Source organism: Amblyraja radiata, chromosome 5, assembly GCF_010909765.2.
Source record: "Amblyraja radiata isolate CabotCenter1 chromosome 5, sAmbRad1.1.pri, whole genome shotgun sequence".
NCBI classification, from domain to species: Eukaryota; Metazoa; Chordata; class Chondrichthyes; order Rajiformes; family Rajidae; genus Amblyraja; species Amblyraja radiata.
Window position 1 is genome coordinate 90395911 of NC_045960.1, and position 144179 is coordinate 90540089.

At 44.7% G+C, this 144179-nt stretch overlaps 3 protein-coding genes across 11 annotated transcripts; 1 reads left to right on the forward strand and 2 right to left on the reverse strand.

Annotated features, from left to right (window-relative positions):
* The first annotated feature begins 8104 nt into the window (after positions 1 to 8104).
* On the forward strand, positions 8105 to 92335 carry LOC116973777 (probable ATP-dependent RNA helicase DDX53). Its single transcript, XM_033022084.1, has 17 exons — positions 8105 to 8390; positions 10259 to 10314; positions 11607 to 11745; positions 12900 to 13046; positions 13156 to 13237; positions 49316 to 49472; positions 49581 to 49699; positions 53573 to 53683; positions 63310 to 63451; positions 77637 to 77737; positions 78632 to 78719; positions 79874 to 80001; positions 87150 to 87259; positions 88125 to 88263; positions 89843 to 89930; positions 91215 to 91352; positions 92219 to 92335. Exons 1-17 carry the CDS (start codon positions 8105 to 8107, stop codon positions 92225 to 92227), a joined length of 2040 nt encoding a protein of 679 aa, XP_032877975.1. The 3' UTR covers positions 92228 to 92335.
* Positions 92336 to 95087: 2752 nt separating this feature from the next.
* cgas (cyclic GMP-AMP synthase) lies at positions 95088 to 114323 on the reverse strand. 2 transcript variants are annotated; one of them, XM_033021708.1, is made up of 5 exons: positions 113516 to 114323; positions 106833 to 107052; positions 101897 to 102163; positions 99507 to 99606; positions 95088 to 97052 (listed from the first exon to the last, which is right to left on the reverse strand). In XM_033021708.1, the coding sequence occupies exons 1-5, from the start codon at positions 114236 to 114238 to the stop codon at positions 96695 to 96697; spliced, it is 1668 nt and encodes a 555-aa protein (XP_032877599.1). In that variant the 5' UTR covers positions 114239 to 114323; the 3' UTR covers positions 95088 to 96694. The 2 variants fall into 2 exon arrangements, with proteins under 2 accessions (XP_032877599.1, XP_032877601.1); XM_033021710.1 differs by lacking the exon at positions 99507 to 99606 and having other exon boundaries at positions 96904 to 97052.
* Positions 114324 to 125504: 11181 nt separating this feature from the next.
* eef1a1 (eukaryotic translation elongation factor 1 alpha 1) lies at positions 125505 to 133998 on the reverse strand. 8 transcript variants are annotated; one of them, XM_033021716.1, is made up of 8 exons: positions 133853 to 133998; positions 132474 to 132655; positions 129293 to 129472; positions 128904 to 129200; positions 128091 to 128241; positions 127472 to 127728; positions 127055 to 127289; positions 125505 to 126960 (listed from the first exon to the last, which is right to left on the reverse strand). In XM_033021716.1, the coding sequence occupies exons 2-8, from the start codon at positions 132615 to 132617 to the stop codon at positions 126836 to 126838; spliced, it is 1389 nt and encodes a 462-aa protein (XP_032877607.1). In that variant the 5' UTR covers positions 132618 to 132655; positions 133853 to 133998; the 3' UTR covers positions 125505 to 126835. The 8 variants fall into 8 exon arrangements, with proteins under 8 accessions (XP_032877607.1, XP_032877605.1, XP_032877606.1 ...); XM_033021714.1 differs by having other exon boundaries at positions 133836 to 133965; XM_033021715.1 differs by lacking the exon at positions 133853 to 133998 and adding an exon at positions 133755 to 133774.
* Between the last annotated feature and the right edge of the window lie 10181 nt (positions 133999 to 144179).

Sequence of the window (144179 nt, forward strand, 5' to 3'; positions counted from 1 at the left end):
GTATCCATGGTATCCTTTGAGCTTGCTATTCGTTCTGTTGTCTACAGAGCAGTGTCCTCATCAGCACCTCATAACAACTGAAATTCCATTAATCATTGAGATGTCTGACACATTGGCATCAGGTGAGATGCAGTGGTGTCTGATTGTCATCTATAGTGGCGTTTAATCATACAGACCGATACTTGTCTGCTGGTTCAGTGTTTTCCACAAGAATTCTAATCTTTAACATCTGACTCAGCTCAAAGACTCCAGCATTGTGATAGCTATATATTAAAGTCTTCCTTTATTCCCTTCAGTCTCACTACACCCATGTCGGTATTGTTTTGTAAATTCTGTCAAATTTGTTAAAGGCATTAATAGTTTGCATGATCCAATTCATGTTGGTATCTGTTGACTTTGGAAGGTTTGCCCATCGTATTATTTAGGATCTGGATCAAATAATCTCTAAATGGTCCAAACATTTCAATTGACAATTTGTGGTTTTGATTGCTTTCTTTGAAGTACATAGATCTGGGTTATATTTTGTTTGTCCTTGGTATCAAAAAGAAGGAATTTCATTTTTAGGGAAGTCCTCTGCACAATTGCTTCTCCATGATAGCTGACATTTTCTCATCACAAACTTGAGTGACAGTCATTGCAATCTCCAAAATGGTAGGAATGGTGTTGCCTAAAAGAGAGTGGAGGGTCTTTGTTGTATTGGAAGTTTGTAGAAATCAGTGAGCATCTCTCCCAAGCATACTGTGGTAATGGAATGTTACAAAACTGCTGAGCATGTGTTTGATGCAGTTTTCTATACCTTGTATAAGATGGTGCCCCGAGTCATATTTCATATAGTTACTAAAACCAATTCAGTCAAGAAATAATAACGCATCCCTGTTTATCAAACTGGTGAACCTATTCTGAGTCTGATCTTTCAGAACCTGGAGGTCAACATTGTGTTTCTTCGGTAAATGTTCAGAATATTCACATTTAGAACATAAAACCCCTTTTAAGGTTGCGGTATATTATGATGGGAGGACCACTTCCTGATTTGACCTGGTGCCCAATCTCACCATGAGAACAATGTGATGATGTCCTTTGCAATGACAAATACCCCAGGATCTAAGATCGAAGGTCACTTAGAGGCTCCTCCTTTAAATTATTCTAATGCTTGATCATTCCTTTTCCTTTTCCATGTCTGAACTGCATGATACTGAGATCGCTATTTCTCAAATATGTCCCCTGTAGAAATATCCCCCGCTCGCCCATCTTAAGAACATTCTGTATTGTTTGCTTCTCTCTTGGATTGTAAACACAGCGGCCATGAAAGATCTCCTAAAAACATTCCATGAACCTCTTCCCTTGCTTACCCTATTGATTTTTCCTATTCATTGGAAGAGAAATCCTCCATTATCACTATTTTGTTACTTTAAAGTATTTATGCACAATATAAATGATCTAATACCTTAGCTCACTGCTCAGTCTGCTTCAGTCTCTCGGTGCCAAGATGGCTAAGCGAAAAATAAATTTATTGAATATCTCAAAACTATTACTTTATCTGACGTATGCAGAAAATTGAACGTAATTGCTCAAAGTTTAAAAACTGCAACAATAGAGTTTCTATTTTCACTCATTAAAAACAGTCTGTAAATTTTATGAGATGTACAATACATAAAGGAATAACATATTTCACAGCGGCTGATTCCTTTTATTTCACACATCTGTGGTGCCTTTCTTGTTTGATCTAATATTGAATCCCAAGTGTAAGGAGGACCTCTGGCAGACACTGAGGTTATTTCACCATCAACTTTAATTGTGCTAAATGTCAATTCAAATCCTGTTTGAATTATGTTTAATAAATTGTTTTTATCATGTAGAGCTGGGTCATTTTGCTTTAAATGATCTGCTTGAGATGTGATTTCAGTTTTGTTTAATTTATTTTGTTCCACGGCAAGTCAATTCTATCTCCAGGAATAAGGAAATGTGTTCTTCCAGAAATAAAATAAACCAAGAAAAATCAAGCACTGGTCCTATTTATTCTTTGACACTTTTCCATAAGTTTCCAAAGAGCATCTTTAATTTGTACCAGTATTTTAGAATTGATGGCACATAAGGAACCTTTTTTATTTTCTGAAGAATCTATTTCCATGAGCAAGGATACATAACCACACCGAAATAATGTGGAGAATTTAAAAGCCTGATAAATCTAGGAATATGGGGAAAAGTATCAGAGTTTGGAATTCTTCAGAGGTTGGTCTTCTGGATCAGCAGCAGTAGTAGAGTGGATATTGTGGACGAATTGCAGCCCAGACCATCACACAAACCAACCTGCCATTTATACCTCACGTTGCCTCGGCAAGGCCAGAAGCATAATCAAGGACGTTGCAACCAGGCCACTCCCTCTTCTCCCCTCTCCCATCAGGCAAAAGGTATGGAAATGTGAAAACGCACTTGTAGAGCAGAGGGAACTAGGATTGTAGGTACAAAGTTCCTTGAATGTGGTGTCACAGGTAAATATGGTGGTCAAGAAAGGGATTGGTACATTGGCTGTCATCAATCAGGATACTGAGTATAGAAGTTGGGATGTTACGTTACAGCTGTGCAAGGCTCTATTGAGGCCACAGTTCGAGTATTGTGTTCAGTTTTGGTCACCCAGCTGAAGGAAAGATGTTAGACACAAAATGCTGGAGTAACTCAGCGGGACAGGTAGCATCTCAGGTGAGAAGGAATGAGTGACGTTTCGGGTTGAGACCCTTCTTCAGACCCGACCCGAAACGCCACCCATTCCTTCTCTCCTGAGATGCTGCCTGTCCCACTGAGTTACTCCAGCATTTTGTGTCTACCTCCGATTTAAACCAGCATCTGCAGTTCTTTCCTACATACATAGGAAAGATGTTGTTAAGCTGGAAAGCACACAGAGAAGATTTACAATTTGCTTCTAGGACTTGATGGCCTGAGCAGAAGGGAGAGGTTGGGCAGGCTAAGACTGTATTCTATGGAGCGTACGAGGATGAGAGGTGATCTTAAAGAGGTGTAGAAGATCATGAGGGGAATAGGTATGATGGATGTACAATTTTTTTTATCCAGAGAAGGGCAATCTGGAACCAGAGGACATAGGTTTCAGGTGAGAGGGGAAAGATTTAATAGGAATCTGAAGGGCAATTTTTCACACAAAGTGTGGTGGGTATATGGAATGAGCTGTCAGAGGAGGTAGTTGAAGCAGAAACTATAACAGCATTTAAAATACATTTGGTCAGGTGCTTGGAAAGAAAGGTTTTGAGGGATATGGGCCAAACACAGGCAGGTGGGACTAGTGTAGATGGAGCACCTTGGTTGGCATGGGCAGCTAGGCGGAAGGGCCTATTTCCGTGCTATATGTCTCAATGACTATGGTGCAGCTGGTAGAGCTACTGTCTCAGTGCCAGAGACCTGGGTTTCATCCTGATTTTCAGTGCTGCTCTCGCTGTGACGGTGCGAGTTTCCTCCAGATTCTCCAGGAGTTGGACTGAATCCGCATGGAGGATTCAAAAATGGTCCAGAAGGGTAGGATTGTTGACATTTTGACAAGGATCAATTGGGTTTTTTTTATCCCCTCCTCCCTTCCCCTCATCCTGCCGGGGGGGTCTAGTAAGCAGTATTTGCATCAGATCAAAGATAGGCACAAAGTGCTGGAGTAACTCAGCGGGTCAGGCAGTATCTCTGGAGAATATGGATGGGTGACGTTTCGGGTTGGGACCCTTCTTCAGGTGCGTCGGTCTGAAGTAGGGTTCCGACTCAGAATGTCAACTGTTCCTTTTTCTCCAGAGATGCTGCCTGATACGCCGAGTTGCTCCTACACTTTATGTCTAACTCCGGTGTCATCCAGCATCTGCCATTCCCTTATACAAATCAGATTATTCCGAGTGGCAAGGAATCCGCCTCTCAGAAACTCTTTAATTGCTCTCAAACTAAGGTCAGTGACATTTGTACATACTGTATATAGAGATCACGGTGACATTGGTTCCTCGACACTCGGCCCATCTTCCCAGTCGTGGAATGACTCGTTGCAAATGGATTTATTTGTTTCGAGACACAAGGAACCACAGATGACGGAATCTTGAGTAAAATACAAGGTGCTGGAGGAACTCAGCGGGTCAGGCAGGATTTGTAAAGGGAATGGACAGGTGACATTTCGCATCGGGACTCTGGTCTGCAGAATCTATTTTTCTCGGTTTAGTTTTAAGCCCGGTACACAGTTTATTTTGCATTCTGCCCAATATTCACAGATTTCCCTCATTGAACGGTTTGCTAGCATTTCTGCCCCACTAATTTGTCCCGAGGCTTCTGAACTTTGCTCTAACTCAGTGCAGCGTCATCACCTCTCACTCAATATTGTTCTTACATTGTGCTGAAGTAATTGTTTCCCGATGGTTTGCGAACACTTATTTTGCCTACTGCTTCCCAGGCCTAAATCAAGCTACCATCGTCTCTTCCTTGCCCTGAGCGTAAACTATTCGAGAAAATAGCCCCAGGTGGACTTGTGACCCAATTTAATTATATCCATTGCCTTTACTCCACTGCATTCTCTTTTACTGCACTTCTGTGTCACCTACGGACGCCCGTGGATCTCCCAGTCCATCACTAAGTGATTGTGAAACCAGAGAAAGCCCACTGGGCCTCCTGTTGCAAATTAAATCTGTACAACACCGAATTACAGGGAAATAACGTTAACAACTGCAGGTGTCCAACCGGAAACCTGGGACAGCGAGGCACTTGTACGTTGAGCAAAACACAAAGTGCCGGGGGAACTCAGCTGGGTCAGGCAGTATCTAGGGCATTTCAGGTTGGGACCCTACTTCAGACTGACTGGGGTGGGGTGGAGGGAGGAGAACGCTGGAAAAGAGAGGTGGAGGCAGGACAAAGTCTGGCAAGTGATAGGTGGTGACAGGGTTGGTTGGCAAATAGGTGGAGTCAGCGGCAAAGGCTGGAGGTAAAAAGGTGTCAGATAAGGAAAGGAGGAGTGAAATATAAAACCAGAGGAGGGGTGGATAGATGAAAAGAGGGGGTGAGGGAGGAGAAAGAGGTGGGAAATGGGTGATGGGAGATTGGTGTACGTAGGAGTGGATAGGGGCAAGGTGACTGGAATGGGAGGGAGGGAGAAATGAAAGCAACGAGTTTGGGTAGAGCACGGTTATAAAGCGGAGGTAGGGGATAGGGAATAGACAATAGGCAGGAGTAGGCCATTCGGCCCTTCGAGCCAGCACCGCCATTCAATGTGATCATGGCTGTTCATCCCCAATCATTACCCCGTTCCTGCCTTCTCCCCATATCCCCTGACTCTGCTATTTTTAAGAGCCCTATCTAGCTCTCTATTTTTCTATCTCTATATTCAATGTTCATGCCATTGGGTTGTAAGCTACCCAAATGGAATGTTGTCCCCTTCGGTAGGACTGCAGAGGAACAAAACAAAATCCTCAAAATGTATAGAGGTGTTCCACTGAGAATATATGCCACCCAGGAATCTACAGCACTCTGTGTGCCTGACTGTGATTGAACATAAAACCAATGTGTGGTTGAACACTGTGATTGAACATAAAACCAATGTGTATTTAAATGAAAATCAACAATATTAATGGAAGCTTCAATGAAGGTTAGAATTTCACCTGTTGATCACGTTGATAAACTATATTCCTCATATAACCATATAACAATTACAGCACGGAAACAGGCCATCTCGGCCCTACGTAGTCCCTGCAAAGTCCATATAATTGAAAAGCAAAGAAAAACCTGCAGATGCTGCAAATCTGAAATCAAGGCAGAGAATACTGGCAATACTTATCAGGTATGGCAGCATCTGAGGTGAGCGAAAGAGTTAACATTTCTTGTCACTGACAGTCATGGAGTCACACTGCATAGAAACAGGCCCTTTGGCCCACCAAATCTGCACTAATCATCAATCTGCATTTACACAAATCCTATACTAAACCCATTTTATTTTTCCCGTTTTTAATGGTCAGCTACACACTATGGGCAACTTACAGCAGCCAGAGCCCAGAGAAAATCTACCTGGTCACAGGGAGTTCATGCAAATTCCACACATTCACTACCAGTGGTCAGGAATGAACGCAAGACATGCGAGCTGTGAGGCAACAACTCCACTGGCCACTTTCATCAGACTGGGCAAATTTAGTTATCAGTTGCACAGAAGAGAAGAAGAGGGGAAAGAAAATAAACAGAATGGCTACGAATGGGTGGAGACCAAGAGATTAGCTCAGGTGCTGTCTGTGTGGAGTCAGCATATTCTCCCTGTGATAGCATGGGTTTCCTCCAGGTGCCCCGGTTTCCTCCCACATGCCAAAAACAGGCAGGTTTGTAGGTTAATTGGCTGCGGTAAAATACCCCTGGAGTATAAGGAATATCTTAGAACTAGTGAGAATGGTCAGCGCGGACTCAGTGGGCCGATGGGCCTGTTTACATGCTGTATCTTAAAATTAACTAAACTTAATTGTGCAAATTGTGTTGGTACCTGCTGAGAAAGGGTGGTAAATACTTTTTTTTTAGTTTTAGAGATACAGCGTGGAAAAAGACCCTTCGGCCCATCGATTCTGCGATAGCAAAACAATCACCTTTACACTGATCTATGTTATCCCAGTTTCTCATCGTACACAACAAGGGACAATTTACAGAAGCCAATTAAGATTTGGGTGGGCTTGGGATTTCGGTGTTATGTAATTAGGATGCACTAAAGATTTGGTTTGGAGGATACTGGTAGTTTATAGTTGTGCTGATGTTCGTGGATTTTGTTGGAATTGGGTTGCTAGGGTGAGAGTGGTTGATGGTTGGGGACCGTCTGTTGGAATTGGGACATGTAGATAAGGTGAAGAGTCTGGTTGAGATTGGATCATGTAGACTGGATGTAGGAAACCGTCGGGAACAGGACGTGTAATTGGGTGAAGGATCCTGTGTGATTGGGATGTTTACATTCAGTGAAGGGTCCTGTTGGTATTGGGATGTGAACGGGACATGTAGATTGGACGAAAAGTCCCGTTGGTATAGGGTGTGTAGAATGGTATATTGGGTGAAGAATGCTGTTGGTATTGGGTGTGTAGATTGGGTGAAGGATCCTGTTGGTATTGGGTGTGTAGATTGGGTGAAGGGTGCATTTGGTTTTGGTGTGTAGGTTAGGTGACGCATACTGTTGGTATCCGTTGTGTTGATTGGGTGCAGTTGGTATTTGGTGTGTAGATTGGGTGAAGGGTGCAGTTGGTATTGGGTGTTCAGATTGGGTGAAGGGTGCAGTTGATTTTGGGTGTGTAGATTGGGTGCATTTGGTATTGGATGTGTAGATTGGGTGAAGGGTGTGGTTGGATGTATAGATTGGGTGAAGGGTGCAGTTGATGTTGGGTGTGTAGATTGAGTGACTGTTCCTGTTGGTATTGGGTGTGTAGATTGGGTGCAGTTGGTATTGGGTGTTCAGATTGGGTGCAGTTGGTATCGGTTGTGTAGAGTGGGTGAAGGGTGCAGTTGAGTTTGGGTGTGTAGATTGGGTGCAGTTGCTCTGACATTGTGTAGATTGGGTGAAGGGTGCAGTTGAGTTTGGTGTGTAGATTGGGTGAAGTTGAGTTTGGGTGTGTACATTGGGTGAAGGGTACAGTTGAGTTTGGGTGTGTGGATTGGGTGCAGTTGCTCTGACATTGTGTAGATTGGGTGAAGGGTACAGTTGAGTTTGGGTGTGTACATTGGGTGAAGGGTACAGTTGAGTTTGGGTGTGTACATTGGGTACAGTTGAGTTTGGGTGTGTACATTGGGTGCTGTTGCTCTGACATTGTGTAGATTGGTGAAGGGTACAGTTGAGTTTGGGTGTGTACATTGGGTACAGTTGAGTTGGGGTGTGTACATTGGGTGAAGGGTACAGTTGAGTTGGGGTGTGGAGATTGGGTGAAGGGTACAGTTGAGTTTGGGTGTGGAGATTGGGTGAAGGGTACAGTTGAGTTTGGGTGTGGAGATTGGGTGAAGGGTACAGTTGAGTTGGGGTGTGTACATCGGGTGCTGTCGCGTTGACGCCTGTCCCTGGTATTGGGCGCGGCTGGCTGTCGCGCAGGCGCGGGCGGCTGGAGGTGGCGCCTCTGGTCGGGTGGGGCTGGTGATGTCGGACTGGGAGGCGGAGAGCGACGATGAGCCGAGCCCGGTCCCGGTCCCGCGGGCGGAGTGGAGGCCGTCGCCGGCAGCAGCAGCAGAGCGCAGCCCGAGCCCTGAGCGGCCCAGGAGGCGGAGCCATGAGCTGGGGGCCGGGGACCGCTGCGAGATCCGCGGGCAAGAGGGCCGAGGATGGCGGCCGCCGGGGGCCCGAGGCGGAGGCGGGGGCCGGGGCCGCGACCAGGGCTCCTCCCTCAACTTCCACATAGACAGCGCCTTGGTGGGCACCGTTATAGGTGAGGGCCGGGTAAATACCCGTGTCAGGGGGCAAGGACTGGGTAAATATTTATGGGTGTGAGGGAGGGTCTGGGTAAATACCCATGGACAGGTTGTAAGATCTGGATAAATACTCATGGGAGGGAGAGAGGGACTGGGTAATTAGTCATGGGTCTGAGTAAATACCCTTTGGTTGGGTAGCGGGTCTGTGTAAATAGCCAGGCACCAGAGGGGAGTCTGGGTGTGTCAGGGGTCGAGTCTGGATAATTGCCCGTGGGTACAGTGACCAGGGGGAGGGACTGGGTAAATACACAGTGACCAGGGGGAGGGTCTGGGTAAATACACAGTGACCAGGGGGAGGGACTGGGTAAATACACAGTGACCAGGGGGAGGGACTGGGTAAATACACAGTGACCAGGGGGAGGGACTGGGTAAATACACAGTGACCAGGTGGAGGGTCGATAAATACCTAGTTTCGTGGGATAGTCCAGGTGAACATATGGGGGTGTCATGGTCATGGTCATGGGCAGGGTCTGGGTATACACAGTGTTGGAAGAGGGTCAGCAGTAATCACGTGGATATCAGGAGGCGTGTCCAACTAATCCTCCAGGTATTTGGAAAGGGTTTGGGTAAACGCCTTGGGCTTTGGAAGAGGGTTAGTAGTAAATACCCGGGTGTCAGCGGGGAGGGGTCACAGCAGTGAATGCCCTGGCATTGGTGATGGTCCAGGTAAACACCCTGGCATCAGGCACAGGGTAAGTATAAAGACACAGCTGAGTGTGTCTGCTGCAAAAAAGGTGTGCACGTATAAGGTAAATAAAAACTGGTGCGAACTTGTGCGTTTTATGAAGTTGCCTGGTATGAGTATCTGAGATTTAGAAAATAGGCAGGTGGGAATATCTGTCTGTGACTAGCAAGCAAAATTTGGGTGAGAGGATCATGGATAGATGCCCAGATGAATTTAAGTGGTGAATTGCTGGGCGGAATATCAGCAGTACCGTGAGTACCTACGTAACTGGATTAATACTGGGTATGACTATGGATTTAGTAAATATCCAAGACCAAAAATCTGTTTTATATTCTGATATCAAGTATCCAAGGGCAAGGGCAAAGGTAGAGAATCCCAAAGGTGTAAATTTCTAGGAGTTACGGTAAATTACAAAGCTGTTTACCAATTGAATGCCTGGGATGAATCAATGCAGTAATTCCCTGGAAGTTCATAGATGAATTGTATACTGAGCCAGTACTTAGTAAATAGCTTTGGTAACTATCCTGATGTCAATACCATGAATATGAATTGTTTGTAAATACAAAGTGAAATTAACTGAAGGTGGAATTTTTGGGTATGCTTTCTAGGGTGGGGCATTGAGTATTAGAAAGGCGCTATATAAATCCCATCCATTATTGCATCATGGCAGAAAATCCTGGAAAGGTAAATAACGATAATTGAATATTGCAAATAAGTACTGTAATACTGGCTCGCTATCATTATGTGACTGTTGGGTTAAATACCATGACATGAATCCTGGTGTGTATAGTAAGTTGATATATCCTGGTTTAAAAACCTAGGGATAAATAGTATGGCAGACCTCTTTGTGATGCCATGTCTTGACTTTCTTGGTCTCCAATTATCAGTTTCTCTCAGACTTGAATATGCTTCCTTCCTTACTGCTTCAATACTTCCCTCTGCCCGATTCCTCTCTTCCCCCCAACCCCACTACTTGGGCTCTGTTCCCCCTCTCTGGCGCTATCTGCACCCCACTTTGTTTTCATCTTTTCACCCCCCCCCCCCCCCCACCCACCCACCATGATGTCAAGTACTTCAGCCTGTTTCTGTAAGAGTCCATGTCCATCTGAGAGTTTGATATGGTCTTTTGCATGTCTTTAGGTCGAGGAGGGTCTAAAATACGTGAACTTGAAGAAACATCAGGATCTAAAATACAGGCAAGGACTTGCTCAGAATGATCTCAAAGCTAGAATTGGTTCTGATCAAAATCGGTGAAAGCAATATGATTTGAAGTATGATTTAACTCTCCGTGCCCCTACCAAAGCACTATCACAAATTAGTTCTCCTGGTAGTGTGAGTGCACCTTGGAGATTGCTAATTTTGTGTGGATCACCTGCTGCTTAAAGTACAATTTGTCATGGTGGCATCAACGATTTGACTTGTAAAAGTGTTGGTGGCCACCTATCTGAACCATACTTGCTGCTCCCTCTGGCTATTCAGATTATTTGTCTCCAATCCCAGTGTCCATGGAGAGAAAAAAAGTGTCATGCATAGGAGCTCTTTCAGGATCCTTGGACTGATGAAAGGTATTAAAGGATGGCATTGCTCACATTCGCATTTTATGATGTGGGAGACCATGTAGCCCATCGAATCAACATGGGCTATCCAGAGCTATCTCACCATTTTCAATTCTGCCACTAGCTTCCCTGTAACCTTTTCTCTCTTGTGCCAATCAATTGCTTCCTGATTTTCATAAGACCCATCTACGTTGCTGCTATTTAACCTACCAACCAGCACGTCTTTGGTGCTGTAGCTAAGGCTGATGTCCGATGAATTTGCTTTGACGAGAACACTGTTTAAAACGATATACTGTTAAGTACACTAAAGACTGAGAAATTTGACCCTTGGATAATGCAGGCTATGAATGATACAAGCATCATTTAATCAACCCAAAATAGAAACTTAATCTACATTACTCTTAAAAGTGTCACTCTTCAGGTATTCGGTTTGAACAGCATGATATTAGAGTTGGAGAGTCCTGCAGCATGGAAACAGCCCCTTCGGCTCAACTTGCCCACACTGAACAACATGTTCCATCTACACTAGTCCCATCTGCCTCCATTTCGTCCATAAGCCTCCTAACCTGTCCGATCCATGTACTTCTTTAATTGTGTCTTGCACAATTCTGATAATCGGAATTCTTTTACTTCTCTGGGTACAGTGTCATCTCGGACATGGAAGGAATTGCTGCATCTCTCAGTATGTGTGTGCTCATGATACTATAAACCTGGCTGTACGTCCATGGCATGTTTTCAGATTGAAGCCTATTCACTCTTTCATAAGTTCAATATGGGAGTGATGCAAAATGAGCTCCTTGTACCCAGTCTGGGTTACCAAAAATGGCAATGTGCATATTCTGAGATATAGGGTCTGTTCAATATGTACTGTTTGTACTTGCACATTTGGTCAGTTCAATATGTACTGTCTATACTTGCGCATTTTATGATAGATACTAAAAGGTGACATTGAAGTTGAGGTGAGGCTTTTCGGCAGCCACGAGGCCCAGCTGAAAGCGAAGGAACTGATTCTTAACCTTATTGCAAGGAGAAATACAGATCAGTTGAATGGACCTGAGAGAAGTGACCAAGGTATGCCTGAATGATCCTTGTTTTTTTTAAATTTGCATTGTTCTTGGAATTGAACTGTGAGTATCCTATTTCATCAGGTCATTAAAAATAATACATATAAGATTTGACACAAGTGCTGGAGGGACTCACCGGATCAGGTAGTATCTATGGAGGACCATATAACCATATAACGATTACAGCATGGAAACAGGCCAGCTCGGCCCTTCTAGTCCGTGCCGAACACTTACTCTCACCTAGTCCCATCTACCTGCACTCAGACCATAACCCTCCATTCCTTTCCCGTCCATATACCTATCCAATTTATTTTTAAATGATAAAATCGAACCTGTCTCCACCACTTCCACTTGAAGCTCATTCCACACAGCTACCACTCTCTCAGTAAAGAAGTTTCCCCTCATGTTACCCCTAAACCTTTGTCCCTTAATTCTCAAATCATGTCCTCTTGTTTGAATCTTCCCTACTCTCAATGGAAAAAGCTTATCCATGTCAACTCTGTCTATCCCTCTCATAATTTTAAAGACCTCTATCAAGTCCCCCCCCTTAACCTTCTGCGCTCCAAAGAATAAAGACCTAACTTGTTCAACCTTTCTCTGTAACTTAGAACATAGGTGACATTTCAAGTTGGGGCCCGAAACATTGCCCATCCATGTCCTCCAGTGATGCCACCTGACCTGCGGACTTACTCAAGCACTTTGCATTTTTTTTTGTAAACCAGGATCTGTAGTTCCTCGTGTCTACATACAAGCTTTGTATACATTATATTTGTTAATTGAATGACGTGGGGAGGGGGGTCTTCATTAAAAGGTGTTGGGATAACCCTGATTTCACGATTTGGTTCATGATGCCACTAGTGTAACCCTGGATTTTGGAGTTTACATTTTTGTCCTAGTGTCTCAAATTATCTCAATTTGTTTCTATGTGTCCTTTATTTGATATTCTAAGCATATTCATTTAGTGGGCACTTTGTCATGATGATGGTAGTGTGTTATGTGCTGGGCCGTTTGTATTGTTTTGTCTCTGCAGACCCATGGTGGCGGAAGCCTTCCTGGGTCCCAGGGTCCATTTTACTCATTCTATAACTCCAATTTCGCCACCCACCGAAATCAGCATTAAACGACTGCCTTTTTCTTTCCTTTTGTGTCCATCCACCAAAGGCATTGCATCGAAGCTCAGTGGTAGGTCAGCCACCACCTCCAACACCCCTTTGGCCAAGTGCAGCAGCATAAACCCGTCCCGTCCTGCGATCAACTGGACCTCGCTGCGTGAGAACAAGGAGAAATATGAAGCTATGAAGTGGGCTGGTTGGTATCTCCTCCGCTTCAATTAAATACTGAAGCTTTGGTCACTGGTGAGGACCAAGGCTGATTTTCCTTTTGATCTGAAGTAACAACTTTCTCCTTTTGCATTAAGGTCTTACAATAATTAAAAAAGACTTTTACATTGAAGCTGAGTCAGTTATCAATATGACACCTGCAGAAGTTTCCAACTGGAGGTAATTACTAGTATCTGATACAAATTCTTAATTTTAGTTAATCCAAAACATCGTTCAAGACAAGATTAGTTAGTTTTCAGATTTCATTAAAATAGCTGTATTGTAGACAGTGAAGGGGGTTATTAACATTACAGTGGTGGGCTGGGCTGAGGGATGGCAAACAGTTTAATTCAGAGAAGTGTGAGGTGCTGCATTTTGAGAAGTTGCACCAGGCCATGACCGACACGTTGAATGGTAGGAGGGGAGTGTTGCAGAACAGAGCGATTGAGGACTACAGATACATAGTTCCCTGAAAGAGGTCACAGGTAGATAGGGTAGTGAAGAAGACTTTTGGTGCCTTCACTTTTGGGTATCAAAGTTGGGACATTATGTTGCAGTTGTACAAAGTGTTGGTGAGGCTGCTCATGGAGTATTGTGATCAGTTTTGGCTGTTGGATGAAAGAAGCCGTTAAGTTGGAAAGAGTGCAGAGAAGATTTACGAGGATGTTGCCAGGACTCTAGGACCGGAGAGATTTGGTGGGCTAGGACTCCTTGTGCACAAGAGTCCCAAGGGGTGATCTTATAGAGGTGTATAAAATCATGAGGGAAATGAATAGCGTAAAAGCAGGTTTGTTTTCCAATGGTAGCGGAACTAGAGGGCATAGGTTTAGGGTGAAAAAGGAAAGATTTAATAGGTGCCAGAGGGACAACTTTTGACAGAGATTGGTTGGTATATGGAACGAGCTGCCGGAGGAAGTTGAGGCAGGTACTGTAACCACATTTAAAAGACACTAGACTAAGTGGGACCCGTTGGGTCCCAGCTTCACACGAGAGGGCTGGTCCCCCAATGCAATATTCCACCTCTCCACCAATTCCAACACACACTCGCACACACACCCTCCACCTTACACACTCACACACATACACTCACACACATACACTCACACACATATACACACTCGCTCACTCTCACTCATTTACACCCCGGCTCACACTCATTTACACACCGGCTCACACACAGACACTCACATACACACACTCACATATACTCTCACATATGCTGTCACGCGCGCTCTCTCACGCGCACTCTCACACACACTCTCACACACACACACACACTCTCTCACACACATACAATCACACTAGCACACACTAACACACACACACTCATATACTCGCACATATTCATGCACACTCACATTCACGCACACTCACAGACACACATTCACGCATAAACTTTTTTGAATCTACTCACACGGCTGAGCACGGCCTCTCCACTGTGGGGCTTCCCCAGTCAGCGGCACTTCCGCAATCAGCGTGACCTCTGCACTTCCTGGAAATTACGCAATCAGTGTGACCTCTGCACTCACCGGAAATTACGCAATCAGCGCGACCTGTCCACTAAGCGGAAGTCACGAAATGACCGAGACTTTTGAACAGTCGGACCTAATAAAGCATTTATTCCTTCCAAACACAGTCGGACCTAATACAGCATTGCAGTTTCAGGCACAGGCAGGGCAGCAGGCCAAACAACTCATGGCATTGTCACTTCATTTAATTTCATTTCCAATTAAGCATTGCACTTTCAAGCACAGGTAGGGCAGCTGGCCAAACAACTCATGGCATTGTCATTTCATTACATTTCCAATTAAGCATGACACTTTCAAGCACAGGCAGGGCAGCAGGCCCAACAACTCATGGCATTGTCATTAAGGGCTAACAAATCATTTATTGCAAGTACATTGCAGACTCACAGTTCAGTTGATTCACAGCTTAGAATGACAGTCAAGGCCTCTCCCTCACGATCTTGCAGAGTGACTGATTCGTGTCCAGGCATCCGGGGTTTTATAGTCCTGCCCCCCCGCCCCCCCCCCCCCCCTCCCTGAAGGGGCGTTACCTTCATTACGGTGATTGACAGACGAGAGGACCAATCAGCTGATCTCAAGGTTTTTTAAACACTCATAACTTTTTTATTTTTCATCAAAGGGAAAATTCCTCGGGGCTGGCTCAGCGGAGGAGGACTGTGAGTAAGATGGCCAAAAATCACAGTGATACAGGGTTGCGTTTTTTCTAAAATCAATATACAGCGCAGACAAGAAGTGGTCAAGATGAGACTTTTAATTATATAGATTTACACAGGGACATGGATAGGAAATGTTTAGAGGAATATGGGCTAGCACAGGCAAATGGGACTAGCTTGGATGGGGCATCTTGATCGGCATGGACAAATTGATCCAAAAGGCCTGTTCCTGTGGTGTATGACTCCATAACTGGATTTAATAACCACTAGTTTGTTGCAGTGGCCAAGATACTGTGTTTTCACATTCATTGTCATCTGCTATTGACCTATGGTCAGTTTTATAGAATGACTATGGTTCCTCTCTGACAACAAAGATTATTGCTTTTGCTAGCATGTTTTTGTGGGTATTTTATCCTGTTTGCTGCAATAATATCAATAATCATTCTGGCAGATGTAGATATCTTCTTGGTCAGTCAGTCACTTTTATTTCTGTGTTTCATGGAAAAATGCAGCAAGTCTATAAGAATCTGAGAAGCAAAGGCAGGGCACATTGTCAAAATCTTTCTCCCAAGAGGGCATAATTTTAAGATTTAAAAGGTAGGAGGTTTGATGGAGATCTGAGAGAAGTATTTTTTATGCGCAGTGATTGATATCTGAGCCGGTTTCTGTGCTGCACAACTCTTATTACTCTAAGGATGTGGATGTGGAATGATATTTGAGAGGAAGGAAGTAGGTGTGAGTAGCGTATTTTGGCTCTAGGTGTGGGTGGAATCTTTACAGAAGAGTGCTGACTAGACCAAGGTCAAGAGTTACGTATTCTAAAGTTTTTCCAGAGTTGCATCAACATTCCAGTCTCGGAAGAGCAATTTAAAACAAGGAGTTGTTAAATTATCAGACAGGAAAAGCTGATAGCTGTATCGTCTTTGTCACTCTCTTGGGAGGAGCATGATATTGGATGTTAGCGATTCTTGCGGTCTCCTTCTGCGATTCACGTACTCCTTTTAAACCTTCCTCTTATTAGTGCTTACTTTGTTTTAATCATTTGAGTCTAATTCATGTCAATTGGAGCTGAAAGTTTTTTTTAAATCCTCTGCTGTACCTCATTTCAAATCATGGCCAGTCCAATTCTCTTTTCTGAGAGTAAAGCATAATTACTTGGAGAATACACCATATTGTTCACATAGATTGTTGCCCAGGCTAGCGATATCACTAACATGCACTAGAACTTGAAGGTTGGAATTCGGGTGTATTACAATACGGGGATTTTTTTGTGTGCAATTTTACTGAAGAGAGCCAAAAACAATGCAAAAGTTTTGTTAAAAATTATTGCCTTTTTAAAGCTGGTCCATTCAGCAAGCAGGCACCTCCTCCACAGTGAAATAATCACCATTGCAAGTCCTCACTAATTGGATCAGTTGTGTGTGCCTTCAAACTGGTGCTTTGTTGTCAGAAGGACATTCCAGGAACAACTTTTAAAAGTTCATAGATTTAAAAAGTGAATAAGTTGATGACTGCATCCTTGGAATTTTTTTTTATAGTTTTTATTTTTTTGCAGTTTAAAACTAGAATGGATTGACTGGTTTTAAAATGCATTTGGTGAAAACCTACTTTCAGTTGTATGGGTGAAAAAAGTGACTAGTTACATTTTAAGGCTTGGCCTTAAAGACACAGAGTAGGGTTTTGCAAGAGGCTGGGTGGGAAGCAGTGTAGTCCATATAGTTGTGGGAGTCGGTGGGTATGTGGGTAGTAGACATCAGTCAATAGTCTGTCCCTGTGCTGGAGATGGAGAGATCAAGAAAATGGAGAGAGGTGTCGGAGACAGTCCAAGTGAATTTGAGGGCATGGTGGAAGTTAGTGGTAATGTTAATAAAATCAATTAGTTGTGCAGGAGGCAGCCCTGATGCAGTCACCAATGTAGCGGAGAAATATTAGGGGGATGATGCCGGACGCGCCTAGAACAAGAACTGTTCAATGTAACTAACTCGGCGGTCAGTCAGCATCACTGGAGAACATGGATAGGTGATATTTCAGATCGGGACTACTTCAGGCTGTGGGGGGGAATAATGGAGTTGGGAGGAGGAGGGGAGAAATTGGTGCAAGTCCAGGTGGGGCACAGGGAAAAGGTGTTTGGGGGGAGTAGGTGGTTTTGGTTTGTTACCTAAATTTGAAGAATACAATGTTCATACCATTGGGTTGTAAGCTACCCAACCTTTGTTCCTCCAGTTCGTGTGTGGCCTCACTCTGGCAAGTGCAGGTTGAGAAAATAACAATTTTCCTTCACTGCTTATACCAGATACTGTTATTTAATTCTGTTTAATTTTATGCCAACTAAAATTGATTTTATTGAATTCAGTGAAAACTGTTTTTAATAGTTTGCTAGCCCGTTTTTTGGCCCCCTGGTGTTCTTCAATCAATCATTTATTTTTTCTGTTTTGATCTCTCCTCCTTTTCACTTTGCCTTGTTATTTCCTTTCTCAAGTGCATTTTAACTTCTACATTCCCAGTTGCATCTCGATGGTGCATATTGACTAGCAGTTGCCAAAAATCATCATAACTCTCCAGTGCATTTGAATAAGATATATAAAACAGCAATGTAGACATTTCTACATGGAGCTTTTTCTGTGTTTTTCTGCTGTAAGTTGGATCCAGAGAAAGACACAAGGAGCTGGAGTAACTCAGCGGTGAAGCACCATCTCTAGAGATCATAGATAAGAGGCGTTTTGGGTCGGGACCCTTCAGACTGATTGGAGGGTGGGGGTGAGGACAACTGGAAGAGGGGAGGGGCAAGAAAAGCCCGGCAGTTAATGGGTTGTTACAGGTGAGGTTTTATTAAGGCAGATGGTTGGACAAAGGCCTGTGATGCAAAGGCAGATGTGAGACAAAAGAATTGAAGAGATGCAAATTGTGACGGTAGAGGAAGGAACATGAGGGGGAGGGGAGAAATAGGTGAGGGTGTGGGGGTGGGGGGGGGGGGATGTGCGTAGGGAAAGAAGTGAGTGGGGGAAGGATTGTAGTTGCCTAAGATTTGGATGATTCATTATTTGTACTGTTGTAAACTACCCAAGCAGATGGTGTTCCTCCAGTTTGCTTGTGGCCTCACTCTGACAGTGGAGGTCCAGGACAGAAAGTTGAGAATGGGAAGAGGAGTTCAAGTGGTTAGCAACCAGGAGATCCAGTAGGCTTTGGTGGACCGAGCACAAGTGTTTGGTGAAACGGTGACTGAGACTACGCTCAGTCTTGCCGATGTACAGGAGGGCACATCAGGAACACCGGATACAGTAGATGAGGTTAGAGGAGGTGCACATGAATCTCTGTCCCGCCTGGAAGGACCGTCAAGGTCCCTAGCAGAGGTAAGGGAGGAGGTATAGGGCCAGATGTTGCATCTCCTGCGGTTGCAGGGGAAAGTACCTGGGTACGAGGTGGTTTGGGTGAGAAGAGATGAATGGGAATGATCTCTGCAGAAGGTGGAAAAGGGTTGGGATGGGAAGATGTGACTGGTGGTGGGATCATGTTGGACATGATGGAATGTCCGAGGTTGAAGTGTTGGATGAGGAGGCTGGTGTGGTGAAAGATAAGGACCAGGGAAACACTATCCTCCATTTGGGGGTAGGTAAATGACACCAGAACTACAGGGCAAGGAGAAGATGCGGGTGAGTGAACCATGTATGACAGCAGGGGGGGGGGGGGGGGGACCAAATTTATTTAAGAGTCCTGGAATAAAAATCCTCATCTTGTGAGCAAATAGACAATAGGTGTAGGCCATTCGACCCTTCGAGCCAGCTCTGCCATTCAATGTGATCATGGCTGATCATCCCCAATCAGTACCCTGTTCCTGCCTTTTCCCCATATCCTCTGACTCCGCTATCTTTAAGAGCCCTATCCAGCTCTCTCTTGAAAGCATCCAGAGAACCGACCTCCACCGCCCTCTGAGGCAAAGAATTCCACAGACTCTCACAACTCTGTGTGAGAAAAAGTGTTTCCCCAGAAGATATGGAGAAATTGAGAGTAGGGTTTTGCAAGAGGCTGGGTGGGAAGCAGTGTAGTCCATATAGTTGTGGGAGTCGGTGGGTATGTGGGTAGTAGACATCAGTCAATAGTCTGTCCCTGTGCTGGAGATGGAGAGATCAAGAAAATGGAGAGAGGTGTCGGAGACAGTCCAAGTGAATTTGAGGGCATGGTGGAAGTTAGTGGTAATGTTAATAAAATCAATTAGTTCTGCACGGGTGCAGGAGGCAGCCCTGATGCAGTCACCAATGTAGCGGAGAAATAGTAGGGGGATGATGCTGGGCGCGCCTAGAACAAGAACTGTTCAATGTAACAAACATAAAGGCAGGCATAGTTGAGGCCCATGCGAGTGCCCATGGTTTCACCTTTAACTTGGAGAAAGTGAGAGGAGTCGAAGGAGTTGCTGTTGAGGGTGAAGACAAGTTCTGCCTGGTGGAGGAGAATGCTAGTAGAGAGACATTTATTAGGTTTCTGTTTACGGAAGGACCGGAGGGCCTTGAGACCGTCTTGGTGAGGGATGGAGGTGTAAAGATACTGCATGTCCATGGTAAAGATGAGGTCATGGGGGCCTGGACTCTAAAGGTTATTGAAGAGCGTGTGAGGGAAGGTGATAGAAGAGAGTAGGGCAGGGCTGGGGAATGATAGGTTGGAGGCTGTGGAGAGGATATGGCCAGAGGTGATGAGCTCGGAAATGGCCTGGGAGATGATGGCCTGGTGGTGTTTGTCCTGGTCATGGGGTAGGTGTGGCTGCAGAATTGTATCCTACCTAAGGATTTAGTTAGAAGGCAGCCTTCTAATTAAAAGTCAAAGGACAAAGGACATTTATTTGTCACGTACACCAATTGGTGTAGTGAAATTTGTCTTGCCATGCAGTACACAGATAAAGATAAGACACAACATTAAAGAATTTAACAATAAACATAAAAAACATCCCCCCACAATGGTTCCCATTTATGAGGGAAGGCACTGTGGGAAGTGATAAACAGAAGACAATAGCAGCGACCAAAGATCTAATTGAAAGTTATATTGATGTGAGGAAAGGACAGCATTGAATAACATTGAGCAAAGACCTGCAACCAGCACCTTTGGTTATATATCTGTAAAGATATTTATAAATCTGTGAAACTTGCTGATGAGAAGCTTTGTGGTAGGATATCTATAGAATCGTACCTGGTCTGTGGGAAGAGACTTAATAGCAGATGAATTTAAATTAGTGGTGTATCAAATGTTTAGATGGGGACAGAAAATGTGAAATCTATCCTCAACCAAAGTAAAGATGGTATTGATGTGCTCATGATCTGGATGCATTGTAGTGGGCTGCATTCCAAATGCACTTAGACAATAGACAATAGGTGCAGGAGTAGGCCATTTGGCCCTTCGAGCCAGCACCGCCATTCAATGTGATCATGGCTGATCATCCCCAATCAGTACCCCGTTCCTGCCTTCTCCCCATATCCCCTGCCTCCGATATCTTTAAGAGACCTATCTAGCTCTCTCTTAAAGCATCCAGAGAACCTTCCTCTGAGGCAAGAATTCCACAGACTCACCATTCTCTGTGAGAAAAAGTGTTTCCTCGTCTCTGTTCTAAATGGCTTACTCCTTATTCTTAAACTGGCCCCTGGTTCTGGACTCCCCCAACTTTGGGAACATCTTTCCTGCCTCTAGCGTGTCCAAGCCCGTAACAATCTTATATGTTTCAATGAGATACCCTCTCATCCTTCTAAACTCTTCTAAACATCCTTCTAAACTAAACACTTGAATAAACATTTTTGGAAAATCAGTGTAATTTTAGACATTCCATGTAGTTTTGTTTTTCTTACCTTTTATTAGTTGGCTGTAGGATATGGTCATTCCTTTCCCACCCTGTTGACTATGAATTGAATAGTTTGTGAGGCCATATCAGAGAGTAGTGAAGAGTCAAACACAGTGATGTGTCTGAAGTCACGTTGATATGATCGAGAAAGGAAAGCAGACTTCCTTCACCGAGTAACTTTGTAATGTTTCAAGTTTTTTATGATAATCCAATAATTTTATGGTAACTTTCTATGTTTCTAACTATTTCTGGGCCAAGTTTTTTGAAATCGCATTTAGAGTCAGAAATTGCAGAGGCGCTGTGAGATAAGGGAATCATCATAAGACACCGGTGAAGTGTGGGGAGACTGGAGGGCGGCTAATAGAATCATAGATTAATACAGTGTGGAAACAATACCAACTCGCCCACACTGACCTACAATGTCCCAGCTACCCTTGTCCCACTTTCCTGTGCCTGGTCCATAACCCTCCAAACCTGTCCTTTCCGTGCACCTGTCCAACTGTTTTGTAAACAATGGGATAGTCCCAGCCTCTTCTGGCAGCTTGTTCCATAAACCCACCGCCCTCTGTGTGCAAAAATGACCTCTCGGATTCCTATTAAATATTTTCCCCTTCACCTTGAACTCTGCGAGTTGGATGATCAGCCATGATCATATTGAATGGCGGTGCAGGCTCGAAGGGCCGAATGGCCTACTCCTGCACCTATTTTCTATGTTTCTATGTCCTCTGGTCCTCGATTCCCCTACTCTGGTTAAAAGATTCTGTGCATCTACCCGATCTATTCTTCTCATGATTTTGTATACCTCTATGAGGTCTCCCCTCATCATCCATGGAATAGAGACCCAGCCTACTCAACATCTCCCTATAGCTCACACACTCTAGTCCTGGCAACATACTCGTAAATCTTTTTTGAACCCTTTCAAGCTTGACAATATCTTTCCTATATCATGGTGCCCAGAACTGAACACAATATTCTAAATGCGGTCTCACCAACATCTTATACAACTGCAACATGACCTCCCAACTTCTATACTCAATACTCTGACTGATGAAGGCCAAAGTGCCAAAAGCCTTTTTGACCACCTTATCTACCTGCAAATCATCCTTCATGAAACCATGCACTTGTACTCCTAGATCCCTCTGCTCTACAACACTACTCAGAGGCCTACAGTAGGTACTGCCCTTGTTTGACGTACCAAAATGCAACACCTCACACTTCTCTCGATCCAAATCCTGCTGCAATCGTTCAGAACCATCTTCACTATCTGCAAAGCCACTAACTTTTGTATCATCAGCAATAATCTTGCCCTGTATGTTCTCATTCAAACCATTGATGTAGATGACAAACAGTAACGGGCCCCGCACTGAACCCTGAGGCACACCACTAGTCACAGGCCTCCATTCTGAGAAGCAACCTTCCACCATCACCCCCTGCTTCCTTCCATGGAGCCAATTTGCTTTCCATTCAGCTATCTCTCCTTGGATCCCATGAGATCTAACCTTCCAGGGCAGCCTACCATGCAACACCTTGTCAATTGCCTTACTGAAGTCCACGTACACAACATCTACAGCTCTGCCCTCCACAACCTTTTTGCTCGCGTCTTCAAAAAAAATCAATCAGATTTGTGAGACACGACCTCCCACATACAAAACCATGCTGACTGTCCCTAATCAGCCCTTGCCCATCCAAATACCTGTATATTCTATCCCTCAGAATCCTCTCCAGTAACTTTCCAGCAGACATTAGGTTTACTGGTCTATAGTTCCCAAGTTTTTCCTTTGCATTCCTCTTTAAAAAGCACAACATTTTTGCTTTTTAAAGAGTTCCCAGCATTTTCCCTGCAGCCCTTCTTGAAAAGAGGCATAACATTTGCCATCCTCTGGCACCTCTCCTGTATTTAAGGACGACTCATAAATTTCAACCAGGGCTTAAATAAACATTTAAACAAACATTTGGGAATATCGGGATTGTTACCCTGGTTTAAAGTGTGGGAGATAATGTTAAACGAATTTGAGGTTTTTTTTTTAACAATCCGAGTCGTACAGCACTGAAATTGGCCCTTCAGTCCACCTCATCCATGCTGATCCAAACAAATAGATGTAGTGTTTTGTTGTCACTTTTGACCATGCTTTTGACTAGTGACTCATAACCCAAACAGCCCTTCTCCTTCTTCTTCTTCTTAAGCCCTTTGCTCCTCTAGGGAGCATAGGCCATTGACAAATGTCCTCCACCTCACTCGGTTGTTGGCAGTTCTTTCGAGATCTCCCCAGTTGAGCCCATTCTCAGACATTTCTGTCTGGAAAACTCTTCTCCAGCTGTTCCTGGGGCAACCTCTTTTCCTTTTTCCTTGGGGATTCCATTTCAGGGCTTGCCGGGTGATGTTTGTGGCAGGTTTCCTGAGGGTGTGTTCAATCCAACTCCATTTTCTCCTTCGAATTTGTAAGTCAATGGGCTCCTGGCTTGTTTGTTTCCACAGGTCCACATTGCTTACTTTGTCTCTCCGCCAGATGTTAAGTATTCTCCTAAGGCAGGTGTTAATGAATGTTTGCAGCCTGTTTGTAGTGTGTTTTGTTGTTTTCCATGTCTCTGATCCATACTGCATCGCCTGTTTCACATTTGAGTTAAATATGCGTATTTTGGTGTTGATTGAGATGTGTTATGCGCTCCAGATCTTCCTGAGCATGTTAAGCACCACCCTAGCCTTATTGATTCTACTTTTTATGTCTGCCTCTGCCCCTCTGGTGATGTCCACAACACTGCCTAGGTATGTGAATGTTTCTACCTCCTCTAGAGCAGTGCTGTGCTTAAGGATATCCCAGGACCAAAACTCCTGCAGCATCAGGAAATCTCTACTCATCTACCAGCTAAATGTGTAAGGAATGTCCAGGGCAAAGAATGAATACATCTCAAGATCCACTAAGGACCTTAATGCTGATGTCCTCCTCCTACAAGAGACGCACATCGCCGATACCTCTTGTGCTTCCAAGCTCGGTATCTATGGCTTCAAGCTTGTTGCTGCTGTATGCCACAAAAAATACGGCATTGCTACTTACTTGAGTTATGACCTACATGATTTCCGTGTTCTTGAGGAACCTTGCTCCAATGACATCTTCATTGTTACTGTGAGGATTGGGGATATCACTGTCACAAATGTATATAAACCCCCTAGAGTCCAGTGGCCTGCCTCCATGCTACCAATTTTCCACCACCCAGAAGTACATGCAGGGGACTATAATAGTCATTACTCATCCTGGGGCTACTCAACCAAAGATGAGAATGGGGAATTACTGGATATGTGGACATCCAACAATGATCGCTGCCTCGTCCATGATGCCAAACAACCAGGCACATTCCACTCAAGCAGATGGAGGAGAGACTACAACCCTGACCTCTGCTTCACATGGAAAACCAATGTTGGCCTCCCCCTCCTTTCGCACTTCCCTCACAGTCAACATAGACCTGCTCTGATCCACATCGGTGCACAGATCCATGTGATCTCATCCAAGCCTCTCCCATGCTGGAACTTCAGGAAAGCAGATTGGACAGGTTTCACACAAGAAGTTGAGGAAAAGATCATGTCTTGAACCTGTCCCCAAGGACTATAAGTCCTTCTGCGCGATCCTGAAGACTGCAGCAACGAAGTACGTCCCTAGAGGCTTCCGCAAAAACCTCACTCCTTGCTGGCTCCCTGAATCAGAAGACCTCTTGAAGCAGGATGAGGCCACAGGCAAACAAGATACTGCCACAGATCTGTTAGATTCCCTGGATGCAGCAAGACGTCAGCGCTGCCAAGAGACTGTAGATGACTTGAACTTTACGCATTCAAGCTGGAAGGCTTGGACTCTCCTTCGTCATCTTGGTTCAGCTGTTCCTGCCCGGTGCATCCCCCCCAAGGTGTCAGCAAATGCCTGCTGGCAAACTCGAATGTCGCCACTTCCAAAGAAGCCCGACAAGAAGAGAGACAGAGCCTGACAAGGTCCATCTCCTCTTCACCACCCTCAAGCCCCCATTTTAATCCATACACTCCAGTTGATGTAGACAAAGGCCTGTCCTCTACTAAAGCTGGGAGGGGTTAATGGGATCTACCCCTATATTTCTGAAGAACCTTGGCCCCCATGGACGCAACTGGCTGGCTGCTTTTTTCACCCTTGTTCATTGTAGTGGAATTATCCCTAAGGTCTGGAGAGAGTCTAAAGTCATCACCATCCTCAAGCCTGGGAAACCTGCTGGTTACCGACCCATCTCCCTCTTGTGCACAACCTACTTGCTGTTTGAGCGCCTCCTGCTTGCCAGGATTTCTCCATTGGTAGAACCTGTTCTGTCCAGAGCGCAAGCTGGCTTTAGACCTGGTAGAAGCTGCGCAGATCAAGTCCTTGCCCTCACTGCCAATATAGAGGCTGGCTTCTAACATGCCTTGAAAACTGGTGTTGCTCTCATCGATCTGTCCTCACATCAGCTTATGACACCGTGTGGAGACATGGTCTGTTGCTGAAAGCTTCCAGAATCTTGAAGTGCCAAACCACCATGCGTGCCCTCTCATCCATCCTCAGCAACTGTAGATTTAGGGTCTCGCTTGGGAACCAGACCAGCTCTGTTAGTACCCTAAATGATGGTCTCCCCTACTCTTCAACATTTATGTGAGTGACATGCCAACTACTTTGTCCAGGAAGCTTGCATATGCAGATGACCTTGCCCTTGCCCACCAGGGAGCTGCCCTTGAGGATATCAGCAGAGTGCTAACCCAAGACTTGAAGGCGATGGAGGAGTACTTCACCTTCTGGCGACTTCGCCCTAACCCATCTAAGACAATCTGTCACTGCCTTTCACCTCAGCAATCTGCTCTCCAATGCAAAGCTCCGAGTGTCCTTTTGTGGTAAGCCGGTGAAGAATGAAGAATTCCCCAAGCACCTCGGAGTCACCCTGGATCACACCCTCACCTATCGTGATCACCTGAAGAGAGTGGCTGATAAACTGAAAGCAAGGGTCAACATCTTCGAGAAACTTGCAGGCAACAGCTGGGGATCCAATGCACACACCCTCCGTAACACAAGCTTAGCCCTAGTCTACTCACAGCCGAGTTTTGCTCAACAGCTCGGGCTAATAGCTGCCCCACCAAACGAGCTGACACTGTCCTTAACTCTGCAATGCGGGCCATCACAGGGACGCTTCAGTCAACACCTTTGCAGTGGCTCCCTGTCCTCTCTCTCATATCACCCCTCCCAGCATACGCAGAAGGGTTGAAAGATTGGTGCACCATCGTGGCTAACCCTGACCGTCCCATCCATGCTGACTTGAACAATCTGCCCAACATCTGCCTGAAGTCCCACAAACCCTTCTGCTCTTTCGTTAAATCCCTGGAAGACTTTGACTCCAAGACTAAATGGCGCGGAGCCTGGAAAGATGCCGACACCAACACCATCACAGACCGCACCGTGAAACCACCGGGTTTTGACCTCCATCGCAAGCAATGGCTAACCCTGAACAGAATCCCCCACCTGCATAAGTGGGGGATGTCAGACAGCTCTGCTTGCGACTGTGGACATCCAGACCAGATCATCCCACGCATCGTGAATGACTGCTCACTGAGGCTTTTCTCTGATGGCATCAAAGCCATCCACCCAGTAACTGATGCTGTCCTGGCCTGGATGTCGACCCTTGATCTATGACTTTAGGCTGTGCATGCCATACACAAGAAGAAGATGATCAAGATACCTTATCAAAGCAAGTTCCATTTGCCCACATAGGCCTGTATTCCTCTAAACCTTTCCTGTCCATGTGCCTTTATTTCACCTACTCTGGGGAAAAATGATTTTTTGCACTCACCTTATTTATTCCCAGCTTATTTTGCAGCACCTCTGTAAGATCATCCCTTGGCCTCCTGCACTACAAGGAATAAAGTACTGGGCCACCCAACCTCTCCCTATATCTCAGGCCTTCAAGTCCTGACAACATTCTAATAAATCATCTCTGCACTCTTTCCAGCCTAATGGCATCTTTCCAATAGCAGGCTGACAAAAACTGGACACAATTTTCCAAGTGCAGCTTTGCCAACATCTTGTACATAACATCCCAACTTTTATATTCATTTCCCTGACTGGTGAAGGCCAGCATGTCAAAAGTATTCTTCACCACCCTATTTACCTGCAATCCCATTTTCAGGAAACTACCTCTGCTCCTAGCTCTCTCTGCTCTATGCTCTGCTGGTTTGACTTGCCAAAATGTAACGCCTCGCACTTCTCCAAATTAAACTCTGAAGAAATTAGCCATTTCTCAGCCCACGTGCCCAGTTGATCAAGATCCTGCTGTAATTCTTGATAATCATCTTCACTTCCTACTATTCCACTTATTTTAGTGTGATCTGCAAATTTCCTCGTTATTCCTTGTACATTCAAATTCAGATTATTGATATAAATGACAAACAGCAATAGGAGGATTACCAAAATAGCACTGATCCCTGAGGTTCATCACTTGTCACAGGCCTCCAGTCTGAAAAACAACCTTCCATCTCTACTTCCTGCCATGAAGCCAATTCTGTATCCACTTAGTAGAAACAAGGAACTGCAGATGCTGGTTTACAAAAAAAGATACCATGTGCTGGAATAACTCAGCGGGTCAGGCAGCATCCCTGGAGAACATGGATAGGTGACGTTTCAGATTGGGACCCTTCTTCAGACTGGATCTCAGGGATGCTGCCTCACCCGCTGAGTTACTCCACCACTTCACGTATGTTACTCTTGCTCTTTCCCTGACTAATCTAATGGCATGCTTTCTCAGATCTCCAGATTATTAGTTCAGTAAATTATCTATTGTGCTACTATGCAAGTGGTTGCTTTGCCAGCAATAAGGACAAAAAAACGTGGTGAGATTCAGTATCCCTCAGATCTTACCGAATTAAACACTTATCCCTTGTGGCTGAAGTCTTGGACAATAGAATCCCAGTTACTGGAGGCTTGTCATTCACTGGCTTTAGATACTTGATAACTTGAAATATCTCAATTTTCCACTACCCTTTAGTAACCTGATTCCATATTGGAGCAAGCAACACTTTTCCCCATAGCAAATATACAGATGGTGGTTTTATATGCTACTGATTGTAGCAATGTTACAACATTTTGAGATTTAAAAAATCAAGTCTGTAATTTATCCCATCAGATAAAGCATAAAAAGAAGTTTAATTTGACACCTAATTCACTTTCATATCTCAAGTATTTAAAAAGTTATGGCCATTTTCATACTCGGAAATTAGCATCTTGTTCCCTATTGATTTTCTATGGACATAACAAAAAAGCTGTGATCGTGTGCAATCAAAAGCCCATAACCTTCTTAAAAATTAAGAGAACTGAATGAAATTTTCAGTTATCGTAGATTGAACCATTCTGAAACAAATATAAAATAATCTTACTTGGATGACCTGAAATTAAAGCATATAATTAGTTAGTTACCTAATTGTAGCTAATTTCAAACTTCAATTACTAGATCTAAACATCTATCCATTTCTTAATAAATGATTAACATTTTTAAATAGCCTAAGTGTCCAAATAATATTCATAAATAATTCACAATAAAACATGATTTTTAAATCTCATTTACATTAATTTATAGGCCAAATGGAAGGAATTTAGTGTTCAATTGCTGTAAATTAAAGTCCATTTTAAATCAGCTTTCTAGTGGGATCCTGTGAACGCGCTGGTTTAGAACGTTCACATTGCGCTAGATTTGTGCCCTCAAATGCCCAGAAAAATACTGCGGGATATAATGGGCCCAAAATGAGCTACTTGCAATATTAAACTTTGTATAAAGGGATCTTAAGAAGCCCTTTTTAATGTAAAAATAAGCAGCCTACCTTCTGTTATTTGCTCTATGCGACCCTGACAGCTGCCGGTGGTCGCGGGTTTAGAGATTGATTTTTAAACTACTATAACTATTATACGAGGCCTTTAAAACTAATAATAGCTTTTGCGACGGGGTCTTCAAGCGATTTTTCGTTAATAATTAACTAGGCTGAACAACTTCGATTTGAACAGCCTAGAGAAAATCGCGTTTTAAACCCGCCCCCCTCTAAACGGCGCCAAAATCGCGCACACCCGCAGCGACAGATTTTCAGCGACGCTTCAGGTAGGCTTTGCAACATACCTACTGATTGTGCTTCCAGTCTTTCCTGTTGGCGTCCTCATTTAGTGTTGTCTTTTCTGTGATTGCACAGTGCATACAACAAAATGTCAGTGCATCCTTCCCTTAAATAAACTGTCTTCAAGATAGACACAAAATGCTGGAGTAACTCAGCGGCTCAGGGAGCATCTCTGGAGAAAATGAATAGGTGAGGTTTCGTGTCGAGACCCTTCTTCAGACTGAGAATCAGGGGAGAGGGAAACTGGACGTATGAAAAGGTACAAAGAACAAATAAATGAAAGGTATGAAAAAGAATCAAAGCCAGTAACGATGATCAAGGAATCGTAGAGCCCACTAAGGTCTATTGTTGGCTGTGGAAAAGGTGATAACGAGTAAATCCAAACATGTTTTCATGATAAAATGGTTATCGTAAAACTACTTTTTTGTCCTGAACCCTCCAAGTTCACTCATGCCAGTCAGGGAAAAAAATCTGTCAGATTCACCCAATCTGGCCAGTGTGATTTTAAAATCCATTAACAGTGTATTTTGACTCAACTGCTCATTAGAATAGATTAGTTGTTGCTTTCTGTTGTTGCGTCCTGCTTTTGCATTGTAATTACTGTGATTGGGTTCTGTGTTTATCAAGAAACTAGGGAGAAACTAAGGATCCACTTATGTCACTTAGGGTTGGTCAACAACGCCCATATCCTTTGGAAAAAATGAATGATCAAGGGTGATGTTGAGAATGAATATATTTAATACCTGCACGAGACCTGAGAAAACCCGAGATGATCGAAAAATTTGAAGAACTAATCCAAGTACTTCTACCTTCTGTGACATCAAAGCACTGCAAAAAATAAGTTAATTCATGGTTATCCACATTCAGAATAAAGTTGTAGATGTGATTTACCCTATACAAACAGAACTAGGTATGGCAGATGTTTAAGAAATAACTGCAGATGCCGGGAAAATCGAAGGTAGGCAAAAATGCTGGAGAAACTCAGCGGGTGAGGCAGCATCTTTGGAGTGAAGGTATAGGTAACGTTTTGGATCGAGACCCTTCTTCTGCCTCACCCGCTGAGTTTCTCCAGCATTTTGGTCTACCTTGGGTATGGCGGATAGTATTTTATACGAATGATGTTCCAGTCTCCAGGCCAATGTTTATCGATAAAGCCAAGGTTTTTATGTCATGGTCTGAACTGAACCATGTGCATTTTCTGATGTCTTGGTTCCTCCACTTCAAATCCTGTATCAGGCATGCAGAAATTGGCAGATCATGAAGCAGCAGAGATAGAGATTGTGACTTTGATAAATTTATTCCATGAAATAAAATACCAGAGCACAAAGGAGGTGACAGACATTTGGCTGTTGAGTAGAGCTACTGCTTGTAGAAAAAAGCTGTTTTTATGTCTGGTTGTGGCGGCTTTGACAGTCCGGAGTTGCCTTCCAGAGGGAAGTGCATCAAAGAGTTTGTGGCCAGGAAGAGAGGGGTCAGAGATGATCTTACCCACTCGCTTCCTGGCCCTTGCAGTGTACAGTTCGTCGATGGGGGGAAGGTTGCAGCCAACAACCTTCTCGGCTGATCGAATGATGTGCTGCAGCCTCCGGATGTCATGTTTGGTAGCTGAGCCAAATCAGACCATGATGGAGAAGGTGAGGACAGACTCTATGAAGGCAGTATAAAACTGGACCATCATTGCCTGTGGCAGATTGTGATTTCTCAGCTGCTGCAGGAAGTACATCCTCTGTTGGACCTTTTTGATTGTGGAGTTGATGGTGGCCTCCCATTTAAGGTCCCTGGAGACTTAAATGAGAGGGAGAAGAATAAATCGGAGGTATCAGTATTACAGTTGAACAAAGGGGACTATGGAGCCATGAGGGAGGAGCTGGACAAAGTTGACTGGAAAGATATTCTAGCAGGGATGACAGTGGAACAACAATGGCAGGTATTTCTGGGAATAATACAGAAGGTGCAGGATCAGCTCATTCCAAAGAGGAAGAAAGATTCCAAGGGGAGTAAGGGGTGACCGTGGCTGACAAGTGAAGTCAAGGACAGGAATTCTCTGCCCCAGAGGTCGGTGGAGGCCAGTTCTCTGGATGCTTTCAAGAGAGAGTTAGATACTCTTAAAGATAGCGGAGTCGGGGGATATGGGGAGAAGGCAGGAACGGGGTACAGATTGTGGATGATCAGCCATGATTGCATTGAATGGCGGTGCTGGCTCGAATGGACAAATGGCCTACTCCTGCACCTATTGTCTACTGACTCCATAGATGTGACTGGTATTGTTCATGGTGAGTGGGGAGAGGGGAAGCTCTCCTAAAGTCTACAATCAATTCCATTGAGCTCCAGCTTGTTGTGATGTGACCAGGACACCATCTATCTCACTTCCTGTCTGTAGGCAGATTCCTCCCCATCCTGGATCAGTCCAATCAGGGTTGTGTCTGCTGCAAACTTGAGTAGCTTGACAGAGGAGTCTGTCGAGGTGCTGTTGTTGGTGTTGAGAGAGTAATGGAGAGGAGAGAGTCTATGCGTCTATTCTGAGGGTCAGTGGGTCTGAGATGTGCTTCCTGTCCGTCAGGAAGTTGGTGATCCACTGACAGAGGGGTTCAAGCACAGTCAACTAGGAAAGTTTGGAGTGTAGTAACTTTGGCACAATGTTGTTGAATGCAGAGCTAAATTCCACAAACAAAATCCTTGCATCGGTCCCCTGACGGTCTATGTGCTGGAGGATGAAGTGCAGGCCGAGGTTGACTGCCATCCATTGATCTCTTTCACCTGTATGCAAACTGCAGGGGGTCCAGCAGGGGGTTTGTGATATTTTTCAGGTGGGCCAGCACAAGTCTTTCAAGGGTCTTCATGATTACAGAGGTCAGTGCGACAGGCCTGTAGTCATTAAGACCAGTAATCCTTGGCTTTTTGGGTACGGGAACAATAGTGGAGTCTTTGAAGCAGGCAGGGACAGTGCAGGTTTGCAGGGACCGATTGAAAATGTCTGTGTAGACTGGTGCCAGTTGTTCGACAGAGAGCTTGAGGGTAGAGGGGGAAAACATTGTCCGGTCCTGGAGATTTCGGGCTTTTCTGCTTCCTGAATAGCTTTTCCACCTCCTCTATTGCTATTGTTAGTGATGGAGAAGTGGCCAGACTGATGTTGGGCAGCAAGGAGGGGGTGGATCTTCAGTCTGATTGTTGCAAATCTGATCGATTCAAGAACGTTCTAAGGCACAGTAATATTGCAGGAGCTCAGAATGAATCTTTTCCTGGCCAGTAAACATAAAGTGCGCCCCCATCCTCACCAAACTAAATATTCCAGGATTTCGTTGCTTCAGGTGTGATAGAATTGGAGGGGCAAGAGGTGGAGGTGTTGCATTGCTTATCAGGGAAGATATTACAGCAGTGCTTTGGCAGGATAGATTAGAGGGCTCGTCTAGGGAGGCTATTTGGGTGGAACTGAGAAATGGGAAAGGGGTAGCAACACTTATAGGGGTGTATTATAGACCGCCAAATGGGGAGCGAGAATTGGAAGAGCAAATATGTAAGGAGATTGCAGATATTAGTAGTAAGCACAAGGTAGTGATTGTGGGAGATTTCAATTTTCCACACATAGACTGGGAAACACATTCTGTAAATGGGCTGGATGGGTTGGAGTTTGTAAAATGTGTGCAGGATAGTTTTTTGCAACAATACATAGAAGTACCTACTAGAGAAGGGGCGGTACTGGACCTCCTGTTAGGAAATGAGATGGGTCAGGTGGCAGAGGTATGCGTTGGGGAACAGTTCGGGTCCAGTGATCACAATACCATTAGTTTCAATATAATTATGGAGAGGGACAAAACTGGACCTAGGGTTGAGATTTTTGATTGGAGAAAGGCTAACTTTGAGGAGATGCGAAAGGATTTAAAAGGAGTATATTGGGACAGTTTGTTTTATGGGAAAGATGTGGAAGAGAAATGGAGTACATTTAAAGGTGAAATTTTAAGAGTACAGAATCTTTATGTCCCTGTTCGGTTGAAAGGAAATCGTAAAAATTGTAAAGAGCCATGGTTTTCAAGGGAAATTGGACACTTGGTTCAGAAAAAGAGGGAGATCTACAATAGTTATAGGCAGCATGGAGTAAATGAGGTGCTTGAGGAGTATAAAGAATGTAAAAAGAATCTTAAGAAAGAAATTAGGAAAGCTAAAAGAAGATATGAGGTTGCTTTGGCAAGTAAGGTAAAAGTAAATCCGAAGGGTTTCTACCGCTATATTAATAGCAAAAGGATAACGAGGGATAAAATTGGTCCATTAGAGAGTCAGAGTGGCCAACTATCTGCAGAGCCAAAAGAGATGGGGGAGATATTGAACAGTTTCTTTTCTTCGGTATTCACCAAGGAGAAGGATATTGAATTATGTGAGGTAAGGGAAACAAGTAGAGTAGCTATGGAAACTATGAGGATCAAAGAAGAGGAAGTACTGACACTTTTGAGAAATATAAAAGTGGATAAGTCTCCAGGTCCGGACAGGATATTCCCTAGGACATTGAGGGAAGTTAGTGTAGAAATAGCAGGGGCTATGGCAGAAATATTTCAAATGTCATTAGAAACGGGAATAGTGCCGGAGGATTGGCGTACTGCGCATGTTGTTCCATTGTTTAAAAAGGGGTCTAAGAGTAAACCTAGCAATTATAGACCTGTTAGTTTGACGTCAGTGGTGGGCAAATTAATGGAAAGGATACTTAGAGATAATATATATAAGCATCTGGATAAACAGGGTCTGATTAGGAACAGTCAACATGGATTTGTGCCTGGAAGGTCATGTTTAACTAATCTTCTTGAATTTTTTGAAGATGTTACTCGGGAAATTGAAGAGGGTAAAGCAGTGGATGTTGTGTATATGGACTTCAGTAAGGCCTTTGACAAGGTTCCTCATGGAAGGTTGGTTAAGAAGGTTCAATGGTTGGGTATTAATGGTGGAGTAGCAAGATGGATTCAACAGTGGCTGAATGGGAGATGCCAGAGAGTAATGGTGGATGGTTGTTTGTCAGGTTGGAGGCCAGTGACGAGTGGGGTGCCACAGGGATCTGTGTTGGGTCCACTGTTGTTTGTCATGTACATCAATGATCTGGACGATGGTGTGGTAAATTGGATTAGTAAGTATGCAGATGATACTAAGATAGGTGGGGTTGCGGGTAATGAAGTAGAGTTTCAAAGTCTACAGAGAGATTTATGCCAGTTGGAAGAGTGGGCTGAAAGATGGCAGATGGAGTTTAATGCTGATAAGTGTGAGGTGCTACATCTTGGCAGGACAAATCAAAATAGGACGTACATGGTAAATGGTAGGGAATTGAAGAATGTAGGTGAACAGAGGGATCTGGGAATAACTGTGCACAGTTCCCTGAAAGTGGAATCTCATGTAGATAGGGTGGTAAAGAAAGCTTTTGGTGTGCTGGCCTTTATAAATCAGAGCATTGAGTATAGAAGTTGGGATGTAATGTTAAAATTGTACAAGGCATTGGTGAGGCCAATTCTGGAGTATGGTGTACAATTTTGGTCGCCTAATTATAGGAAGGATGTCAACAAAATAGAGAGAGTACAGAGGAGATTTACTAGAATGTTGCCTGGGTTTCAGCAACTAAGTTACAGAGAAAGGTTGAACAAATTAGGGCTTTATTCTTTGGAGCGCAGAAGGTTAAGGGGGGACTTGATAGAGGTTTTTAAAATGATGAGAGGGATAGACAGAGTTGACGTGGAAAAGCTTTTCCCACTGAGAGTAGGGAAGATTCAAACAAGGGGACATGACTTGAGAATTAAGGGACTGAAGTTTAGGGGTAACATGAGGGGGAACTTCTTTACTCAGAGAGTGGTAGCTGTGTGGAATGAGCTTCCAGTGAAGGTGGTGGAGGCAGGTTCGTTTTTATCATTTAAAAATAAATTGGATAGTTATATGGATGGGAAAGGAATGGAGGGTTATGGTCTGAGCGCAGGTATATGGGACTAGGGGAGATTATGTGTTCGGCACTGGACTAGAAGGGTCGAGATGGCCTGTTTCCGTGCTGTAATTGTTATATGGTTATATGGTTATTATATAGCTTTTAAAGGAGTGAAGCATTTTCCAGTGATAGATGAAAGTTCAAAGCATGTCTAGATGGATAAAAACTTTTTTCATTGTTGATTCCACCACCTATTTATGCCTGAACTTTTGAAGATCATTTTCAGAAAAGCAGAATACTGCAAATATGTGCTCTAGCCAGAGAATTCTTGCACACATCGTTGCTGATTGCAGTTAATTCCTGCAAATATGCTTGCTATTTTTCTTCCCTCATTATGTAATGTCATTAATACAACTTATGGACCAAGATATTAAAGATTAATTTTTACAGGATAAAAATTTAAGGAAGCTGTTGGGTCATAATGCCAATCTTCAAGGTTTGTCTTCAGTTCAAGACATCAAAGGCACAATTTATGACATTGCTAGAGCAAGGGATTTGGTTGGAAGGGAAAGCTTGAAGAAAATTGTGTCCCACTGTGAAGTTCAGTGAGACATCTTGAGATGAAGAATAATATGAAGCCTTTAATGTTTGAAACTGAAAATCAACCTAGGCAGCAATTGACAACTTGGTAAAGATCCCTTCCCAAACCCAGTGTACCATTTAAGTGGCAACAATAGAAAAGATTGGTTTGAAATGAACAAAGTTGTTATACATGTTTCAAGTGCTGTAGATGTTATAGACAATATAATAAATCCCAGGAAGCAGAAAGAAAGTGATCTAGATTCTAGAGAAAAAGATCATGGTCCAATACTGCTTCAGCATTTGACATAATCGTCAGATTTGCAGAAACACCACAAAGCTGTGTAGCTGTGCATTTTGCAGTCTAGTCTTACACCAAATTCCAAGAGCCAATTAAGATGCCAGATTTGTGATTTATTTGAGGACCCACCCCACCACCCCTTTGGCTCACCATGGGCTTTGAGGTGATGACAATAGGTGCAGGAGTAGGCCATTTGGCCCTTCGAGCCAGCACCGCCATTCAATGTGAACATGGCTGATCATCCCCAATCAGTACCCCTTAGAAACATAGAAAATAGGTGCAGAAGTAGGCCATTTGGCCCAGCACCCCCATTCAATATGATCATGGCTGATCATCCAACTCAGTATCCTGTACCTGCCTTCTCTCCATACCTCCTGATCCCTTTAGCCACAAGGGCCACATCTAACTCCCTTTTAAATATAGCCAATGAACTGGCCTCAACTACATACTGTGGCAGCGAATTCCAGAGATTCACCACTCTCTGCGTGAAAAATGTTTTTCTCATCTCGGTCCTAAAAGATTTCCCCCTTATCTTTAAACTGTGACCCCTTGTTCTGGACTTCCCCAACATCGGGAACAATAATCCTGCATCTAGCCTGTCCAACCCCTTAAGAATTTTGTAAGTTTCTATAAGATCCCCCCCCCCCCCCTCAATCTTCTAAATTCTAGCGAGTACAAGCCCAGTCTATCCAGTCTTTCTTCATACGAAAGTCCTGACATCCCAGGAATCAGTCTGGTGAACCTTCTCAGTACTCCCTCTACGGCAAGAATGTATTTCCTCAGATTAGGAAACCAAAACTGTACGCAATACTCCAGATGTGGTCTCACCAAGACCCTGTACAACTGCAGTAAAACCTCCCTGCTCCTATACTCAAATCCTTTTGCTATGAATGCTAACATACCATTCGCTTTCTTCACTGCCTGCTGCACCTGCATGCCTACTTTCAATGACTGGTGTACCATGACACCCAGGTCTTTCCTGCCTTCTCCCCATATCCCCTGACTCTGCTATTTTTAAGAGCCCTATTTAGCTCTCTCTTGAAAGCATCCAGAGAACCTGCCTCCACCGCCCTCTGTGACAGAGAATTCCACACTCACCACTCTCTTTGAGAAAAAATGTTTCCTCGTCTCCGTTCTAAATGGCTTACTCCTTATTCTTAAACTGTGGCCCCTGGTTCTGGACTCCCCCAACATCGGGAACATGTTTCCTGCCTCTAGCGTGACCAAACCCTTAATAATCTTATATGTTTCAATGAGATATCCTCTCATCCTTCTAAACTCCAGAGTGTACAAGCCCAGCTGATCCATTCTCTCAGCATATGACAGTCCAACAATCCCGGAAATTAGCTTTGTAAACCTACGCTGCACTCCCTCAATAGCAAGAATGTCCTTCCTCAAATTAGGGGACCAAAACTGCACACAATACTCCAGGTGTGGTCTCACTAGGACTCCTTGCAACTGCAGAGGGACCTCTTTGCTCCTATATTCGATTCCTTTTGTTATAAAGGCCAACATGCCATTCGCTTTCTTCACTGCCTGCTGTACCTGCATCGGCGAAACAATCGCCAAGCCTACGCTTGGTCTCACCGATGTAGATCAGCTGACATCTAGAGCAGTGGATGCAATAGAAATTAGAAATGCGTGCAACAAAGGTAAAACAGTTATAATGGGTGACTTCAATCTACGAATAGATTGGGTGAATCAAATTGGCAAGGGTGCTGAGGAAGAGGATTTCTTGGAATGTATGCGGGATAGTTTTCTAAACCAACATGTAGAGGAACCAACGAGAGAGCAGGCTATTCTTGACTGGGTATTGAGTAATGAGGAAGGGTTAGTTAGCAGTCTTGTTGTGCGTGGCCCCTTGGGCAAGAGTGACCATAATATGGTTGAGTTCTTCATTAGGATGGAGAATGACATTATTAATTCAGAAACCATGGTCCTGAACTTGAAGAAAGGAAACTTTGAGGGTATGAGACGTGAATTGGCCAAGATAGACTGGCAATTGATTCTTAAAGGGTTGACGGTGGATATGCAATGGAAGGCATTTAAAGACTGCATGGATGAACTACAACAATTGTTCATCCCAGTTTGGCAAAAGAATAAATCAGGGAAGGTAGTGCATCCGTGGATAACAAGGGAAATCGGGGATAGTATCAAAACAAAAGATGATGCGTACAAATTAGCCAGAAACAGCAGCCTACCAGAGGACTGGGAGAAATTCAGAGTCCAGCAGAGGAGGACAAAGGGCTTAATTAGGAAAGGGAAAATAGATTATGAAAGTAAACTGGCAGGGAACTTAAAAACTGACTGCAGAAGTTTTTATAGATATGTGAAGAGAAAAAGATTAGTTAAAACAAATGTAGGTCCCTTGCAGTCAGAAACAGGTGAATTGATCATGGGGAGCAAGGACATGGCAGACCAATTGAATAACTACTTTGGTTCTGTCTTCACTAAGGAAGACATAAATAATCTGCCGGAAATAGCAGGGGATCGGGGGTCAAATGAGATGGAGGAACTGAGTGAAATCCAGGTTAGCCGGGAAGTGGTGTTAGGTAAATTGAATGGATTAAAGGCCGATAAATCCCCAGGGCCAGATAGGCTGCATCCCAGGATACTTAAGGAAGTAGCCCCAGAAATAGTGGATGCATTAGTGATAATTTTTCAAAACTCTTTAGATTCTGGAGTTGTTCCTGAGGATTGGAGGGTAGCTAATGTAACCCCACTTTTTAAAAAGCGAGGGAGAGAGAAAACGGAATTACAGACCAGTTAGTCTAACATCGGTAGTGGGGAAACTGCTAGAATCAGTTATTAAAGATGGGATAGCAACACATATGGAAAGTGGTGAAATCATTGGACAAAGTCAGCATGGATTTATGAAAGGTAAATTATGTCTGACGAATCTTATAGAATTTTTCGAGGATGTAACTAGTAGAGTGGATAAGGGAGAACCAGTGGATGTGTTATATCTGGACTTTCAGAAGGCTTTCGACAATGTCCCACATAAGAGATTAGTATACAAACTTAAAGCACACGGTATTGGGGGTTCAGTATTGATGTGGATAGAGAACTGGCTGGCAGACAGGAAGCAAAGAGTAGGAGTAAACGGGTCCTTTTCAGAATGGCAGGCAGTGACTAGTGGGGTACCGCAAGGCTCAGTGCTGGGACCCCAGCTATTTACAATATATATTAATGATTTGGACGAGGGAATTGAATGCAACATCTCCAAGTTTGCGGATGACACGAAGCTGGGGGGCAGTGTAAGCTCTGTGGAGGATGCTAGGAGGCTGCAAGGTGACTTGGATAGGCTGGGTGAGTGGGCAAATGCATGGCAGATGCAGTATAATGTGGATAAATGTGTGGTTATCCACTTTGGTGGCAAAATCAGGAAAGTAGACTATTATCTGAATGGTGGCCGATTAGGAAAAGTGGAGATGCAACGAGACCTGGGTGTCATGGTACACCAGTCATTAAAAGTAGGCATGCAGGTGCAGCAGGCAGTGAAGAAAGCGAATGGTATGTTAGCATTCATAGCAAAAGGATTTGAGTATAGGAGCAGGGAGGTTCTACTGCAGTTGTACACGGTCTTGGTGAGACCACACCTGGAGTATTGCGTACAGTTTTGGTCTCCTAATCTGAGGAAATACATTCTTGCCATAGAGGGAGTACAGAGAAGGTTCACCAGACTGATTCCTGGGATGTCAGGACTTTCATATGAAGAAATACTGGATAGATTGGGCTTGTACTCGCTAGAATTTAGAAGATTGAGGGGGGTTCTTATAGAAACTTACAAAATTCTTAAGGGGTTGGACAGGCTAGATGCAGGAAGATTGTTCCTGATGTTGGGGAAGTCCAGAACAAGTGTCACAGTTTAAGGATAAGGGGGAAATCTTTTAGGACCGAGATGAGGAAAACATTTTTCACACAGAGAGTGGTGAATCTCTGGAATTCTCTGCCACAGAAGGTAGTTGAGGCCAGTTCATTGGCTATATTTAAGAGGGAGTTAGATGTGGCCCTTGTGGCTAAAGGGATCAGGTGGTATGGAGAGAAGGCAGGTACAGGATACTGAGTTGGATGATCAGCCATGATCATATTAAATGGCGGTGCAGGCTCGAAGAGCCGAATAGCCTACTCCTGCACCGATTTATGTTTCTATAGATGAGGTTGGAGGAGATGCAGGTAAACCTCTGTCGCACCTGGAACGACTGCTTGGGTCCTTGAATGGAGTCAAGGGGGGGAGGTAAAGTGACACGTGTAGCATCTCTTGCGGTTGCAAGGGAAAGTGCCCGGGGATGGGGTGTGAAGGGAAGAATTAACCAGGGAGTTACGGAGGGAGCGGTCATTGCGGAAAGCAGACAGGGAGGGAGATGGGAAGATGTGGCGAGTGGTGGGGTCACGTTGGAGGTGGCAAAAATGACGGAGGTCTATCTGTTTAGATAGTAATCTAAGCCCAGACCATCATCGGCTCTGCCCAGTCCATCATCGGCTCTGACCTCCCTACCATCGAGGGGATCTATCGCAGTCGCCTCAAAAAGGCTGGCAGCATCACCAAGGACCCACGTCATCCTGGCCACACACTCATCTCCCCGTTACCTTCAGGTAGAAGGTACAGGAGCCTGAAGACGGCAACGTCCAGGTTCAGAAACAGCCGCTTCCCCACAGCCATCAGGCTATTGAACTCAACTCAAACAAAACTCTGATAGCCCATTATCAGTTTATTTGCAATTTACCTGTTTTATTTATCCATGTGTGTATATATTTATACAATGGTATATGGACACACTGATCGGTTCTGTATTCATGCCTTCTATATTCTGTTGTGCTGAAGCAAAGCAAGAATTTCATTGTCCTATCTGGGACACATGACAATAAACACTCTTGAGCTTTCCTTCCTGTTTTTGCTACCAAAGTGGATAACCTCACATTTATCTGAATTAAACTTAATCTGCCATGCATCTGCCCACTCCCCCAACCTGTCCAAGTCACCCTGCATTCTCATAGCATCCTCCTCACAGTTCACACTGCCACCCAGCTTTGTGTACCATCTGCAAATTTGCTAATGTTACTTTGAATCCCTTCATCCAAATCATTGATGTATATTGCAAATAGCTGCGGTCCCAGCACCAAGCCTTGCGGTACCACACTAGTCACTGCCTGCCATTCTGAAAGGGACCCGTTAATCCCTACTCTTTGTTTCCTGTTTGCCAACCACTTCTCTATCCATGTCAGCACTCTACCCCCAATACCATGTCCCTAATTTTGCCTACTAATCTCCTATGTGGAACCTTATCAAATGTTTTCTGAAAGTTCAGGTACATTCCATCCACTGACTCTCCCTTGTCCATTTTCCTAGTTACATCTTCAAAAAATTCCAGAAGATTAGTCAAGCATTATTTCCCCTTCGTAAACCCATGCTGACTCGGACTGATCCTGTTACTGCTATCCAAATGTGCGGCTATTTCATCTTTTATAATTGACTCCAGCATCTTCCCCATCACTGATGTCAGGCTAACTGGTCTATAATTCCCTGTTTTCTCTCTCCCGCCTTTCTTAAAAAGTGGGATAGCATTAGCTCCCCTCCAATCCACAGGAACTGATCCTGAGTCTATAGAACATTGAACATGACCCTGAAGAAGTGCAGGGTATTTTAAGGAAACTAGACAAGATGTGAGGAACTTTCCACCATCCACTTCCATTGTGCATTTGATTAACCAGCACTTATCAAGTCTGGCACCTACTGGATAATTGGTTATTTACTCTCAAATTGCCTGTGTTCTGAAGCAATGGCATCGGTGCCCTCTAGAGGAGTAAAATATTTACTGCAGTGAGTTGTTTGTCTCACCAGCACTCGCAATCTTCAGTGGAAGTCCTCTGTACATTAATTGTAGCTTTTCATTCAGTATAATCCTAGATTCTCCAAATCCTGAAAAAATAATGTATGATTTTATGAGGTTTGAACAATTTTTTTTCCCCTCCCAATCCAGTCATTTGATGCCACATCTCTACTGACACGACTCTTATTATGTGGTTTAGAGACATAGTATCATAACAGGCCTATTGGCCCACCGAGCATTCATACTATTTCTGTTATCCCACTTTCTCATCCACTCCCTACTTGGTGAGACAATTATAGGGGCAAATTTATGGATGACAATTACCATACAAACCCACAAGTCTGAGATGTGGGAGGAAACCGGAGCACCCAGAGGAAACCCATGCGGTCATGGGGAAATCGTGGAAATTCCACACAGCCAGCACCCAAGGTCTGGAACGAACCTGGGTCTCTGTGCTGTGAGAGTAGCAGAGTGGCTCTGTGGGTCTCTGTGCTGTGAGACAGTAGCTGTGAGAGAGCTAGATAGGGCTCATAAAGATAGCGGAGTCAGGGGAGAAGGCAGGAACGGGGTACTGATTGGGGATGATCAGCCATGATCACATTGAATGGCAGTGCTGGTTCGAAGGGCCAAATGGCCAACTCCTGCTCCTATTGTCTATTGTCCCTGTGTCTGAATCTTCTGCCTTTAACAGGAGATTTTACTTTGGAGTCACGTGAGTGACTACGTGAAGAAGCCCGCCACGACGCATGCGTGTCATATCACTTTCACGCTTGCGAAACGACAGGCGGGGTGGAGCGTTCCCCCGCAGCGGTAAGTTTGAAACCGCGACCTGCAGGTAAGTGATTTACTCTGCGGTAGTTTTTGTCCCCGCGCTGTTTTTACACGGGGGGGGGGAAGCTGGACAAAATAGTGTCCACAAGTGCTGCGAGTGAAGCTGGCTGGGGAGGACCGCGAAGTTGCGGGAGCCAGCAGCAGCTGAAGGCACAAGCCCCGTAAGGGATCAGCTGTGCCGACTTTTGGTCCCGCGCCGGCCAGAACACCACGACCGGGCGGGAGACTATTCAAATGGGGCCGTCGACTTTTGACAAGTCGAAAACGGCAGGAGGCGGGGTGGAACGAATTTCCCCCGTAGCGACAATTTAAACCTGGACCTGCAGGTAAGAGCTGCGGTCTTTTTGTGTTTTCCCATGCTGATTACAGGTGGAGAAACCAACGGGCTGCGACAAAGCTGGTGGGCTAGCAGCGGCCAGCGGCACTTGAATCACCTATAATGGGATCAGCTGTGCCCGATGTCGCCTCCGCACCGGCCAGATCCACTTCGCGGCAGGGCAGTAAGGACAAAGCTGGTGAGGGAGGACCGCGGAGCAGCAGGCAGCCAGCAGCAGCCAGCGGCACTCGGATCACCGATAGTGGGATCAGCTGTGCCCGATGTCGCCTCTGCACCGGCCAGATCCACGCGGCCGGGCGGAAAGGCTAGACACAAAAACAAACAAGGTCGTGGACTCGGAGGAGTCCGACTTTGAACAACCGCGGGTGGCCAGCGACCGAGAGCGCTGGAGCCGGATGGAGCGGTGTGTGGAACATTTGCTCCAACGTGACAGACTCCGGGAGATGGAGTCGGGTCACTGTGGGCCCTATGATAAACCCACAGCAGTACCTCTTGAAGGGCTGCACAGTGCTTCTACCTCATCAGAGGGGAGCACTGCGGGTCAGTTCTGGGCTGACCTGGAAGAGGGGTCCGCAGAAGGAAAGACAAGTGTGCAAGGGGTGCAGGAACGAGAGAACCTACTGGACTAATAAAAGGGACTCCAACAAAAACCCACTACAGCTAAAGACAGCACCCCTACGCACCCACCAGCAGAACTGGTGAAAGCTCGAAGGCCCGGTACTCAAAATATGAGTCTTTTTTAGGCCATGGCCCAGGCCGGCCTTCTTGGAAGATGCGGGGACCTCCAGCGCCAACCATATTTAGATGACATACTCATTGTGGGCAAAACTTTGGAATTGGTCAAACAAACTGTAACAGCCACAAAACAGTTATTTGAAAAACTGGGATTTATTATCCATCCAGTTAAATATAAACTAATGCCTTCCACTACTATTGGACTATTTGGGGTTCACCATTGACTCAGTTCACATGTCGGTGACTCTGCCTAAGGGAAAGGCTAGAGATTTAATAGAGGCTTGCAATAACCTCATTGACATCATCAAACCATCCATCAGATTGGTAGCAAAAGTAATTGGCAAAATGGTGGCTGCCTTTCCAGCCACACAATTTGGACCTCTACATTACCAAAACTTACAGAGAGCAAAAATACAAGCACTCTAACTTATGCAGGTCACTTTGACAGACCGATGAAACTACCAATCAAGCTAAAATGGAACTAAAATGGTGGATAGATAACATCTGGCTTGTTCCAATCCAATCATTGTCAGTAACACTTCCATGGTACTACAAACTGATGCCAGTGCACTTGGGTGGGGAGCCACCAATACCATCACCAGCTGTGGAGGTAGATGGACTGCTCAGGAGGCATCATTATTACTCACACTGGGCATAAACTACCTGAAAATGTTGGGTGCATTCCATGGCCTAAAGTCATATTGTACTGGGTCATGTCACCAGCATGTTAGACTACAGATAGACAATACCACCGTGGTAGCATACATTAACCACATGGGTGGAAACAAATCGACATCATGTGACAATCTGGCTAATACAATTTGGCAATGGTGTATCCAGAGAGATATTTGGATATCAGCCACTTACCTACCAGGAAGACTAAATTTAGTGGCAGACACCAGGTCACGCAAATTTAATGAAAACACCGAATGGATGTTGAATAAAAAAGTATTTGCTGATATTACAGCAAAATATGGAACACCAGATATCGATCTATTCGCATCCAGACTTAACCACCAGTTATCAAATTATGTTTCATGGGAACCAGACCCTGGGGCAGCGGCGACAGATGCATTTTCGCTGCATTGGGGGGAAATTGTTTATTTACGCATTCCCTCCTTTCTGCCTCATCAGTCGGGTATTAAGGAAAATACAACAAGACTCTGCGTCTGGTATTTTGGTAGTACCCGATTGGCCTACTCAACCATGGTTCCCAGTGGTATTAAACATGGTATTAGAACCATGTATCACCATCCCACATAGACCAGATTTATTGCTACATCCCGTAACAAGGGATAGCCACCCATGCCATAAACATTTGAACTTATTAATTTGTAGAATTTTAAAAACACCTCTACTACAACTGGGACTGACGGACCGAACAGTGAACATGATCTCGGCGGCCCAAAGACAGTCAACCAAAAAACAGTATCTGGTCTATATCAGGAAGTGGGAGATGTACTGCCATAAAAACAACATCACCTACAGAGACATGAACATCCCGTCTGTTCTGGAATATCTGGCAGGCCTCCACTATGATGAGGGGCTCAGTTACAGTGCCATCAACTGCGCCAGAAGTGCCCTATCGACTTACCTATGGCAGGGGACAGAGCGTTACTCTGTTGGGACTCACCCACTGGTAACAAAACTTATGAGGGGAATTTTTAATACTAATCCCCCAAGAACCAGGTACTCTCAAATATGGGATGTAAGTATTGTCCTGAAGATGCTCAGGAATTGGTCTCCAGCAACAGCTCTGTCCATACACAGACTGACATTAAAAACAGTCATGCTAATGGCATTGGTCACGGCACAGAGGGTACAGTCACTGCATAAACTAAGACTGGACAACATGACTTCCTCAACAGAAAATATTACGTTTCATATCTATGAGTTAGTAAAGCAGAGCAGACAGGGATCAGCAGGCCTCAATATACAATTTAGGTCATACCCAACAGATGACCGTCTGTGTATAGTAAGACATCTGTCGTTATACATGGAGAAAACGAAAATCCTAAGAGGCAATGAGAAGGCACTTTTTGGTCAGCCACAAGCAACCACACAAAAGAGTGACGGTCCAGACCATCTCAAGATGGCTGAAACAAGTGCTAACACAGGCTGGGGTGGATACTAATATTTTTTAATCTCATTCCACCAGGGCTGCAGCTACATCGGCAGCGATACAGTTGGATGGACCAATTCCTCAAGGCAGCAGGATGGTCTGGGGAAAAAACATTCCAATTATTTTACAATAAACCAGTAATGAAACCTGGAACGTTTGCAGAAACAATTTTAAGTTCTGTGAATTAATTTAAACCCATAAAAAGGGGTTATAATTTTGTGTTAATAAATTTTATGATTTCAATGTCGAATTCATGTCCAAATTATGTTAACACAATTCCTCCTACAGTCATCAAGGCAGACGTGATGCATGGACTCGTTTCCACGGCATGAAATCACAGAGCTTTAAAATCTTCACGTAGTCAATCACGTGACTCCGAAGTAAAATAGTAAGATTAAACGAGAACTTACCAGTTTGAAGTTTGATCTGTATTTTATGAGGAGTTACGATGAGGGATTACATGCCCTCCGCTCCCACCCTTGATCATATACTTAACTGGTATCTCTTCTATAATCTTACTATGTTTAGTCATTACAGGTATCTGTGATTTCACACCGCTGCTTTGAAGAATGACACGCATGCGTCGTGGCGGGCTTCTTCACGTAATCCCTCATCGTAACTCCTCGTAAAATACAGATCAAACTTCAAACTGGTAAGTTCTCGTTTAATCTTACTATTAAACCTTGTCCCCACTAGTCCCCATTTACCAACAAATTACTGTCTACTTTTCAATCATTGCATCTTCTCTGACAATTTGACACAGCTCTTCTACAGTTATCTTCAAATTGAGGAGTTGATATAGATTTTTAAAGGCTCATTTTGAAGGAACTTTTGTGTATTATAGATATACAACTTTAAAAATGCTGGCATTTGTGGGATGAGGAAAGAATAATCTAGATATAAGACATGCTTTTGATATTTCTTGGGCATCTTTGGTATAGTCTAAGTGCAAACTATTGACCTTAAGAGATTGTGTATATAGCTCCAGATCTGTTCTAACAGATTTCTTACTGATGAGCAAAGTATTTAAAGCAGAGAAAAATCCTTTTAGTTCAACGGGTCTATTTTTGGTGTTAATGCTCTATAGGAGCTTTTTCCGCTTCTCATCCTGTAACCACTTAAGTTTTTCTTTCTATTCAATTCTCCTCGGTAAACAACCTGCAGTTTTGTTCATGGAGTTGACTTGTTGCAAAAATTGTCTTCTGTTGCATGTCCGTCACAGAAACCACATTTGCTTTCTAAGATTAGGCCCCCCTGCAGATGAGTGATTGTTGAACAGGATTCTAGCAAGGAGTAAAGCGATTGCTGATTATTGCAGACTTAATGGCTCCCGCAATGCTTGTATAGGAGAGTAAATTAAAGCGCCCTTGAAGTCCTGGGTTCTTGCCTTATTCCAAAATATCTCAAGTAGCTGTGACAGTTCCTTAATCAACAGTGGACTCCCATTGAAGATTTCTGCTGGTCTAGCATTTACTCCTGGGAGCTTTTCGAAACGTTAATTGCAACATTGGCTTTTGAACTTCCGCCAGGGCTGGGAGTTTGTCAAGAGTGGGATTTGGTGGAAGTTGTGGCGTGCGACCTATTGCTTCACCACTAATTGTAGACGGTCTATTTAGGACAGTTAAAATGCTCAGCCCATCTCTAAGGTCCGCTTCTTTACAATGACGTGTCAGTCCCTCTGCATTCTGTAGCGGTGAGCCAGCAGAGGGTGATAATCATATGATTTTAGAGTAGCACAGAAACGTTTCGAACCTTTTTGTTCTTGTTCAGTAATATTACTGAGACGTTGATCCTGCGCCTGGCGGAGCATTTTTCGGACATGACTGCGAATGTTAGAGATGGTATTCTATTTAGAATGTAGGATCACTCTGGTGTGCTCTAAAATGTGTGTTTCTTGTTGAGCAAAGGTACTGATTATTATCTGCCACCCTCTGAACAGAACTGTGTCCAAGCAGGGTGGCACGTCCGTGTATAAACATCTATATCCCCAGCTAAAAAATGTTGTCAAAAAATAGATTCATCTCAACCTGAGATAACGTTGATTATCTTTCCCATCTGCTGCCTTCCAGTATTACTCTTCTTTGAGGAGAATGCGTTGCCTCCTATCTGGACTATGATGCACGTACATGGATGTACACAGATTGATACCTTATTTTGTTGTCCAAGCTGCTAGATGGATAAAATTCCATCATGCCAAGTTGATGCACTAGAGATGTATTTCAAAATATGTTAAAATTGGAGCATTATATCCAGATACAGCTCGGCTACAAACCCACTCATTGTTAGCTGTTAAAGGGGAGGAGTCAAAATGGAACCAGTATTTCCTAGTTAAAGGCAGGAAGTAGACCCAACACATTGATGCAATCATAAAGAAACCCCATCAACGCCTCTACTTCCTTAGAAGTTTGAGGAGTACTCAAGTATGCTGACGAATACTCTCGAGTTTCTTCAGGTGTACTGTAGAGAGCATATTGGCTGGTTGTATCACGGCCTGGTTTGGCAACTCAAATGTCCAGGAACGAAGGAGATTACAAAAAGTGGTGGACACTGCCTGGTCCATCATGGGTACTGACCTCCTCACCATTGAAGGGATCTATAGGAGGTGCTGCATCAAAAAGGCAGCCGGTATCATCAAGGACCTACATCACCCTGGCCATGCTCTCATTTCACTCCTGCCATCGAGAAGAAGGTGTAGGAGTCTGAAAACCGGGACCTCCAGCTTTTTCCCAGCAACCATCAGGCTATTGAACACTACAAATACCAACTAAACTTCAAACTATGAATTGTCTTGGTCGCACTAGAGACTTTGAGCATTTATTTTGTACTCATTGTTTTTTTTAACTTGTTTGATTTATTATGTTATCCATTGAATACTGTGTTTACAGACCTACTATACTGCTGCAAGCAATAATTTCATTGTTCTGTTTTTGGTGTATGTGACAATGAAGCACTCTTGAAGATTATCATCCTTAATTTCGTCCATCTCCTCCTTCACCCCCTTCCACTGCCCCCACAAGCAGGTGACAAAGAAATCAAAGCTTGTCAGCAATGATTGCCTTTTTTTTAACCAAATTGCAGAACTGAAACAGAGTTGGAAATAGGAACCCGGAGAATAGTGCAATCTTTCCAAATGTGTTGCTGAGTCTCAAACGCTTACTGCAAAATAGAAACATAGAAAATAGGTGCAGGAGGAGACCATTTGACCCTTCGAGCCAGCAACCCCATTCATTGTGATCATGGCTGATTGTCTCCAGTCAATAACCCTTGCCTGCCTTCTCCCCAGTGTTCTCTGTACTGACCTGCATATTTTAATAAAGGTTTCAAAGGTCTTTCATTGTCACGTGTACCAATTAAGGTACAATGAAATGCAAATTACCATACAGCCAAAGTAAAAAAGTAACAAGACACACAACTACATAAGTTAACGTAAACATCCACCACAGTGGATTCCCCATATTCCTCACTGATGGAAGGCAATAAAGTCTAATTTTCTTCCCTCATCTGTAATAGAAAGTCAAACAACAATATAATGTGTGAAGATATGATGGAAGGCAATAAACGAGACTTTCCGAATCCAGTGTGCACATTTATGGAAGCTTTTCAGCATTACCCACAGATTATGGCAAACATTGAGAGAGTTGGGTTCCAGTGCCCAACACCGATCCAGGTAGGAACACTTTCACTTTGTATTCAACCAGTTGCTGTAAATTGATCATTCTAGTAATGTCAGTGAAATTTAGTTTTGTGATCTGTGGAATGTGTTTTTGCTCTTCAGTCTCAAGCATGGCCAGTAATTCTGCTGGGGTTTGATCTGATTGGGATAGCACAGACAGGAACTGGAAAAACGTTGGTGTATCTTTTGCCTGGATTCATCCACCTGGATCAGCAGCCGGTGTAAGTTATTTAGCCTTTGTCACGTTGACCAATGGTTATGAAAATCCCATCTCCATCTGCCCATCTCGGGTAACAAACCCAAAAATGCACCCCACTTCCAGATAGGGTTGAAAGAACCATGGAGCAGCCAAAACCATTTAGATGGGCTCGGGAGCGGCATACAGTGTGGCAAGGCAAACTCTGATGCTTCTCCCCACGATCCTCTCAAAACTAGCAAAGTCGAGCCCATGAGGCACATACCAGTCGCTGCTAGTTATGAGCAAATATGATCAGAAGTTGAGATTCAGAATAATATGACCTGGCACTGAAGTGAGGTATTGAAAAGTAGCAGGTTAAGAGGAATTATTCATTGATAGTATGGATGGGAAGAAAGGGTGGGGAGATGTTGCCACACTATCAGCTGGCTGGAATAATTTCAAAGGTTTCGAAGGTCTTTTATTGTCACGTTTACCAATTAAGGTACAGTGATATGCAAATTACCATACAGCCATACCAAGACACACAACTACATAAAAGTCAACAAACTTCCACCACAGCGGATTCCCCACATTCCTCACTGTGATGGAAGGCAATAAAGTCTAATCTTCTTCCCTCATTTTTCTCCTGCGGTCGGGGCAGTCGAACCGTCCATCGGGGCGATCGCAGCTCCCTTGTCGGGGCAGTCGAAGCTCCTGCGGCTTGGAGTTCCCGAAGTCAGTCTTTGACCAGAGACCGCGACCTCCGTGATGTCAAGTCCGCGGGCTCCCGCGGTAGAGCTCAGAGGTCGATCCCTGGCAAAGGGATCGCAAGCTCCGCGATGTTAAAGTCCTGCCGTGGAGCTCTTGAAATCGGTCTCCAGCAAAGGCCGCCAAATGCTCGATGTTAGGCCGCAGTGCGGACGGAGATACGATACGGAAAAAATCGTATCTCCGTCGAGGTAAGCGATTAGAAAAAATTTCGCCTCAACCCTTTCCCCCCCACCCCCCACATAAAACAAGCTAAAGAACGCTAAAAACATACATTTGAGACTTCATTTTGTTCTAAGTGCCATATGAGTTTAGTATGGAAGATGATTGATATGAAGCTTAATAAATCAGGCGAGCATTCCGGGAAGCAGTTTGCATTTGCGGTCTGCGGCCCGACCACGGAGCTCGGAAGCTCCAGCTGCAGCCGCAGGTCCGGTGGACTGGGACATCGGGAGCTCGCGGGTCCGAGTGGAGACTGCTTTCCGGAGCTCCCGCAACGCGACTTCTCGGGCCCGTGTCGCGGGGTTGGAACGACCCGGAGCAGGGCCGTACATCGCCTGGTGCGGCTTAATGGCCGCGGGACATTCCAGCGCCTGCCGGGGGCTCCAACTTCGTGACTTTTAGACTGGGAGCGGGGCCGTACATCGCCCGGCGCGGCCTAAAATGGCCGTGGAACTCACCATCGCCCGCCTGGGGCTTCAACATCGGGAGAAAAATGGAGAACAGGGGAGAGAAAATACTTTGCCTTCCATCACAGTGAGGAGGAGGTTCACTGTGATGGATGTTTCTGTAAATTGAATTGTGTGTATGTCTAGGAAATTGGCTTTGTTTGTATGGCTGTGGAAACAGAGTTTCGTTTGAGCCTCACTGAGGTTCAAATGACATGTAATAAATATTGATTGATTGATTGATTTCCATGGGTGATCATGATTTCAGGTCATTATCTCCGGTCAAAGAACATGGGGAGTATGGAGATTTTAAATGGCAGGTAATGATTGGCTTGAATACCCAGTAAAACTGCCCAGTAAACTTGAGGGAGGAGAATTGACATTTGACACAAGAAATTTGAAATAGGACTGAGGGTATAGATGTTTCACAAAGAGAGAGAGAGAGTTTAATGCTGCAGAACTTTCAGGGAGGGGAAATGGGAAGTGGGTGAATGTGAAACAGAACTAAAGTGTGTGCTTGATCACAGTGCAGTGAGAAATGGGTATAAACAGTATATCTTTGAGATCCGGCAAGTATATGTTAAACTGAATGTCACCTGTGATACAAAATTCAATAGTTTAGTAATCGTTTCTACATCAACCGTTTAAAGAGGAAAACAGTGATTATAGATACTATCAGGTTTGTCAGTTTCTGTCAGGTGGCCAGACTATGGGTTTCGCATAAACTATAGCTTCCCTAAAGATATTTCTCAACATTAGTTGCCTGGATTTACCTCTCGACAAAAAGCATTTGACACAAATGGGTGGCCCCATTAGAAAAAAGTGAATTTTTTTCCTCAGATCACCAGAAACAGTAGTGATATTATCCTTCTCATAGTCCAAGCTCCTGATGGCAATACTGTTGGGAGTGCCATTCAATTATGTATCTATACTTTTACTCTAATTATAGCTTTTCTGTTCCCTTTATGGCAAATTATTGAAAATCTCAGCAAGTTCAGATCATTAGGCTCAGTTATGTATCGGAAACTGGAAACTAGTACTCAGCATTTGATGCAAAACCAGTGCAATTGAGGCAGCAAAAATGAAACCAGTTCAACCACAGTTTGTACATTTTAAAGATTACAGGAAATGATGTGGTATAAAGTTCCAATAATTTGACAAAATTCAAAAAACTTAATAACCAATGCACAGTTGCATATAGGATTCAAGAATATAGGATTTGTGCACTTCATTAATCAGTCACCAGTGACTTTAGTGCACTGCAATTTTTTTATCAGTTACAGTAGATGTAATTACAATTATGTAATCTCATTGACAAAATACATAGGCAGAATTCTAACAAATGCATAATGGTTTAATGTAAAATCTTTATGGTGTAAAGGAATAGGACAAATAAAGACAAACCAGAGACGGAGAGTTTTGGGATCTATCCAGTAAAGCAAAAAGAAACTGCAGTTGCTTAAAATCTGAAATAAAAACAGGGAATATATCAGAAACATCCAGCTGGTCAGGCAGCATCTGAGGAGAGAGAACAAAATGGCCACTGATGAAGGTCATTGACCTGAAACGTCAACTGTGGTGTTTTTAGTTTTTCTTTGAAATCCATCCCAATGAATTATTAAAATATTATGAGCAGGGATAAAAGTTAACAATAAGTCCAGACTTTGTACTACAATCTTAATGCTTAACACTCCAATTCTCTGGACAAAGTCCTGGTAGACCACATGTGAAGTAGCCCTGGGCACTTCTGCGTACTTTACCGTGTCTCTGCTGTAGGTTTCAGAATGATAGCAGACTCCAACAATTGAATTAAGAGGAGGGATTACACAATGGATTGTGATGGGTTTCATGGATTTTTCGGGTGATTTGAGGTTTTCAAGATATTAAGAGAAATAGAATTGAGAATACTCATTCTATTGATCTAAAAAATAAAGCCAGCTTTCCAAGAGTCAATCAAGTACAGAATCAAGGGAAATGGGGGGAAAAGCAGGAACAGGGTACTGATTTTGGATGATCATATTGAATGGCTGTGCTGGCTCGAAGGGCCGAATGGCCTTCTCCTGCACCTATTTTCTATGTTTCTAAGAGTGTTAAAATTCTCCAAGTGCAGAAGAGTGTAAAAAATTGCAATATTTTTCCAAAGCAGCAATTGATGCTACTGTCTAGAATTGTTAATTTCATGTTTTAAACTTGATAGATTTTTATTTACCTAAGCCTATTAAGGGAAATGGTATATGGAATCAAGTAATACATAATTAATTTTTGGCTTTAAAAAAAAATTGTTCTATGACGAAGCAATACGTTTAGTGTCGACCCAGTCGTTGACATTTTGATGATTTTGAATGATTGATGATATAAATAAATGTGATCCAGCTTGCTGTTGGGAATTGAATGACTATATTTATTTTAAATGATCTAACTGATCAGGAGGTGTCATCGCTTCCCTCCATGATTATGCTCTTATAACTATTTGTTTTTAGGCCACGTGACAAAACTGATGGCCCTGGAATGTTGATCCTCACGCCAACTAGAGAGCTTGCCCTTCAGATACAGGAAGAGTGCAACAAGTACAGTTACAAAGGAATTAAGAGGTATTGATAGGTATACAAGAGGTTAAAATGCATTATGAGAAAATGCTCTGATGTGTGTTCCTTTTAACTTCGTATCCACTAATTTTTGTCAGGCATGCATAGAATTATTAATAGAATTAATAGAGTCAAAAGAATTTGCACACTCTGTAAGTAAATTATGCTAGGAACAAGATGAAAATAGGAAATACTGAGTATATTGTTGTGTGTTTTATATACATTGGAGAACAGAATGTCTTGATCAGGGAAAGGGAAGGAGCTGGCTAACTAAATGGTTCAGATAGTTGGCAGGGAAATGCCTCTGGATTTTATTTCTAGATATTTCCAGAAAAGACTGTTAGCTAAAGTTCATGTAAATGTAAACAAGTTATTGCCCTGGCTGAGAAATTGGTTGAGTTGCAGAACACATAAAAGTGACATTTAAGGGACTTTTGGACAGGCATATAGCTATGCAGGGAATGGAGTGTAGGATCACCAGCTCAATAGGGTAAATAGGATACTTCTGTTCCTTTGTCACGGAGCACATGGGATGTTTAGTCGGTGGGAAGAGGGGGGAAATTGTGATTAACATTTATTGCTGACCAGTGGCACTTTGGCGCTAAATCTCTGTACAATTAAAATCTCCAATAATCTACTTTCCGACACCGGGGCACTGGATCACATGCTCCCTTCCAACTCAATGGAGCCATGGTTCTGCCCACCCTTTAAACTTGCCCACTTCACTGGGAAATTTATTATAATGCAGTGTGACGTTTTCTAAAAATAAATTAAATTATGTTGGTATTAATATTTATCCAACAGTTCAGAAAATGTATTGGGTTTATTGTCACATGTACCGAGGTACAGTGGAAAGCTTTTGTCTGCATGCAATCCAATCAAAGCAGATAATACTGTACATGAATACATTCAAACCAAACACAGCTACAAAAGGGAGAGCAAAGAGATAGGTACCAAAGTGTAGAATATAGTTTATCAGCATGTAACGGTTCCAGAGAAAAAGTCCAGTGTTCATAATGAATGAATGAATGAATGATATCTTTTATTTCGAACGATTAAAAAAAAAAAAGGAAAGAAAAGATGAAAATGAATAAATAAAAGGAAAATTATATATATACATATATATATATATATATACATAAAATATACTATACACGCTATTACATACATATACATGTACATTATATACATACATATACACTACACTACACATATACATAACATATATGTACATACATAAATTAAAAAATTAAAAGCCAATTTCAACATAATACACATACTCGTTCGAAAAGGGATAGGAAGAAGCCTATGCTTGTCAAGTCCTACCCCCATTCTTCACCATTAGCAAATGCAAAATTCAATAAAATAAACTAAACAGACAATTCAAATAAAACTACTCCAATCAAGCTATTAAGAAAAAAAGAACAAAAAGAACTGTCTTTGAACAGTTTTTGTATGTTTACAGGTAGCAGTTTATTTTTTGCTTTATAAATTATTTGTGCAGTCTTAAATTCTACCTGTCCCACTTTCACGACCTCTGCCGAGTTTGCCCTTGACTCATACTCGAAGCATGGTCGTCACGAGGTCGTAGGTAGGTCGTTGCAGGCCGTGATGCTAATCGTAGGTACTCACTAGGCATCAAGTAGGTCGGGGCGTTTTTTCTAGCCTGATGAAAAATGTCCACTAATAAAATATGTCGTGAATTAGGTCGTGAAAGTGGGACAGGCCCTTTAGAAAAAAGGGACTGTACCCCAGCTTATTGATAGACTGTTCAGAAGTCTGATAACAGAGGGGAAACAAGTTGTTCCTGAGTCTGGTGTTCAAGAAGAAACTGCAGATGCTGGAAAATCAAAGGTACACAAAAATGCTGGAGAAACTCAGCGGGTGCAGCAGCATCTATGGAGCGAAGGAAATAGGCAACGTTTCGGGCCGAAACCCTTCTTCAGACTGTTAGGGGGTGGAGGGGAGAAGGAAGGAAAAAGGAGGAGGAGGAGCCCGAGGGCTGACGGATGGGAGGAGACAGCCCGAGGGCTGAGGTAGGGGAGGAGACAGCAAGGGCTAACAAAATTGGGAGAATTCAATGTTCATGCCCGCAGGATGGAGACTCCCCAAGCGGAATATGAGGTGCTGTTCCTCCAATTTCCGGTGTTGCTCATTCTGGCCATGGAGGAGACCCAGGACAGAGAGGTCGGATTGAGAATGGGAGGGGGAGTTGAAGTGCTGAGCCACCGGGAGGTCAGGTTGGTTATTGCGGACCGAGCGGAGGTGTTCGGCGAAACAATCGCCCAACCTCCGCTTAGTCTCACCGATGTAGATCAGCTGACATCTAGAGCAGCGGATGCAGTAGTTGAGGTTGGAGGAGATATAGGTGAACCGTTGTCGCACCTGGAACGACTGCTTGGGTCCTTGAATGGAGTCGAGGGGGTAGATAAAGGGACAGGTGTTGCACTTCTTGCGGTTGCAACGGAAAGTGCCCGGGGAGGGGGTGGTACGGGAGGGAAGGGAAGAATTGATAAGGGAGTTACGGAGGGAGCGGTTTTTGCGGAAGGCAGACATGGGGGGAGATGGGAAGATGTGGCGAGTGGTGGGGTCACGTTGGAGGTGGCGAAAATGACGGAAGATTATTTGTTGTATGTGACGGCTGGTGGGGTGAAAGGTGAGGACTAGGGGGACTCTGCCCTTGTTGCGAGTGCGGGGATGGGGAGAGAGAGCAGTGTTGCGGGGTATGGAAGAGACCCTGGTGCGAGCTTCATCTATGGTGGAGGAGAGGAACCCCCGTTCCCTGAAGAATGAGGACATTTCAGATGCCCTGGTGTGGAACGCCTCGTCCTGGGAGCAGATTCTGCGTAAGCGGAGGAATTGGGAGTAGGGGATGGAGTCCTTACAGGAAGCAGGGTGGGAAGAAGTGTAGTCCAGATAGCCATGGGAGTCAGTGGGTTTATAGTGGATGTCGGTCAGAAGTCTATCACCTGTGATGGAGATAGTGAGGTCAAGGAATAGTGTCGGAAATAGTCCAGGTGTATTGGAGTGCCGGATGGAAGTTGGTGGTGAAGTGGATGAAGTCAGTCAGTTGTGTGTGGATGCAGGAGGTGGCCCCAAAGCAGTCGTCGATGCCTGAGTCTGGTGATGGCCACTTTCAAGCTTCTGTATCTTCTGCCCGACTAAAGTGGGGAGAAGGAATGACCAGGGTTAGTAAGATCCTTGTTGGCTACTTTCTTGAATCAGCGTGAAGTATAGATGATATCAATGGTGGGGAGTTTAGTCTGTGTGATGCACTGGGCTACATCCACAACTCTGTCATTTATTGCGATTTTGGGCGGAACTGTTCTCAAACCAAGCTGTGATTTTTTTTGATTTTTTTAAAATCTCAAAATATACTTTATTCGAGAAATAAATATATACAATACATGATCAATACAAAACTCCATCCGACATTCTCGGAGGCTATACATAAATTAAATACAGTTTCCCCAAATCACAATTTTACCCCACACCCTTGCCACTCATGTGGCCCACTGGCGTGGAATCCCTTCCCTTATTTTGAGGGGCTTCTCCACCACACCCTTCCCCCCATGTCTCGGCTGCACCGAACCTCAGTGTGTCCATCAGCACGTACTCCTGCAGACTGCAGCGGCCAGTCGGCAACATTCCCTGACGGACATCTCGCTCCGCCCAACAGTATGCTTTCTACAATGCATCATAGAGATTTGTATGAGTCTTTGGAGACATGCTGAATTTCTTCAGTCTCCTGAGAAAGGAGAGGAGTTGGTGTTTTCTTTTAATATAGCTTTAATGTGGTTGGTCCATAACTGATTGTTGATAATATTTATGCCAAGGAACTTGAAGCTCGAAACCATTTCCACTTCTGCATGATTGATACTGATTGGCGTATGCACTCCACCGTGCTTCCTGTTGAACACTAGTGAGGTCAGGCTACTGCTGAAAGCACGGGACACCGCTTTCAGGTCAGGCGATGGGCTAACCTGAAGAGGGGCATCAAGAAGGCCAAGCACTGCCATAAGCTCAGGATTGAGGAGCACTTCAACAACAACTCCGACCCCCGACGCATGTGGCAAGGCATCCAGGCCATCACGGACTATAGACCCACCAACACCACCCCCACATCCAGCAACGCCTCCTTCCTTGAGGAGCTTAACCACTTCTATGGCCGCTTCGACAGGGACAATCTAGAGACAGCCATCAAGGCTGTGCTCCCTGCTGATCACCAACCCCTCACACTCACCCCCTACGACGTGTATGTGGCACTGAGTAGGACTAATGCACGTAAGGCTGCTGGCCCTGACGGCATCCCCGGGCACGTCCTCAGGGCCTGTGCTGCGCAGCTGACAGACATCTGGACTGACATCTTCAACCTGTCACTTGCCCAAGCAGTTGTCCCCACGTGCCTTAAAACCACCTCCATCGTGCCGGTGCCAAAACACTCCTCTGCGGCAAGCCTCAACGACTTCCGCCCAGTTGCACTTACTCCCATCATCACCAAGTGCTTCAAGAGGCTGGTCCTGGAACACCTCAAAGGCTGCCTAACCTCCACATTGGATCCCTATCAGTTTGCCTACCGCAAGAACAGGAGTACAGAGGATGCCATCTCAATGGCACTTCACTCCGCCCTCGACAACAGAGACACTTACGTAAGAATGCTATTCATCGATTACAGCTCAGCATTCAACACCATTATACCCTCTAAACTGATCACCAAACTCGGTGACCTGGGCATCGACCCCTCCCTCTACAACTGGATACTGGACTTTCTAACCAACAGACCCCAGTCTGTTAGGTTAGACAAGCACACATCTTCAACCCTCACCCTGAACACCGGCGTTCCACAGGGCTGTGTGCTGAGCCCCCTCCTCTACTCCCTCTTCACCTACGACTGCACACCTGTACATGGTAATAACACCATCATCAAGTATGCAGATGTACGGGTGGGCGGCGCGACTCGCGTCGCAGCGGCCTCTGCAGTCCGTCTGTTTTTTTTGTCTCGTTTGAATGTAGTTTTTATTTTATTTTAACTGGGCATGTGTGTGGAGGGCGGGGGGTGGGGAGGTGGTGGGGGAAACTTTTAAATCTTTCCCCTGCACGGAGAACCCGACCTTTTCTCTGTCGTGTCTCCGTTGTCGTTGGGGCCTAGCACCGTGGAGCGGCCTCCAACCGGAACGACCTGGGGCTCCAGTCGCGGAGCTGCGGATCTACTTACCATCGCGGAGCTGGTCGAGTTCGGAGCGGGAGGAGCGGTGGTGGCGCGCTGCTGCAGTCCGACCCAAGAGATTTGGAGGCTCCAACCGCCGGCCCGATGGACAGTAACACCGGGAGCCCGCGGGTCCCTGCTGGGAGACCGCTTTTCGGGGCTTCCGTAACGGCGACTTCTCCTGCCCGAGTTGCGGGGTTGAGGATGACCTTGAACGGGGCCTTACATCGCCCGGCGCGGCTTTAAATGGCCGCGGGACTTGCTAGCGCACGCCGGGGGCTCCAACACCAAGACCCGGAGCAGGGCCTTGCATCACCCGGCTTTATAATTGCAGCGGGATGTATTTACCATCGCCCGCCGGGGGCTTTGACTCTGACATCGGGAGGAGAATGAGGAGTGCAGGGGAGGGATAAGACTTTGCCTTCCATCACAGTGAGGAGGAGATTCACTGTGATGGATGTTTGTGTAAATTGTGTTGTGTCTTGGTTCTTCTTGTGTGTATGACTGCAGAAACCAAATTTCGTTTGAACCTCTGGGTTCAAATGACAACAAATAAATTGTATTGTATTGATTGGCCTCATCAGCAACAACGATGAGTCGGCCTATAGGGAGGAGGTCCAGCTCCTAGCAGCATGGTGCGCTGACAACAACCTGGCCCTTAACTCCAAGAAGACCAAGGAGCTCATTGTAGACTTCAAGAAGTCTAGGGGCGGCACGCACACCCCCATCCACATCAACGGGACGGAGGTGGAACGTGTTTCCAGCTTCAGGTTCCTGGGGGTCAACATCTCCGATGGCCTCTCTTGGACCCACAATACCTCAACTCTGGTCAAGAAGGCTCACCAGCATCTCTTCCTGAGGAGACTGAAGACGGTCCATCTGTCTCCTCAGATTCTGGTGAACTTCTACTGCTGCACCATCGAGAGCATCCTTACCAACTGTATCACAGTATGGTATGGCAACTGCTCTGTCTCCGACCGGAAAGCACTGCAGGTGCTGAAAATTGCCCAACGCATCACCGGTTCCTTGCTCCCCTCCATCCAGCTCTCCAAAGGGAACTGCTGTAATCATGGGGGACTTCAATTTTCATATTAATTGGGCAAACCAAACTGGGCAGGGTAGACTAGAGGAAGAGTTTATAGAATGTATTAGAGACGGGTTCCTAGAACAGTATGTCACAGGACCGACAAGGGGGGAGGCAATCTTGGATCTGGTCCTGTGTAATGAAGCAGGATTAATTAAAAATGTCATAGTTAGGGACTCGTTGGGAACAAGTGACCACAATATGGTCGAATTCCATATTCAAATAGAAGGGGAGCAGGTTGAAACTCAGGCTAGGGTGCTTAGTCTAAATAAGGGGGATTATGAAGGTATGAGGACTGAGCTGATCAAAGTTGACTGGGATAGCAGACTCAAGAATAAGACGGTACATGAGCAGTGGTGTACGTTTAAGGATTTACTGTATAACCTTCAAGAAAAATTTATTCCTATGAAGAAAAAAAGGGGTAAGGGTAAGAACAGTCAGCCATGGCTCAGTAAAACTATAAAGGATAGTATTCGGCTGAAGGCAAGGGCATATAAGGTAGCCAGAGATAGTGGGAGGGTAGAGGATTGGGAAGCATTTAAAGGTCAGCAAAAAATAACTAAGAGATTAATTAAGACGGGGAAAATAGACTATGAAAGGAATTTAGCGAACAACATAAAAACTAATAGTAAGAGTTTTTATAGCTATATAAAAAGAAAAAGGGTGGCTAAGGTGAACGTTGGTCCATTGGAGGGTGAGACTGGAGAGTTGTTGGTGGGGAACATGGAAATGGCAAAGGCATTAAACGAGTATTTTGTATCAGTCTTCACCATAGAAGACACAAAAAATATTCCAACGCTGGATAAACAGGGGGCGGTAGGAATGGAGGAGCTAAATACTATTAAGATCACCAAGGAGGTGGTATTAGGGAAATTAATGAGACTGAAGGAGGATAAATCCCCTGGGCCTGATGGATTACATCCAAGGGTCTTGAGGGAGATAGCGGTGGGGATTGTGGATGCATTGGTGATAATTTTCCAAAACTCCCTGGAGGCAGGAACGGTCCCAGTGGATTGGAAAATGGCCAATGTAACACCTATATTTAAAAAAGGAAGTAAACAGAAGGCGGGTAACTATAGACCGGTTAGTCTAACATCGGTGGTGGGTAAAATGTTAGAGACAATTATTAAAGAAACACTAACGGGGCACTTGGATAAACATGACTTCATCGGACAGAACCAGCATGGTTTTGTGAAGGGGAAATCCTGTTTAACGAATCTGCTCGAATTCTTTGAGGAAGTAACAACCCGGGTGGATAAAGGGGAACCGGTGGATGTGGTATACTTGGACTTCCAAAAGGCTTTTGACAAGGTGCCACATAAGAGACTATTGCTAAAAATAAAAAATTATGGGATTGGGGGTAATATATTAGCATGGGTAGAGGATTGGCTAACAAATAGGAAGCAGAGAGTGGGGATAAATGGTTCATACTCGGGATGGCAACCGGTAACTAGCGGGGTTCCGCAAGGGTCGGTGCTGGGACCCCAGTTGTTCACAATTTATATAAATGATTTGGAGGAGGGAACCAAGTGTAATATATCAAAATTTGCGGACGATACAAAAATGGGAGGAAAAGTAGGGGATGAGGAGGATAGGAAGAGTCTGCAAAAGGATATAGATAAGCTAGGTGAGTGGGCAACAACTTGGCAGATGAAATTTAATACTAATAAATGTGAAGTCATTCACTTTGGGGAAAAAAATGGATAGGGCAAGTTATTTTCTAAATGAGGAGGAGCTGCGTTGTAATGCAACGCAAAGGGATCTAGGGGTATTAGTACATGAATCACTAAAAGTCAGTATGCAGGTGCAGCAAGCAATCAGGAAGGCCAATGGAGTTTTGGCCTTTATTGCTAGGGGGATTGAGTATAAAAACACGGAGGTCTTGCTGCAGCTGTACACAGTATTAGTGAGACCACATTTGGAATACTGTGTACAGTTCTGGGGTCCATACTTAAGAAAGGATGTACTAGCCCTGGAGGCAGTGCAGCGAAGGTTTACAAGATTAATTCCTGCAATGAGGGGATTGACATATGAGGAAAGGTTAAGTAAGCTGGAACTCTACTCTTTGGAGTTTAGAAGAATGAGAGGCGATCTCATTGAAACATATAAGATCGTGAGGGGCCTTGATCGGGTGGATGCACCGAGGATGTTCCCAATGATCGGGGAAACTAGAACTAGGGGACATAGTTGCAGAATAAGGGGGGGCTCTTTTAAAACTGAGATGAGGAAGAACTTCTTCACCCAGAGGGTGGTTAATTTATGGAATTCACTGCCCCAGGGAGCAGTGGAAGCAGAAACGTTAAATATATTTAAGTCTAAAATAGATGGTTTTTTAGCTGACAAGGGGATACGGGGAGAGGGCAGGGATATGGACCTAGGTATGGTTAGTATAGTAAGACCCGAGTGATCTCCTGGACAAGTGTCGATCGCCTGGATTGGGGTCGGAGAGGAATTTCCCGGATTTTTTTCCCGAATTGGACCTGGGTTTTTATCCGTTTTTATGCCTTCCCCAGGAGATCACGCGGTTCTTGGGGTGGAGAGGGGTGATAGCGGTATAAAGGGGAGGGTAGTGTCTTGTGTTCTGTGTCTTGTGTGTACTGTTTGTGGGTAAGTGTGTCTGTTTAGTGTTCAGCCATGAGCGAATGGCGGTGCGGGCTCGACGGACCTGGTGGTCTACTCTCGCACCTACTTTCTATGTTTCTATGTTTCTATGTCTGTCCAAAGCAAGCGTTGTCTGCGAAAAGCGCTCAGCATCGCCAAGGACTGCTCTCACCCCAACCATGGACTGTTTACCCTCCTACCATCCAGGAGGCGCTACAGGTCTCTCCGTTGCCGGACCAGCAGGTCCAGGAACAGCTTCTTCCCTGCGTCTGTCACACTACTCAACAATGTACCTCGGTGACTGCCAATCGCCCCCCCCCCCCCCCCCCCGGACACTCCTCTCACAGGAAAAACACTATGACTGTATGCATGTAAATAGATTTATTTATTGAAATCATATTCTATGTCGCTCTTCCAGGGAGATGCTAACTGCATTTCGTTGTCTCTGTACTGTACACTGACAATGACAATTAAAGCTGAATCTGAATCCAGTGCCACCAAAGTACTGCAGTCTCCACTCCAATACCTCTTCTTGAGTTTCGCAAAAGTTGTACGAGGAGGTCAGGACATTCTAGCAGAATTTCTGTGTTCTAAACAAGACCATCCCGGCTGGGTTCTTAATCCATTTATTTGAATGGCATTTCTTAGTTTTATTTTAAACCCTTGCACACCATATGTGACGTCAATATTCTTGCATTCCCAATTTCTTGATGTTTAATTACAGAATGTTTTATTTTGCAGTGTTTGTATTTATGGAGGAGGAAGCCGGAGAGAGCAGATTAACTATGTTACTAAAGGAGTGGACATTGTTATTGCAACTCCTGGACGATTGAATGATCTTCAGATGAACAATTACATCAATCTGAAGAGTACAACATATTTGGTCAGTGAACGGAGTGACTTAAGCGATCTTAATCCAGTGTCCATGACTGCATTTTATTCAGAATTGGTGAATGATAAAACAGAATAAATGTGGTGTAGATCTGGGTGCTTCATAGCAATATGTTTGATGTGCAGGTACTATGCGAAGTGGTCACAAAACTAATTCAAAGGTGACTGGTTTGAAATTCTTTCACCGGCATCACACTAGTTTTTTTTCTTTAACATTGGATGACTTCCTTCTGTGAAGTAGCTGATTCATTGGCGTCATTGGTGGTTTAATTTGTGGTTCATAATCTATTGCTTGAAAAACCTATTGGCACAGAACAAGTCAGTTTCTTGACATGGCCTTAAAACTTAAGTGAGGAAATGTGCTTTGGAAACAGTGAATTGCTAGAAATGTTCTGATGCCCTGGACCCTTTCGATTGGTTTCCTGGTCCCATCTTACTCATTTGCACCATGGTCACCCATTCTCTCTTCACCATATCAGCATGTGTGTTGGCCCGAAGGGTCTGTTTCTGTGCTCTATGACTATGACCTTCATCCCATTCCAGCACAGCACAAGGGCTCTTCAATTCTTCCTTGAATAGAGGTCCAACAAGTGCTCCTCCACCATCCTCCTCCTCTGCTTGGTGAATCTCATTTACATAACTTCCCTTTTCGTTTCAAAGTTTCTATGACAAAATGCATGGGTTCAAACATACCCTTCTCTTTGGGACATATGAAGGACGGTCTTTGTTTCATTCTTGCCTGATGCTGTCTCTCTCCTTTTTATCCAATACATTGATATTGGTGCTGCTTCATATTGTCATGCAGAACCTAAAACGGTTATCCCACCACTCACTTTCAATTAGTCAATAGCTTCTGGTATTATTCTAATGAAGCCCAATGTAAACTTGATCAGCAGCCTCATCTTATGACTAGGAACATTTGAGCACTAAACATTGAATTCAACTAGAGGGTCTTGACCCGAAACCTCGCAGATTCCTTTTATCCAGAGATGCCTGACCCTCTGAGTTACTCCAGGTTTTTGTGTCTTCTACTGAATTCAACAATTTCAGGTAACCAACCTTTTTGAATTTGAATGTCTTTAACATTCAAAAACAAGTTTGAATGAAATTTCGTTACCAAGCAGTCATAACAATAAAAAAGCAACAAAACACATAATTACATAATTTAACATAAACATCTATCACAGTGATTCTCCTCCAGGCACCTCCTCAATGTGATGGAAGGTAAAAAAAAGTCTTATCTCTTCCTTGCTTCTTCTCCCGCGGTCAGGCAGTCAAACTGCTGCGTTGAAGCGATCGAGGCTGCTGATATTGAAGCTCCCACCGGGCGATGGAAGATCCCGCGGCCAATTTTAAGCCGCGCCGGACGACGAAAAGTCCTGCGAACGAGCCGATTCAAGCCTTAAGGGCCTGTCCCACTTACGAGTCCTTGGCTTGCAAATTATGCGACCTCGTGGTCGCTTGAGGCGTACGGGCACCGTATGGCCGCGCGGGGCCGGTCCCACTTAGAAGCGTGGAGGGGTACGGAGTTGTGCGGGGCCGGTCCCGACATCGTGCGGGGCTCCGAAATTCTTGCAGTGAACTAAATCTTCACGCGCCAATGGCCTGTCGCGGAACTGACGGCCAAAGTGGGACAGGCCCAAGACCCTGGCGCGACGCAACGTCTCACCTCAAACAGCAGCAGAAGCAGGCAAACACTCGCCGAACTCGACCTGGGGCTCACGGACGTTGCGGATCCGGATCCGCCCCCACTTCTACTCCCAGAGCGGGGCCAAGAAAATTGAAGATAGACACAAAATGCAGGAGTAACTCAGCGGGACGGGCATCATCTCTGGAGAGAAGCAATGGGTGGCGTTTCGGGTCAAGACCCTTTTCAGACTGAAGAAGAGTCGATCCGAAACGTCACCCATTGCTTCTCTCCAGAGATGCTGCCGGTCCCGCTGAGGTACTCCAGCTTTGTGTCCATCTTCAAATGACGTCAGGCGCTCCAGACGGCTGTGCATACGCATGTAATCGCGCCCGACCTTCGGTCAACCGTCTCGGCTCAACGCGACCACGAGGTCATGTAATTTGCGTGCCAAGGACACGTAAATGGGACAGGCCCTTTACGATTCGGGGCGGACGAAGCTGCTGTTGCTGAAGTTCCTGAAAATCAGTCGCCAACCAGGGACCTGCGAGCTCCCGATGTCACTGTCCACAGGGCCCGCGGCCGAAGCCTCCGGGTTTGAGTCGCAGCCGTAATTGCAGCGCCATCACAGCTTCCGAAAGTCAGCCAGCTCTGCGATGGTAAGTCCACAGGCTCTGCGACCGGATCCTTCGAGGTCGATTCCAGTTGGAGGCTGCCAGCTCCTCGATGTTAGGCCGCAGCGTGAACAGAGATACGACACGAAAAAAGGTTGCATCTCTGTTGAAGAAAGAGATAAAAAAAGTTTCCCCCACGCCCACATAATACACAACTAAAAATAGATTATAACATACATCTATGATGATGTATAGAGAGTGAAGAATGCAGTGCAGAGAATCTCAGTACTGTTGAACGTCCCGACTGAGGGAGTGCAACATTGTGGACCTTCTGGGACTTATCCATTGTTGGAGAGTTAAAAGTATAATGTGGAGGGAACATTCTCTGAATAAAATGAGACAGAAACAATACAATTATTATTCTAAGAGCCATCTGAATATTAGTTTAAGAAAGAACTGCAGATGCTGGAAAAATCGAAGGTAGACTAAAATGCTGGAGAAACTCAGCGGGTGAGGCAGCAACTATTGAGCGAAAGAATAGGTGACGTTTCGGGTCGAGACCCTTCTTCAGACTAATGTGGGAGTGGGGCGGCAGGAAGAAGAAAGAAAGAGGCGGAGACAGTAGGCTGTGGGAGAGCTGGGAAGGGGAGGAGAAAGGGATAAAGCAAGGACTACCTGAAATTGGAAAAGTCAATGTTTATACTGCTGGGGTGTAAACTACCCAAGCGAAATATGAGATGCTGTTCCTCCAATTTGCGGTGGGACTCACTCTGGCCATGGAGGAGGCCCAGGACAGAAAGGTCGGATTCGGAATGGGAGGGGGAGCTGAAGTGCTGAGCCACCGGGAGATCAGGTTGGTTATTGCGAACTGAGCGGAGGTGTTGGGCGAAGCGATCGCCAAGCCTACGCTTGATCGCACCGATGTAGAGCAGCTGACACCTAGAGCAGCGGATGCAATAGATGAGGTTGGAGGAGGTGCAGTTGAACCTCTGCCGCACCTGAAAAGACAGCTTAAGTCCTTGGATGGAGTCAAGGGGGGAGGTAAAGCGTCAAATGTAGCATTTCCTGCTGTTGCAAGGGAAAGTACCAGGGGAGGGGGTGGTTTGGGTGCAGGGCCGGATTTAGATGAAGAAAGGCCCTTGGCTATTTCACTTGTGAGCCCCCCCCCCTCCCAATCCCCCACCCCCACGACTAGAGGACCGACTACCTGACAGTGACAGTGTGACACTTTTAGATCCTACTGTATGTTGGCATTAAATAGTTGGTTTTAAAATACATATTGGATTCACCGCGGAGCGGGCGATGCCTTACCTGGATCGCCGTTTGAAGCTCCGGAGTGTTGGGCCTGCTGCTTCAACATCAGAGCTGTGGTTTGCGGAGCTCCCAGCCTCGGGCAGCGCTGATTTCAACATCGCGGAGCCCTGGGATCCCTTTGCCGAGGGCCGCCGGAATGAATTTCCGTCCAGCTCAACCTGTGGACTTCGGGAGCCGCGGTCTCCAGTAGGAAGTGGCCGATTCGGAAGTTCAAGCCGCTGAGGGTTTTCTTCCGTTCCGACGTCGGAGTTCCATCATCCCGGCGAGAGGGCCTGAGCATTGGGCCGCCCGGCGATTGCGGGGGGGCTCAAGAGGAGGTGGTCCGTTGGAGACGGGAAAAGGGATCATCAATGGCGGGCGAGGACTCCTTCCGCTGGAAGAATGCTGTGAGGAGGTGGTGACGGAAGAAGAGCTCCGAATTGCGGCGGGCGCAGAACTCATTGAGGTGGGGACGGAGGGGTATAAAGGTGAGGCCTCTGCTGAGGACAGACCGTTCGGTATCTGAGAGGGGGAGGTCAAGGGGGATGGTGAACACACGGCAAGGATGGGGGTTGGGGCCGGAGGAAGGCAGGTGAGTGTCTGGTGGGGGGGGGGGTTGTGGGTGGTTGGGGAAGGGGGGTATGAGGACTGTAGTGTGGGTGGGGAAGAGCTGGGGTCACATGGTTTGAGGGTAATGGGAAACACCCAGTGGAACAGCCACTGATGTTACCAGGGTTGGGGGGACTGGCACTAGGACCCAGCGCAGTCAAACCCAGGGGAGTTGGAGTCTGCAGTGTGGAAACTTCAGGCCCGGTGCTGAGTTCAGGTAAGGCGACGGCTGCAGTGTGCTGGAGAGCGGTGGAGTGGCGAGGGTCGGTGGAGTCAATGGTGGAAGACCACGGGGAGTGGAGTCCGGGTCAGCGGGCGAAGCGTGAGAGGTCCCGGTGGGCGGATGGTCGGTAGGGCGGCAAGGTTCGGTGGGTCCGGTGCGGCGGCGATGCTCGATAGGTCCGGTGCAGGGCCGATGTTCGGTGGGCCCAGTGAGGCGGCGAGGTGAGTAGGACCCGGTGCGGCGGCGAGGTGGGTAGGCCCCCGTGGGGCGGCGATGTCAAAGATCCAAGGATCTTTGGAGCAAATTCCTCTCCGACAACGAATATAAACCTCACCTGCATTTTAATCCTACAGGAAGCAGGGTGGGAAGAAGTGTTGTCCAGATAGCCATGGGAGTCAGTGGGTTTGTAGTAGATGTCGGTCACAAGTCTGTTACCCGCGATGGAGATAGTGAGGTCTAGAAACGGTAGAGAGTTTTCGGAAATGGTTCAAGTGAAATTGAGTTTGAATATTAGTAGTTCTTTGTAACTCTCAGTGAATGAACAGCCCAAAGGCATTACAGATTACAATTACTTCACTACATTTAAAAACTAGTTTTATTTTCAGGCAAACATAATAATGAAATTGCAAACATAATGTGTAACTTGCCCATGATGCGATCCCACAATTTTTAATGAGTTCAGAAATCAGATGGTCTACTGTAGTAATGTTGGTTGAAAGATAAGTATTGACCAGGAAACTAGAGAAGGATTCATTTGGTGGTGAGATTGTTTATATGCGACTGAGAGGATGGATGGAGCCATGATTTAAACCTATGATTTAAAACTAAATCTGAATTGATATCATCCCAGATACAGTGATGACAGTGTGTTTAGGTTAGAGATACAGCGTGGAAAGAGGCCTTACGGCCACCGTGTCGAGGCCGACTTAATCACCCGCACACTAGTTCCATCTTACACCCTTTTCGCATCTGCTCACTAGGAACAATTTACTGACCCAATTAACCTACAAACCTGCATGTCATTGGAATATGGGAGGAAGCCAGAGCACCTGGAGAAAACCCATTTGGAAATAAGTCAAGCGGAATGTAGATTATATAAGAAAGAAAGAAAATGTAAATTGTAGTGAAATGCAATTCAAATGAAGTTAACTTGCCCTATTGTGAATGAATTGTCAGGAAGTATCTGGAAAATTGAACCAATGTGCAGAAAATGTTGCAGCGAAAGAGCAACATCAATGCAAATCCTAAAATTAATTATCTGTATGTTTCTGAATATGTGGAGAGAAAGCAGATTGGAGATATTTATTGTTTGTAATCATTATTGTCACTTGACTGTCGATAAACTTTACATACTTTGGTGTGAAGATAGGTTCCAAGCTTAAGGATAAGGGGGAAATCCTTTAAAACCGAGATGAGAAGAACTTTTTTCACACAGAGAGTGGTGAATCTCTGGAACTCCCTGCCACAGAGGGTAGTCGAGGCCAGTTCATTGGCTATATTTAAGAGGGAGTTAGATGTGGCCCTTGTGGCTAAGGGGATCAGAGGGTATGGAGAGAAGGCAGGTACGGGATACTGAGTTGGATGATCAGCCATGATCATATTGAATGGCGGTGCAGGCTCAAAGGGCCGAATGGCCTACTCCTGCACCTAATTTCTATGTTTCTATGAAATGTGACCTATCCGTGTTTAGTTTAGTTACGGAAACAGGCCCTTCGGCCGGACCAGAGATCCCCTCACACAAACACGGAGACACACACGCGCGCGCACACACACACACATGCACACGCACCTTGTGTCCTTTTGTGCAAACCAGCATACTAGAAATTCTGAAATTCTGAAGAAGGGTTTCGGCCCGAAACGTCACCTATTTCCTTCGCTCCATAAATGCTGCTGCACCCGCTGAGTTTCTCCAGCATTTTTGTGTACCTTCGATCTTCCAGCATCTGCAGTTCCTTCTTGAATACTATAAATATTGTTGGTTTACTTGGCCATTCAGCCCTTCAAGCTTGGTCTGCCATTTGGTGGGATCCAGCTGACCTGACGTTCCCCAAGCTAACTTTCCTGCCTTCAACCATAAGGGGATTCCCTTAATGTTAGAATTCTATCAATTTTGAACCTTGCATGTACTCTGGTCCTGGACTCTCTCTTAAGAGCAAACAGCATTTACCCTGTCTAGCCCCCAAATAATCTTTCTTACTTCAATAAGACTACCTTTCATTCTTCCATGCTGCACAGATAGACAAATGATGAAGAAGGTGTTCGGCACACTTGCCTTCATCAGTAAGGGTATTGAGTACAGCAGTCTGGAACTGGTGTTAGAGCTGAAAAGATGTTGTGTGAGACCATATTTGAAGTTTTGTGTGCAGTTCTGGTTGCCCTGCTATAGTCATTAAGCAAGAAACGGTGCAGAGAAGATTCACCAAGTTCTTGCTAGGGCTCGAGGACTTAAGTTATAAGGACAGGCAGGATTGGCTGGACTTTTCCCCTGGAGTGTAGGAGGCTGAGAGCTGACCTTATAAAAGTATATTAAATCACGAGGCACGGTTTCTTTTTTTTTGGTAGTGTATGAATGTCTAAAACCAGAGGGCATAATTTTAGGATGAGAGGAAAAAGATGTAAAAGATTCCCGAGGAGCAATTTCCTATCCGCCAATTCCCTATTTGCACCAGTGTGTTACCTGTTAAATCATTGCTCCTGCCTTGGGAGTTAATGTTTTTGAAGCACCATGTCAATTGCCTTCTGTCAGTTCAAATATATCGACCAGGTTCCTTTCTTGTCAAGATTTCCTCAAAAAAAATGAATTCATTTTTCAGGCACTATTTCTCCTTCATGAAGCTATGCTTGATTAGACAATGACTTTTCATAATGTGCTATTATTACTTTTTAAATGATTGATTTTAAGATATGTTTCTAACAATAGATGTTAGGTTTATGAACTGCCTTTTGCTCCCCTCCCTTTCTAAATAGAAGTATCACAGTGCAATTTTCCCATCGTCCACTTCTCCAGAATCTAAAAAAGTTTTAGATGGTTGCATCAATGCATCCACTGGGTGGCACAGTGCAGCTTTCTCACACCTTCAGCGTCCAGTCCAATTCTGGCCTCTAGTGTTATCTATGTCAAGGTTGCATGTTCACCTGGGGTGTAATTACCGGACTCGTACACTATTAAAGGTACAACACATCTTTATTGAACTCCACAGTATTGGATATGCAGTACATTACATGTTCAAGCTGCTGCATCTACCATCTGATGTAGGCGAGTTCCTAATATTATAAAACATGTACTAGACGGGGCTACGACTAACAAACACTCTAATTGGCTAACATGCAATAGCCAATCTACATCTCTTCTTGTAAAAGCAACTACGGTGTCAAACAATATACTGAGGGAATGTGGCAGGATTATACAAAATCACCGTATCTGATGGGTGGCCTGCAAACCCATCCGGCCCTCGTGCGGTAGGAGAACCGCCTCACCCTCCTTTGCAGGAGAAGAAATGGGAACCGGGAGTGGGGACGCGAGGACGTGGGGAGAAATCGCCACAGGCGAGCCAGGGGTAGACCGACGCGGGGAACACGCGGCAGCAGGTACAACAGGTGGTGGAATAGCTGGTAGGGTAGCTGGAGCAGGCGTTGGTGCAAACACGAGAGGCGGGGCATCAGGACCTGTAGGCGCAGGACGCGGTTCCTTCACTGGAAGGATATGTTGATGGTTGCGTCTGTAGATGACACCATCCACATTGACCAGGTAGGAACGTGGTTCTTTGGAAGGGCCAGAAACGTGCCCCAGTCGGGTATGTTCTTTGTCGATTTGCAGGAGAACCACTTGTCCACGTGACAGTGGTTCAAGCGGCTTGCTGGACTTATCGTAAAAACGCTTTTGTGTGTCGCGTTTAAATTGCTGTTGCTTCTGCACCATGGGCGGGGAGCGGACGCACGGCTGCAGCTGTTGCTGGGAGACAGGCAAGGGTGGATGCGTCTGGCGAGACATTAGTCGCTGGGCGGGGGAGCCAAGAACGCTGTCCCGTGCGATGTTTCGTAGATTGAGCAAGTCCAGGTAAACGTCAGATTTTGCTAGGTAGGAACGTTTCGTGAGTTGTTTAGCACTCCGAACAGCACGCTCGGCTAGACAGCGGGAATTCTGGGCTGCTGGTGACGTGTTGGAAGTTCCATCTTTTGGCAAAATTCTTGAATACTTGGCTGGTGAATTGCCTGCCATTGTCAGTCTGAAGACGTACAGGGGAGTCAACCCAGAATTGACTTTAGATCAAGCTATCCATTCATGCCGTATGATCCCACTTCTGACACCATGTTATTACCAGACTCGTACACTATTAAAGGTACAACACGTCTTTATTCCAGGATTTCGTTGCTTCAGGTGTGATAGAATTGGAGGGGCAAGAGGTGGAGGTGTTGCATTGCTTATCAGGGAAGATATTACAGCAGTGCTTTGGCAGGATAGATTAGAGGGCTCGTCTAGGGAGGCTATTTGGGTGGAACTGAGAAATGGGAAAGGGGTAGCAACACTTATAGGGGTGTATTATAGACCGCCAAATGGGGAGCGAGAATTGGAAGAGCAAATATGTAAGGAGATTGCAGTTATTGGTAGCAAGCACAAGGTAGTGATTGTGGGAGATTTCAATTTTCCACACATAGACTGGGAAACACATTCTGCAAATGGGCTGGATGGGTTGGAGTTTGTAAAATGTGTGCAGGATAGTTTTTTGCAGCAATACATAGAAGTACCTACTAGAGAAGGGGCGGTGCTGGACCTCCTGTTAGGAAATGAGATGGGTCAGGTGGCAGAGGTATGCGTTGGGGAACAGTTCGGGACCAGTGATCACAATACCATTAGTTTCAATATAATTATGGAGAGGGTCAGAACTGGACCTAGGGTTGAGATTTTTGATTGGAGAAAGGCTAACTTTGAGGAGATGCGAAAGGATTTAAAAGGAGTAAATTTGGACAGTTTGTTTTATGGGAAAGATGTGGAAGAGAAATGGAGGACATTTAAAGGTGACATTTTAAGAGTACAGAATCTTTATGTCCCTGTTCGGTTGAAAGGAAATAGTAAAAATTGGAAAGAGCCTTGGTTTTCAAGGGAAATTGGACACTTGGTTCGGAAAAAGAGAGAGATCTACAATAATTATAGGCAGCATGGAGTAAATGAGGTGCTTGAGGAGTATAAAGAATGTAAAAAGAATCTTAAGAAAGAAATTAGAAAAGCTAAAAGAAGATATGAGGTTGCTTTGGCAAGTAAGGTGAAAGTAAATCCAAAGGGTTTCTACAGCTATATTAATAGCAAAAGGATAACGAGGGATAAAGTTGGTCCATTAGAGAGTCAGAGTGGACAGCTATCTGCAGAGCCAAAAGAGATGGGGGAGATATTGAACAATTTCTTTTCTTCGGTATTCACCAAGGAGAAGGATATTGAATTATGTGAGGTAAGGGAAACAAGTAGAGTAGCTATGGAAACTATGAGGATCAAAGAAGAGGAAGTACTGACACTTTTGAGAAATATAAAAGTGGATAAGTCTCCAGTCCGGACAGGATATTCCCTAGGACATTGAGGGAAGTTAGTGTAGAAATAGCAGGGGCTATGACAGAAATATTTCAAATGTCATTAGAAACGGGAATAGTGCCGGAGGATTGGCGTACTGCGCATGTTGTTCCATTGTTTAAAAAGGGGTCTAAGAGTAAACCTAGCAATTATAGACCTGTTAGTTTGACGTCAGTGGTGGGCAAATTAATGGAAAGGATACATAGAGATAATATATATAAGCATCTGGATAAACAGGGTCTGATTAGGAACAGTCAACATGGATTTGTGCCTGGAAGGTCATGTTTGACTAATCTTCTTGAATTTTTTGAAGAGGTTACGGGAAATTGATGAGGGTAAAGCAGTGGATGTTGTATATATGGACTTCAGTAAGGCCTTTGACAAGGTTCCTCACGAAAGGTTGGTTAAGAAGGTTCAATGGTTGGGTATTAATGGTGGAGTAGCAAGATGGATTCAACAGTGGCTGAATGGGAGATGCCAGAGAGTAATGGTGGATGGTTGTTTGTCAGGTTGGAGGCCAGTGACTAGTGGGGTGCCACAGGGATCTGTGTTGGGTCCACTGTTGTTTGTCATGTACATCAATGATCTGGATGATGGTGTGGTAAATTGGATTAGTAAGTATGCAGATGATACTAAAATAGGTGGGGTTGTGGATAATGAAGTAGATTTTCAAAGTCTACAGAGAGATTTATGCCAGTTGGAAGAGTGGGCTGAAAGATGGCAGATGGAGTTTAATGCTGATAAGTGTGAGGTGCTACATCTTGGCAGGACAAATCAAAATAGGACGTACATGATAAATGGTAGGGAATTGAAGAATGCAGGTGAACAGAGGGATCTGGGAATAACTGTGCACAGTTCCCTGAAAGTGGAATCTCATGTAGATAGGATGGTAAAGAAAGCTTTTGGTGTGCTGGCCTTTATAAATCAGAGCATTGAGTATAGAAGTTGGGATGTAATGTTAAAATTGTACAAGGCATTGGTGAGGCCAATTTTGGAGTATGGTGTACAATTTTGGTCGCCTAATTATAGGAAGGATGTCAACAAAATAGAGAGAGTACAGAGGAGATTTACTAGAATGTTGCCTGGGTTTCAGCAACTAAGTTACAGAGAAAGGTTGAACAAGTTAGGGCTTTATTCTTTGGAGCGCAGAAGGTTAAGGGGGGACTTGATAGAGGTCTTTAAAATGATGAGAAGGATAGACAGAGTTGATGTGGATAAGCTTTTCCCACTGAGAGTAGGGAAGATTCAAACAAGGGAACATGACTTGAGAATTAAGGGACACAAGTTTAGGGGTAACATGAGGGGGAACTTCTTTACTCAGAGAGTGGTGGCTGTGTGGAATGCGCTTCCAGTGAAGGTGGTGGAGGCAGGTTCATTTTTATCATTTAAAAATAAATTGGATAGTTATATGGACGGGAAAGGAATGGAGGGTTATGGTCTGAACGCAGGTGTATGGGACTAGGGGAGAATATGTGTTCGGCACGGACTAGAAGGGTCGAGATGGCCTGTTTCCGTGCTGTAATTGTTATATGGTTATATGGTTATTGAACTCTACAGTATTGGATATGCAGTACATTACATGTCCAAGCTGCTGTATCTACCGTCTGATGTAGGCGAGTTCCTAATATAATAAAACATGTACCAGGCGGGGCAACTACTAACAAACACTCTAATTGGCTAACATGATTGATTCTAAGATATTTTTCTAACAGTAGATGTTAGGTTTATGATCTGTCTTTTGCTCCCCTCCCTTTCTAAATAGAAGTATCACAGTGCAATGTTCCTATCGTCCACTTCTCCAGAATCTAAAGAATTTTAGATGGTGGCACAGTGGTGCTTTAGGGAGTGCAGCTTTCTCACAGCTTCTGGCCTCTAGAGTTGTCTATGTCAAGGTTGCATGTTCACCTGGGGTAAACCATGTGGGTTTTTCCTGGGGCCTCCAATTTCCTACCACATTCCAAGGATATGGTAGTTATTAAATTAATTGGCTGCTGTAGATTAGCCCTAGTAAGTTTTTTGTGAGGGAATCTGGCGACTGCTGGCGGCATGTGTGAGAGAATTTGTACGGTAATAATGGCGGAATGGGATTGCTCAGAAATGCGCCAAATGACCATCTTTTGCATTGTAAGAAAATATGGTATCATTATCTCCATAGTCATAGAATCCTACAGAAATGGCCCTTCAATCCACCACTTCCATGCTAACCTTTATTTTCCCAACTACACTAACCCAATTGCTCATGTTAGGTCCATATCCTTTGATGCCTTGTATTTAAGTGTCTATCTAAATGTCTCTCTGACAGTGATTGTATCTGATTCCACCAGCTCATTTTGCCTGTTCCAGATATCAGCCGCTTCTGTGGGAGAACAAAGAAATGTTCTCCTCTAATCCCCTTTAAAATCCCATCTTCTCATCTAAAACCTAGGCCTTCTTGTTTTTAGGGAAAACAAACCTAGGCTTTCTTGTCTCCAGGGAAAACAAACCAACTCTAATCAATCTCTCCCCAGATCTAAAGTCCTCCAATCCTGACAACATCCTGGTGAATGTCTTCTCAGTTTTCTTCTGCACATCCACATCCTTTCTATATTCAGTTTGTCAGTACTGCACAATGTACTCCTGCTGTGGCTTAATCAGTTTTTTGCAAAGTTGAAACTTTTCTTGATTCATCCTAACATGCAAGCCATTTGGACCAGGGCACATATCTGTTTGTTGTCCCCATTAGTCAGCCTCATTGTGCATCAGGGAAAAAGGTGGTGAACCTGAGAACCATTGCCTTGACGTTCCAAGAACAGCTTTTTCCCCACAACCATCAGATTTTTGAACCACTCTGCACAACCTTAACGACAACCTTTCTCAGTACCGAACTACTATGGAGGTAGTGGTTTTCAGGTTCTTGTACTACATTCCTGGTGGTTGCATAGAGAAGAGAGCATGGGCAGGGTAGTGTGGGTCTTTGATGATGTTAGCTGCCTTCTTGAACCAGTGCTTCCTGTCGATCCCTGCAATGATTTGGGGAGATTTGTTGTTCTGGCACCACTCAACCTGATTATTGATCTTCCTGTAGTCTGACTCGTCGTTGCCTGTTTTGCGTTCAATGATGGTTGTATCGTTTGTAAATTTAAAGATGGATTTGGAGCAGTGTCTCGCCACAAAGTATAAAGGAATGCACAGCTGCAGCCCAATTTGAGTGTTTCCATCATTATTCTAGATTTCCACCTTTTGCAGTTTTTTTTAGTTCATTGTATAAGTGCATGTTGTTGAATCTTATTGAGCATATGGTTGGCTTTGGGATTTACAATAATGTTTTCTTGCTTTTAAGTCATGCAGAAAGCATCTATCCATCTTTCTAGTTAATTTATGTGAAATCAAAGCCTGTTAGGACTTTAAACTCCCTTTGCTCTGCTCTGATGTTGCAGTAAAATAGCTGAGTGAGGATCATCGTCGAGTATGATGTGGCAGCCACCAGCTACTAGTGGATTTAATTCTACCATAATTTGGCACTTGTTCCTTGTGACCAAGCAAAAACATCTCACCAGGCACTGACCACCAGTAGATATTGAATTTCAGAAGGTGGCTTCCCTCATTTCCAGCTTCCAAGCAAACCTTGATAGAAGCTTGGAAGTTCTCAACCCTAATGCTGCGCATTGAATGAATGATCCCCATTGCCCTTTAAGCTTCTCCCTGTCTGATTCATCATTCGTAAATTTTCAGCCTATATGTTTCTAGGCATGAGAGTCACCTCGCAAAATCAGAGGCGGCAGCCAAACTCCCTCCAGCACCTCACCTTGATTGTTTAATTAACTTTCTGCCGACTAGTTAGCACGCAACAAAAGCATTTCACTACCACTGTACACATGACAATAAACTGATGGTGGCCACAGGTACAAATCACTTCTTTCCCTAAGTAGCGCATGACTGTGAATTGTGTAATCAATTGATAATTTTAATGAAAATAATTTCATCCCAGATCATAATGTGGGGGAGTGGAGTCTCACAGTGGGGATTGTAAGAATCGTTTATGCAGATACTATTCAGTAACCATTGTAAAGTTGGACATTTTGGCATTTTATTTCATTAAACAGATATGTGCCCTGGTCCAAATGGCGTGAATGTGCTTTCATGTTACAATTGGAATTTGGCCCAAGTAGACCAAGGTCACACGACCATCATATAGGAAAGAGCCATAATGGCCTGTGCCGCGAAATCCATAATTTATTTTTTCTGTTAAGTTGATCTCTTCTTCCTTTAAAGGTATTGGATGAAGCTGATCGAATGCTGGATATGGGATTTGAACCTCAGATTATGAAGATCATTTTGGACATACGACCTGATAGACAGACGATTATGACTAGGTAGAAAATGGTACCTGATACACTCCCAGTAACTTTCTGGAAGAACAAAATCAAGCCTACATAATTGATGAAAAGGTTTAAAGCACACTACCCTGTGCTCCATTGTTGAATGTAGACAGATGCATGGGATTGTATGGAGAGTTTGGTGATAAGAGGGAGAGCCCTCCTTATGCCCATGTCGATGGTAGAACCGATCAGGCTCGCTCCATTTTCAGATTTAATAGCGGGATTGCAAAAATAATGGTGCTGCATTTTAGCTCTTTACCATTGCTGTGGGTATCAGCTATTTATGGAACTGTCCATGATCAAACAATCCAAAGGTCTAGCAGAGGTGGCAGCTGCTGGCAAAAAAAGAGATTCAAAGAGATTCAAAGATTATTTATTAGTCGCATACACCTAGGTGTAGTGAAATGCTTCTTGCCAATGCAGCACATGAAGAAGGAATACAGACATAACATTAATAAGATTTTTAAACATAAAGGACATCCCCCCACAGTGGCTCCCACCATGAGGGAAGGCACAATGTCCAGTCCCCAACCCCAGTTCACCCATAGTCGGGCCCATTGAGGCCTCCACAGTTGCCTCTACGGAGGCCCGATGTTCCTGGCCGTTCTCGCCGGGTGATGTTGCTCCGGCGTCGGGAGAATCCTCGCAGCGGCCTGGGAACCCTGGAACGGCCGCTTCCGTACTGGAGGCCGCGGCTACAGATGGCAGTTACCCATATCACACAATGCTGCTGCCTATGTCTTTCAGGGAACTGGTGAAATGGCTCCATAGAGTTTGAGACCAGCCTTTACTCTTTGCCCTTTACCGGAACAGTTTAAGTGCATTAAATGACATGCTGAGGTAGGAACACCATATAGTATTGTTCACCTTTTTTCCCCCTCTCTCCAGCGCAACATGGCCTGATGGAGTTCGTCGGTTATCAAGATCATATCTGAAGAATCCGATGATGGTCTATGTCGGAACCCTAGATTTAGCAGTGAGTACATGGAAACTATTTTTAATTTCTTCAGTTCTTGGTGGGGGAAAAAGTAAAACAATTTCCATTGTGGCAGCTGCATTATGCACGAGCGAATTGCTTACAAATGTAGACTTTGCAAGTTTTGAAGTTTGTAAGCAGGTTAAATCTTTGTTGTACCATCACCAGGATGCAGAGTGTGTACAAAACTGTACACCATCTCTGATTACATTGCAGGGGTTTTAATCTGGAATGCCTAGGGCAGCACGGTGGCGCAGCGGTATAATTGCTGCCTTACAGCGCAGGAGACCTGTGGTCGATCCTGACTACGGATGCTGGCTGTACAGAGTTTGTACGTTCCCCCTATAACCTGCGGGTGTTTTCTCCGAGATCTTTAGAAGTTTAGGGGTAACATGAGGGGGAACTTCTTTACTCAGAGAATGGTGGCTGTGTGGAATGAGCTTCCAGTGAAGGTGGTGGAGGCAGGTTTGTTTTTATCATTTAAAAATAAATTGGATAGTTATATGGACGGGAAAGGAATGGAGGGTTATGGTCTGAGCGCAGGTATATGGGACTAGGGGAGAATACGTGTTCGGCACGGACTAGAAGGGTCGAGATGGCCTGTTTCCGTGCTGTAATTGTTATATGGTTATATCTTCAGTTTCCTCCCACAGTCCAAAGACGTGCAGGTATGTAGGTTAATTGGCTTGGTAAATCTAAAAATTGTCCCTAGTGGGTGTAGGATAGTGTTAATATGAGGGGATCGCTGGTCGATGAGGACCCAGTGGGCTGAAGGGCCTGTTTCTGCGCTGTATCTCTAAACTAAACTAAGCCTAAAAGGAGTTCATATAATACAGAGGCAATGAGTGTGAAGACAGAAGAAATTGCTATCAAAAATAAAGTCAGATATCTGACCAGCGTGTTCCTATTTTCATTGGGAGATTCATTGTTATGTTCCTGCAGAGTGGATGTATCTCCTGTGCAAGTATAGAGGGAAGCTCTTGGTCGGTATTTAGATTGTAGGCCCAAGAGTTCTGTGAGGAACCAGCACTGTGCGATTTAATGCTGGGGAGTTCCAGTGTAGACAAATACTAAAGCAACTGTATGAATGTGTCTGTGTAACACACAAAGCAGGAGAGTACTTGTAGCATGACACTTAATCCTGTCTCTTGCAGGCAGTAGAGACTGTTGAGCAAAATGTATTGGTTATCCCTGAAGAAGAGAAACGAAGCTATACACGTCACTTCATTCAATCCATGAAGGCTGAGGATAAAGTCATCATTTTTGTTGGAAGAAAGATCATGTAAGTATAGTGGCAGGTGTGTGAGAATAGTTTTTCTTTGCCTTTCCTTAATTTTTAATGCCCAGAATTTTACAAAGGCTGATTTTACACTGATCCCGTATCTCATGTATTTTCCAACCTAGTTTTCATACTCTTCAATATACCAAAGTCATTAGAGTCATAGAGTGATACAGTGTGGAACCAGGCCCAACTTGCCCACACTGGCCAACAATGTCCCAGCTACACTAGTTGCACTTGCCTGCGCTTGGTCCATGTCCCTCAAAACCTGTCCTCTCCATGTACCTGTCTAACAGTCTCTTAAACAATGGATCAACTCCCAGGATCAACTACCTGTGGCAGCTTGTTCCATACCCCCACCACTCTTTGTGTGAAAAACTTACCCCTCGGATTCCTATTAAATCTTTTCCTGTTCAACTTGAACCTCTGATCCTCGATTCCCCTACTCTGGGCAAGAGACTCTGTGCATCTACCCGATCTATTTCTCTCATGAATTTGTACACCTCTATAAGATCCATCCCCCTCATCCTTCTAAGCTCCAATGGAATAGAGACCCAGCCTACTCAACCTCTCCCTATAGCTCACACCTTCTAGACCTGGCAACATCCTCGTAAATCTGTTTTGAACCCTTTCAACCCTGACAATATCTTTCCTATAACATGGTGCCCAGAACTGAACACAATATTCTAAATGCGGTCTCACCAACGTCTTATACAACTGCAACATAACCTCCCAACTTCTGTAATCAATACTCTGACTGATGAAGGACAAAATGCCAAAAGCCTTTTTGACCACCTTATCCACCTGCGACTTGACGTTCAAGGAACCATGCACAGATGCACCTGTACTCGTTGATCCCTCTGCTCTAGAACACTACCCAGAGGCCTACCATTTACTGTGTAGGTCCTGCCCTTGATCGGCGTCCCAAAATGCAACACCTCATACTACTCTCTATTAAATTCCATCAACCATTCCTCCGCGCACCTGGCCAATCGATCCAGATCCTGCTGCAATCTTTCACAACCATCTTCACTATCTGCAAAACCACTCACTTTTGTATCATCAGCAAACTTGCTAATCTTGGCCAGTATGTTCTCATCCAAATCATTGATGTAGATGACAAACAGTAATGGGCCCAGCACCGAACCCTGAGGCAAACCACTAGTCACAGGCATCCAGTCCGAGAAGCAACCTTCGACTATCACCCTCTGTTTCCTTCCATGAAGCCAATTTGTTATCCATTCAGCTATCTCTCCTTGGATCCCATGCAATCTAACCTTCCAGAGCATCCTACCATGCGGAACATTGTCGAACGCCTTACTGAAATCCATGTACACAACATCTACAGCTCTGCCCTCATCAACCTTTTTGCACGTCTTCAAAAAAATCAATCAGATTTGTGAGACACAACCTCCCACAAACAAAACCATGCTGACTATCCCTAATCAGCCCTTGCCATCCAAATGCCTGTATATCCTATCCCTCAGAATACTCTCCAATATCTTTCCAACTACAGATGTTAAGCCCACCGGCCTATAGTTCCCAGCATTTTCCCTGCAGCCCTTGAAAAGAGGCACAACATTTGCCACCAGTCTTCCGGCACCTCTCCTGTATTTAAGGACGACTTGTAAATTTCAACCAGGGCTCCTGCAATTTCCTCTCTAGTTTGCAGCAATGTCCTCGAATATATCTGATCAGGCCCTGGAGATTTGTCTACCTTCATACGCGACAGTACCTTCAGTACTTCTTCAACGGTAACACTGACTGCTCTCAAGACACTTCCATTGACTGCCCCAAGTTCCTCCATCCTACTGTCTTTCTCCTCGGTAAATACAGAGGAGAAATACTCATTGAGGACTTGCCCATCTCCTGTGGCTCCATACAGAGGTGACCGCTTTGATTCCTGAGAGGTCCCACTCTCTCTCTCTCTCTAGTTACCCTTTTCCGCCTTATGTATTTATAAAATCTTTTGGGATTGTTCTTAATGTTACCCACCAGAGCTACCTTCTGGTCCCTTTTTGCACTTCTGATCTCCTTTTTCAGTTTACTCCTCCAGGGATGCACTTGATCCCAGTTGCCTATGTAGATGTAGAGTCCCGCAGTGTTTTAAATCATCCATTATCATCCCTGTGCCCAAGTCCTCCAAGGTGAGCTGCCTGAACGATTATAGACCTGTGGCATTAACATCAGTCGCCATGAAGGCCTTTGAGAACATAGTCCTCACCCATCTGAAAACCCACACTGCCCCCATCATGGACCCTTTCCAATTTGCATATAGGGCCAACCGGTCTGTTGAGGATGCTATCAACTTAGCTCTTCACTATTCCCTTCATCATCTGGAATCACCGAACACCTATGCACGCATCCTGTTTATAGATTTTAGCTCGGCCTTTAATACTATACACCCGATTAAACTCTACAATAAAATGTTGGACATGAGCATCCACCCAGCCATGTGCCATTGGATTCTACACTTTCTAACAAACAGACAGCAAAGAGTCAAGGTGGGTGGAAAACTCTCCAGCCCTTTGACTCTCAACATAGGAGCCCCCCAAGGGTGCGTTCTGTCACCCCAGCTCTTCTCACTTTACACCAACAACCTCACATCCCAATGCAGCTCAGTTAAAATGTTTAAATATGCAGACGACACAACAATAATTGGCCTTATCTCAGACAACAAAGAATCACAATACCATCTAACAGTCGATAGCGCAGTCAAATGGTGCGCAGACAACAACCTCCAGCTTAATACTTCAAAAACCTTAGAAATCATCATAGATTTCAGACGCAATCAAAACCACAAACCCCCGGTCCATGTCAACTCTCACCCCATAACCTCCACAAACTAATTTAAGTTTCTAGGCACCTATATCTCCAATAATCTAAAATGGCACATCAATGCAGACCACGTCATCAAACGCCTATATTTCCTCAGACAGCTCAAAAAGTTCAGAGTCGATAAACACCTCCTGGTCCGTTTCTATCAATCAATCATTGAAAGCATCATCACCTCCTCAATCACAGTCTGGTACGGTAACACCGATAGTCACTCACTACACAGAATACAACGCATTGTCTCCAAGGCCTCCAGGATCATCAACTCCCCCCTCCCCTCAATCCATTCCAGTTATCTCCAACGTACCTCACAACGGGCAAAAAAGATCATCTCGGACCACTCCCATCCAGCAAATCACCTTTTTCAGTCTCTCCCTTCGGGGAGGCGCCTCAGGTCACTTGCTACTAAAACCACCCGCTTTAAAAACAGTTTCTTCCCCTCAGCAATAAGAACTCTCAATTCCGTCCAATAATCAGACGATAATATGACTTTTGATGTATACAGTGTCTTGTCTATGGTCTTTGTTTGTTCTTTTGCACTATGTATTGTTGGTGAGATTTGTGATTTGTGATGTGGTATGGATGCACTTTATTACGGTGATCTGTGTTATTAGTGGTATGTAACAAAAGCAGTGTACCATCATGTACCGAACCCAAATACCACCAACCCTGGTTGCGTGGCAATTAAAGATTCTATTCTATTCTATTCTATTCTATACCTGTCCCATGCATCCTTGTTTTTGACCAACGCCTCAATTTCCCTCATCTGCCAAGCTTTCTAACGTTTGCTTTCTTTGCCCTTCACTCTAATGGGGACGTACATATCCTGAGCTATCGTCAGCACACTTTTAAAACATCCACTTGGCCAATGTTACTTTCCCCTCAAATAATTGGCACCAGTCAACTTGAGCGAGACCTTCTCTCATATCCTCAAAGTTGGCCTTGCCTCAGTTGAGCATTTTAACACGTGGACCCTCTCTGTCCCTATTCATAACTATATTAAACCTAATCGAACTGTGGTCACTGGTCCCAAAAGACTCCTCCACACACACTTCATTAACTTACCCGTCCGAATTTCCCAATACTAGATCCAGCGTTGCCCTCTCAGGTGTGGGGGCCTCTACATACAGCTTAAGAAAGCTCTCCTGAACATTTGAGGAATTGTACCTCATTTAAACCCTTCACACAATGATTTTTCCAGTCAATATTGGGAAAGTTAAAATCCCCTACTACAACTACCTTATTTGACCTGCAGCTGTCTGCAATATCCTGGCATATTTGTTCTTCTAATTCCCGTTGACTATTCGGGGGTCTGTAGTACACCGCCAATAAGGTGATCATCCCTTTCTTGTTCCTCAGCTTCACCCATATAGCCTCCTTGGACGAACCGTCCGTAATGTCACCTCTGATAACTGCTGTGACATACACCTTAACCAACAATGCAACCCACCCCCCCACCCCCCACCCCTTTTTCCCTCACCCCGTCTCTCCTGAAGCTCCTGTACCCCAGAACGTTGAGCTGCCAGTCCTTAACCAGGTTTCAGTCAAGCTACAATGTCTCAGTCGCTTGTACCTATCCTAAGCTCATCTGCCTTACCCGTCAGGTCCCTTGCATTAAAATACATGCATTTGAAACCAACCCTCCTTCCTTGCTCTCTGCCTTTCACCTGCCTATTCTGTCCACTAACCTTTCCCACACCACCCTCCATACCAACTTCTAGCCCGTCATGTGCCTCTGTCCTGTACAAGATCCCACCACCATGCCAATCCAGTTTAAACCCTCCTGTGTAGCATTAGCATGTAGCAATAAAATACCTAATAATTGAGGTAGAGAATTCTGAAATTTTACAGCCCTATGAGTGGAGAGATTTCTTGCCCCAATACTAAATGAGCGACCGCTTATCCTGAAACCAGGCACCCTAGCATTGCATTCTCCAACCTGTGGAAACAACCTCACTACCAGTCAAATCCACACCCAATACTGGAAACTAGACTGGAGCAGACAAATTATTAATCTGTCAGCAAGAGCAGGGGTGACTCATTCTCTTACACTCTCATGTCTTTGCACATGCCTCGTGCAGCTCCAGCAACTTTCCAGACGGCATCCGCCCATCTGGATCATCTATCCAGCATTCTAAACAGTCCCTTCCTCCACCACCACTGATGTACCATGGCTGTACCATGTGCAATGCATGCAAGATGCACATTAGCAACTGGCCGGGGTCTACTGCAGTTCCTCCCAAACCTGCCATCCTCAACCACCACCATGGAAAAGCTATCACCAGTAGGCTCCTCTCTGGTTGCACACCATCCTGACTTGAAGTGCCTCACCATTACTTGATCATCATTGGGTCAAAATCAATGAAGTCCTTTACTTCCAAATCATGAGAGAACCTTTACCATAAGAACGGCAGTAGGAAAGTTAGTATAAGGAAAAACCTGATGTCTTTGCCTGACATCCCCATTTGCAAGAATTGCCTTTTATTTTAAGTAGTTGTGTTTTCATAACAAATTGTACTGAATGTTTTCTCTCATTACTACTGAATTGAAACCTAATTAAAATATTCAACGTACTTTATGCTAATAAATTTCCTGACAGTCTTGATTCCTGTAGATTAAACAGAATTGCCTTTGGCGGTGACGTTTTTGGCTTCTGAGAAACCGAACAAAAAGAGTTTCTATTGCTTTGTAACCTGAAGGTAGAGTGAGTCACTCCTTTATGCGCTTGAGTTCGCAGCCTGATCTTTCTTTTCCCTTTCTTTCTTTCTTTCTTTCTTTCTTTCTTCTTAGGCGATCCCTCTGGATCTAGGATGACTTGTTTCCTCTCTGGTTTTCTGGATTCTGAGGTGGCTGATGAGGCCAAGGTGGGAAGTGCAGTCTCTTCCAGAGATGGGACAGGTTGTAGCTGATTGGGTGGGGAGGTGGGTACTTTGTGAGGCGGTGTGCTTCTTGGGTAGGGCCACTTCATGTCCCCGATGCAGCCAAAATGCTGCTTCTCCATTCTGAATTGTGATCAACTAGAGTTCTTAGATGTCGATGAGGATGTTGCTTTTTTTTCCCCAAGAAGGTTTCAAGATCATCCTTGAATCTTTTTCTCTATCTATCTGGTAATGTCCTACCACAGCAGATCTTAGGATAGAGTGTTTTAGAGTGAACTAAATTAGGGCCTCATTGTGGGGTTCTTGGGAAGGAGAGAAAACACTGACCTCGATTGCTTAGCTAATAATTTTGTGCATTTGGCATTGGTATTTTTCCAATGCCTTGAGATGATAGCGGTAGGTAGTTCAAGTCTCAGAAGCTTATAGGAAGCAGGGATCACCGCTGCCTGGAGGACCAAGAGTTCTGCGGCATGTCGTGATCTTCAAATAACCTTTTCCTCAATTGATCAAAAGGTTGTGCAGGCATATTGAAAGTGAATTTCATCATCGGAATCTGCTTTCAGAGAGGTGACTGAGATGCGAGAATTGTTCCACAATTTCTAGAGTCCGTCAACCATTATTGTCAGAGGGCAGTGTGGTGCTGTGGAGGAGGGGGTGGCACGTTGGTAGAGAAACTTGGTCTTGTGGCTGTTGTGCAAAAAAGCACTTCCTCTCGCCTGGTTCAGTGAACAAGTCACTGATATCTTAGAATAAAGGGGAGGCCATTTAAGACTGAGGTGAGAATTTTTTTTATCTCCCAGAGAGTTGTGAATTTATGAAATTCTCTGCCACAGAGGGCAGTGGAGGTCAAATCACTGGATGGATTTAAGAGAGAGTTAGATAGAGCTCTAGGGGCTAGTGGAGTCAAGGGATATGGGGAGAAGGCAGGCTCGGGTTATTGATGGGGGATGATCAGCCATGATCACAATGAATGGCGGTGCTGGCTTGAAGGGCCGAATGGCCTCCTCCTGCACCTATTTTCTATGTTTCTATGTCCATGAGCCCTGCCTCTGAGTCAGTGCAAATGCAGGCATTATCTGCATACTTCAACTCAACTGCTGATGTAACCCAGTGGTTTGCAATTTCATTGAGTTTTAGTGAACTTCCAGTATTAATGCCACTGAGGCAAATGTTTAGGCAAGAAGAAGCAACCAAACGCTTGTTAATTTAAAATGTGGTATTTTACTCTAGATGGCGGCAAAGAAACCAATGTTGCCCTGAATTGGCATTTAACCTGTGCAGAGTACGTAATGGTCCAAGTCGTCGTGGGTAGAACATCACTGTACCACCTACCTATTCGCATTTCAACGGATACATGGGTGCATTCAGAAAGATGGCCTTTTTAGTCTGAGTGTGTTGATGGATGTCGATTGATTTTTGTGATTTGTTTTGTTCCAGTGCTGATGACTTATCAAGTGATTTCAGTCTGCAAGGGATCCCAGTGCAGTCTCTTCATGGTGATCGGGAGCAGTGTGACCGAGAACAGGCACTCGAAGATTTCAAAGAAGGTATGTTGAAGGCAGCTTTCTGAAACCATAGATCATTTGGGGTTCTCATGTGCAGATATTGGATACTTGAGAAAAACAAGTGCTGGAGTAACTCTGCAGGTCAGGCAGCATCTGCAGAGGGAATGGACAGGCGATGTTTTGGATCAAAACCCTTCAGACTGATTGTAGTAGGGGGAGAAAGATGCAAAAGAGGCGGGGGCGGGTCAAACTCTGGCAAGTAATAGATGGATACAGGTAAGGGGTGGTTGATTAGCAGATGGGTGGACAAAGGCTAGAGATGAAATGGAGACAAAAAGTTATCAGATGAGGAGAGGAATGAAATGTACAACAAAGTAGATGGATTTATGTAGAAAGTGACGGGGGGTGGTAAAGGGGGCAGAATAATGGGTGAGATGGGTTTGCACTGGGGTTGGGGGAGCACACAAAAAAAGCAGGGGTGGGCGTTTCACTAAAGTTGAGGAATAATTGATTATACCGTTGGGTAATAAGTTACCGAAGCAGAATATGAGATGATTCTCCAGTTTGTATGTAGGAATGTTTTGGATACCGTCTGTGGTGAAGCTATGAGAATCCAGCAATCGGGGACAATCTGAATGTTCTTTCATCCCTAATCAGCCCCAAAGGCAAGGTATATGAAGCATTGGTGACCTGTCAGATCACTGTGTACACGGAACCAAGCTTGCAGAGGCGAGGAAACTGGTTGGGGAAAGGCATGGGGGCGAGAAGAGGTACTGAATCCATAAGGATGTGTAGGGTGTGTGTCTGGAGTGGGATATGGGGGCAGAGTGCCATGGGACGGAGTAGTTATCTGAAATATATGTGGTGTCTATCCCTTCTAAAGAACGCGAGCCTCTCTTCTCCGCAGGGAAGGTTCGGATTCTCATTGCAACGGATCTTGCTTCACGTGGGCTGGATGTGCACGATATCACACACGTGTTCAATTTTGATTTTCCTCGCAACATAGAAGAGTATGTGCACAGGATTGGACGGACTGGCAGGGCGGGGTAGGTGCAGCTCTCACTATCGAGTTACCCAGCGCATCCCCACCCTCCTCTGAGCCTGTCCTTAGGTTGTGCATTCTGCCACTCACATGCTATGCGATTTCCCCCCCCCCCCCCATTTCTCTATTCTTGCATTATTGTTGCTGAAAAACATCGTTGTTACCCGTGCCCCTCCATGCCGCTACTCCCCAGCTCTTCCTTGTTATTCGCTTCTAGATATAGAATTATTCTAAGATGGATAAAAAAAAAATTTGAATCATTAATCTACACACAATACCCCATAATATAAAAGCGAAAACAGATGTTTAGAAATGTTTGCAAATTAATTAAAAATAAATAACTGAAATATCACATTTACATAAGTATTCAGACCCTTTACTCAGTACTTTGTGGCACCTTTGGCAGCGATGACAGCCTCAAGTCTTCTTGGGTATGATGCTACAAGCTTGGCACACCTGTATTTGGGTAATTTCTCCCATTCTTCTCTGCAGATCCTCTCAAGCTCTGTCAGGTTGGATGGGGAGCGTCGATGCACAGCTATTTTCAGGTCCCTCCAGAGATGTTCAATCGGGTTCAAGTCCGGGCTCTGTCTGGGCCACTCAGACATGTCACTAAGCCACTCCTGTGTTGTCTTGGCTGTGTGCTTGGTATCGTCGTCCTGTTGGAAGGTGAACCTCTGCCCCAGTCTGAGGTCCAGAACACTCTGGAGCAAGTTTTCATCAAGGATCTCTCTGTACTTTGCTCCGTTCATCTTTCCCTCGACCCTGACTAGTCTCCCAGTTCCTGCCGCAGAAAAACATCCCCACAGCATGATGTTGCCACCATCATGCTTCACTGTAGGTATGGTATTGGCCAGGTGATGAGCGGTGCCTGGATTCCTCCAGACGTGACGCTTGACATTCAGGCCAAAGAGTTCAATCTTGGTTTCATCAGACCAGAGATTCTTGTATCCCATGGTCTGAGTGCCTTTTGGCAAAATCCAAGCGGGCTGTCATGTGCCTTTTACTGAGGAGTGGCTTCCGTCTGGCCGCTCTACCATGAAGGCCTGATTGGTGCAGTGCTGCAGATATAGTTGTCCTTCTGGAAGGTTCTCCCATCTCCACAGAGCGATCATCTGTCAGAGTGATCATCACCTCCCTGACCAAGGCCATTCTGCCCCGATTGCTCAGTTTTGCCGGGCGGCCAGCTCTATGAAGGGTCCTGGTGGTTCCAATGTTCTTCCATTTAAGAATGACGGAGACCACTCTTGCTCTTCAGGGCCCGCAATGCTGCAAAATTTGTTTTATACCCTTCCCCAGATCTGTGTCTTGAGGCAATCCTATTAGATTACAACTCTAACCCCTTTGGTTGATGGTCTCATCCTTTACTTGCCTTATGTTTAGTAACCGTTAATTCCCGAGGGTTATCCTTGTGCAAATGCCAGCATGCTGTCCCTTCAACTAGGAGAAGGAATATCTGCCTCCTCCAATTTTCCCTGAGGGGCAAGTTGTAACCTTTTTAATGCCATATATTTTTCGCATCTTAATACAAATGCTCAGAGTATGGATTACTGTGTTTTAGACATGTTCTATTCTCTTTTCAGTCGTACGGGAGAAGCTATAACTCTCATTACAAGGAGTGACTGGAGATTTGCTGCAGAGTTGATTGCCATTCTGGAGCGAGCGTGTCAGGTACTTTTCTGTGTTTTGGGAGGCATTGTGTTTCGGTGATTCACTGAACAGTTTGGCACGCTTCCCTGTCCCATTGCAATAAATAGGTGAAGGGGCTCCATTTCGATATAGGCAGAATACCAGCTGCGGTACGAAGTGGTGCATCAACATTGCTGAAAAGCTTGAAAGGGCATCTGCTTCTAACACAACTGGAAGTAGCCCTTTTGTCAGGTATACAGCTGAGGAAGACATCTTCAGCCAGCATTGTACCATTCCTCAGCCACACAATATCATCCAATCCTGAAACTACAAAATCCTGATCCTCACCTACAAAGCCCTCCACCATCTGGTCCCCCCATATCTCACTGACCTCCTCTCCCCCTACCAACCCTCACGGTCCCTCAGATCCACATCAGCCGGTCTCCTCTCCATCCACAAGTCCAACCTCCGCAGTTTTGGGGACAGAGCCTTCTCCAGGGCAGCTCCCAGGCTCTGGAACTCCCTCCCCCAACTGATCCGCAATTCCGTGTCCCTCACCATCTTCCAGTCCCGCCTCAAGACCCATCTCTTCACCTCTGCCTATCCTTAGCCCCACGCCCCCCTCCCTTTTCATATGTGCATTAATTGCCTCATATTGTGTTTTGTATTGAATTCTGTCTTTACTTTGTGTACTAGTCATGTCTCTACTATTTATCTCATTCCCCTTACATGTTTTTCCTCTACCTACTAAATTTTTGTAAGGTGTCCTTGAGACTCTTGAAAGGCGCCCATAAATAAAATGTATTATTATTATTAATCCAATAATTCCGTCAATAGACAACAAATGACATTCAGTCATGATGATCAGTAGTGGATGTATCCATCATTACAGGTGCTGCAGAGCTTGGAGACTCGTATTTAAATATTAAACACTTGGGGCATAGAGAAGGCTAAGCGGTGACCTGGTAGAGGACATTAAGGTTATGAAAGGATTTGATAGGATAGATTGGCAGAATGTGATTTGATTTACGAGGGAGATCAAAGTTGTGGCTGTAAATGTAACATGGCAATTAATAAATCCAATGAACATAAACCATCTGGAGAATGGTGAAAATATAGAGCCTGCTGCCATGAGTTGAGATGGGAGGAAATCACAAACTGGAGATTTTACTGAGAGTGGACTGGGAGAGGTGTGGAGCACAGATGTCAGTTCGAATGGTCTGATTCCCCGTGGTATGCTGTCTAGCTGCTAGGTAAGCAGTTCTGTTGCGCCGTTACCCTAATCCCGTTCCGTTATCTAACTGGACACGTGCTTCTCGCTTGCAGCCAGTTCCTGAAGATTTAGTGATGATGGCAAAAAGGTACGAACAGAACAAGGTGAAGAAGGACCACGAAAGGCAGCTCACAGCCCCTAACAATGAACGGCGCAGAGACTATGGTCATGGCCCGAGGGGCTGGAACAAAGTAAGATCAGTAAATCACAATTGTACCTGTTACGTACGGTATCTTTACAAATTGGGATATTCCTTGATTATAATATTTATTCCCATTACCTTTACCAATGAAAGTCTCTGACTAAATTACTTTAGTACAACAGTACCAGCTCCAACAGTGGCATTTGCACTTGGAAAGGAAAGCAACAAAATAAATGGATTGAGCAATGAGCAAGCTGAGAATAACCACTGCATACAAAGCATTTTCCACAAAGGTGCAATCAGTCATGGCAGAAAATATGCATAGGTCTTTGAAAATAAGTCTGTGGGATGAAGATTGGTGTGTGTTGCTTTCCTGGTGTGAATTATTGTCATGGGTCTTTAACATACACATCTGGGAGGTTTCTATTTGGTGTCCAGTGATTCCCCTCAGAAACCCCTGATTTGTCATACCTATTTTTCTAGACCCCATCTTGAAGAAAAAAACTTCCTGGCATTTCTATGAAAACGTGTAGCAACAAGCTTTGATTCAGGAGCAAGTACTTCTGACTCATCCCATGAATGTATAATGCTTTGTTCTGCTGAGTTTCAATTTGCATCAAGATGATCAGACAGGACTTGTGGGAAGGAAACAAAGTCTCCACCTTGCCTTGGCACAAACCCCAGGTGGCAATCAGACAGGGCATGTGGGGAAAGAGATCAGGCTCCATCCTGTACTGGGAATGATGCAGATCTGTCTTCCAATGGGACAAATAAATCAAGTCAAAAATCCAAGAATTATTTTCCTCCAAATTGCCACCAAATTATAGTAATGTTACAAGCAAGCAGTCGTGCTAAAAGGGATTTTGTTCCTTAAAGCCAAACAATAGGATAATGTATACATTTTTATCTTTACAGAGAAACTAAAACAACATTCCCGCTATTTATTATAATGGAAAAATAGAACCTGAATTCTACAGCGCAGATGCAAGTTTCAGCCCAACCTGTGAGCCAGTGTACTCTAACACCACCTTCTGAGGCAATTCATTATTTCAAACTTTTTTTTTGACAATTTGTTTTCTTTTCATTTTTGTAAACTTTTTTTCCACTGGAGGCAGATATGTTGAATGTTATTTCACTCCATTAGCTGGTGTTGTGGCATAGTGTGCTGTCCCTCAATGCTGATGTTAACTTACTGCAAATTTCATTGTACTGTATTCAAAGATGAATAAAGATAGATTCCAGTATTAAATCTACTTGTCAACATGTAATAAGCCATACCCAAGGCTTTTGTTCAAGATTTCTCTAACCTAAAATAGCATCTAACACCACAAACTAAATATACAGACGAAGCATTCCTTGGCTTATTACTTTATGGACATGGAATTTGGGGGAACCAATGCTGCAGTTGACCAAGGCTTTATTTTGTGCACTGATTAAAACGTGTTATTGTCTAACGTGTGTAGGTCTACTCCTTTTATGTTGAGGTGTTCAGTTATTGTGCCAGGCTCTGGAGGAAAGGGTGAATAGTATGAGCACGTTATCACTGAATCAAGATTGAACATTACACTAGAAATGAATCATTATATGGCCAGGTCGCCTTCACAAAACTAGATTTGTACCCAAACCTCCTGGTGTGTTCCCCTACATTCTGTGAAGAAAAACAATTTACAATACACTGGATGTTGAACACTGCCACCTTCCTTTAATTATCTGTTAAAATCAGTGACTGAAGCATGAGATATGTCTAGTGAGCATGAGGAATTGAAACTGCACATCAGCAACGCTGCCCTCGTGGTGCTGCACAATGTATAGTTTCTTCCCCTTCCTTAAGGTAACTTTAATTAAATAGACTAAATTCCACACACTGAATGATATATTTTGCACTGTTTATACAACAGACCCTTTGGGATTTTGGTTGTTCCAAAATGCCTCATGGCCAATTAATTTGGGTGTTAAGGTAATGAAGGAAACACAGCAGCCACTTAAGGCATAGTGAGGTCCAACAGAGAGCCCTGCAACAATGCCCAGTAATGTGTTCTAAGTGACATTAGGCCAATGTACTGGGTATAACTCCTATATTGAAATTAATTGGAGAGCTTCCAAAGCAATGCCTGAAAGAAGACTGCCTCACAGCTCTGGTCACACAGGCCTTGACGATGGGTGCTGTCTGTACCTGTGTGGGTTTTCTCCGGGTGCTCTGGTTTCCTCCCACACTCCATGTTTGTAGGTTCATTGAATTTGTCCAGACTGTGTGTAGGATAGTGCTAGTGCATAAGGGCATCACTTCGATGGGCCAAAGGGCCTGTTTCCACGCTATATCTCTAAAACTGCCCTTCCACGGAAGCCGGTAAACAGTCCACCGCACGGAATGTGTTAAGAGCATGCGGCGGGCCGGATGTGCAACCCCTTCAGATATTGGTAGATAGGCAGCAACCTCGTTACCATTGGCAAAATCTCACTGTGATGTCATTGTGGCAGTTGGCAGCCAGCTTGAGAGCCCATTGTGATTGGTGCACTGTGAGAGGCATTGTGACATCATCACTGTGAGAAGGCTGGAAGCTGTCTGTGAGAAGGCAGTTTTAGCTGGGTTTTTTTAATTTCAACGATTAATAACTTCAGAAATATAGGTGGAAATGTGACGGGAAGATGTTTATCGCCACCAGGGGAAAAATGTGAGTAGGGTGTGTGAAATTTTATAACTGAGTTGGTCCAGTTTTCCTGTGTTTGGCCCATATTTCTCTAAATCTTTCATTTCCATCCTCTGAAGACATTGCCCCTCATGTCTCTTTTAAATCTTTCCCCTTTCACAACATTCTGCCCACCAGTTCTGGACTACTCTTCCCTGGGAAAAAGTCTGACATTCACCTTATCTGAGCCCCTCGGAATTTTATAAATCTCTATAAGGTCACTCTTTGGCCTCCCACGCTCCAAGGAAAAGTCCAAGCTTCTCCCGACACCTCTGTCTCCAACCCTGGTAACATCCTGGTGAATCTTTCCTGCACCTTTCCCAGCCTCATGACAGCCTTTATGACCAGAACTGCACACAATACTCCAAATGTGCTTCCACTAACGTAAATGTCATTTACAGAGACATTTTAAATGAATGTTTCCTTTGTACAAATTTTAATCAAAGAACGGTGAAATTCAGATATTGGCCCATGTAACAGTTGAACTTCAACTACATCCCAAGAATTACAGAAGTTTTGATTAAATAGTATTTTCCTTTCGATGGTTACATTGTAGAAAGCATAAAGTATAAAAAGCATATTCTGGTAAAACCAAAGTTGATCTATGTATTGTTTCAGTTTTGTTTCATTTCCAATCATACACCCAAAGCATAAATAGAAAGCAAGATTTTTTTTATAAAGGGAAGGGAAACATGTAGTTCAATAGCAGCAGGGCCTGTAAATACGTCTTGCCTGTGGCAACTTGCCCGGTAAATAGGAAATGGAAAGTTGTGATGTTTCAATGGTAGAATAGAGCTTGGATAGCAATAAATAGTGCAAGGATTGTATATACACCACTGTACACATCCTGCTCTTGCTTGAAATAAAATATACTGTTACCATATTTATAATGTGTACCTTTCATATCAGAATTACATTCTTGATTCCACGTCAAATGTAGGCAGTGGAATTTAAAATGGGACAAGCTAACAACATTGATAGATTTAGCCACTCAACCAAGTTCACACTCTTCTAATGATGCTATACCATTGTCTTTGGTCACTGCTACCAATGCCACACATCCATCCACCTGGTAGTTCTGAGGCTGGAGTCATACTTCGTCAGTGAGGCGATCCATGGCTCACCTGGTGCTGAAACTCCCATCCATACCTTTGCCACTCTGCACCCAACAATTCTGATGCTGTTAGCTGGCCTGCTCCATGCCATCCTCTAAACATATTGTCTAAAATTAGAAACAAACTACAGATGCTAGAAATTTGAAAGGATCAGTTCATTCCAAAGAGGAAGAAAGATTCAAGGAGAGTAAGGGGCGACCGTGGCTGACAAGGGAAGTCAGGGACAGTATAAAAATAAAATAAAAGTATAACATTGCAAAGATAAGCGAGAAGCCAGAGGTTGTGTAACTGTTAAAGAGCAACAGAAGAAAACTAAAAAGGCAATATGAGGAGAAAAAGTGAGGTACAAAGGTAAACTATCCAAGAATAGTTAGTATAGGAGGATAGTAAAAGCTTCTTTAGATATGTGAAGAGGAAAAAACTAGTTAAGGCCAAAATTGGACCCTTGAAGACTGAATTTATTATGGGTAACAAGGAAATGGCAGACGAGTTCATCAGGTGCTTTGGATCCTTCTACACTAGGAGGACACAAATAATCTCCCAGATGTACTAGTGGCCAGAGGATCGAGGGTGATGGAGGAACTGAAGGAAATTCACATTAGGCAGGAAATGGTGTTGGATAGACTGATGGGACTGAAGGCTGATAAATCCCCAGGGCCTGATGGTCTGCATCCCAGGGTACTTAGGGAGGTAGCTCTGGAAATCATGGACTCATTGGTGATCATTTTCCAATGTTCTATAGATTCAGGATCAGTTCCTGCGGATTGGAGGGTAGCTAATGTTATCCCACTTTTTAAGAAAGGCGGGAGAGAGAAAACAGGGAATTATAGACCAGTTATAAAACAGGAAGGCACTTAATTTACATTTGAACTTTTCCCCCTCTCACTTTAAAGCTATACCTTCTAGCATTTGGCATTTTTACCTGGGGGGAAAAAGACTGTCTACGCCTCACATAAATTTGTAAACTATCTAGTCTTCTATCAGCCTGTGAAGCTCTAAGTTTGTGCAACCTCTGCTTGTAGCTCATACCCTCTCAGTCAGGCAATATCCTGGTAAACCCCTGCTGGACTCTCCCCAAAGGCTCCAAATCCTTCCTGTCATGCAGCGACCAGAACTCAGCCACTCAATATTGTTGCTGTACATTTCTCCTTGTCAACTATCTACTCATTTCTCTTTTTGACGTGTTAATGTACTTTTTCCCACCATCTTTTCAGGCAGTGTATTTCAGCTTGCATCATATGTAAACACAAAACTTTCCTGTTGTACCTCAGGACCCTTTTCCAATTATCTCAAATCAGGGTCCTGCGGAGGCACTTCTTCTCCATTCAGGGGAACAATCACTCTTTAAGGACTCCATAAAACCAAGTCAGTCTCCCATCTTATCATTCTGCTAAATCTCCTCTGCAGCCTCAATCAGATATTGACCTGCATTCTAAAATACAACATGACATTTCAACCAAGACTTAACCAGGATTTTAAAAAAAGATTCACATTGCTTTGTGTCCTAATAAAACCCAAAGAGAATGGATACCGATTATTAAATATCCTTCTCGACTTGGTCTGCCAAGACAAAAGCAGAATCACTGTCACTATTTTGAAGTCAGATTTACCCCAAAGATGGGGAAGTTTTTGGTCTTCTCATTCTCAATGAAGTGACACAGTCGAATACTATTTTTTGTATCAAATATTCGTCCGTCAAAGAGATTGTAGGTGGGGATGAAGAAATGAGGAAGATCGGCTCTCTTCAGATGATCAGTGAAGTTGTCCAAGAGCTGGAGAAAGCATCCAGCAAGGTCTTCAGGACGCCACATTTCATCTTTAGGTCTCTGGACACATGCGTGGAACAAAGTTGTTTTTGCATGGTAGGAGCAGACATCTGCCATTATGCGAGGATGCTTTTCCTTCAATTTCTCAATGAGGCGCTTCAAAAGCTTCAGACAGGATTTCCTATGAAAACAAAAGCAACTAGAGTACAAAGTGATGGTTTTTTATCCATCTCCCCTGAATCACAAGCACAATAATACTCAAGTACAGGGCCGGTCCCACCAGCATGCGCCTGCATGCGGCGAGCGCGACCAAACCAGAAGCGGGCGCCGTGTGGAGGTCGAGTGAGTGACGTGAAGTTCGAGCGAAGTCCGCGGGAAGTTTGCGCGTCACGTACGGCATCGAGACGCTGCGTATGCCCGTCGAGACGGTGCGCACAGCATTGAGGCGGCTGCGGGCCAGCAGGCCGTTGCCGCGCGGAATTTTTTAACGGTCAGTTTTTCGGAGCCCCGCGCGATGTCGGGACCAGCTCCACACAACTCCATACGGCTCCGGCGATCGAAGTGGGACCGGCCCCGCGAGGCCGTACGGCTCAAGTGACCACGTTCGGTCGCACTTGCCGCATGGAGTCGCATGCTCGTGGGACAGGCCCTTAACAGCGTCAGAGATCCGGGTTCGATCCTGACTATGGGTGTTGTCTGCACACAGATTTTTTTACATTCTCCCTGTGACCGTGTGGGTTTTCATCGGTTCCCTCCCACACTCCAAAGACATGTAGGTTTGTAGGCTAATTGGCTTCGGTAAAATTGTAAATCGTCCCTAGTGTGTAGGATAGTGCAAGTGTAGGGGTTGATTGCAGGTCAGCACGGACTCGGTGGGGTCAAGGGCCTGTTTCCGTGCTGCAGCTCTAAAGACTAAAATCTAACTGTAAGGAAAGTGAAAGTCACACCCCAGAATGCCGACTGCAGCAGGAATGCTTGATGATAACCCGAGATGGCATTCCTAACCCCTTTACACTTCAAGATGACAAGGCAGAGCTCAGTTTGAGTTGTAATCAAAAATTGAGTGGGACACTTGTTGGTTCATCCGACTTGGTAGTTTTGGTGGCACAGAGACAAACTGTTCAGAGAGCCACTGTGTTTTACAGACGTCTACTACTTAAAATCCACAGTGTTTTGCAGCCATGCAACTGCACCCAGATTCCCTTATCCCAGCAGGCACTGTAATCCACATGGAGCAAAATCACCCCGATTCCCATATCTCGTCACAGTCAGTGTGTGGAGTTTGAGGTTCAATGACGGTCAGACTTTACCATCAAAGCTCCCCCCTCACTGATCCACCAGCTATGTGTGCGTGCAGAATGCAATGAAGCTGCACTATGGTTCAAGTCAAATGATACGATAATTTCAACGCAGAGAACAACCCGAAAGCATTTGGGTCACCACTTTGCAGATATTTCCATTCAGTTGCAAGGGCTTCACAGCTGCCTGTCACTTAAAGTCTCCCACTCATGCCAGCCCCACTGCCTTCAGTCTGCTACACAGTTCCATCAATGCCCAACTTAAGTTTGAAGAACACCACTTCATCTTCCTCTTCTGAAGACTTGCACCTTAATAGCTACGTAATAATTTCAGGTAACCACCTTTACATTGATGCTTATGTGATCAGTTGATGTGAACAACATTATTTATATGTTTTGCTTTTTCCCTTTCTGCGTGTAACTGCCAACTTTAAAATGATTGTTATCTTCATCCTTTCAATCTGCACTCTATCACTGACATTCCCTCAGTTCTTTCCACCACTGCACTCTCACTATTTGCATGCTGATAAGAGGCCCTCAACCAAAATGGCACCCTGTCCCTCTCCCCACAGATGGTGCCTCACTTGCTGAGAGCATACATTTCCTGTTTTTGTTTCAATTTCCAGCATCTCCATTCGTTTTGCTCCAATTAATTCAGAAAGCCTGTCCCTCAGGTCTTCATGTGGTCATAAAATCACCCTGATTCCCACATCTGGTCACAGTCAGTGTGTGTAGAGATTGAGGTTCAACGAGGGTCAGACTTGACCATCAAAGGCACAAGGCTAACATTTGGATGCACAACTCAAGTTTTAATGGGTCTCTTTTCTCAACCCCATCAACAGAGGGCACAGGAATAACATGTGCAAAGCAATATCTTGGTGTTTTTAGAGGTACAGTGTGGAAACAGGCCCTTTGGCTCACCGAGTCCACGCTGACCATTGATCACCCACACACTAATTCCATGTTATCTCACTTTCGCATCCTACACACTGGGGACAATTGGCAGGGACCTATTAACCGACAAACGTGGACAGCTTTGGAATGTGGGAGGAAACCAGAGCACCCAGAGAAAACCCAAGTGGTCACAGGGAAAACGTACAAACGCCGTCAGACAACCCCTGAGGTAAGGACTGAACCCGGGTCTACGGCAATGTGAGGCAGCAGCTCTACCGGGGCACCATTGTGGAGGGGGGGGGGGGGGGGGGGGGGGGGGGAGGAGTTAAGGAAATGGGAACCAGCATATTTTAGCACAGTGTAGGCAAAATGCTGGAGTAACTTAGTGGGTCAGGCAGCAGCTTTGGAGAATTGCATGGTGTATTACAAGCAGTGAAACAAACCTGCAGCATTTAGATGAGCCGCTCTCACAGCAAGTCTTCATGTTGCCATGGTTCATGATCATCGTCTTCTCAATGTGCGAGAATGAGATCCGCCACATTTCTGCAAAAGTGAAGTTGAAATCTCAAGAAATGTTACTTGACTGTGGTGTTTAGCGACTGTCCATGTGCCACTCTCTCACTTCACTACAGTGTAAGACCTTGTGTAACCGACCACAGGTTTAACAGGTCCACATATCTTCCCGTTCTTGCAAGAGCCATTTATAAAAGCAATGGCTCCAGTGTTTTGGGGGAACATTTGTGTGGTGACCTTCCTTGGGCATTCGGCTTCACATTGCCATGGTGTTTACAAACATGTTGCAGAAACTATGTCTGCATGTGTGCCTGGCTTTCGCCCAACATCACAGGAGGAGGTAGAAGAAATCCCAGCACGTCATAACCCAATACTTAACTAATTCTTGTGGAATGCATTGTCATATTCTGTGGACAAGGAGTTTGGCCATTGTATATAACCAGAATCTATTTATAGGGTGCCTTTAATGCAGCAAAATGATCTAAGGTATTTCAGAGCATGGATATCAAACAAAATTTGACATGGAACCATCAATAGCAAATAGCCAAAAGCTTGGCAAAAGTTAAATTGCAAGGAGCATCTTAAAAGAGGAAAATACGGCAGAATAATTAAATCTGGGGACGATCAGATGTGGAGGAGCACATTCGTATTGGCGGGATGGAAGATATTATAGTTAAGGAAGCATGAAGCCATGGAATGATTTGAAAACAAGGCAGAGAATTTTAACATGAAGGGGCTGTTTGACTGGGAGTCAATTTCATCCAACTATTGCAAGATCCATGGGTAAATGTGATTCCGTTTTATATGACCTCTAGATTATACAGATTGGGTGTCCATGCCTGATGAGAACAAAGATGAGGATAAGGGTTTCAGCACAGAGTAGCTGAGACGAGCAGAGACAAGTAATTAATGGAGTAAAAAAAATAGCGGTGCATGGACAAATGTTTCGAAGCAGGTGGCATGTCATCCAGGCTGCAAATAATCCACTTCAATATCAAGGAGAAGGGATGGAGCTGGGTTCACAACAGCAGGGTAGTAACGAATTAAAGGGAATAACGTGTGGTTCTTTGATCAACAGCACATACTCAGAAGGGCAGAACGGCCCATTTCCATCATTCTGTGAGTTACAGACACTGGAAACTCCCATTCCAAAACACTGGAATAGGTAGCATTATTATTGTCAGCAAGATGCCAGAATTAGACATCAATGAGGAAACAACCTATCATTTAGGAAAACTGAGTAAAATTAAACTTGGTCAACAGAGTTTCATGTAAGCTAACTCACAGTTGACAATCTTGCTCAAATTCTTTGAGGATGTGGGGTATTAAGGGTGGTCAGCAGAGCCATCGTGGATTCTATTTGTTTGTTCTTTTAAGAAATGTGACGAAGACTCTCTTCCTTTGATGAGCAACATTAGACTGGTACCTCATGAAGTTATTGGAGACAGGTCCTTGTGGAAGCTAACAATTTAGGCATATGTGATGAGATAAAGATGGAGACAGAAGTAGGGATGGTACATGGTGCAGTTTACATATTCTGTTGTGCTGCTGCAAGTAAGAATGTCATTGTTCTATCTGGGACATACAACGATAAAACACTGTGGACTCTTGAATGATACATAACACCACATGCCTGGGCCTCACTGGCTCATCAGGAGCTGATGGGCTGACTGCTGCAGGGCACATTGAGGATGTAGACCAAACAGCATCAACGATTGAGGCTGCAGTCGTACCAGCTTAATTGAGGGATCTGTGATTTGACCGTAGTTTAAATTATTTATAATGATGGAAGGGCTGGAAGTAAAATGCATAATCTCAATAAAGCTACTGATTAGCTACTGATTATCTGAGTTGTAAGTTGCAAAATCAGACTTAGGGACAGGAATGGATCAAACTCAGTTCTTACACTCTAGCAGACCTCTGACGATAATTCATTGATATGAAACATTTCCTCTGTTAATATCTTACCCCAGTCCCATGTCCTATAGAACATGTCCAGCATTTTATGGTTTTACTTCATATTTCCAGCATCCAGCTTGTGTTGTTTTTGTACTGCGGATGCTTGAACTATGACTGGACAGGGCATTGACATTGGTAATCCAAGGAAGAGGAGGGTGCGGTTAGCCATCTTGGATAATATGGAGACGATGGAAAAACAAGATGGGATAGACACCGTTGTCACAAATCAGATTTATGTCATTTGTTACATCAATTGGCTGCTTGGTAATGCATGTTTGCAAGATTTTCTCCAGTGAATGTGGCATATATGCCTTCATATTCTGCTCATGCATTTGTTCTTTAAATGGAAGTGATAACGCACCTTTCTTTGACAGAGCTTGGGCTCCTTCTGTGGTCTCAAGCGGCTGCTGTTTTGGCACCAGGTAAAAAGACTTCCGTCTGAAATCAGTCCTGACCTTTTTTCCCAACCACTCTTCAATCTTCAGCCCTGTGTCGGTGCTGGGGGGCCATCTCTGTTTCACCTCCAGAGCCAACACCATGTCCAGCGAGATGAGTACACCGTCTCCCCCTATCTCCAGCGTCACAGCTGGGCTTCCTGGTTTCTTCCTTACCACTTTCACTTTGGAATCTGTGAAAAATGACACACAATGGTGTAAACGTCTCTATCTGTTGATAACTGCAGCCATGACATGAGCGGAGAACAAAGGATCCAGGTGTGAAGCGCACTTACTCAGCACCAGGACTCCTTCACTCTGATCACCGGGAGGCAGCAAAGCCATGAAGGGACCATTAATGGCACTGGTCAGCATCCTGTTCCTTTTGGAAGACTTTGGGCATTCGGCAGCGCAGTGGCTCGGCTGGTGGAGCCATTGCCTCACTGCACCAGAGACTCGTGTTCAATCCTGACCTCCAGTACTGTCAGTGTGGAGTTTGCTTGTTCTCCACGTGACCACATGAGTTTCTCCTGCGCTCATTCCCACACAACACAGACATGCAAGTTGGCAGGCTAATTGGCGACTGTAGATTGTCCCTTGTGTATCGGTGAGTAGTAGAATCTGGGAGGAAGGGGTGGAGTTGATGAAAATATGAGGAGAATAAAATAGGATTAAAATAGCAAGGCAATTGGTGGTTAGTGCAGATGGTGGTCTGAAGGGCATATCTCACTACTGTAAAGCTTTATCACTATAATGGACTGGGGCTGGTGTGTGCTTTCCACAATCTACTTGATCACAGTTAATTTGATTCTCAACCAGATTTACCATCTTTTCCTCCACAATGTTAGACCCAACAAGATGGTCGGTCTCAGATCTGAAAGCTCCAGCTTTTTCACTATGCTTTGCTCGACCATTGCATGGCAGAGAAAAATATTAAAAGCAGCAGGCCAGCTCTGTATTAAGTACTTGCATGATGGGGAGGTCCAGAGCAGAACCATTGGCATGCATCACATTTACAGATCCCGGCCTGGCTGTGGGCCTGGCTGTGGACCCAGGGTCATTCCAAGGTTCAGAAAGGGGAAGATCAGCAAGGATTCCCACTCATGAATCCGAGCCTCTTCTCACCACTAACGCTCCCATCCCTCACGTACGGATAGGATTGGCGTGGTTGCCATCGGCTGGATTACATGCAACCTCTAACCTCCTGGATGAAGTACCAAATAGAACAGTTATCAAGTCAAGAGCGTTTAATTGTCACATGTCCCAAAACAGAAGAATGAAATTCTTACTTGCAGCAGCGTTACAAGACTGTAAACACAATTCAAGTAGATAACATAATAAATAAACAAAACTTCAATAAATTAAAAAAAACACAATCATGGTGTAAAATAAAACAAAGTCCCCGTCCATAGTACAACCAATGGTGCTTTATTGTCATGTGTGCACAACTCAACAAAATTCTCTTTGCAAAGATCAAACATGCACAAGTCATCGTATTTTGGTGTCTTATACATGAAGACCAAAATCTGGTGCACACACTTGATGTACTCGATCAGCTCCCATACCTGGTAAGCTCCACGTTATTGCAGGGCCTCCTCCGCCACCCTTGGCCGCTTCTGCCCACAAACCGGCTTCCCTTTCCTCGCCCAACCATGAGGAGGTGTCCTGGGGGTGCCTCCTGCATCCGACCGTGAAGTTGCTGGAGGCAATACCCCTCCTATTAGTCCACTCCTCGCAACGGTCATTGCGAATGGCTCCCTCCTCATCGGCTCTCCGGTCTTCTGTTGTCAGCAAATTTAACGATGGAGTTAGAACTGTGTCCGGCTACACAGTCATGAGTATAAAGTGAGTAGAGCAGGGAACTGAGCATACAGCCTTGAGGTGCCCCTGTGCTAATCATTATTGAGGAGGAAGTGCTGTTGCCAATTCGTACCGATTGAGTTTTGTTGATGAGGAAGTCGAGAATCTAATTCCAAAGGGATGCACAGAGATCCAATTCCTTGAGCTTGGTATTATTTGGAGGGATAATGTTATTGAACTCCAAACTGTAGTCAATGAACAACAACCTGACATCTGAAGAAGGGTTTCGGCCCGAAACGTTGCCTATTTCCTTCGCTCCATAGATGCTGCTGCACCCGCTGAGTTTCTCCAGCATTTTTGTGTACCTTCGATTTTCCAGCATCTGCAGTTCCTTCTTAAACAGCCTGACATGTGTGTTTTTATTGTCCAGGTGGTCCAGTGGGGAGTCAGTGCGATTGCATCTCCATTGATTTATTGTGGCAGTAGACAAATTGAAGTGGGTTTAGATTCTTACTAAGATAGGAGTTGATATGTGCCATAACCAACCTCTCAAGCACTTCATCACTATGGCCATTACTGACAGTCTGTAGCCGTTAAGACATTCACCTTACTCTTCTTGGGCACTGGGATTATTGATGCCCTTTTAAAGCAGATGGGAACCTCAGACCTCAGTAATGAGCGGAGGTGCGAGATTGCAACCTTCACGTGGTCCACCCTGTTTTGATGAATGCAATCAACCTGGCGTGCAAAAACAGAACAAGTTGTCTTACAACTTTAGGCTGTGCACGCCAAACGCAAGAAGAAGAAGTAACGAGAGGTTACAAGATGTCCGCAAAAACTCCAGTCGGTTGGTCCGCGCAGGTTTGGGGAACGCAACCAGGTACAACATCAGGTCCAGGCGCTTTCCGAGGGTTGATCCTCCTGTAGAATCTTCTGATGTCGGCCTTGGTGACTGAGATTGTAATACCATCAGGGGTAGGGGGCCCCCAAGAAGGCACATCTTCCTTTCTTCTTTTCGAAGCATGCATAGAAGGCATTGAGCTTGCCTGGGAGTGATGCCTCGCTGTCACTCGAGCTGCCCCCTGGATTTGCCCGGCAGGAGGTGATGAGGTGCAACCCCTGCCACAGCTGCCGAATGTCCGTCTCATCCTCTAACTTAGAGCGAACTTCCCTTTTAGCCTTTTTGATTGCCTTATCGAGGTCGTATCTGGACTTCTGGTATGAATCTGTGTCGCCGGACGTCTGGTCCTCAGATAGATTGCGGACCTCATTGTTCATTTAAGGTCTCTGGTGGGGAACACTCGGATGGGTTTTCATGGGAACACACTTCTCCAACACATTTTCTTATCAAGTCGGTAACAACCTTGGTGTATAAATTCAGGTCCATTGCCCAGTCCTTGAAGATTGCCCAGTCTACTGACTCAAATCTGAATTCTCTGGGGTGGAACCCTCTCCAAGACAGACAGACGTGAAGCTCACCGTTTGACCTGTTTTTTACAAAATGTTAAATGGTCAGCTCGACATAGACTACAAGACCTACACCAAACCCAAACCAATTAGGAGCAGACATGGGCATTCGATCCAATTTGTGATCCCAGCTACAAAGACAGATGTGTACAGCAATTCGTTCTTCCCCCGCACAATTAAAGCATGGAATAATCTCCACCCAACTATAGTTACCCAACCAGATGCAACTAAATTTAAAGTAGCTCTTTCTTCCCAATAACCCTTTCTGGGTTAAGCCCTCCCTTCACCACCTGTTGTTTAAATTCCATTTGGAATATTTTGGAGGACCAAGAAACCAAGAAAATCCCAGAGTTGTTCCTTCCCCCGACCAGCTCTGTTCAGTCTTCACCACTGGAGCTGCGCTCTTCAGCTGCTGCTTATCTGCAGGATGAAGGAGCACAGCCAGATGGTTGGATTTTTCAAAGTGAGGACAAGGGATAGAGTGATAAGCATCTTTGATGGTGGAATAGCTGTGGTCAAAAGGTGTTTATTCTCTGGTGCTGCAGGACACGAGATGGTGGCAGTTTGGAAGGGATTTCTTCAAACTGGCCTTGCTGAAGTCCGCGGTTACATAAGAAAGGCCTCAGGGTACGCTGTCTAATGTTTGTCAACCACGGCGTGCAGTTCCTCTGGTGCTAAATGAATGGTTGCCTGGGGCAGGAGGTTAGACTGTGGTCATGATGATGTAGGTGAATTTCCTCGGGACTAAGAAGGGGGACGGCACTTCACCACCAGGAGTTCCAGGTGTGGAGAGCATGAGTTAGACAAGACCGCTACATCTGACCACCATGAAGAGTTCAGCACGAGGCAGACACCTCTGCCTCTCCCTTTCCCGATGCTTCGGTTTGGTCCATGCGATGAATGGAGAAACCTTCGGGCTGGCGAGCTGAGTCTGGGGGGCTGGATGTGGGCCATGTCTCTGTGAAACAGAGCACACAACATTCCCTCATCTCTCTTTGATAAAGCAGCCCCATCCTTAAGTCCTCAACTTTATTTTCTGATTTTGGATGATCAGCCATGATCATGTTGAATCCCAGTGCTGCCTTGAAGGGCTGAATAGTCTACGCCTGCACCTATTTTCTATGTTTCTGGGAACTGTGCATTGCCCAGTAGGATGGTCAGAAGTGGAAGTAGGTGGAAGGAGGGGAGGGGTAAGTCTCCTGCGCTTCAGCCTTACTTGTGGACACGTCGGCTATATTTCCAGACACATTGGAGGCTTTCCCGGTATGTCCTGGCACTGCACTGCACTAAGTGTGATCCTCCGCAAGGTTGGGGATTCCCTTGCATCCCACGGTAGTTCCATTGCCATTGGAAGATCGCAACAGCACTAATCCATTTAAATGGACCAGCAGCTTGTCAGATATGGCATTGATCTGTGCTGTTCCTTTTATCCAAATAAGTTCAGAGCTGTTATATTTGATCCTGTCCTGTAGTACTGTCAAAATGTCACCACAGTACAGCACCATGTTGTTTTGTCCAGAAACAAATTGATCCATTTACCATGTGGAAGCTGCCTTGCAATGTAGTACGGTGTAAATGATATATCTGCATACTGACCTGGCAATAATTTTACTGCATCTATTATGAGTTTCCTGAGGTGGCAAAGCATTTTTTCGGCTGACAGCAGTCCATCACAAACAAACCGATTGAGAGGGTTGGCATGTGGGCATCTCTTAAATTCAATATAGTAGAAAGCACCTTCGATGTTCACCTCTTGACACACGACTCTCTCCACAGGGACTGTGATCATTATATCAAATTCATTTGGTTCAAAAATCTGCAGAGACCAGAAATTAAATGTTAAAATGAAACATCACCTTTCACCCTGCAGGCTTTTGCCTTTAACAAATCATCTGAATTCAGTCTTCAAATCGAATTTTCCAAACACTTTGCCCCCTTACCTCTGAACTTGGATAGGACAGGTTTGGAGGGATATGGACCAAATGCTGGCAGGTGGGACTCGTTTAGCTGGGACATGTTGGCCGGTGTGCGCAAGTAGGGCCGAAGGGCCTTTTCCCACACCGTATCACCCTATGACTCTATAAGTTCCCTCTGCATGACTCAAGTCTGCTGTTCATCTACCTCTACCACCTGCTTTCCCCAGTGGCTTAGCTTGAGACAAAGGATGCAATGCTCATGGGGGGGGGGGAGAGAGAGGGGTGGTTACTGGGTTGGGTTCTCCTACCACCAGGGCTTTTCCTGCCCTTGGAATTTCACAGCACAATGAAACAGCATATGACAGACCAAGATACTGATCAATTGTTTTGCAATGCAGGACATCATTCATGGATATGGATACCCCTGGCAAAGCCGGGATTTATTGCACATGCCAAGTGGTTCCAAAACTGAGAAGGTTGTTAATAACCAACCACATTGCTGTGGAACTGGAGTCACATGTGGGCCAGGCCGGGCGAGGATCGCAGATCTCCTTCCTTCAAGGACATTAGTGAAGTGGATAGGTTTTAGATACATAGAAAATAGGTGCAGGAGTAGGCCATTCGGCCCTTCGAGCCTGCACCACCATTCAATATGATCATGGCTGATCATCCAACTCAGTATACTGTACCTGCCTTCTCTCCATACCACCTGATCCCTTTAGCCACAAGGGCCACATCTAACTCCCTCTTAAATATAGCCAATGAACTGGCCTCAACTACCCTCTGCGGCAGAGAGTTCCAGAGATTCACCACTCTCTGTGTGAAAATTTTTTTTCTCATCTGTGACCCCTTGTTCTGGACTTCCCCAACATCGGGAACAATCTTCCTGCATCTAGCCTGTCCAACCCCTTAAGAATTTTGTAAGTTTCTATAAGATCCCCCCTCAATCTCCTAAATTCTTGCGAGTATAAGCCGAGTCTATCCAGTCTTTCTTCATATGAAAGTCCTGACATCCCAGGAATCAGTCTGGTTTTGATGATTATTTGAGTGGTTTCCTGTTAATACTACTGAAACTAGCTATTTCTCTATTTGCAGATTTTTATTTAATTGCCTGAAATTCCCCAGCTGCCCCTTAAAGAATTCAAACTTGTTCCTTTGAACCAAGTTCCTAGGTAGAAATCCAATAGAAATTAGCTTGTTTCATAATTCAATGTGATCACAAAGGATTGCCCACATTCAATTTTGTGTTCCTGCTTCCTCTGCACATCCCTTGCATACTTCAGGTGAGTACTTTATCTAAATTCTACTTGTATATAGTTAATGAATTTTCCATCAACTGACTTTTCTGAATTCCACACCATCAGGTATATCCTTCCTGCATCTAGTCCAGCCCTGATTTGCTTCCAAAATGTATCACTCTGCATTTTGGATGAGAATATGCAAGGCATGATTAGTAAGTTTGCAGATGACATTTGAAATGGGTGGTGTTGCAGATAGGGAAGATGGTTATCAAAAATTACAGCAGGATCTTGATCAGTTGGGCAAGTAGGCTGAGGAATGGCTAATGATTTTAATGTCAGCAAGTGTGAGGTATTGCATTTTGGGAAATCAAACCAGGGCAGGATCTTCTTAGTAAATGGCAGGACCCTAGGGGTGGGGGCTGTAGAACAGAGGGATTGTGCATGCAGGTACATAGTTCCTTGAAAGTGGAGTCACAGGTTTGATAGGGTGTTCAAGAAGGCTTTCAGTATATTGCACTGCATCTGTCAAGGCACTGAGTATAGAAGTTGGGATGTTATGTTATAGTTGGTGAGGCTGTATTTAGAGTATAATGTTCATTTTCAGTCACCCTACAAAAGGAAGGATGTGGTTAAGCAGGAAAGAGTGCAGAGAAGATTTGCCTGGTTGTTGCCAGAATTTGAGGGCCTGTGCTAGAGAGATTGGGCAGGCTAGGAGTTTATACGTTGGAGCGCACGAGGATGAGGGGTGATCATATAGAGGTGTATAAGATCTTGAGAGGAATAGAAGGGGTAAATACACAGTCATTTATCCAGAGTAGGGCAATCAAAAACTAGAGGACATAGGTTTCGGGTGAGGTGGAAGATTTAATTCGGAACCCGAGGGGTATCTTTATCACATGTGGTGTGTTTCTGGAACGAGATGCCAGATGATATATACAGTGTGGAAACAGGCCGTTCAGTATTGAACTTGTCCACGCCGACCAACATGCCCCATCTACACTCGTCCCAACTGCGTGCCTTTGGCCTACATCCTTCTGAACGGTGTTCGGCAAAACGGTTGCCTAGTCTATGTCCTCAAAATTGTCCCCAAATGGCATTTCCTCCATCTGCCCGGTTTTATTTCCTGTTATTAAATTCAGTAGAGCTTCTAGTCAAATAATTCATGTAAGGTCTCAAAAATATTTCCTAGGTGCACTTTACAAGTTCCGCCCCAATAAGCGCCTGACTTTAAGATCGATGCAGTGAATATTGGCGAAGTTAAAATCCCTCACTAGTATAACCCCATTGGTGTTACACCTCTCACCATAAAGGCCCACATGCTACTTTGCTCAAACATACTGTCCCCATCAGCGATGGATGGCTAATGCTGACATCCCATCAGAACCTGCCATCATTTGGACTGACCTTAGGCGGAATGACAGATGCCCTGGGGCGGAATTGTTCTGGATTCTCCAAAAGTCAAAAGATACCAGAAGCCATGTAGACACTTCTTGTGAACTTTGTAGAAATGAGCTGTAGATGCTAGTTTAAACTAAAGAGACACACAAAATGCTGGAGTAACCCAGCGGGACAGGCAGCATCTCTGGAGAGAAGGAATGGGTGAGGTTTTGGGTCGAGAACCTTTCCTTCAGATTGTCTATCTATGAATAGTGTCTATCTATTCTTGTGAACTTGGTGGTGAATGTCTCAGCACAATAACCTGGCTCTTAACACCAGCAAAACCAAGGAACTGATTGTGGACTTTGGAAGGGGTAGGATCAGGACCTACAATCCGGTTTATATCAACAGGACGATGGTGGAAAGGGTCAAGAACTTCAAATTCCTGGGCGTGCATATTTCCGAAGATCTTTCCTGGTCCCAGCACACTGATGCAATTATAAAGAAAGCACATCAGCGCCTCTACTTCCTGAGAAGATTACAGAGAGTCGGTATGTCAAAGGGGACTCTCTCGAACTTCTACAGGTGCACAGAAGAGAGCATGCTGACTGGTTGCATCGTGGCTTGGTTCTGCAACTTGAGAGTCCAGGAGCGGAAAAGAATGCAGCGTTGTGACCACTGCCCAGTCCATCATCGGCTCTGACCTCCCCACCATCGAAGTGATCTATCGCAGTCGCTGCCTCAAAAAGGCTGCCAACATCATCAAGGACCCACACTATCCTGGCCATGCACTCATCTCTCCGCTGCCATCAGGTAGAAGGTACAGGACCCTGAAATCTGGTACATCCAGGTTCAGGAACAGCTTCTTCCCCACAGCCATCAGGCTATTAAACTCGCCATCAAACAAACTCCGAACTATGGCAACATAGAAACATAGAAACATAGAAAGTAGGTGCGAGAGTAGACCACCAGGTCCGTCGAGCCCGCACCGCCATTCGCTCATGGCTGAACACTAAACAGACACACTTACCCACAAACAGTAGACACAAGACACAGAACACAAGACACTACCCTCCCCTTTATACCGCTATCACCCCTCTCCACCCCAAGAACCTCGCGATCTCCTGGGGGAGGCAAAAAACCGGATAAAAACCCAGGTCCAATTCGGGAAAAAAATCCGGGAAATTCCTCTCCGACCCCAATCCAGGCGATCGACACTTGTCCAGGAGATCACTCAGGTCTTACTATACTAACCATACCTAGGTCCATATCCCTGCCCTCTCCCCGTAGCCCCTTATCCCCTTGGCAGCTAAAAAACCATCTATTTTAGTCTTAAATATATTTAAAGTTTCTGCTTCCACTGCTCCCTGGGGCAGTGAATTCCATAAATTAACCACCCTCTGGGTGAAGAAGTTCTTCCTCATCTCAGTTTTAAAAGAGCCCCCCCTTATTCTGCAACTATGTCCCCTAGTTCTAGTTTCCCCGATCATTGGGAACATCCTCGGTGCATCCACCCGATCAAGGCCCCTCACGATCTTATATGTTTCAATGAGATCGCCTCTCATTCTTCTAAACTCCAAAGAGTAGAGTTCCAGCCTACTTAACCTTTCCTCATATGTCAATCCCCTCATTGCAGGAATTAATCTTGTAAACCTTCGCTGCACTGCCTCCAGGGCTAGTACATCCTTTCTTAAGTATGGACCCCAGAACTGTACACAATATTCCAAATGTGGTCTCACTAATACTGTGTACAGCTGCAGCAAGACCTCCGTGTTTTTATACTCAATCCCCCTAGCAATAAAGGCCAAAACTCCATTGGCCTTCCTGATTGCTTGCTGCACCTGCATACTAACTTTTAGTGATTCATGTACTAATACCCCTAGATCCCTTTGCGTTGCATTACAACGCAGCTCCTCCTCATTTAGAAAATAACTTGCCCTATCATTTTTTTTCCCCAAAGTGAATGACTTCACATTTATTAGTATTAAATTTCATCTGCCAAGTTGTTGCCCACTCACCTAGCTTATCTATATCCTTTTGCAGACTCTTCCTATCCTCCTCATCCCCTACTTTTCCTCCCATTTTTGTATCGTCCGCAAATTTTGATATATTACACTTGGTTCCCTCCTCCAAATCATTTATATAAATTGTGAACAACTGGGGTCCCAGCACCGACCCTTGCGGAACCCCGCTAGTTACCGGTTGCCATCCCGAGTATGAACCATTTATCCCCACTCTCTGCTTCCTATTTGTTAGCCAATCCTCTACCCATGCTAATATATTACCCCCAATCCCATAATTTTTTATTTTTAGCAATAGTCTCTTATGTGGCACCTTGTCAAAAGCCTTTTGGAAGTCCAAGTATACCACATCCACCGGTTCCCCTTTATCCACCCGGGTTGTTACTTCCTCAAAGAATTCGAGCAGATTCGTTAAACAGGACTTCCCCTTCACAAAACCATGCTGGTTCTGTCCGATGAAGTCATGTTTATCCAAGTGCCCCGTTAGTGTTTCTTTAATAATTGTCTCTAACATTTTACCCACCACCGATGTTAGACTAACCGGTCTATAGTTACCCGCCTTCTGTTTACTTCCTTTTTTAAATATAGGTGTTACATTGGCCATTTTCCAATCCACTGGGACCGTTCCTGCCTCCAGGGAGTTTTGGAAAATTATCACCAATGCATCCACAATCCCCACCGCTATCTCCCTCAAGACCCTTGGATGTAATCCATCAGGCCCAGGGGATTTATCCTCCTTCAGTCTCATTAATTTCCCTAATACCACCTCCTTGGTGATCTTAATAGTATTTAGCTCCTCCATTCCTACCGCCCCCTGTTTATCCAGCGTTGGAATATTTTTTGTGTCTTCTATGGTGAAGACTGATACAAAATACTCGTTTAATGCCTTTGCCATTTCCATGTTCCCCACCAACAACTCTCCAGTCTCACCCTCCAAAGGACCAACGTTCACCTTAGCCACCCTTTTTCTTTTTATATAGCTATAAAAACTCTTACTATTAGTTTTTATGTTGTTCGCTAAATTCCTTTCATAGTCTATTTTCCCCGTCTTAATTAATCTCTTAGTTATTTTTTGCTGACCTTTAAATGCTTCCCAATCCTCTACCCTCCCACTATCTCTGGCTACCTTATATGCCCTTGCCTTCAGCCGAATACTATCCTTTATAGTTTTACTGAGCCATGGCTGACTGTTCTTACCCTTACCCCTTTTTTTCTTCATAGGAATAAATTTTTCTTGAAGGTTATACAGTATACCCTTAAACGTACACCACTGCTCATGTACCGTCTTATTCTTGAGTCTGCTATCCCAGTCAACTTTGATCAGCTCAGTCCTCATACCTTCATAATCCCTATTGCACTTTATCTGTTTATTTATGTGTATATATGTGATCTATGCTATATAGACACACTGCGCTGTTCTGTATTTATGCTTACAATATTCTGTTGTGCTGCAGCAAGCAAGAATTTCATTGTCACATCTGGGACACATGACAATAAACTCTCTTGACTTGACTTGTTAGAAGCATCCGCAAACCGAGCATTCTAACCTGCTAGGCCAGCATTGCAGCACCCGGCAGTCAGGTTGAACAATTACTGTAAACCTGCCCTGGCCTGAACGCCGGGAAATGAAAGTAAACGCAGCCAGCGGAAGTAGAAATAAAAAGCAATGCACCCATAAGGCGACTTTCGCTCGGTCCTCGGATGGGTAGTCAAACATACTTTACCTTAACGCGTTCGTAGTAACTGCCACTTGCCAACGTTTCAATTGAAGCAAAACAACGTATAGGATCCTCTCTGATGTGCCGCACCAAATGGCCCACTACATCGTTCACCCGCTTCGATGCTTTGGATCGCTCATCCGATCTAATGCGCAGATCTTCAATCACAGCCCGCAGCACTTTGTTCAAATCTCGCTCTCTGCCGACCTCACCGTCTCCAGCGGCAGCTGCTGCCTTGGTCTTCCTGCCACTCGCGTCTTTGTTGGCATTTTTTCCCTTGGCAGGAGGAACAACGCCTTTGGCATGATCCGTGTCCTTGCCAGCAGCAGCCACCCTGGCACCGGTGTCATTGCCGTCAGCAGTGTTGTTGGCATTCTTCCCCTTGACACCAGCAGCAACCATGGTGGCATCTATCCTCTTGTCGCCAGCAGCCCCCCTGGCATTAACTTCCTTCCCACGAGCAGCCTTGGTGGGAATGGCCTCATTGACAACAGTACACCTGCGGATGCCGGTGATCCCGTCACTCCTGTCCCTGTGCCCGGCTCCATCCTTCTCGCCGAGATGTGCGGGGCTGTGGTGGGCATCGTTGAGGTTGCTCCGCGCCTCCGGTCCTCCCCCACGCTGGCCCTTGGGTTTCCCGCCGGCGGTCCTGCCACAGCTGGCGGGCCAAACCGGGGTAGCTCTCGCTGGCAGGTCGCCGGCCCCGACCGCTGCTTTCTTCTTGCTCATCCCACGCTGTGAAAGTGCAGCAACGCTCCCCACCTTCCAGCCCACCCGACCGGCCGGTTCAAAGCAAGTGATATCCTGTAAGGCAGCAAAAGCGATTCCCTCCCCTTATGCCCGCCCCCAACCTGCATCCCCGCCTCCTGTACAAAACCCCGCCCCATCCTAATCCCAGCTCTGACACAACTCCCTCGCGTAGCCCCGATCACATCCACCTGCCTTCGTCCCAATCCAAATCCCTCCCGTTACCGGCCCCCATCTCCCAACCCAATCCCCGCCCGGCCCATGTCCCACTTTCCTGAGCTACTCACGAATTCTCCCGAGTTTTCCCCTCGATTCAAACTTGGAGAATTACGGTAATAGCCAGCCGTAGGTACTCGGGGCTATTTTTTTTTTACTCGTGGACATTTTTCAACATGCCGAAAAAACGTCCCGCCTTAAGGGCCTGTCCCACTATACAAGTTTACCCAAGAGCTCTTCCGAGTTTAAAAAAAAAAATCAAACTCGTGGTAATGGGGCTGTCCCACTTGTACGAGCCAATTCAAGAGTTCTCCCGAGTTTCCCCAGATTCGAACTTGAAGAATTACGGTAATAGCCACTCGTAGGTACTCGGGGCTTTCGTGGGCATTTTTCAACATGTTGAAAAATCTTCACGAGTCTTCAGGAGCTTACCGCGTTTCCCCAGTCTCTGCCGTTAGCGTTACGAGCCGCTAAGAGACATCCCGAGCTCCGACGTACCCGCCATGTATATTCTACGTGCTTACCACAAGTTTGATTTTTTTCAATCTCGAGAGAGCTCTTGAATTAGCTCGTACAGTGGGACAGCCCCTTAAGTACGTAGAATGTACGTAGCGGGTACATCGGAGCTCGGGACGTCTCTTAATTCAAACGGCAGGTACTCGGGAAACGTGGTGAGCTCGTGAAGTTTTTTTAAACGTGTTGAAAAATGTCCACGAGAGCCCCGAGTACCTACGAACAGCTATTACCTTAATTCTCCAAGTTGGAATCGGGGAAACTCGGGAGAACTCTTGAATTACCTCGTACAGTGGGACAGGCCCTTTACCTGATGCCCCGAGTACCTACGGCTGGCATTACAAGCCTCTACGAAATATCTACGGACTCCTACGGACATTCCACGATTTTTAATCAAGGGGAAAACTCGGGAGAATTCGTGAGTAACTCGGGAAAGTGGGACAGGGGTGTTTACGAGTTGTCTACGTTCACGTGTGTGTGATGTTGTTGCAAGCAGCATCTTGATTGAATCTATACCTCACCTTGGGTACTCGACTTGACCCCGCCTCTACTCATCTCGTATATAATAAAACAGAAAATGCTGGAAATACTCAACAGGTCGGGCAGCATCTGTGGGAAGGAAAATAGAGGTAATGCTTCAGGTCAAATACCCTTTGTCAGAACTAAGAAGGAGACAAAACAAGGCACAAAGTGCTGCCGTAACTCAGCGAGTCAAGCAGCATTGCTGGAAGAAATGAACAGGCCACTTTTCAGATCAGGACCCTTTTTCAAACTAAATGTAGTGGGGTGTGGGTGGAGAAAGCAGAGAAAAGTGCAGAACAAGGCCTAGCAATTAATAGGTGAATACAGGTGGAGGTCTTTGTCATTTGATGGTGGACAATAGGATTATAGGTGGAAGGGGGTGGGAAGAGGGGGGGGGGGACAGGAAAGTCATCTATCAATCAACCCCCTCATGAATTTCACTTGCCAGGCTTTGTACTAGCCCTCCCCTTTCCCGACTCTCCTTACAATCAGTCTGAAGTAGGATCCTATCCCAAAACGCTGCCTTCCAGATACTGCCTGACGCACGGAGTTCCTCCAGCACTTTGTGCTTTGTACCCGACTTATACTTGGCATCTCACTGCAGAAACTCTGGACTTAGTTATGAAACCAGCCACTTGTAACTGTTCAATTCATATGATCAAGAGCCCTGAAATAAGGAAAGATTGCCCTTGCTCTGCACTGGAGAATTAACATTACAGTCAACACAATGAAGGATAAAAAAAAATAGCAACTTGTATTAAGTCTCTTAATCCTGGCACTCCATCTGGTGGTGAATCTGATCCTGTCCCTGTTATCGCAGCATAAACAATTACAGGGAAGGAATAGGTGAATCATATAATCATTGCAGTGAAAAAGGATGACATTGGTCTAGTGAACCTCTTTGCAAGCTTAATCCAGGTAATCCAAATTTATTCCCTCATGCCACACGTTCCTAGCCATTCACCTTAAATCCATAGGCCCTAGACATGCCTACCTTTCTGTTGGTTACGTTGAACAGACCTTCTTCTAAAAACACACTGTTGTAGCGGGTGCGTGAACTAGGGAGTGGCCCACTCCCCACGAACCGCCACACTGTCACCATTCCCCATCTCTTTCTTTGCTACATAGACAAGCCCGTTCGGGGCTACCTCGTGCACTCATTGATTTCATCCACTTTACCACTAGTTCCAAACCTTCCTCAAATTCACTTGGACTATCTTTTGACTTCAGTGACACAGCGTGGACACAGATCGATCGGCCCACCAGTCCTCGCCGGCCAGCGATGACACCGTAAACTAACCTACACACACCAGGGACAATTTTACCACTTACAGAAGCCAATTACAAACCTGTTCCTCTGGAGTATGGGAGAAAGGGCAATCTCCGTATAGGTAGCAACCATAGTCAGGATCCAACCCGGGTCTCTGGAGCTGTAGGGCAGCAACTATCATTATGCTGATGTCGCCCTATGAATCTCCAGGTATATCTGACTGTTTTCTCGACCTCTGTCTCCATTATAAGGAACAGACCAGCAACTGACATCTACCAAATGACTCCCAGAGTTATCTGGTCTATGCCTCCTCCCACCCTGCCACCCTGCCTCTTGCAAATACGCCGTCCCCAATTATCCATCTCCACCGCATTTTTTTTTTTTTTTTTTTTTGAATTGAATACCTTTATTGTCATTCAGACCTTACGGTCTGAACGAAATTTCGTGCCTGCAGTCATACATACAATCATACAATAATAAACAACAATAAACACAAATTAACATCCACCACAGTGTATCCTCCAAGCACCTCCTCACTGTGGTGGAGGCAAAAATCTTAGGGTTACTGTCTCTTCCCTCCTCTTCTCCCTCTGCGCTGAGGCGATTCCCCACCGGGCGATGGCACAACAGTCCCGCGGCTCACCGAACCCCGCAATTTGCTCCTAGATGAGGCTTTCCACTCTTGGCCACTGAGATGTAGTCTTTTAGTAAAACATGATTCCCCCTTCTGATGTTGATGGAATCCTCTTTGTCTCCCAGTTCTGCCCCCACTCCCTTCCCCCGAGATGGAACAAGGATAGAGTTCTTCCCTTTCACCCCACCAGTGTCCCACATCCAACACATAATTTTCCGATATTGCCGCTACCTTCAACATGATTGCATCACCATTCTTCACATCTACATCCCTTTACACTTTCCAGGGAGACCAACTCCTCTGCAACTCCTTAGTTCACTCATCCGTTTCCAGCCAAACCATCCCCATCCCAGGTACTTTCCCCAGCAACTACAGATGCAACACCTCTTCCCTCACATTCATCCAGGAACCCGAGCTGCCCTTATAGGTGCGACAGAGGATCACATGCACTTTCTTCAACCTCATCTACTGCATTCGGAGTTACTGATATAGTCTCCTTTACATCGGCAAGACTAAGCATACACTGGGCTACCGTTATCCCAAACACATGCACACGGCCAGCATAGGCTGGCTGCAGTTCCCAGTTGTTAAAACTATCTTTTCCTCTCTTTCTATTCCCATACCATCCTGGGCCTCCTCTATTGCCAGAGTGAGGTCACATACAAACCGAAGGAACAGCACCTCGTATTCTGCTTGCGTAGCTTCAACCCAATGGTATAAACATTGAAATGTTGGTAACATCCCATCCCACCACTCCCATTCTATCCCCTTCCCTGTGCTCCAGTCAGATCACATTACTTTCTCCTCCCCGTCTTCCACCGGCCTCATAATTTACTCTTCTCTCCTCATCTTCTCTTCATCTCTGGCCTATGTCCACCCATCTACCAATAAAACCTCTCGCCTGTATCCACCAAATACTTGTCAGACTAGAGGTTAGATTAGATTCCTTTATTTGTCATTCAGACCTTTCGGTCTGAACAAAATTTCCTTGCCTGCAGTCATACATATAATAATAAATAACAAAGCACACAATAAACACAAATTAACATCCACCACAGTAAGTTCGCCAGGCACCTCCTCACAGTGATGAAGGCTAAAGTCTTAAAGTCACTGTCTCTTCCCTCCTTATTCTCCCTCTGCGCTGAGGCGATCTAGGCCTCCGATGTTGTTACCCCACCGGGCGATGGCTATGTTACCCCACCGGGCGTTGGAGCTCCGTAAAAACAGGTCACCAACCTGTGACCTGCAAGCTCCCGACGATGTCGTCCACTGGCCCGCGGCCGAGCCCCGGATTCAGGTCGCCGTCGCTGGAACGCCACCGGAACGCCACCTCAGCCTCGAGTCGTGCCGCTGCCGCCACCGGAGCACCGCCTCAGCCCCGAGTCGTGCCGCTGCCACCGGAGCACCGCCTCAGCCCCGAGTCATGCCGCCGGAATGCCGCCACAGCTCCGAATTCGGCCAGCTGGTAAGTCTTGGCTGGCTCTGCTTCCGGAGCCTCGAGATCGGTCGCAATTGGAGGCCGCCAGCTCCGCCATTAGGCCTCAGCGCAGACGGAGGCAGAGAAGGGGGGGGATACGACAGAAAGAGTCGCATTCCCCCGAAGGAAGAGACAGGAAAACATGTTTCACCCCCCCCCCCACACATATAACACAACCTAATAAACCAAAATTTAACTCAAACAAGACAAAAAAACAACCAAAAAAGTAAAAACAGACGGACTGCAGGCGAGCCGCTGCTGTTCAACAGCGCCGACACTTTCAGACCTTGTCCCACATCCATCTCCTCTCAGCTTTCATTCTAAAAATGCATATTCTTATATTTTTAAAGAATATATTACTGTTCTGTACAAAATATTGTTACATAGAAACCTAGAAAATAGATGCAGGAGGCCATTCGGCCCTTCGAGCCAGCACCGCCATTCATTGTGATCATGGCTGATCGTCCCCTATCAATAACTCGTGCCTGCCTTCTCCCCATATCCCTTGACTTCACTAGCCCCTAGAGCTCTATCTAACTCTCTCTTAAATCCATCCAGTGACTTGGCCTCCACTGCCCTCTGTGGCAGGGAATTCCATAAATTCACAACTCTCTGGGTGAAATCGTTTTTTCTCACCTCGGTCTTAAATGACCTCCCTTTTATTCTAAGACTGTGGCCCCTGGTTCTGGACTCGCCCAACATTGGGAAAATATTTCCTGCATCTAGCTTGTCCAGTCCTTTTATAAGTTTCTATAAGATCTCCCTCATCCTTCTAAACTCCAGTGAATACAAGCCTAGTCTTTTCAATCTTTCCTCATATGACAGTCCCGCCATCCCAGGGATCAATCTCGTGAACCTACGCTGCACTGCCTCAATCACAAGGATGTCCTTCCTCAAATTAAGAGACCAAAACTGTACACAATACTCCAGATGTGGTCTCACCAGAGCCCTATATAACTGCAGAAGAACCTCTTTACTCCTATACTGAAATCCTCTTGTTATGAAGGCCAACATTCCATAAGCTTTCTTCACTGCCTGCTGTACCTGCACGCCAAATTTCAGTGACCGGTGTACAAGGACACCCAGGTCTCACTGTACCTCCCACTAACCTAACCTAACCACATTGAGATAATAATCTGCCCCCTTGTTTTTGCTGCCAAAGTGGATAACCTCACATTTATCTATATGATACTGCATCTGCCACGCATCTGCCCACTCACTCAACCTGTCCAGGTCACCCTGCAACCTCCTAACATCCTCTTCACAGTTCACACTGCCACCCAGCTTTGTGTCATCCGCAAACTTGCTAGTGTTGCTCCTAATTCCCTCTTCCAAATCATTAATATATATGTTAAACAGATGCGGCCCCAACACCGAACCTTGCGGCATTCCACTCACCACTGCCTGCCATTCTGAAAAGGACCCATACACTCCTACTCTTTGCTTCTGGTCTGCCAACCAGTTTTCCATCCATGTCAACACCCTACCACTAATACCATGTGCTCCAATTTTAGTCACCAGTCTCCCGTGCGGAACCTTATGAAAGGCTTTCTGAATATAACATAACAGCTAACAGAATGAGAGTGATTATATAACAGAATGGTAATAAAAGGATCATCTTCCGATTGACAGACTGTTATTGGTAATGTGCAACAAGGAATCTGTCGTGCTCACCACAAACCACGTTACGACATAGGTAAAAAGGATCTATTCAAATTCTTTGATGGCGCAAAACCAACTGGGAAAGCGAACCAAGAGGAGATGCAGTCGTCAAAGAGAAATAGGCCAACTAATTAAATAGGCAAGGTGGTATGTAGAACATAATTCGGGAAATACAGATTTATACACTGGTGTAAGATTTTAAAAAATCAGAAAACTTTCAATGTTGGTGTATAGTAATATCTTGGGGTGCTGATTCTAAAATGCAGAAAGTTAACAAGTGGGTATAGGAAGCAATTGATTACAAATGACTTGAAATAAAATTGTGGTCTTGCTACGATGCACAGTACTTTGCTCATCTGGAGAATTCTAATCCTTTTATCTCTCAATTCTTAAACAAATATGCCAATGTGTTCCAGATATACTGGCCTTGAAATTTCAGCAAAAAATGTTGGTAATACTCAGCAGGCCTGGCAGCTTCATCAAAACCAAGATAAATTAGAAAATAAACATGTTTGAGCTGGAAGATTGAAAAGACAAAGGATGTATTGTGAAAATAAATAGCAGACTAAAGGAAAGTGAATACCAGAGTTAAGCTGGTGAAGACTTTATTTTTTATTGCATCTAATGACTGGAGGCAGGAATAAATGACTGAGTTGCACGTACTTTTTCTTGAAATTACATTGGGATTCATGGGAACAGTCAAAGAGAGCAAGGCCAGAAGTTAGTGTGGAAATCACAAGCACTGAATGCAGTATACTAAATCAACAGAGCTAATCCTGAAAGCTGGAAGGAGCATTCGGTTCCTTGGGTAATGGGAGGGGAGAGTTAATAGGTAGGTATTGCGATGCTTGCAGTTGCATAAGGTATTACAAGATTGTTGGTAAAGATGGAAGTGTAATGAATGAATGCTTCCTCAGAATGAGGAAAGATATCAGTGCATTATAGACGTATGAGATTGTTTCCCCAATATAAAGGGCAATGAAGTTTCAAAGAATTTTAGGTTATCACATTCTATTTGTTTCTATTTCTAGTAATATAAAAATGTCTAAAGCTTTAAACTCAAATACTGTATATTCAAAGAATTGTTTGAGCGTAACATGGGTTGTAGTCTGGCTGTACTCAGTAATTTTGAACTTTATTCTCAGACAGCAAGTCCAGTATTTTTATTGACTCGTCTGTTTCTCAGAGAATATGAGGATGGATTTAGGGCAATGGGTGGAAAAAGGGGGCCAGTAAACTAAGATCTGATTTACAGGTACACCTCGCTAGTACAAAATGTATTGCAAGGTAAGAGGTTTCAAAAAACATGCAAGATGTCCTCTAGGTTTCCATCAAGGACTTGAATAGTAAAGACCTTTATCTTGCTAATGGACTTTTTAAAGAGACAGATGCAGAAAGCAGATTCTTTGAAACTGACACACTGGCATGGTCTACAATATCAACATAGCCTACAAAATAGAAACATAGAAAATAGGTGCAGGAGTAGGCCATTCAGCCCTTCGAGCCTGCACTGCCATTCAATATGATCATGGCTGATCATCCAACTCAGTATCCCGTACCTGCCTTCTCTCCATACCCCCTGATCCCCTTAGCCACATCTAACTCCCTCTTAAATATAGCCAATGAACGGGCCTCAACTACCTTGTGGCAGAGAATTCCAGAGATTCACCACTCTCCGTGTGAAAAATGCTCTTCTCATCTCGGTCCTGAAAGACTTCCCCCTTATCCTTAAACTGTGACCCCTTGTTCTGGACTTCCCCAACATCGGGAACAATCTTCCTGCATCTAGCCTGTCCAACCCCTTAAGAATTTTGTGCGTTTCTATAAGATCCCCCCTCAATCTTCTAAATTCTAGCGAGTACAAGCCGAGTCTATCCAGTCTTTCTTCATATGAAAGTCCAGACTTCTCAGGAATCAGTCTGGTGAACCTTCTCTGTACTCCCTCTATGGCAAAAATGTCTTTCCTCAGATTAGGAGACCAAAACTGTACGCAATACTCCAGGTGTGGGCTCACCAAGACCCGGTACAACTGCAGTAGAACCTCCCTGCTCCTATACTCAAATCCTTTTGCTATGAATGCTAACATACCATTCGCTTTCTTCACTGCCTGCTGCACCTGCATGCCTACTTTCAATGACTGGTGTACTATGAAACCCAGGTTTCGTTGCATCTCCCCTTTTCCTAATCGGCCACCTTTCACAAAATAGTCTACCTTCCTGTTTTTGCCACCAAAGTGGATAACCTCACATTTATCCACATTATACTGCATCTGCCATGCATTGGCCCACTCACCCAACTTATCCAAGTCACCATGCAGTCTCCTAGCATCCTCCTCACAGCTAACACTGCCCCCCAGCTTCGTGTCATCCACAAACTTGGAGATGTTGCATTCAATTCTCTCGTCCAAATCATTAATATATATTGTAAATAGCTGGGGTCCCAACACCGAGCCTTGCGGTACCCCACTAGTCACTGCCTGCCATTGTGAAAAGGACCCGTTTACTCCTACTCTTTGCTTCCTATCTGCCAGCCAGTTCTCTATCCACATCAATACTGAACCCCCAATACCGTGTGCTTTAAGTTTGATTACTAATCTCTTATGTGGGACCTTGTCGAAAGCCTTCTGAAAGTCCAGATATAACACATCCACTGGTTCTCCCTTATCCACTCTACTAGTTACATCCTCGAAAAATTCTATAAGATTCGTCAGACATGATTTACCATTCATAAATCCATGCTGACTTTGTCCAATGATTTCACCACTTTCCAAATGTGCTGCTATCCCATCTTTAATAACTGACTAGCAGTTTCCCCACTACCGATGTTAGACTAACTGGTCTGTAATTCCGTTTTCTCTCTCCCTCCATTTTTAAAAAGTGGGGTTACATTAGCTATCCTCCAATCCTCAGGAACTACTACAGAATCTAAAGAGTTTTGAAAAATTATCACTAATGCAGCCACTATTTCTGGGGCTACTTCCTTAAGTACTCTGGGATGCAGCCTATCTGGCCCTAGGGATTTATCGGCCTTTAATCCATTCAATTTACCCAACACCACTTCCCGACTAACCTGGATTTCACTCAGTTCCTCCATCTCATTTGACCCCCGGTCCCCTGCTATTTCTGGCAGATTATTTATGTCTTCCTTAGTGAAGACAGAACCAAAGCAGTTATTCATTTGGTCTGCCATGTCCTTGTTCCCCATGATCAATTCACCTGTTTCTGACTGCAAGGGACCAACATTTGTTTTAACTAAGCTTTTTCTCTTCACATATCTTTAAAAACTTTTGCAGTCAGTTTATGTTCCCTGCCAGTTTTCTTACATAATCTATTTTCCCTTTCCTAATTAAGCCCTTTGTCCTCCTCTGCTGGACTCTGAATTTCTCCCAGTCCTCTGGTAGGCTGCATTTTCTGGCTAAATAACCCTAGCATGAAGTGAAATGCACAGGAAGTTTGGCAATTAGCATCTCCAATTAGCACAGGGTGTCAAAACCAATACAGAGCTGCAAGTCTGGAGTTTCTGGTAATTATTGACTCCATAATATTTAATACAATACCAAGGCGAACTGGCTCATCAGTTCTTGGAGACTTTTCATCCCCAGCACTCATGCAGCACAAATGTTGTTCATCATGTCCCAGTCTAAGACTGAATGTTGAAAACATTCTGCTACATACAACCAAATACTGTTTAATTATGAATGTCAAAGCAAACCAAACTGTATCATCAAACATACCCTCTTCTGACTCTGATGGAATAGGTTAACCAACAGAGAGGCTTGGAGTAATTGGTGGTAACTGAAGCTCAGATTACCTTTTGCACCAAGCATAGCCATCCAACTACTTCCTTTATGTCCACTAGCTTCAATTTTACAAAAGGGCTTTGAAGGTATAATATAAAAGCTACCTTACAATTGACTAGACAAAAAAATGTTGGAGCAACTCAGCGGGTGAGGGTGCATCAATGGAGAGATGGAATTGGCGATGTTTCGGGTCGAGACCCTTCTTCAGACTGAATTGACTAACTTGATTTTCCCCAACTTGTTTGTGGAATTTAACTATATCCATCTTTTTTGTCCCTGGAGTAAAGTGACCCAAACTCACTACATTCCAGGCAGATGCAGTTGTCAATAGGTAGACTGGCAATATGGTCATGTTTTCTTTCCACTAGTTTTCTGAATACTTAATATAGCATGGACTGAATCTGCAGGATCCCATTTTCAGTCACACTGTCCCATGTTTGAGCAATTGGCCCAAAGTATTGAAGAAAAATGCCATTCAATTTTACTGGAGGTTGCAGGCCCCCAACAGAACACAGGACTTTTGAGTACAAGAGGCTAGTCCTATGCCCAAAATCTTATACTGTAAATTCACTAGAAACAGTAGCAAGAAGTGAAAAGTGGGTAAGTCTGGATTATAGTCAATAGTTGGAAAACCATGGGAGCAGGTGATATTTATGATCAGGAGGGATGGGGAAGGTGTAGCATCATGCTTACACCTCCAGTAACTGCATTAAAAGGATACCAGTACAACACAATGACCTTTGCTCCAAACTTACATTCAGTTCCTCTTGTGGGCAATAGTAAAAACAAGACTGTCAATGGTAACACAACCAGTGGTTTGAGATTAGAAACAAATAGGTAGTGTCCTAACTAGAATGCAACTCAAATTACATGCTGCTCTTTATTCAGTCATGGTTGATCTAGATCCTGGAAGACAAACAAAAAAACAAAAACAAAAAAAAAACAAACAAAAAAAGCAGGATTCAGGGGACCATGGGGAGCTGCAATCATAGTAAGAATAACAGGAGCCTCATAAGCCATAATTATTAAGGATATAAATTGGGAAAAAAGCACTTTCAAGCTATGTTTTCAGCTGCATAATCCCAGACTTGTTATCTTGATACAATATTTATGCAATATTACAAAAGGTACTATGAGAGCAAGCAGCAGTGATGATTGTGTTGAATATCTTTTTGATTTTTAATGGTAAACAAAGATTTAAACACTGAACCTTAAATTACTTTGCAACTTTTGCACAAACAGGCACAACACAATGTGCATGACAGGCAGCAGAGAAAGGGAGACGGGTTCTAACGGTCAATCACAGATCATCATACTGACACTGCAATAACAAATATCAACAACTATAAAAGCACAGTTTCAGCTAAACTAAACAAGTGTTCACACGATGGGTCAAGCTTATATTCCCTATTCAACCTAATTGCCCTGAGGATGACAACAGCCAATCATGTTGAGGGAGAAGGGGTATACACAGACCAGATTTTTGGTAGATTTCTTTACTTGGTGATACATTCTAGAAAGCATGTAGATATTTTAGAATAGGTGGGTACTTTGTTACTTGTCCACATATTACCAAATAACCAAGTTTAATTTGCAAACAGTCAAGGTTCATGTTATTGTGAAGGAAAGATGAAACAAACTGTACTGAGATTCAGGATTAGATTGGTCACAGGTGATTTAAAAAAAATTAAATAACATAGGGGGCAGGTATAGTGCTCAACTCCAGTACTTTGTCTTTTCCCTATAAATAAAATTTGTATTATCCACTTTCTTTGCATGACCATCCAATTATGAAAACCAAGGAATCAGCTGATCAAAAACTGGTAAGTTTAAAGCAACCAAGGTCCACATTATATTTTGTAAAAAAAACAAACCCAAGATAAGGTTATCCCATAAACAATGCAACAAGCATTTATCTATTGTTTTTCAGCAAACTAATCTCATGCACTTTGATAACTGAAATATTAGATTTAACAATAAAATCCTTTTGTTTTAGGATGAATGCATGGTTACAAATTTAATTTCTCTATTTTTTTGTAATGATGTCAAGTGGTATGGAATGGAACAAAGGCAAACTAATGTATATGGCCAAACTGTCTATATATATTCTGACTTGAATAGCTTACTCCTGTTATTTTACTTCAGAGTAAAGCCAACAGTAGTTTTAGATTGCAAGTGGCAAAAAAATCCTTGGAAAATTCTGAGAAAGAGATTCTGTTTTGTTAACTATTTTAATTTCTGTGACCAAATTGCTGGCCAAGGCATTGGTTTCTATTTAAAAGTAGTTTTTAAAACCAACTTAAAAAACTGCTACAACAGAGTAATGAAATGGTCCACAATCCTTTCCTTCTGAAGTATTTACGATGCATTTTGATCATTAACCAGTCTTTTATAATTATAGAGCTTAAATGGTAAACTGTGATCATCCATTCTAAAACAGGGCCTCCAAATGTAGAGACTGGAGCAGCAGCTGACAGATGTAAAATTCATCTGCTTTTCTGAGCCTTCTGGGCAGACTTGGTGATTTTGCCAGCACCAGTAGCCTTCCTCTCAACAGCCTTGATGACTCCAACAGCCACAGTTTGCCTCATGTCACGGACTGCAAAACGACCTGCAATATTTGAAAAATATTTGCTAAATATAATTTTGTACTGTCACACATGACTAGTGAAAAATCGATTCATCCATGTAGTGATTGAACCTACCCAGAGGTGGGTATTCAGAGAAGCTCTCAACACACATGGGCTTGCCTGGAATCATTTCAACAATGGCAGCATCCCCAGACTTCAAGAACTTAGGGTTATCTTCTAGTTTCTTCCCAGACCTACGGTCAATCTTCTCCTTTAACTCAGCAAACTTGCAAGCAATGTGAGCAGTATGGCAATCCAAGACAGGAGCATAGCCAGAGGCAATCTGCCCTGGGTGGTTCAAGATAATTACCTGTATTAAACAGAATAACATTACTGGAACTCCTCATAGGAATGCAGGTTAAATCTTTGGATTCCAAACTATTACAATCTTATAGGAAACAAACTGAAGCCACAACGTTAATTTATAAGAACCAAGGATCCTAATAATACATAAACAGGAGCAAAAAATAGAAATACTAATATAAAACTGACTTGTGAAGTGAAATTGGCAGCTTCCATTGGTGGATCATTCTTGCTGTCACCAGCAACATTGCCACGACGGACATCTTTTACAGACACATTTTTAACATTGAAGCCAACATTGTCACCAGGTAGAGCTTCAGAGAGGGCTTCATGATGCATTTCAACAGATTTTACTTCTGTTGTGACGTTAACAGGTGCAAATGTAACTACCATTCCAGGTTTCAAGACCCCCGTTTCAACTCGACCCACTGGTACAGTACCAATACCTGCGGGGAAAAAAAGGTTAACACTCCAAGTTTTCAAACCACACTAGCAGCCAGCGAGACCAAGGTTTAATGCACTACATCCAAAAATGAACACTACCCAAATGTCTTAAGTAACTAGATATGAAGTGTTGACAAATTAGATGACATGACAGTTTTGTCCAAAACAAAATTGCTATTCTCTATCACTTTTTCCACCATCACCCCTCACCTTGCCTGACCCCCCCTTCCCCCCCCCCCCCCCCTCCCCCCTCCCCCCTTAGCTTTCTGGCTATCCAAGGATGGATGTTATGTCACTATTTATTGTGAAAGCAAAATCCAGTTTCTTTCTTTGCCACTGTTCCAAGATGAAAACTGATACTTACCACCAATTTTGTAGACATCTTGAAGTGGGAGACGAAGAGGTTTTTCTGTTGGTCTTTGTGGTGGCAGGATAGAATCCAGTGCTTCCAAAAGAGTAACTCCATTAGCATTACCCTCCTTACGATTGATCTTCCAACCTTTGAACCAAGTCATCTGTGTAATATAAAGTTTTTTTCCTTATTGATTGAAATGCAGTTCATGAAATATCCTCTATTTTTCCCCCCCAAGAGTCGACAAGACAAAAAAAAGTCTGCACCTCCAGTCATGATGTCAAGAAGTTAAAAACAATATATAAAGGAAAAGGAGTATTATCCAAGTCTCATGCACAGATCCATTCCCAATACTCGTAGAACGATAAAAATGCAACGAAGGTTCACCAGATTGACTCCAATGTATCAGCCATTCATGACAGTCGTTTCTTGAAATGTGCACCAAATTCTTGGAATTCTCCAGAGGCAGCAGAGGCTCAGTAACTCAGTACATTCAGAGTAGATCAATAGATTTATAGACAAAGGAATCAAGTCGATATAGTTGCAATTTAGGGGGAGTATCCACCTGTCCTCTCAAGCGCATTCCGCCATTTAATAAGATTGTTGCTCTTCTATTTGGGTTAATGCAGGAAATTGGCAATGAAGTCATTGACTAGCCATGGTTTTACTGAATGGGAGAGCAGAGGTACATTTTTGCTTCTATTGCTTATATTCTCTTTAGTTCAAGATTGCTGAATGGAGGTTATTATTAGTAACACATTAAACTGATGTGAATTTGCCCTTTTGTTTGCATCAAAAGATTCAGTTGGCTTTGAAGTTACTTACATTAGGACTAGGCTCCAACATGTTGTCACCATGCCAGCCAGAGATTGGTACAAATGCCACAGTATCCGGATTGTAACCAATTTTCTTGATGTAGGTACTGACTTCCTTGACGATTTCCTCATATCTCTTTTGGTTGTATGGTGGCTCAGTAGAATCCATCTTATTTACTCCAACAATCAGCTGCTTCACACCCAGAGTGTAAGCCAGCAGGGCATGCTCCCGTGTCTGGCCATTCTTGGATATGCCAGCCTCAAACTCACCTACTCCAGCAGCAACAATCAGTACAGCACAGTCAGCCTACAAATTTAAAAAAAATGTCCTTGTTCACTAATTGTCAGGGTTTAAAAAAAAAGTGTCACATGGCAACTCTCAACTTCGCACATACCCACCTGTGAAGTACCTGTAATCATGTTCTTAATGAAATCGCGATGCCCTGGGGCATCAATTATGGTAATGTAATACTTGCTGGTTTCAAATTTCCATAGAGAAATATCAATAGTAATACCACGTTCACGTTCAGCCTTCAACTTGTCCAACACCCATGCATACTTGAAAGAACCTTTGCCCATCTAGAAGGGTAAAATGCAATTAATAGTACAACCATATTATAGGAAAGGCTGAAATTACATGACAACATAATCCCAAATTAAAATTGGGTATTTTGTTTTGAAGCAACACTGCATGTTTGCAATTAGACAGCCATGTAATTCTCCTAATATTTCACATGCTGAGGCCACGGCCCATTATCCTCCCTTTAAAACAAAGTAAGCAACTCACAGTGCTACACTATTTACATTTGTCTCTCACCCACCTCGCATTCATAATTCCTTGTTAAAATTAGGTAAATGCGATTACACATACCCCGAACTGAAATGACCCCTATCTATATTCTCCAGTGAGCTACCTGACACGCTGAGTTGCTCCAGCACTGTCTTTCTTCCATATATTTACATAATTTCTTTAAGTATTTACTGTCACATGCACAAGTACAATGAGGAACAATAGACATCTTGTTTGTAGCAGAGGCAGTTAGATAAATACAGCATAAAAAATATATCCAAGACAATGAAAAGAAAAAGACTGCAAAAACAATTATAAAACAAGTCCATGGCAGTGCAAGAGGATGTCTGTAATGTTCCTCGGCTAACGTAGGATTAGGGTTGTGTAGGTCAATTTAAGATCTTAAACTGGTGGTGCACAATTTCTGTACCTCCTGCACAGGGTTAGCAGCAAGAGGGCGTGGCATGAATCAAAGATCTTATAGCGGAGCTCATGAATGACAAGAGATCCTTGATGATAATGCCGCCTTCTTCTGGTGGGGTGGAATTTGCCTGTAATTGACAAGGCTGTATCACTCTTCAGCCTCGTGCACTCCTGTGTTTGAATTGCTATTATAGGCCATATTGTAACCCATCAGGATACTTTCTGTATATGTTCAATGTATTTGCAGACATATGTTTCTGTAAACCTTTAAGAAAAAAAGAACCACTGCTGCACCACCTTTGTGATGGTATCTATATACTAGCTGTTGATTCTCGTCACCACATAAGAACTCACACGTGGTCTCCCAATGTCACTTTTGGAAGTCGACAATTAGTTCCTTGGTTTTATTGGCACAGCGTAGGGTTATTCCTATGGCATCACTCACTCAGATGTTCTATCCCACACCGATGCACCGACTCATCCCAACAGCATTTCAGCCAAGTGCAGTGCCATCAGTGAATTTGTAGGTGCCATTGGAGCTGTGTTTAGCCACAGTCATAGGTGTACAGTGTAGAGCAGGAGACTAAGCAGGCAGCCCTGAGGCACACTTGTGTTGATAGTCAGTGAGAAGGAAATATTACTGATCTGCACTGAATGAGTCGGCTGATAAAGGGGTTGATTATGTGGAACACCAAGCTGGTCAATAAACAGCAGTCTGTCATATATAAATTATCCATGAGATTTTTAGGTGTTGGGAGGTCATATACTTATCTCTCTCTCATCAGTTATGAAATATATTCTTTGCTGGAATAAACGGCTAAATGAACACTTAATTATTCGTCTAATAATTTATGGTGATTTTTTTTTAAACAAAAGGAATTACAATTTGTGGATGTAATTAATGTAATTTGGGACTTGGTAAATAATCAATATCTACCTGGAGATGATTTGACAATGGTAGTTGTAACCAATAGATACCAGATTACTGGAGACATTGTCCAATTTGGAATACACTTTGGGTTTCAAAACAACCAAAAAAGGCTGCAAATCTAAATTGTATCCTCTATGTCAACCGTGGAGGCCTCTACACACATTTCTGATAGATTTCTGGTCTAAAAGGGAATTGCATATTATGGGCATCGGACAGGAAACTAATGTTATGGCCACAAATTTAATCAGTTTGTATGACGTACTCTTGCTCTCATTTCTTATACTTGTGTTATTAAGTTCTGGTATTACTGTGTGTGTGAACTCAATTTAATATAAAGTCACCACTTTATAAAACCATGCGTGTCATTCGCATTGTTTGCATGGGGCTTTGCAGTACTTACACTGAAGATCATTCAAAACAAACAAAACTGAGATCAAAAAGTGGACCTCAAACAATTTGTGGTAAGAACAGCCTCAGCATATATGTGATAAGAATGGGTGCTGACCTTACAAATAATGCTATTACAATTGGCATTCAATATGTTTTTACTTATTTTCAAAATCTCTGCATGTGCAGGTCACTTACTCAGCACCAGCTAGCACAATGGTATCTACTGGTATCCCCGAGAAAGTTTTTTTTTTTTTAAAAGAGACCAATTTGATGGCACTGTTAAGGAAACCAATTTATTCCACGTTTACTCAGATACAATGCAGACTAAATTACCTTAAATCCACACCAATGGCAATAGCCAATCACACACCCCAACCTAATTATTACCGTTGGAAGTTCAACCTACTACTGCATTAAAAAAAAAAATCCAAGTATTTCTTTTCAAAGGCAATTGCACGAACAGGTCAACAATGGTAAAATGCTGATACAAAAATCCCAGCAACTCAATTCACCACTCACACTAGACTAATGACGATTTTGACCCTTTCAGCATATAAGTATTTTCAGCCACAAATTGAACTGCAATACATAATCCAATTATAATAGATTTAAAATTCATATTTAATTCAGTGCATTTGAACAAATAATACCAATGTTGAAGATAACCACAAAACATTATACACTACAAAGTTATTAACTTTCTGTCCAGAACACAATGGATATATTAACACCTAGTTCAATAGGAATGGAGGAAAGCAAATTGACAGGCTCAAATTCAACTGAAGATATTGCTATCTGCAATATATTCTTCAAATTTTAACATTAATATCGTATTTTCCCGGCACAAAAGCCTGGGTGCACAAGAAACTTCACGCATAGTAAAAACAAGAATGAGGGGGTGGGGGGCCAGTGGAAGGTTTGATGTCAATATTACGATTTAAAAAAAATATTAATTAGCCTACAAAAGTATGCACTTAAGGTTTGCAAAGTAACATTCCAGATATAGATTAACAGGCACAGAAATTTGGTCTCCACGTTGTTCTCACCTCAGCAGCTTCCTTCTCAAACTTCTCGATGGTCCTCTTGTCGATGCCACCACATTTGTAGATCAGGTGCCCAGTCGTGGTCGACTTGCCAGAATCTACGTGTCCAATCACGACGATGTTGATATGGATCTTTTCTTTGCCCATGGCGTTTGGTGAACGATATTACCACGAACCTGATCAATCTTACAAAGGAGAGGGAGAAGAATGAAGCCAAATGGGGGGGATGAATGGAGATGGGTAAATGTTAACGCAGATCCCACCCACCACCCAGACCCATGGATGAACTACAACAACTGCGCGACCACCACCAGGGATGTGTCAATTGCATCGTCCTCTACAGTGTACGACACGCCATTGCTCGCCTCCATTTTGACTCGGAGCCGAACGAGCTCCCCCCAGCTCCGGCACACCGGCCATTTTCTGATTAACCGGGAACCAGACGATGCCCCGGGGAAAAGGGAAAGGTCGTAACCACAAGCAGTCATTGACTTCAAGGTGAAGGGTAGCCGCCGGCGTTCAACGAGGGTGGGTGGGTGGGGTGTCGCGGGAGGAGGACACAGACTAAGAGCAAGCAGACGGCACCTGTCGGTGCTCGCCGTGCCGTGCAATAGAGCAGGCAAGCCGGCCGCCCACAGCGGGATGAGGAGAGTCGGTCGGGTGCCGGGGCCAGTGTAACTCTCCCGCCGACATCTTCCTCGAAGCTCAGTCGGGATCGGCAACACAATAGAGTGGAGCTTCTTTCTTTCCTTCCTTCCCGCCCTCCTCCCTCCATCCATCCCTTCCTCCCACCACCATCACCGCGCACGTCCTCGCTATCTCTCGGACTCCCTCCGCAGCATCAACCGCCTCTTCTCAGACCTGATGAATGGAGGGAAGGATGGAGGGAGGGAGGGAGGGAGGAGGGGACTGTTGATCCACCCTGCCCACCCCCTTAGGGCGACCGAGCCCGTGATCACCCGACCTACCCGCTACACGCGCGCTCGGGACACACACGGGGGAGGGAAAGCGACTGCGCCACGGCTTTAATAGGGGGGGGGGTCAGCTGATTGACGTCAATTCTATCCCCCCCCCCTCTCCCACGCTCTAGCCCCTCCCCCCATCTCACCGTTAAATCCCCCCCCCCCCCCCCCCCCCGCACTGTCATACCCTCCCCCCACACTCCCCCGTACCGTCATCACCCCAACCCCACCGTCATCTCCAAAGATCCTATCTCCCTCCACACACACACACACACACATCCCCTCCCTCGCGCCGCATCGGCAGGTGCCAGTCAACCCCTACCCGCGCGGCCGCTCCACAACCGCCTCGCGCTTTGAAATAAACAACCGCCGTCGCCCCCCTTCCCCCCCCCGGGCCGCCTACTCCACTCGAGCTCGCACGGTGGCTTTTTTTGTTGTTGTTTGCAGGCTGCTTCTCCCTTTTCCCACGTAGTTTTTTGTTCCAGGAATTCGGCGGCGGGTTGCGAGAAAGGTGAGCGAGCCGTCGGGAAAACGAACCGGAGGAAGCCGTGAGCTTGTGTTGCCATGGCGCCTTTCGCACCCTCCACGCATTGCCGACGCTCTTTGCAGCGCACTCGCACGTCTAATGTAGGGAGCACTACAACCATTTGTGTGTATATAGCCAAATCCAATAAAGTGCGGAGATTATAAACTGACAAGGTGGTTTAATAACGGAGGCTCAGCAGTGCCTATTAACTGGGAAACCTTTTGGAGAGCAGAAAATAATGCAACTGCAACCCAGCACTCTGGACAGTGCAGCACCCCTCACTCGATCTTGTATTGAATAGCCAGGTTGCATTTTTTAAATTTGTTCCTGGGATTTTGGAATGCAAACTTTATGCTCGTGAAACCACCCACGGTTGCAAAGTGGTACCACTCAGGGCTCCAGTGATAGGTTCTCTATGGAGTTTGTAAAACTGGCAGCCGTGCGACCGTGTGGGTCCCACCCTCGTTCCTCCCACGACCCAAAGACATGCGGGTTTGTTGGTGTGGACGCAATGGGCTGAATGACTTGTTTCTATACTCCACGACTCTTGACATGGCAAGGCTAACGTGGAGCATTTTAGGAAAGAGTCGGCAGGCTCATAATAAATTGACTGAGACTTACAGCTTTGTGTAATCCTTTCCTGATTTCATGGAAGTAAGAAAACAACACTCCCAAGTAGAACGTCTGTGTTTTAACTCTTGATTAGGTATCACGCCAGTTTCAGTAACCCTGTACTCCCATTTTACAGTCCAAACTGCGGCTTTTTTTAGACAAAAAAGATCCCAACTTCGTCTATAGCCACCTATTTCTTGCTAGATTTTGTCCCATCCTCGCCTCTCTCTTCCAGCTTTGACAACCTACTCCAATCAGTCTGAAGAAGTCATAACCCTAAACATTGTCCATTTCCCTTCGGATGCTGCCTGACCCGCGAAGAGAGATTGAGCAACTGTCCATATGGTGCCAGTACAATAACCTGGCCCTCAACACCAGCAAAACCAAGGAACTGATTGTAGACTTTGGAAGGAGTAGGATGGGGACCCACAGTCCCGTTTATATCAACGGGTCGATGGTTGAAAGGGTCAAGAGCTTCAAATTTCTGGGCAGGCACATCTCTGAAGATCTTTCTTGGTCCGAGAACACTGATGCAATATCAAGAAAGCACATCAGCGCCTCTACTTCCTGAGAAGATTACGGAGAGTCGGTTTGTCAAGGTTTGGGGGGTGCGGGGGAGATGGGGGGTGTCCCCCCTTCCACGGTAGGGAGTTTTTGCATTTTTCAGATTGAAATTGTGCAATCTGCTGCATACTGTAGCGAGTCTTTAAACTGACACTTGAATGCAACATTTATGCTTCAAATTGGATTAGGTATAAGGTTAGGCTAAATTGCATTCCTAATAACATTCCACAGTAGAGCCAGGCTCTGATCAACAGGTGCAGCACATGAATGACCTTAGTATATTCATGTATGGAAATCAGATTATAATTCATGCTGCTATGCATATATAGAGAAACAAAAACATAGAAACAAGGCAAGAGGAGTCAGACTTCCATCACTGTTCTACACAAATAAATCAATCAACCTTACCCTTAGAAACAAGATGAAAATAATGCCACATATTCAACCGTATATGGTTCAATAAAATTTGACCCATATCCCTTTAAACCTTGTTTGTGCCAGTGTGGGTGTGTAAGGGTGTGTGTTAGGTTGTGTGTGAGAGTGTGTGTCCGTGAATCTGCGACAACACCCAGAGTGAGCGGAGACTTGGCGATGTCCGGGGAGCATTTCCCCCTCTCCCCCCCTCCGTGAGAATGCGTGCCGGCCCAGGTGCTCTGTGTCCCGCTGGCATCTGGGGGAGGTGAGGGTCAGTGACCCGGGGGCCCGGGGGAGGTGAGGGACAGTGGCCCGGGGGAGGTGAGGGACAGTGACCCGGGGGAGGCGAGGGACAGTGGTCCGGGGGAGGTGAGGGTCAGTGACCCGGGGGAGGTGAGGGTCAGTTGCCCGGGGGAGGTGAGGGTCAGTGACCCGGGGGCCCGGGGGAGGTGAGGGACAGTGGCCCGGGGGAGGTGAGGGTCAGTGACCCGGGAGAGGTGAGGGACAGTTGCCCGGGGGAGGTGAGGGACAGTGGTCCGGGGGAGGTGAGGGACAGTGGCCCGGGGGAGATGAGGGACAGTTGCCCGGGGGAGATGAGGGACAGTTGCCCGGGGGAGGTGAGGGTCAGTGACCCGGGGGCCCGGGGGAGGTGAGGGACAGTGACCCGGGGGTTGGGCATCGGAGCGGAGCTATAGCCCGAGATACATCCCCGTGGCTCCAGAGGCGGCACCGATGCCCTTACTCACCCGGCGCGCTCCTGGCTCCGGGTTAAAACTCCATGTGGTGCGGCCGACGGACACAGAGCCGCCGTAGGTGAGGATGGGAGGTGTGAGCTGTGCCCCGGGAGGGGGGTCAGTGCTGGGACCACTGCCGTGTCACATCTATCATACCATCTGCTCGGGAATGTGAATGTGGGTGAGGCAGCATCTACAGAGCGGTAGACAAAAATGCTAGAGAAGTGCTTGAATCTGAAGAAGGGTCAAACTCAGACAAAGATGCCATCAAGTTCACTGACAACACCACTGTTGTGGGACGTATCACTGATGGGGATGAGTCAGAGTATAGAAGAGAGATTGAGCAACTGTCCATATGGTGCCAGTACAATAACCTGGCCCTCAACACCAGCAAAACCAAGGAACTGATTGTAGACTTTGGAAGGAGTAGGATGGGGACCCACAGTCCCGCTTATATCAACGGGTCGATGGTTGAAAGGGTCAAGAGCTTCAAATTTCTGGGCAGGCACATCTCTGAAGATCTTTCTTGGTCCGAGAACACTGATGCAATATCAAGAAAGCACATCAGCGCCTCTACTTCCTGAGAAGATTACGGAGAGTCGGTTTGTCAAGGTTTGGGGGGATGGGGGGTGTCCCCCCTTCCACGGTAGGGAGCTTTTGCATTTTTCAGATTGAAATTGTGCAATCTGCTGCATACTGTAGCGAGTCTTTAAACTTACACTTGAATGCAACATTTATGCTTCAAATTGGATTAGGTATAAGGTTAGGCTAAATAACATTCCTAATAACATTCCACAGTAGAGCCAGGCTCTGATCAACAGGTGCAGCACATGAATGACCTTAGTATATTCATGTATGGAAATCAGATTATAATTCATGCTGCTATGCATATATAGAGAAACAAGGCAAGAGGAGTCAGACTTCCATCACTGTTCTACACAAATAAATCAATCAACCTTACCCTTAGAAACAAGATGAAAATAATGCCACATATTCAACCGTATATGGTTCAATAAAATTTGACCCATATCCCTTTAAACCTTGTTTGTGCCAGTGTGGGTGTGTAAGGGTGTGTGTTAGGTTGTGTGTGAGAGTGTGTGTCCGTGAATCTGCGACAACACCCAGAGTGAGCGGAGACTTGGCGATGTCCGGGGAGCATTTCCCCCTCTCCCCCCCTCCGTGGGAATGCGTGCCGGCCCAGGTGCTCTGTGTCCCACTGGCGTCCGGGGGAGGTGAGGGTCAGTGACCCGGGGGCCCGGGGGAGGTGAGGGTCAGTGACCCGGGGGAGGTGAGGGTCAGTGCACGGGGGAGGTGAGGGTCAGTGACACGGGGGAGGTGAGGGTCAGTGACCCGGGGGAGGTGAGGGTCAGTGACACGGGGGAGGTGAGGGTCAGTGACCCGGGGGCCCGGGGGAGGTGAGGGTCAGTGACCCGGGGGCCCGGGGGAGGTGAGGGACAGTGGTCCGGGGGAGGCGAGGGACAGTTGCCCGGGGGAGGTGAGGGTCAATGACCCGGAGGAGGTGAGGGTCAGTGACCCGGGGGCCCGGGGGAGGTGAGGGACAGTGGCCCGGGGGAGGTGAGGGACAGTGGCCCGGGGGAGGTGAGGGACAGTGGCCCGGGGGAGGTGATGGACAGTGACACGGGGGAGGTGAGGGTCAGTGACCCGGGGGAGGTGAGGGACAGTGACACGGGGGAGGTGAGGGTCAGTGACCCGGGGGCCCGGGGGAGGTGAGGGACAGTGGTCCGGGGGAGGTGAGGGACAATGACCCGGGGGAGGTGAGGGACAGTGACCCGGGAGAGGTGAGGGTCAGTGGCCCGGGGGTCGGGCATCGGAGCGGAGCTATAGCCCGAGATACATCCCCGTGGCTCCAGAGGCGGCACCGATGCCCCTACTCACCCGGCCCGCTCCTGGCTCCGGGTTAAAACTCCATGTGGTGCGGCCGACGGACACAGAGCCGCCGTAGGTGAGGATGGGAGGTGTGAGCTGTGCCTCGGGAGGGGGGTCAGTGCTGGGACCACCGCTGTGTCACATCTATCATACCATCTGCTCGGGAATGTGAATGTGGGTGAGGCAGCATCTACAGAGTGGTAGACAAAAATGCTAGAGAAGTGCTTGAATCTGAAGAAGGGTCAAACTCAGACAAAGATGCCATCAAGTTCACTGACGACACCACTGTTGTGGGACGTATCACTGATGGGGATGAGTCAGAGTATAGAAGAGAGATTGAGCAACTGTCCATATGGTGCCAGTACAATAACCTGGCCCTCAACACCAGCAAAACCAAGCAACTGATTGTAGACTTTGGAAGGAGTAGGATGGGGACCCACAGTCCCGCTTATATCAACGGGTCGATGGTTGAAAGGGTCAAGAGCTTCAAATTTCTGGGCAGGCACATCTCTGAAGATCTTTCTTGGTCCGAGAACACTGATGCAATATCAAGAAAGCACATCAGCGCCTCTACTTCCTGAGAAGATTACGGAGAGTCGGTTTGTCAAGGTTTGGGGGGATGGGGGGTGTCCCCCCTTCCACGGTAGGGAGCTTTTGCATTTTTCAGATTGAAATTGTGCAATCTGCTGCATACTGTAGCGAGTCTTTAAACTTACACTTGAATGCAACATTTATGCTTCAAATTGGATTAGGTATAAGGTTAGGCTAAATTACATTCCTAATAACATTCCACAGTAGAGCCAGGCTCTGATCAACAGGTGCAGCACATGAATGACCTTAGTATATTCATGTATGGAAATCAGATTATAATTCATGCTGCTATGCATATATAGAGAAACAAAAACATAGAAACAAGGCAAGAGGAGTCAGACTTCCATCACTGTTCTACACAAATAAATCAATCAACCTTACCCTTAGAAACAAGATGAAAATAATGCCACATATTCAACCGTATATGGTTCAATAAAATTCGACCCATATCCCTTTAAACCTTGTTTATGCCAGTGTGGGTGTGTAAGGGTGTGTGTTAGGTTGTGTGTGAGAGTGTGTGTCCGTGAATCTGCGACAACACCCAGAGTGAGCGGAGACTTGGCGATGTCCGGGGAGCATTTCCCCCTCTCCCCCCCTCCGTGGGAATGCGTGACGGCCCAGGTGCTCTGTGTCCCGCTGGGGTCCGGGGGAGGTGAGGGACAGTGGCCCGGGGGAGGTGAGGGACAGTGGCCCGGGGGAGGTGAGGGACAGTGACCCGGGGGAGGTGAGGGTCAGTGGCCCGGGGGAGGTGAGGGACAGTGGTCCGGGGGAGGTGAGGGACAGTTGCCCGGGGGAGGTGAGGGACAGTGGTCCGGGGGAGGTGAGGGACAGTTGCCCGGGGGAGGTGAGGGACAGTTGCCCGGGGGAGGTGAGGGACAGTTGCCCGGGGGAGGTGAGGGTCAGTGGCCCGGGGGAGGTGAGGGACAGTGGTCCGGGGGCCCGGGGGAGGTGAGGGACAGTGGCCCGGGGGAGGTCCCGTTTATATCAATGGGTCGATGGTTGAAAGGGTCAAGAGCTTCAAATTTCTGGGCAGGCACATCTCTGAAGATCTTTCCTGGTCCGAGAACACTGATGCAATATCAAGAAAGCACATCAGCGCCTCTACTTCCTGAGAAGATTACGGAGAGTCGGTTTGTCAAGGAGGACTCTCTCTAACTTCTACAGGTGCACAGTAGAGAGCATGCTGACCGGTTGCATCGTGGGTTGGTTTGGCAGCTTGAGCGCCCTGGAGAGGAAAAGACTACAAAAAGTAGTAAACACTGCCCAGTCCATCATCGGCTCTGACCTTCCTTCCATCGAGGGGATTTATCACAGTCGCTGCCTCAAAAAGGCTGGCAGTATCATCAAAGACCCACACCATCCTGGTCACACACTCATCTCCCTGCTATCTTCAGGTAAAAGGTACAGGAGCCTGAAGACTGCAACGACCAGGTTCAGGAATAGCTACTTCCCCACAGCCATCAGGCTATTAAACCTGGCTCGGACAAAACTCTGAACATTAATAACCCATTATCTGTTATTTGCACTTCATCAGTTTATTTATTCATGTGTGTATATATTTATATAATGGTATATGGACACACTGATTTGTTTTGTAGTCAATGCCTGCTATGTTCTGTGCTGAAGCAAAGCAAGAATTTCATTGTCCTATCAGGGACACATGATAATAAACTCACTTGAACTTGCCACACCCACTGAGTTTCTCCAGCATTTTTGCCTACATTGCCATTTTAGATAGATAGATAGATAGATAGATAGAATGTATTTGCCACACAACCAGGGTCGGTGGAATTTGGGTTGTCAGCAGCAGTACAATAATAAAGAACACACAGCCACAATAAAAATGTAACAGAAACATCCAGCATGGTGGAAGGCACAAAATTTGGCCAGTCCTCCTCCATTTCCCCCCCGTGGACAGGACCAGAGTCAGTCCAGGATCGGCTCTTCCTCACCGGAGACCGCGGCTTTAAGTTGGTATATATAGTCACACTCCTCCACACTCACCAATGAGAATAGTTTTCTGTCGGCGGGTTCCCCGTAAAGAACGAGCAATTGGCTTAAGCCCATTGCACACTTTTTAAAAGAAGAAGAAGCCACCACTGCCGGCCCGCGGCCAACTTCTACCGCGGGCCCGGTATGTATATATATATATATATATATATAAATATATATTTTTTTAATTTAATTTGAACGTGAGAACTGTCATCAGCGTGAAAGCGTGAGAATTTCGTCAAATGCGTGATTCTCACGCTCAATGCGTGAGAGTTGGCAGCCCTGGCTATGCAGCAGTATTTTATTTTGCTTCGATAAAATATGCATTTGTTCATTTAAATGTTCAGGGAAAAAATCATCATTTAACATGTAAAAGTTATGTACTCTTCTCATACCATTTAAGCATGAAGTCTGATAAAAATTTGCTTCAGTATAGGAAATGCGTGACATTGTGCACATAAGATTTAATGAGTTCAAAAAAGAAATTCCAAAGGCATTCGGCTTGAGATCATTATTAAAGGTTACATTTTACAACACTTGCACTTGGCAAGTCTCATTTTTCCGAGCTTTTTAAAGCTGTTGGCTTGGATATGTAACGAAATGAGTGTTTACAAATTGACATGCTAAGATTTAAGAAATGTTTATATCTGCATATTCTGGAGTAACTGGAGCATGAGATTTGAGTACCCCATATTGTGTATTAAGGAAAAGAGGGTGATGTATACTTATAGTGCTTTGCATTTGCTGAGCTTTAGAAGGATCAGAATATTAGGTTAAGACAACATGCTATTAAAATACAGATTAGTTGACTGATATTATAGATACACACTCAATGTCAATGATGAGACAATGGTCACACAATTACCATGGATCATTAGGAGATGTTTAAATAGAATTGTTATTTAAAATTCATACATCCTGAGAGGTAGGAACTTTACTTATCATATAAAAATATATGGACATCAAAGTATTAAAAAGAACGTTAGTAAAAATGCTATGTAAAGGACTTTAAAAAAAGCAAATGAGATACAAAGAGCAACAAAAATGACCCCCAAAAAAATCAATTGATTTTTAGGTGTAAAGGTAACAAGCAATATACAGTTAGTGCAGGAAAGTGTTACCATTAGTAAAATATCAGCTATGTTCTTATTGAATAACAAAAGCATGTACACGAGGCCAACTACTCTTTTCCTTACATTGTGGCAGTAATTGCTACAGGTTTGAAAATAAATTTGCAAGGAGTATCTACATCATATAAAAAAATACCTTTATTTCAAGTGGTCTTCAGTTACATAGGGTCCTTTTTTTAATAGAAAGGTTAGGACTGATATTACTTACCAGAAAAGGAAATAGTAGACAGATGGAGACAGAGAAAGAGAACAGCATTTGGCTAACCTCCTGAATCAGGAAAAAACAACTTAGCAGAATGAACACAAGTCAAATAAAAATGACCTACCCAAAAATTCTTAATTTATTTCATAACATTGGAGCCTTCGAGCACATCATGTTTATCTCAGACCAATCCCATTCCCTCACTTATTTCCCTGTAGCACATTCACATTCTCACATGCCCACCAACTCCACCTAGATTCTCTTGTCATTCACTTTTTCTTGGGGTGATTTAACCAATTAACCTGCAAACCAGTATCTCTTTGGGATGTGGGATGCAAAATAAAAGCACCTAGCATAAACAAGGTGTATCCAAGATGGGTAAATGCAGTATGTGGATAGTCCAACCCAAGAAGGGAACATGCTAGACCTTGTGTTGAGAACTGAGCCTGGCCAGGTGACTACTGATTCAGTGGAGAGCATTTTGGGGACAGTGATCACAACTCTACAAGTTTATAAGATGGTTTTGAGCAGGCTGGACTATTCGGGAAGGTGCTAAATTAGAGTAAGGCAAACTTCAATATTTTTAGACAGGAGCTCGGGAGGGTACATTTGGAGCAATTGTTATTAGGTAAGTCACTTGACATCTGAGTAGTTTAAAGGCTAATTGATCGATGTTCGAAACTTACATGATCCAGTAAGGATGCCAAAGAAAGGGAACCTTGGGATGACCAAAGAGTTTGTAAAGGAAATGTCTTTGACAAGTTGGATTAAAGAAAATCCTAAAGCTTTTACACCCAGATTAAATAGTAGACGATAACCACAGAGAAGGTCGGGAATTTATCAAGGATAAATGAGGGAATTCGTGTGTGGAGTCTGGGGATGTATACGAGGTACTAAATGAGCACACCAATGGCTCTACATCCTTAAAAGTACATCAAAGTCTCCACTTCTTTAAGAAGGCTTGGGAAGTTTGGCATGTTCCCAACAACTCTCACCAACTTCTACAGATGTTTCTTTATTTAGGAAAGTAAGTAGATAGAATCCATGGAATTATAAGTTGGTCAGTGGCACGGAATCTATCACCATCACAACGGGAATGTGCAAACTCCACATGGCCAGCATCAGAGGATTGAAGAAACAAGGAACTGCAGATGCTGATTTACCAAGGAAAGGCACAAAAACCTTCACAGGGTTCGGACCCCAAACGTCAACTATTCATGTTCTCCAGGGATTCTACCTGACCCGCTGAGTTACTCCAGCATTTTGTGTCTTTCATCAGAGGATTGAACGCAGTTATGATTAAAAGGCAACTATACTACTTGCTGTGTCATCTGTGTAAAAAAATTATATAATTATGCTAAGGTGTGATAAACTACCAGTACAACATGGTTTACACCAGGGTTTCATTATGGCCAAGAGCATTACCCATGCTCCAATTATAAACATGCACAGTTCTCTGGATGAACATATACATAAAATTTTTAACAGCAAAATAATTGACAAAGACAAGGCAGGCAGTAAGGTGTCTGCAATTATTGATAATCTGTTAGAGAATTATTGGTTACCAAATACCATATGTGACAAAATTTGAGAAATTAAGATTAAAGATTAGTGAAATGTAATCAAATAAGATGGACAATAAAAGAATCAAAGTGCCGGAGAGATGGTCAGGATATATGTGTGGGAAACATGGATGGGCGATATTTTGGATTGGCAGACAGGTGAACAAAGGTAAGAGATGGAAAGAAGACAAAATACTGCGATCAGCAGAGATGAGACACAAAATGTGAAGTCAGAAAGGGATATAGGTGGGGTGGGACAGTGGGAGAAATAGATGTGCATGCAGGTGGGGCATAGCAAAGAAAAAGGCGTGGGGATGTAGTTTAGTTACCTAAAATTGGGGAATTAAATGGTCATCTCATTGGGTTGTAAGATAGCCAAGTGGAATATGAGGTGCTGTTCCTCCAGTTTGTATGTGGCATCACTCTGGCAATGGAAGAGACACAGGACAGAAAGGTCATTATGGGAATGAGAAGGGGTGGTTAAAATGGTTAGTAACCAGGAGATCCCGCAGGCCTTGGTAGACCAAGCACAA

Coding starts and splice junctions, on each gene's coding strand:
- eef1a1 (XM_033021716.1), bottom strand. CDS start 132,617: ATGGGCAAAGAAAAGATCCATATCAACATCGTCGTGATTGGACACGTA. Junction 128,242..128,903: donor TGTTGGAGCCTAGTCCTAAT/GTAAGTAACTTC, acceptor TATATTACACAG/ATGACTTGGTTCAAAGGTTG. Junction 126,961..127,054: donor CTCTGAATACCCACCTCTGG/GTAGGTTCAATC, acceptor CAAATATTGCAG/GTCGTTTTGCAGTCCGTGAC.
- cgas (XM_033021708.1), bottom strand. CDS start 114,238: ATGAGCAAGAAGAAAGCAGCGGTCGGGGCCGGCGACCTGCCAGCGAGA. Junction 107,053..113,515: donor GTTACTACGAACGCGTTAAG/GTAAAGTATGTT, acceptor TGGTCTCTGCAG/ATTTTTGAACCAAATGAATT. Junction 97,053..99,506: donor GGCTCATCTAAATGCTGCAG/GTTTGTTTCACT, acceptor TTGTTTTCATAG/GAAATCCTGTCTGAAGCTTT.
- LOC116973777 (XM_033022084.1), top strand. CDS start 8,105: ATGTCGGACTGGGAGGCGGAGAGCGACGATGAGCCGAGCCCGGTCCCG. Junction 88,264..89,842: donor GGACGGACTGGCAGGGCGGG/GTAGGTGCAGCT, acceptor TTCTCTTTTCAG/TCGTACGGGAGAAGCTATAA. Junction 89,931..91,214: donor TTCTGGAGCGAGCGTGTCAG/GTACTTTTCTGT, acceptor TCTCGCTTGCAG/CCAGTTCCTGAAGATTTAGT.